The sequence below is a fragment of the Toxorhynchites rutilus genome, chromosome 2, assembly GCF_029784135.1.
Source record: "Toxorhynchites rutilus septentrionalis strain SRP chromosome 2, ASM2978413v1, whole genome shotgun sequence".
Lineage (NCBI taxonomy): Eukaryota > Metazoa > Arthropoda > Insecta > Diptera > Culicidae > Toxorhynchites > Toxorhynchites rutilus.
Window position 1 is genome coordinate 213,761,353 of NC_073745.1, and position 111,489 is coordinate 213,872,841.

General features: G+C 39.0%; 1 protein-coding gene across 2 annotated transcripts; it reads right to left on the reverse strand.

Moving 5' to 3' along the window:
• Positions 1-19,570: 19,570 nt before the first annotated feature.
• Positions 19,571-84,928, reverse strand: LOC129769684 (protocadherin-like wing polarity protein stan). Of its 2 annotated transcripts, XR_008741943.1 has the most exons (8): positions 83,862-84,928; positions 57,053-57,196; positions 54,863-56,855; positions 38,359-39,725; positions 26,039-26,280; positions 24,363-25,789; positions 20,352-20,513; positions 19,571-20,126 (listed from the first exon to the last, which is right to left on the reverse strand). XR_008741943.1 is itself a non-coding variant. In XM_055772095.1 (7 exons), exons 1-7 carry the CDS (start codon positions 84,142-84,144, stop codon positions 20,402-20,404), a joined length of 5,568 nt encoding a protein of 1,855 aa, XP_055628070.1. In that variant the 5' UTR covers positions 84,145-84,928; the 3' UTR covers positions 19,571-20,401. The 2 variants fall into 2 exon arrangements, 1 of the variants encoding a protein (XP_055628070.1); XM_055772095.1 differs by having other exon boundaries at positions 19,571-20,513.
• Between the last annotated feature and the right edge of the window lie 26,561 nt (positions 84,929-111,489).

Consider the following 111,489-nt stretch of genomic DNA (forward strand, 5'->3'; position numbering starts at 1 on the left):
TAGAGAAAATGACGTGAACGCAAGTTACGACGATTAACATTGAAGTTGATTAACCAGAGAAGCTCAGGACAGTCGATGTTAGCGGTAATTAAGTCCGAAGTAAATAGGGCCTTGGCAACGTAGCCTCCGTGAAACTAATGAGTCAAGCCCTATTAGTTTGCATCGATCCTCGTAGCTAGAAAGATTTATTGGGTCACTCCATGGTAAATTGCGTAGTGCGAATCGGATTAATTTCCGCTGGATCGACTCAATTCGATGAACACTATTTAGGTAGTACGGCGACCACACCACACAAGCATACTCTAGAATCGAGCGAACCGACGAGCAATAGAGAGTACATACAGTGCACGTCCTTGAATCGCTTTGTGACGCGGAAGATAAATCCAAGTGTTCCGGACGCTTTAGCGATGATATAGGATACGTGGTTGCGAAAAGTGAGTTTCGAATCCAGCATAACGCCGAGGTCCTTAATGGTACTGACACGATCCAATTGAACACCATGCAGCTTATATTCGAAGATTATCGACGAACGCTTGCGTGAGAACGATATTACCGAACACTTTGATGGATTCAAAAGCATCCTGTTGTTTGCACCCCATTCGGCGAAGATGTTGAGTTGCTGTTGTAAAATCTTAGCATCTCCGATGCAGTTCACTGGGAGGAACAATTTGAAGTCACCTGCATACGAGAGTTTGAGACACTTCAAACTGAGTAAATTCAGTAAAAACAGGTAAGGACCAAGGGGACTGCCCTGAGGAACACCAGATTTTACCCGAAAAGAAGTGGATATTGTGTCGCCTATTTTCAATGACATAACGCGGTCAGTGAGGCAGGAGTGGAGCCATTTCAAAAGTGGACCGTTGAAACCAAGACGATGAAGCTTGGCTACTGCGATGTCGTGGTTGATAATATCAAACGCTGCAGAGAAATCTGTATATACCGCATCAATTTGTTTTCTCGATTCCAAATAGCGGATGATGTACGATGTATATAGAACGAGATTAGTGGCAGTTAATCTTTTGGGCATGAGAAGCTGCTAGTGCACATCTTCAAGACAACAGACGGGATACTATCGGGTCCGGGATTTGAAGATTTTTTCAATTTTTTACAGGCATCGTGTACAATAGCTGCATTGATCACGGGATAATCTCTGACAGATGACAGGCTGGGTACGTTGTTCATAGCTGTAGATTCTTGATCGCTAGTAAGATTTTCGTCGACAAAGACTCCGCTAAATTGTTTCCGGAACAACTCGCAGATACCTTCTCTGGTGGCAGCCACATCATTATCGCGCATCATCGTGGTAGGTAAACCAATCTCTTTCCTCTGGCTGTCAACATAACTCCAGAAACCTCTTGGGTTGACACGCAAATTCATTTGTGTACGATTTTGATAAGCAACATACAAAGCATTGTTCAATCGTTTGTAATTTTTGTTCGAAACTGGATACCGGTTTCTCCAATAGTCACAGCGATATTTGGAAAAAATTTCAGGTTGGATTTTTTGATTGACTTTAGTCGTTTCAAATTACGATTTGTCCACGGTGGAAAGGGCGTCATCCTTTTGGGAACGAACTGCTCAATTGCGTAAATCAACACGTTTGACATGGATGATGTCGCTTTGTCTATGTCATTATCGTTCAAAATTTCATTCCAATCTATGCTTCGAAAGAAACGGTTCATTGACGAAAAGTCGGCCTTGCGATAGTTGTAATGAATTAACTCCGTAGTGTGATCGAAAATGAGCGGCGGACTAATGGATACAGAGATCAGTAGTGGTGGATGATGACGGCATAGTTTCACCAAAGCTTCAATCACTTCCGTCTTGAAAACGATCTCTGCACTACTAACTAACTACTACTACTCGTCTAAAAGCGGCTAGCTTCGGCTATAATAAAAAGGATTTGTTTTACATCAGGATAACGCCAGGTTTTACACTTGGATAGTAACTTGCCAGAAGCCAAAAAAAAAGAATTTTACCATTAGGATAGGCACTATCACTCTGAAATGAGCTCATGTAACAAACACTTCAATAAAAATGTACGCTACAGAGTTTCGAAATCATCAAAAGCGGTTATATACGGTTCATATACCTCATATGATATCGGAGGATTCGTAAAATGTATTATCCGCTTAGCATCTTACTAATTTATAATGCACAATTATGCGTGTTGTATAATTTTCCAATAATCACCTCACACAATTGCTAACTCCCATGTTGTTTGCTGATATCAATCCCTATCGGGAATCAACACCGGCCGACGCCAAGCATTAATGAAAAGTGCCATAAAAATTTTAATTAAATTTCCTTGTGCTCAAACCCAGTTTTCAAAACGACTCGCTGGGATGGTTGGTTGACGCGTTTGAGGATGAATCGTTGGCCCATGCAGAAGTCAAAAGGCTCATTACCACTACGATTGTTATTCAAATTTCGTTTTCGTCCGGGGAAGGACCCTTTTCCGTTCTCGCGAATATCAATGCCTAGAGAGCTGAATTCCGTTAGCGTTCGAGCTGGTGTCGATCCGGCAGGGGATGTCCCTTTCGGTCGGTTTGAAGGAGCGTTCCCAATTGGAATGGTATGCATAAATTAAATTTTTCATGTTTGTTTCCGAAATGACAAAACATTACATAATTTATTAGCTGTCTACTAGCGCGTTGGTGCCTGCATGCTGATCATGGTTTGCACTGGAACCGGTTTGCATCCCAATGAGCACATTACGAATATTCAACTGATTCTTTGTTCATCAGCATCAGCCTGAGGTGAAGCGTGATAATCGGGATTCATTTTCTACGGTTCATTACCACGTGTGTTGGAATAGAAATTTCCTTCGCGTCTTGGATTGGTTTTCTTCTTGTAAGACTTTGTTCGTTTGTCGACTTGCTGTGAAACGCCTACATGTAGGCAGCTGCAAAGTTTAGCGGAAAGTTCCCCACCTGAACATTTGTTTACCTCTATGGCTTATCAGTCAATCGCCATTCTATGATAGGCGTAAATAATTCCTATATGAGCGATGATGTTTACTTTTGGTAGCATTAACACGCAAACAAGAATGCAAACAATGCTTGTTGGCACATAGGAAAGTGGCAACATCATAAAAAGCCGGTGAACATATGCTCTCTGTTTGTTTTCCACTTTATTGTGTTCTACGTTAGATTTCCTTGTAATGTCCACCGGGGAATTCATCGATATGGCGGTAAACTGACTTCCTATTTTGTCCGACTATTAAAAAAAAATAGGTTTCAACGTGAAGGATATCAAGGATATGCCATGCAGCTTGATACAATCATACCCTTTAGAAGTTTGAATTCACATAATCATCTCAACAATGGTGCTAATTTTAATTACCCACATAACGTTACAAGATGACCAACCTGGAGTGGCCACCATTCCTCAACCAGAGTAAATCAACAAAAACAGAAAACCCGTTACAAGAAAATCCGTTAACCCGCTGGCCTCGGATCTGCACCGATTATGATTATGACAAAATTTATGACGTTTCCTCCTTTACCCTCGCATCCAATATATAAAACATACACACATGAATAATGGTTATCGCCTTTCGAGTGAACGTCACACTCAGGTTGAGAAAAACTAACATAATTTTTTCAACATTAAACCGCTCCTGCTCCTGCTTTGTTGTACTTGAATGATTCTGTCCGTTCCGTTTTTTATGACATCATTTCTATCGGATTTCTTTTTTTGGGAAGGGGTGGCACGGATGGTGGTATTTTATTTTAAAAACAGGAAAAGGGGTTAGCAATTTTCTGCTGCATTTGTTTAACTTCTCCGTGCTGTTGGTATGGACGAGGAGAAAGAGTATTGTGATTTTCACATTTGATGCTGATACTGTTCAGATTTGATGCCATCATCAATTCATTTTTATAAAGCTCTAAACTTGCTGTCGAGGATTCCATTTTTTCTTACACTTATGTTTGCGAACAACATTCTCCTATTTCATTTGTTTTTCCTAACTGTTTTTTTCGTTCCGTAATTTGTTATTCATACAAATTGATTTTATCGCCTTCCAAGTAGGTTGAAAGAGAAAAAAGTCAGTCGTAACAATATCAGACGAAAACGGTATATGTTATTAATATTTGTTTAGATCAAAACAAATAATTACAAAAATAATCGCCAAGTGTCAATAATGTCGGTTGAAATTAACGTGGATTCGTGACAAAACGATCCATTGTGACAGCAGATTCATGGAATATTAGCTGACCCGGCAAACTTCGTCTCGCCCAAAATTTGTTTTTTATTATCAATACCTTCAAACATTCACGTTTTCTTACTAAGCGCAAGTTCATGAGTCCAATCGCAGAACTGTTTATTGATTGATCTTCTAATCGACCCCTTTGAATTTATCTTTTACTATACAATTCCTAGTACTTCTACCAAAACTCATCATTATAATGTCAGATTATTTTCAGACACAATTCTCGTTCAAGATTGTTGAACCACATGCAAACAACATGTTTCTCCGTCACATGGAATAAATGTTTGACACAGAAAATATGATAGAACAAAGACAGACCTCTCCTCTCTTCTCCCCTTAGAGATTTTATTGCACCCTAAAACCTCCACATGCCAAATTTAGTTTCATTTGCTTGATTAATTCTCGAGTAATGCAGAAATTTGTGTTTCATTTGTATGGCAGCCCCCTTAGAGAGAAGGGGAGGGGTCTCAAACTAATATGAAAACCTTCCCCGGCCCCAAAAACCCCAACATACCAATTTTCATGTCGATCAGTTCAGTAGTTTCCGAGTCCATGAGAATTAGACAGACAGACAGACAGACAGAAATCCATTATTATATATACAGGTCGGACTCGATTATCCGGAGTATTGATTTTTTTGACGTAGGACTACGTCTAACCGGAAGATATAGGGGGTGAAATGAAAATCTAGGCACTGAACAAGTACGAAAAAAATGCAAGATTTGGAACGCTTATAACTCGAGCATTTCTCAATAGATCGCAAAGGTTTTTGCATCAATTGATAGGAAATATATCTACGTATCTATCATAACGAATAACATTTCATTTTTCTTGAGATAAATAATTGAATAATTGTGAAATATCAAGCATTGTCCAAATACACTATGTGCCCATTTTTGATTGGTCCATTTTGTGCTCCTCAAATCGTACCGACCAAAATGGGCAACCAGAGCAGCAGCGAAATAGAATGAAGCACGATTGGAAAGGAAAAAGAAAAAAATGAGGGAAACATTGGTCGCAGTCTCACAATTCTCGAGCCAGCCAGTCAGCTTAAAAATCCCCTCTCCGCTGCCGTAACGATCATTCTCATCCGAACCGTACACCACATCGTTTCGCATCACCTCACACCAACAAACCAACACAAGCAGCCATGTCTGGACATGACAAAGGAGGAAAAGTGAAGGGAAAGGCAAAATCCCGCTCGAACCGTGGTGGTCTGCAATTTCCCGTAGGTGTATCCGCCAATTGCACCGGAAAAGGTAGCTAGGTCGAGCGCGTTAGTACCTGTGTACCAGTCCACCTAGCCGGCGTTATATAGTTTCGGCCGCCGGAGTGATCGAGTTAGCTGGCAAAGCTGCTCGCGACGATAAGAAAACCTGCATTCGGAACATAACACATTCGGTTCGGCGGACATCAAGACAACAGACAGTTGCAGCGAATGGCGAGTGGCAAACGCAATCGCAAAACGGCATCAGGTAGCAGAAGAAAAAAGTTTGTTCTTTATACAAACTGCTTTGGCGGCAAATCCAGAACAAGGCGGCATCGAGGGCGTTCGAAATGGTTTTTTTCAAAACCACGAGTACTAAGTTTTCTAAATTGGAACCATTCCATAAAACAAGGCGCTTTTCAGGGCCATTAAACCTTCCAAAAAAGAGTTTAGGAAATAAAGTTCAATGCTTTCTAAAACATTATCCAAAATAATAATAAAACACAAATTGATGTTTTCATAATTTGTTTGCCAGGATTTGATGAGTATGTGAATTTGGCAGTTGTTCTGAGCTTATTGATAGTTGGGGACTTTCCTGATTATTCAATTTTCACCAATTCTTAAATTGTTTCCAGATTTAAAGTACAGTAATCTACAATTAGTTCGACATTTAGCTAATTGGACGGACATGTAATGCGACTTATTTAGTTGGACATTTTTGTAAACATAGAGATCCAAATTATGACCCCACATTGAAAGTCGACACTGTACCACTGTCATCGCAAATGTTCAATTACAGGTTAAAATTACCTCCAATCCGGCACTGAGTGGTGGTAATGCGACGAGCCATTGAATGTAATTTACTGTAAAATATGTCACAAGCTGGATGGGAAGAAATTTTCCAACTGTGAAAGCTGTGGCGAGTGACAAATGCAATCGCTAAACAGAAAGGTTTAGCCGAACAAGATGGGGATATCGAGTGATAACAAAACAATAAACTCTTTAGACTTTTTGTGATCCTAAAAAGGACCCTTTTTAGTCTGTATGTGAATCCAACGAGCGAACAAATCGTAATGAATGTATTTTTTTGCCATCGCTCCCTTTTAACGCTCATTCGTTCGTCTCGTTGGACCCGCCCCTTTGGCTGAGTCTGCCGATTTGTCTCTATCCTGTGAGTGTGTACCGCTAGAGTATAAAACACGCGGACCCCAAAAAATATCTTATTTTCTTTCAAACCGTAAACCCGTGTGGTTGTACGGCATCGGCATCGTGTACTCAACAAAGGAGGAAAAGAGAAGGGAAAGGCAAAATCCCGCTCGAACCGTGGTGATCTGCAATTTCCCGTAGGTGTATCCGCCAATTGCACCGGAAAAGGTTGCTAGATCGAGCGCGTTAGTACCTGTGTACCAGTCCACCTAGCCGGCGTTATATAGTTTCGGCCGCCGGAGTGATCGAGTTAGCGGCAAAGCTGCTCGCGACGATAAGAAAACCTGCATTCGGAACAGAACACATTCGGTTCGGCGGACATCAAGACAACAGGCAGTTGCAGCGAATGGCGAGTGGCAAACGCAATCGCAAAACGGCATCAGGTAGCAGAAGAAAAAAGTTTGTTCTTTATACAAACTGCTTTGGCGGCAAATCCAGAACAAGGCGGCATCGAGGGCGTTCGAAATGGTTTTTTTCAAAACCACGAGTACTAAGTTTTCTAAATTGGAACCATTCCATAAAACAAGGCGCTTTTCAGGGCCATTAGACCTTCCAAAAAAGAGTTTAGGAAATAAAGTTCAATGCTTTCTAAAACATTATCCAAAATAATAATAAAACACAAATTGATGTTTTCATAATTTGTTTGCCAGGATTTGATGAGTATGTGAATTTGGCAGTTGTTCTGAGCTTATTGATAGTTGGGGACTTTCCTGATTATTGCATTTTCACCAATTCTTAAATTGTTTCCAGATTTAAAGTACAGTAATCTACAATTAGTTCGACATTTAGCTAATTGGACGGACATGTAATGCGACTTATTTAGTTGGACATTTTTGTAAACATAGAGATCCAAATTATGACCCCACATTGAAAGTCGACACTGTACCACTGTCATCGCAAATGTTCAATTACAGGTTAAAATTACCTCCAATCCGGCACTGAGTGGTGGTAATGCGACGTGCCATTGAATGTAATTTACTGTAAAAGATGTCACAAGCTGGATGGGAAGAAATTTTCCAACTGTGAAAGCTGTGGCGAGTGACAAATGCAATCGCTAAACAGAAAGGTTTAGCCGAACAAGATGGGGATATCGAGTGATAACAAAACAATAAACTCTTTAGACTTTTTGTGATCCTGAAAAGGACCCTTTTTAGTCTGTATGTGAATCCAACGAGCGAACAAATCGTAATGAATGTATTTTTTTGCCATCGCTCCCTTTTAACGCTCATTCGTTCGTCCCGTTGGACCCGCCCCTTTGGCTGAGTCTGCCGATTTGCCTCTATCCTGTGAGTGTGTACCGCTAGAGTATAAAAGCTGTCCCCTTTGTATAGTCCTACGTCACTCCGGTTATGTCCCCGACATTACCCACCCGTCTTTTTTCACTCCGGATAATCGAGTCAAAAAATTTTTTTTTATTTGTTTTTTTTGCATGTATTTTTCGTTTTTTGAAAATAAAAGAGGAATTTGATTTTTGTTTCATCCCCTTAAAGTCAGAAAACATCTTTCTCACATGAAAAAAAAATAATTTATCCAGATCAGGAGGTGATAGACGATCATATTTGATGAAAAAAATCCTCCTACGCATATGTTCGAATTTGAACAATGACAGAGTTACAGAACTTTTTTTTTGTTTCGGACTCTGTTGCCTCAAACTGGCTCTACATTAAAAAGTACGCTACGGAAGACGATTCTTTCATTTGAAAGATGAGAAAATTTAGTACAGGATATAGTAGTGGAACAACTAAATTAGTGAATTTTAATAACATTTTGGAAGTGAAACACTTAAAAGTTTATAATTTTTAATGTGTTATTATTAATTTTATCCTTAAAAATTTATATTAAACTAGATTGTTTCTATCAATTAAAATGAAGTTCTTTAACTGCTCCACAATTTGATGTTTGACGCACAACTTCTATATTTCTTAATTTGGCTGCAATATCGATATAAACAATTCCTGGTGACAATTCAAGCAAAATCTTCAAAAATCAAGATTTTTACTCCATTGTACATGTAATAGCCACTAAAACTTCACCTTAACATTGAAAGGTTACATTTCTTCATGAGCCATATTAGCGATATTAGCCATATTAGAAATATGCAAAAAAATTTTTTTTCCAAACTGAATATAATCGAGCGAGCGACCTTTTCTAATTTATGTTGTTCATACTGTAGTGTATTCTCCAAATCAAGCCATTCTGCCATTTTTTTGCGGCGGCCAAATTGAATTTTTCAAGATCATGGAATACGCAGTTTTATAATGACAGTAGAATTAAATGTATGTTCCAAATTTCAAATCAATCATTCAACAGGAACAGGGTCAATTTTCTATTAATGTGGGACAACCCAACAAACATTCAAACATACATAGAAACAGGTCAAGCTGAATGAAACCATTCGAAAAGTAATTAGTTGTTTGGGGGATGGGACCATCTTGAAATTGGATTTTCAATTATCTGCTATGTTCTACTAATCGAGAACTTTCTTTTGATACATTTTTGGGCATTTTTCATAAAAAACTGTGTTCTTCTAGTCAAGCCTTTTCATTTGATACCCATATTGATAGGGTTGTAAAGAAAATATATGGTGGTGTTGGCCATTTTGGATTTGAATTTTTCATAAATAACTGTATTCTACTAGTAAAGCCCTTTCATTAGATACCCATATTGATGGGGTTCTGAGAAAATATGTAATCCGCCATTTTGTAGTGGCCGCCATCTTGGATTTGCATTTTTCATAAATAACTGTGTTATACTAGTCAAGCCCTTTCGTTTGATACCCACATTGATGGGATTGTGAGAAAATATGTAATCCGCCATTTTGCAGTGGCCGCCATCTTGGATTTGCTTTTTTAATAAATAACTGCATTCTACTAGTCAAGCCATTTCTTTTGATACCCATATTAGCTATTCAATATAGAATTATTATACACATTATTCAAAATTTCCAAAAATCAAAAATAAAATACTCCGGATATACGAGTCTAAAATTCCGGATAATCGAATCCCTGTATATAGATAAAAATAAAAAAAAAATTCATAAGGTAACTGGGAGCCGTTCTGGCGTAGGGGTAACATCCATGCCTTCCACGCTAAAGGTCACGAGTTCAATTCTCACTCCCGACATTCTTCCAAAAATGGAAGTAAAAGTGACGAACCAGCCAAATAATTTGAAAATCACTATAATACAGATAAAAAAAAAAAATTCTAAGGTAACACAGTAAAACTATTTTTTTTTGCAAAATTCAATTTTATTATTCAACATAATTGCCTTTGAGGGCGATACAGCGATCATAACGATCTTGCATCTTTTCGATACCATTTTTATAGTACTCTTTCGGTTTTTCCAAAATAGGCCTCATTTTCGGTAATCACTTCATCATCGTTCTTAAATTACTTGCCAGCGAGCATTCTGTTCAGGTCTGCGAAGAGAAAATAGTCACTGGAGGCCAGATCTGGAGAATACGGTGAATGCGGAAGCAATTCGAATCCCGTTTCATGCAATTTTGCCATCAATACACGAAATTTGGATTTTTCCATTTTTTTCACAATAACAAAAGTTGCTTCACTCTGAATGCTTTGAAAGATGGTGCTTTGTGATAGTCAAGTAGATTTTTGCAAGAGGCGCCATCTAGACGTCAACCTTATGAACTTTTCAGCCTTTTTTTTCCGGCGACTTTTGACAAAATCAACCACAACATCACATTAACTAAACATCAACGTAGGGTTCGACTGCCCCTTTCTTAGCTGACTACGGTTCACCTGTATTTCAATGACATCTATTGACGTTTGAGGTACTTCAAACTTCCACATGCAGACGACTGCAAGATGTTTCTCGAATATGCCTGTGGAGACTACACAGCGAATTTAGTCGATTCTCATCGGCTCATCGACGACCCAACTTCTCGCAACTCCCATATTCATAAACTAAATACGGTTCCAACGAACTTTCTAATTGGAAGCTTGAAGTTGGAATTTTGTTGATCGTCGATTAACCTTAGCATGTGCTTTGAGATTATAGTATGTCCTCCGAAATTGATTACTGATTACTGTTACACCGTTTTGCAGTTACTCACCACTAGTGCCTTCGTTTTGTTGAGGACTATTTGTTCTTCCTCTCCCAGTGTCCAACTCTCAATGAAAACGATCGCATCAGTCGCTAAAAATTTCATTTTTTCGAGCGTTTCGGCTAATATGACTAAAATGGCAAAATAAACGTTCTTCACTTCTCTCTAGCGTTAGCATATCGTCATACATTATGTTCTAAAGCGTAGAACCAAGGATGGAGTTTTGTGAAACTACTGCCGTGGTTTTTATAGATCTTCGACCCATAGATGTTTCGTGGACCAGAATTCAGGTAGTAGCTCCTTTGAAATTCACATAGGTAGCCAGGGATCATCATCGGTGTAGCGACTCAGCGATTGCTCCCCAGCTAGTGTTCTTGACATCGATTGTTTCCACATTACAATATCGATTTTCTTTCCGATTATGTTTGGTATAGTATTAGACGATCTTGGATCGATATTTTGACGATCGTTTGTTTTTCATTCCGTTTTCCGATTTTTTTGATTAATCCTTTTTACTACAAAAAATCACAAAAATCGATTTTCTCTTTCGATCATAGAAAAACTATTTGTAAATTTTTTTTTCAGTGTACATCGATTTTAAACTCACCAAAAACCTCACCATTTTTTATGAACACACTATCAACATTAAGAATTATTAAACTTGCAGATAAAGTCAGATTGGTTCTCCTACGACTGTTACGAAATGCTGACAAGATCAAATTAGCGATAGCTACTGAGGGCGTGATCTTCTGTAACTCAAACTGGCTCATACGATTATTGAACTGGAACGTTTAATCACTCAGGGAAGATAATCTCAATGTTAAAAAAATTAAGGAAATTGAGATTGAAGAACAATATAACTCAATGCGTATGATTTCAAAATAATGATTGAGTTTGTCTCACCACAAAATCCTTCGAGCAACTGAAGGCGATGTTCCTGGTGAAATATGACCGAAAATTCAAAGGAATTTGTGGATACATTTGACATAACTGCTTCGCTAGATCCTCTTTTTTAGTCGATCTACCTTAGCACATTTGCTCAAGATAAGGCATTGAAATATGAGTTCGATATGGTTGGAGTTGAAAACAGCTTAAACGCCAGAAGTGCACGGATCTAGTAATCTGAGGAAGTCCATTATGATATGATAAGGATTCCATACATAGTATTCATCTGATAGGCATCCCATACTATATACTTCGTCCCACCCACAATTGGGTTATTTCACTTGAAAATATATTTCCACTTTCGAGTAAAGATCAATTTCGTTAGCGCAAACATCGAATGGACCAACAACGCTTATCATGGTGTATTTGTAGAACGTATGGAAATTTTCCGAATTTTCCGATTTTCCTTTAGAGTTTTTTCAGATTTTTCTCGCCACTATATTGATATGCGGGAATAGATGGATGCAACAAAATAAAGGCGGCCCAATTCGGACCATTCATTCCTCGGGTTTCCGCTTACCAACACATTTGGACTTCCATTTTTATTTATATAGATAGATATATAGATAGAAGATAACGTTTGCATTAAAAAAATGTGCAAAAATTGCCGAGTTTTCATGGGTTTACCTTCACACGCACTGACGAAACTATTCATGCAGCATCAATCATAGTAATCAATGAGTCATCAGAAAAAAATTGACAGCTCTATCATTTGAACTCTAACCGTGATTTCGAGAACAGTGAATCTACTCCGTTCAGAAGTGTGCGTGTTCAAAGAACGGCAACCCGCCGCGTCGAAAACGGACATCGTGCGGCACTTTGTGGACATCGGATCCGTCCGTTCCGGCATCTACAACATCTTGGCACTATTGGACAACAATCAGAGCATCGAAAGAAAGCCCGGTTCCGGACGGCCGACGACCCTGAGCGACATGAAACTCCAAAGGAAGCTAAAGAGGAAGATCGAGGGAAAAGTGGCTTCATCGCTGCGTGCGCTTGGTCGGGAGGTCAGTGCAACTGGCCAAACAGAGAAAAAGTAACTGGCGAACATGGACATACTTGTCAGGAAGCGAATGTTCCGTCCACTGGTCTCGGAGCTGCAGGCAATCGCGACTTGGCGGTGGTGATGGACGACGAGACCTATCTCACCCTGGCAGGCAGGGCACTCCGTATGTTACTTCCCTCACGGAGAAAGTGAGCTCCGAAGTGGAGTTTATTTCACACTCCAAGTTCTCCAAGAAGGTGCTGCTGTGGCTGAAAATCAGCGAGAAGGGAATGTCAAAGCCGCTCTTCTTTAGCTTCTTTAGGTCTGGCCGTGAACGGGGAAATTTATAGTACGAAGTGCCTGCCGGAAGTTGCGTCGTTCATCAAGAAATACTATAAGGGCGAAGACGCGGGATTCTGGCCGGATCTGGCGTCGGCTCACTACGCGAAGCGATCGTAAGAGGAGATGGAGCGGCTGAATATAGATGTGATACCCAAGGCGGCGAATCCGCCCAAAGTCCCTCAGCTGCGTCTCGTCGAGAATTTCTGGGCAAACATGAAGCGTAAGATCTACTCCAACAATTTTGTCGCGAAAACTGAGAAGGAATTGGTAAATAAAACGAAGGAAAAACTCAAAACATGCCTACGTGCATGTTTTCGTCCGCCATGGCAAATGTTCCGGTTAACTGCCGGAAGGCCGTCCGCAAGGGCGTAGAATTGTTTTTGCAGGTAAGCTTATATGATTAGCTTCCATGGGAAATTTATCAAACTTATCTGTCTTAGTTTTTTATTACCATACAAAAACGTCAATTTTTTCATGCAAACGTTATATCAAAACAGTCTAGTAAGGTGAAACCATATGTCAATCGGCCATTGCTCACGTGATGAACAAATGTGTTTACAAATACAGATTGTATCCAAGCAACAATGATCGCTGTTGGATAAACTGCTGTCACGCTTCTAACTTTGTCAGGTAATCTTCCGAATTTCTATTCGAAGCTACATGAATTTGATTTTGATGTATGACTCAAAAATATTGCTTCCCGTATCGATGTATATCTCTCCATTTAACCACCTGTCAATTTCAGTGTCTTGATATGGTTCAATGTTCAGTGCAAGGCAATCAAATAAAGTAGGACGAAACGCCAAAGTTACTAATTGACCATTGCTTACGAAATGAACAAATGTATTAACAAATACAAATAACATTAAAGCTTCCCTGAAAACATTCGTTGGTAGAACCAGGTATATCCGCGTTGACGGCATTGAGCTTCGTTTACTAGTTTAGGGGAGCGTCGAAATTGTTTTCGAAGACAACTTTATATTATAATAAAAAGTTTCAGTAACAATGTTGGAAATGTATAGACAAATGGTTGAATATAAGTCAGAAATACGTGTTTCAAGTAATTGAATAACATGATGTAAAATTTTTCATTCAAATTTTAACATTGTAAAACTGGCTTCGTGCCATGTAATCTGATAAAGATTGCACTAGCGTGTTTGGGACTCAGATTATGGCACCTAATTGGAAGTCGCCACCAGACGTCGACACTATTCCACTGTCATCACGAATGATAGGTAGCTGATTGAATAGCGATGACCAAGGCGCGTAGAAGTATATCCTAAGGTGGGTCAACTTGCTAAAACCACTCTTCAGCCATCTTGGAAATCTACTGTGTTTTGTTTGTAAACAAAACACAATACGCTAGTGCCGAAGCTCGCTCCTGATCAGTCTGTCTCTTTCACGCTTCAAGGAAATAATTCCCCTTCTGCTTTCTTCCGTACTGTTTTCATATACCGCTCCCCTAACCAACTTAGTGACGAAACGGCCTCACCTAGTACCATAGACCCGTCTTGGCGATGACCAAAACAAAGGTTTTTCACATTTGTTATGCTCTACACTGAGAGAAATAATTAGTAAATATAACGAATTTTTTGGTAAATACTACCAATCTATAGTCATTTTCGACCGTACTAGTAAACACATATGTCAAGCAGAACAATGATTCGGAAGCCCAATATCGGCTACATTTTCTCGCCGAAAATGCACGTATCAGAATTATATCCTTATTATACCTCCGTATTGCCTTATAGGAACAATGAAAATGGTTAATACGCGCTTTTCTAACCAATTTTCAGATATGACAATATCCAAGCTTACTAATGTTATCGAGTAAAATATACTAATCTCTGGTAGGGATGCGGGTTTGTTGACAATATGTACAAAAAATTTGTACATTCTACTAATTTTGCATTACCAAATGTATTTAGTAGTTTTCGACCGAGGATTTTTCTAAGGGTAGATGATGGAACCCTAAACCTAGGGAGCAGTCAGATACAGCTCACGCTTCAGATTTCATGCGTTCGTATGTCAAATATTGTAAGGAGTGATGATACTCACACATATCCATACGCATTTCCACACATACACGCACTCCACACCCACAAACTCATAAAGACGAACGTTACGAATCATTCATTCTGAGAGTCGCGTATGATTTTATACTTCTGGTACGATTTGCGATTAAATCCTCTAATTTACTCCAAATTTTGAAAAATCGGCTAGAAAAAACGGCTTCACGTATCAATATGAAAGTTCACGGATGTATAGGGAATACACTAGGCTAAAAATTTGCCTGCAAACATTAGAACTAACTGCGATATGTGCAAAACTACAGTGGATTTTGTAAAACACTATAAAAATCCTGTTTTTGGCACTTTTTTGAAATCGATGCAAAAAATTTAAATAATTGTTTTCCGTCAAAGTAACAAATTATCCTTATGCAGCATTTACTGAAGTTTTTAAAACTGCCTTTCGATTTGCGATGCGATAGTTGTTTATTGAATTATTCATCATCAAAGACGAAGGAGTAATTTTTCATTCAAACTGAAATATCTATGTGTGGGACGGTCCTACAGGAAAGTTCTTGGAACCAAATAAAAGCTGATTGATAGGGTTAATTGGATTTGCTATTGAGTTGGTTGGCAAAAAATTGGGTTTGTCCAGAATATTCTTGAAAAAACAAAGAAAAATCGATTTTAAATTTCTTCCCATTATTGTTGCCCACTACACCAACACTTATTAAGATAAAAATATGTACGAAAAATATTCTAATACCTGAAAGTTGTAGCTTCAGAATGATGTGTCTCCCATATGCGTTGATTTTTCACGAAGATACAGCATGTCAAAAATCACTTAAAATATCCGACTTCGCGCTCTGTTCCTCTAATTTTTTTGTCGAGTGTATATAGTAATGCACATCGAAAAAATGATTTTTCCATAAATTCTATGTTTTGATTTCAACTTATCGTAAGCTCGTAGTTTTTCTATAACTTTTTTTTTTAAATTTCAAATCTAGGAATCTACTAGTTGCATATTTTTGTTCTGATGTATGTATGTTAGAGTGCCAATGAAAATGGCCATCTCGAATTTTCAAAGCGAACTTGATTAAAAATGTTGATTTCCACGAAAAACTACCCTATGCAAAATATCAACTCATTCGGACTTCATTTACTAGTGTCGCACAGCGATCAAAGTTTGAGTTTTTTGAAAATCGAAAAATCATGCATGAAACGTCGAGATTTACTCTCGAAAAAATTTTTTTTTGTCAAAAATTGATTTTCTGGCGCTTAGTAGTTTTTTGTCTGAAAAGTCGATTTTCCAAGAAATTTTTTCGAGATAACAGTAAATCCCGACGTTTCATGCAATTCTAAAACATTTAGCATCAAACTTTTTTTTTCCTCTATTTCCTTTACTCCTCCCTTGGGCGATTTTTCGATTTTCAGAAAACTTAAATTTCTGTTTCTTAAACAGTGCTCCCGTGGCCGAGTGGTTAGCGTCATAACTAACATGCCGGGTGTTCGGGTTCGATTCCCGTTCTGGTCGGGGGAATTTTTCGTCAAAGAAATTTCCTCCGACTTGCACTGTGATCACGCGTATTCTAGAGCTTGCCACTCAGAATGCATTCAAGGCGTGTTATTTGGCATAGAAATCTCAACTAAGTACTAATAAAAATGACGCAAGTAATACTACGTTGAGACGGCGAAGTTCCTCTAGGAACGTTAGTGCCATTGAAGAAGAAGAAGAAGAAATTTTGACATTTGCGACAATAGTAACTGACGTCCGAATGAGCAAATATTTTGCAGTTTTTTGTGGGAATCAACATTTTTAATCGAGTTCGCTTTGAAAATTCAAGGGTCACTTTTTCCCATGCTTCCATTGCCACTCTAATGTAGGTGTAATAAGCTTTTATGTCTTCTTATTTCGAAGACAATATATATCCATTACACATACAACACTTTAAAACAAAAATATGCACCTCATAGATTCCAGAATGAGAAACTTCTATCTTCAAAATTATACACATTCTATTCGCGTTGACGACATTGAGCTTCGTTTTACGAATCCAAGGAGCGTTAAAGGTAATGATTGACTTTCAGGCGGAATGAACACGCTTTTTTTAAACACTATGAATGAAAATTAACTTCTCTGTATCAAATTAATATTCTACGTAAATGAAAAACACTTTTTTGTAGGTGTCTAGAGACAATTTTATATTTCAATGAAGAGTTTCAGTAAAAATATCAAAAATATGTAGACCAATGGTTGAATTAGAGTCAGTAATATGTGTTCTAAGAAATTAAATAACAGGATGTAAAAAATTTCATTCAAATTTTAACATTTTAAAACTTGAAATTTTATCATTTTTAAACGTGCCTCCTAATCTGATAGAGGATACACTTTCGAGCTTGGCACCCAAATTATGGCCCGAACTTTAAAGTCGCTACCAGTGGTCGACACAGCACAACTTAAATCGCGGATCTTTAGATGATACGTAGTTATAGCCCAGGGTACGTATATGACAAGGTAATCTGGACTCGGAGTGTGTAGCTGCACGATTCACTTATACACCCCAACTATGATGTGTTTGCTTTGACGAAAAGCAGCGACCGTGAAGCAATTCATAACATGTTTTTTTTGGTGTTGCAAATATTACGTGTTTCGCAACTTTTTTTTTAAATACGTCAATAATACGTGAGATAGAGGAGTTAGTGAACCATTAACGTTAAAAGCTTTACGGAATTAGTACCATGGATGTGTTTTGCTTCTGTGCTGCTTTTCGAAACTGTTTTTTATACGGCGGTTCGACTGCGACGCAACGCATATATAATATATTTACATTTTTTTACTCTATGGTACCTCTATGGTATGGTTCCCGGATGCATGAGCGTCCGGTCATCGATGCCCGGGCTGGAATCCAACTCGAATTATGAAAACATATCCCACAAATTATCACTTCATCGATTCCCGAGGGATGTGCCCATTCGGTAGAAATAGTTCCGACTCTTCGGACAGGACCTAAACAGCAATACTAAAAAAATGAACATTTGTTCGCTCCACTTCAGTTTCATGCATATCGATGGCTTGGAAGTAACTGTAACCGTCGAAAACTGATACCAACAGGAAAATTAAACAAATCCAGATTATATAATTAGTACACAAACCAGTTTATTTTTAGCTGCACCTATTGTTAGAAAGACCAACGATTCTCATGCCTCGGGAAATCAAAACCGAACGACTCGTCGAAAGGTCTTGATTGACATCAAGCAAGAGTTGAATCCAGTAAAAACATCCGTAACATCCGCGGAATCGATCCAGATTTCTAATGGAACGAAACAAGACTATCCCGAGAGGGATATTCTGTCGAACGAAATCGGGAGCGGCACCATAATGAAAAACCTAGCGATTCGATCGGTTCTGATAGCTTAATTCAATGACTACGGTAGGAGGTATCGGAGAGCTACATAGAGCTTCAGGAAGCTAAAATACGAATTACCGAACCACTAGTGATTAGAAGAAAAATCTAAATAGATTATCTTTACGCTGCGATGAATAAATATGTACATCATGCTAAAATACAGTAGAAATAAACTTATTTAGACAAATTTATAATACCGGTCCATAATACTTTCAAAGCTAACAGCCTCACTGTTACTGAAGCACTAGTCAGTCCTGACTACCTCGTCATATACGTACTCTGGTCATAGTATCACAAAAATCAAATGTCTGGATGTTGCAAAGTGCCCCTCTAATTGTTTTGTCAAGTGTAGTCAGAATTTTTCAAATGTCTACCTATGAGCAAGTCATGTGCATACTTCACCAAACACGTGCAAATCCAACCGATTCGATGCTGGGAATCCCGACGCTCGAAAGCATCAAATTGCAAGCGTTTCGTCGTCATACATCACTTTCCGCGAGTAGAGTGCACCTCTCTAAGCACGACCAGAGCTGCAGAAAGGGTGAGCGAGCAAGCAAAACAAGGGGTGGGAATTTACTTCCCCCTTTTGTCCTTCAAATAGCTGTAACATTTATTTTGATACTTTTCGATGTAGAACAAACTTCCGTGGGCCGGGGAGGAAACGTAACACACGGGTCGTTCTAAACTTTTTGCTTTATGTCGTGTACCCGGCGAGATCGGCCAGATTAGCTGGTGAAATGTATTTATTATGGTTCGGGAGAGGCGATTTTAAACAACGTGCGGATTTACGCTTGTAATTTGAATTTTATTCCACCGCGCCTATTGAATGGAAAAAAAGGATTTGACAACTGGGCATCAGTGGTGTGTAACTGATTATACGTATATATAGGATAGGAGTGAGGAAAAAGGAGGACAGAAAGTTTAAACCGAATTTCACTGTTTACGGTTCAGCTGATGAGGCATAATCCTTCTTGTGTTATAAAATAATGCTATTCTAAAGTATTTTCACTGTAATAAATGACAATTAATGACATGATTCGGAGGTAAATAAATTAGACCAGGATAATCCTTTAGATGGCAATAAATATTTATTTTGACGGATGAAAAGAATGGATTTTCGTGTTTTGAAGCATCCACTTGCTTCGGAAGAAACAAATCAACATGCGTGTGTTTTTAAAATAAGTTTATTGTTATCTTTTTTTTCTCTATATTTACAACAACAAAATATCACGTTCCATGCATACGGCCACATATTTTTCGCTGCCCGTTCTCGAAACTCCTCACGTTGCGATGGAGTCTCGTCTGTACACATTCACGCACCTGGCCCCCAGTATTTATCGCTCAAATCGTAGTGCTTATACTTAAACAAACAAAAATAAATAGCTTTTTCCTAACTATGTTTTAAGATTCCTCCGTTTCCAGCTCGAAGCATTCGGAAGACTTGAGTTACGCGCAAGGTCGAGGCAGTGACGTGTTTTTTTCTACGTGACGGCAAGTTAAAGTTACGTGTTGTTCCCCCCATTCTTACTACTAACATGATCCCAAAAGCAATGCTTTGAAACGTACCTAAATAAATATTATTTTCGCATGTTTTATTTTTATTCTGTTACGGCATATTGATGACTTGCTTTGTACAGACTAAGGGAAGCTTTTTGAGTTAAACACACCAGAAGCTAGAGGTTTCGTACGTTTGAAACGATTGGATAGACGAATTAGAACAGATTGTGGATTGATTTTTGGCGTCATAACTGGATTAAATTGCATGAAATTCTCTTAGAAAATTGTAACTGACAAAATAAGACGAATAGGAAAAAGGAGAAAAAGAAATGTTTCTTCCCGGAAGCTGAAATGACAGCTTCATCGCAGGGATGGAAGGCCTTGGGTTGAAATTTGTATGTTGCATTTGTTGTAACAATGTTTTTCACTCCGCAACACGTATTCATCTAAACTACCATTACATACGCAACTGGTACCTGCTGGCAATGTTTCCCATTGGTTAAAAGCTCGCCCCAATGGGTTTGAGCTATAAAGCTCCATATATGGGCTCAGTGTACAGAACTGGCGTTGCACTGCCGTAGATGTCCGATCCGGAAATGCGATGCGCGGGGACCGTGGATTGAATTTGCATCTTGTACCTGTTGAAGAGTTTGAAACGTTCATTGCACTTTCCATCAATGAGGCATTACACCAATCAACACGAAACCATTTTAATTTCATATTTTGTGTGTAGCTGAAACTTTGTCAACTTGTTCGGTTCTTACGGTATTAGTTTTTCAAATACGATCGAAACTAATTTTTGAAGAGGGCTTATGTAAAAATCATCGCCATTTCAGAAAATAAACTATAATAAAAAAATAAGCAAAAATAAACTATTACTATGACTATATAGTTATAGAATTATAGATTAAAAAATTGTTATAAAAAATGTCACTATACACTCGACAAAAAAATTAGAGGAACAGAGTGCGAGGTCGGAAAGTGAGTGATTTTAAGTGATTTTTGACATGCTTCGTGAAAAATTAACGCATATCGATGGGATGCACATCATTTTGAAGCTACAGCTTTCAGGTATTAGAATATTTTATGTACATATTTCTATCTTGGTGTGTGTAGGTGTAGTTGGCAACGATATCGGGAAGAAATGAAGAGTCGATTTTTCTTTGATTTTTCAAGAATATTCTGGACTAACACAATTGTTTGCTAACTAAATTAACAGCAAATCGTATTAACCTTTTCAATCAGCTTTTATTTGGTTCCGAGAACGTTCCTGTAGGACCTTCCCACACAAAGATATTTCAGTTTGAATGAAAAATTACCCCTTCGTCTTTGATGATGAATAATTCAATAAAGGGTGTGTCACATCAAATTGCATCACGGAAAAAACGCTGTAGAAATTTAATTTTTAGGAATTATATCTTCAGCTTTCGCTTATAATCAGATAAGAGTGTATAGATCACGTTGGCCATGCTTCACTGTCAATTTTTCGTAAATTTGGAAAAATGTCGTCGAACAAAAAAGAGCGTCGTGAATTAATCCTGTGCACTCATTTCGAGAATCCGGAGTTGTCACATCGGGACATCGGTAAGATGCTGGGAATCGTCCAATCCACTGTCAGCAGAGTACTAAAACTATACTTCGAGAACCTAACCATCGACCGGAAGGTGAAGAACGGCAAAAATGGATGCTCCGTCAGTGAAAAAGATCACAAGCGCGTAGTTAAGCAGTTTAGACGTGATCCGAGAAGTTCGGTCCGGGATGTCGCCAATAAGCTGAATTTGTCAAGTTCATTCGTCCAGTGGACCAAGCAGCGGGAAGGCCTGCGTACATACAAGGTTCAGAAGGCTCCTAACCGCGACGAAAGGCAAAACATGGTGGGGAAGACGCGAGCCCGGAAGCTGTACACCGAAATGCTGACGAAGCCGCATTGCCTGGAAATGGACGACGAAACCTACGTCAAAGCGGACTTTCGTCAGCTGCCGGGCCTGTTGTTCTTCTCCGCAGAGGACAAATTCAGCGTTCCGGAGGAGATTCGCAAGCAGAAACTATCCAAGTTTGCCAAAAAGTACATGGTGTGGCAAGCGATCTGCTCTTGCGGAAAGCGGAGCGCCCCCTTCGTGATGACCGGCACGGTAAACGGGCAGGTTTACCTTAAGGAGTGCCTACAGAAGCGCTTACTACCACTATTGAAGCAGCACGAGGGCCCGACCATCTTCTGACCGGATCTCGCTTCGTGCCACTATTCAAAGGACGTGTTGGAGTGGTACGAAGCCAACGGGGTCACCTTCGTGCCAAAGGAAATGAACCCGCCCAACGCGCCGGAGCTTCGCCCAATAGAGAAATATTGGGCGATTATGAAGCAGGCCCTCCGGAAGAACCCAAAAGTTGTCAAATCGGAGGCGGACTTCAAGACAAAATGGATTTCTGTTAAAAAAAAACTACAACCTGACGTTGTACAGAACCTTATGGACGGGGTAAAGAGGAAGGTGCGAGCATACGGGCTTGGGCTCGAATTATGAATAAAAAGAAAATGCCAAAAGTTGTTTAATAGTTTTTATTTTACTGTCTAAAATTTTCAAAAGGATCGGTCTACTGGGCGAATTTCTACAGGGTTTTTTTTCGTGATGCAATTTGATGTGACACACCCTTTAAACAACCATCGCACCGTAAATCGAAAGGCAGTTTTGAAAACTCCAATAAATTCGGCACAAGAATAATTTGTCACTTTGACGAATAAAAATTCTTTTAATTTTTTTGCATCGATTTCAAAAAAGTACCATAAACAGGATTTTTATAGTGGTTTACAAAATCTACTGTAATTCTGCAAATATCGCTGTAAGTTTTAATGTTTGCAGGCTGAAAGTTTCCTAGTTTATTCCCTAAACATCCGTGAACGTTTCATATAGATATGTTCAGTCGTAAGTAAATAGAAGTAAGTTTTTTATAGTTTTCAAAATAATATACATGCCATCGATATGCGTTGATCTTCTACGAAGTTGCAGCATGTCAAAAATCATTTAAAATTTCCGACTTCGCATTCTTATATTTACATTTATATAAAATTCTAAGGCTGCAGTATCTATCAGTCCATTTGATAGATACTGCATTCATTGACGAATTTAAAATAATTGATGCAGGTTCTCAATAATTTAGTTTGCTGGTATAGTAAAACAAATGAGTAATTAAACGAATAAAAGAGGTATGTTTTGCGAGCGAATGCAAAGGTAAATCATGTATTATGCTTTCTTTTTTCCACTTGGTTCCCGTGAATGTTGTGTGCAATAATTCGTTCTATCAAACAAATTTGACATCCAGTCAATGTGTCGGAATAAGGGTGATGTAGATGGTGCACTCAAAAAAATCCTCGGTAAAAAACTATCTTTAGAATGTACATAATTTTTCACATATTACCAACCATATGTAGAATGAATGTCAGATGCAGTACAAGAATATACCAATAACTTGTACGGTAGAAATGACTATAGATTAGTAGCAGTGGTAGTTAGTAAAATGGGTGCAATTCTATAGAAAATCATTATTTGAGAAAATCAGTATTTCAACGCTATTGTCATTGTCCACAGTGTCAGTGTGTGTGTGTGTGTGACGTGAAATATATTTTGCAAACGAGCATTACTACACCGAAAAAAGCTACTACTCTCGATGACTTAGAATAAGGCTAATATTAAGAATAAGACAATGGAAAGAATTCACAACACCATAGCTATCCATTATGAAGCATAATGATAAATACACATCAAATCATCACTCAAAATATCACGAAATCGTAAGTATTTTCAACGTTTCTTTGTTTTTTCCCTATAAACTTTATATTCAATTTATCCAATGACGAAATTTTTTTTTTCGTTTGCCGATTCGCATATATTTCGTCTACCTTTCCACCCTGTTATTTGTCACACTGATATTTATTAAACATTTTTAGGCAGACAGTCGAACCTCCTGCCAGAAGCAAATCATGTTTTCTTGTCGTTTGGTGGTTATGAGAACGTATAAAAAATGGCTCTTTTCAATTTGGATTTTCAAAAAAGTTTAAATAACATATTTCTGAACAATGAAAAGAATGACATTCAAGAAGAAACAACTGTTCCGAACAATCACAGTCCTACGTCAAATTTCCGTTCGTGCCCCTAATCTCAGACCTTTCTACTTCTTTCAGTGTGAACTTTTTCCAGGACCGCAAAGTTATAATCTATAACTTAGCCTAAGACACCATTTTGATCAAATAACCCGTTTTGGCGTCACAGTTTATTTTCTGGAATAATACCATTTTTGCACAATGCCTTTTCAAAAATTTAGTTGTGATCGTATTTAAAAAACTAATACCGTAAAATGACATCGTACCTGGCGCCGAACAAGTTGGCAAAATTTCAGCTAAATCAAAAATATGAAATTAAAAAAATCTTCGAAATTCATGTAGATTGATGGAATGCCTCTAATGTCATACTTCTCTTGAGAGACCAACAACTTACCTCCTGGCCAGACAGCACGCCGCCATTGTAGAAGCAAATGCAGCAAATCCAATCAGAGCGGCCAGAACCACCAACCAGGTGCCCGAGGAAGCTATCAGCGCAGCGGCCGGCTGTTTGCGAGCGATCGAGCAGGAATCAATCTTATGAACTGAATACTTCATGTAAGTATCGAGCAAAGTGTCCTTCATTTCCTGGCTGTCCATAATTTTGAGCATCTCCAACGGGGAGAGGGCCGATCCGTGCCGGGTGAGCTGGAAGCAGGAGCTGGTCGAGCTGAAGTCCAAGCTGTGATCCGGTTTGGCGAGTACCTGCGCGTCGAACACGGAAAGCTCGAGGTTGTAGTCGGTCAGTTTGGACTGGAGATCGGCAGCGAAATCCTCCAGCACCGTGTTCACTTCGGATGGCGGTTTGGCGAAGACGAATCGCAGCAGGGACTTATCCCTTGTGACGAAAATTTTCAAATGATTCTCGGCGGCTCGTTCCATGGTGGGAGAGTTATTGGCCTTGATTGCGATTTGGAAGAATCCATCCACATAGTTCGACATGCTGCCAGTTGTTCGTATTTCTCCAGTGGCATTATTCAAATTGAATACGTTCATATAATCTTCTGTTTGGTTGTCTTGACGATAAAATTGGGGAACAAACGTTACGCTTTCCAAGCTGTAGAAAATGGGAGACGCATTGGAATCCTCATCCCGTGCTTTGCACGTCACGATTGGGGTATCGATAGGGACATTATGTCTAATTCCCACCGTTTGATTATACTTTTCAAACAGTGGTGGGTGATCATCGATATCCATCACATGAATAATGATTCTTTGTTCGGATTTGTCGTATTTGTTGTACGAAGCAGCACTCGGAGAAGGGTCAGGCTTATGTTGGAAACATTTTATAGTGAGACTAACGGACTGCAACGTTTCGCGGTCTAGAGGTTTTGTGGTTATGATAACAGCAGCACTGTTTTCGGTTCGCGTGATTCGAAATAGCCCCAACTCATTGCCGTCTGTAAATTCGTAATCTATGGCACCATTTTCACCAATGTCTTCATCGATGGCCGTGAGATTGCCTACGATTGCACCCGCAGGCTGCTCTTCGAGCACCCACATTTCAATCGGTTGAGAGTCAACGTCTCGTGCAAATCGGGGCTGATGATCGTCAATGTCGAGCACATTAATCCTCAAAACGATGGTCGCGGCTTGCGGAGGATTACCCATATCACTTACTTCGATTATAATATTATACATTGATTTCACCTCACGATCTAATGATTTCGTTGTAGTAATAAGACCGGTTTTCGAATCGATTCTGAACGATTTAGCATCTTCGATGTCCGATTGGATGCGATACTGCAGTGTTCCGCTCGGCGTTGTGGGACTGTCCGGGTCACTGGCGACCACTTGGAACACGGGTGCGCCGAGTGTTGCATTCTGCAATAAAAAATAAAATCCATCAATTAGATGTCAAAACAGTTTTTGTTACCCCTCTTCTCATTCAGCACAACCCAGCCACAAGCAATGCTCGTCACAAGTAATCAATCAAAATTTTCTCCTATTCATCGTTTCTGACGTGTTGTGCGCCTGTTGTGTGACTTTTTCGAGCGCCATATGAGTACGCACTTTATCATCGTTAATGCTCACTTCTCATCGTAACTACACCCCCATCCGGTTCGAACTTACCTCGGTCACGTTGGCTATCTGTCCCACTTTGGGTGCGATAAAGAAGGGAATTCCGTCGTTCGCGCTGATATCGCCAATGTACAGAGTAAACACGGTGTCATTGTAGAGCGAACGTTGCTTGGGTAACTGGCTACCGTTGTCCTGCGCCCGGACAATTATCTCGTACGGGTCCGAGCGGCCCTTGCCCGTCAGGAGAACTTTGGTTTTTATTTCGCCAGATTTCGGGTTGATTTGGAGAAGACCTGTCCAGAAACAATGATAGTTTATTATGTAAATCAAATCATATAGAGTACAAAAATTGTGTTTCTTCTCTTGCTACTGAGCAATTTCACGTTAACACGTTGACTGCCACGTCAGTCATCGGTGACTGACACCGAGTTTTCGTTCAGGCTGCGTCAGTCACCAGCTTATATCAGCTCATAAGCATTCCCTTTCGGACACAAATACCTTCCACTACGATACGAAACGATGGCTCTATTACGTTTAAACATTTCCATAAAGTCGCTATCAAACCGTGGCACTCAACATGTTAAGTTAGCCGAAAGCGGTCGTTTATTTTTATCATACCTCCAAAAAAACAGTTCTATGGCGTACCTTCTGGGAATTCGAAAAAAAATACAAATATGTAGATCCTCAAAGATAAGATGAAGATAGTATGAATCTCGGAAAAGCCTAAAAACAAATATTTTTAGACAAAATGGCGACTGTTAAAAAAAAGCGTTTTAACACGTTTTTGTATGACGATTTCGTTTTTTATACAGTAAAATTTAAAAAATAATATTTTTTATTGATCCGTGCGACAGAAAGATGTATAAAGATTGATTCACATCAAATTTGAAATTAATCGGTTCAGTAGAACTTGAGATATCGCGGCGTTGAATAAGTAGTTTCGAGCAAAACGAGTTTGTAGTTTGATACCTCATTAGCTACAGCATCACTAAAATGGCTATGACTCGGAACATAACGGGAATTAAAAAAAACCCATCCCTTGTTCTTTAACAAGGTGAGCCGTCGGTCCCTAGGGGCCGACGTTGAGCTTTTTGATGGGAAAGTGCTGACTGACTGGGACTGACGGTTACAAAATAAGAAAATAAAAATATACATGGTTTGTTTTACAAAATGTGACTACCTTCTAGTCAAATTTCTGACTATTTTGTATTTATACAATAAGCTTCTTTGGGAGCTGGGACCGACACTGAAATTGTGAAAATGCTCTTGATGCGGGCTGGAAGGAAAGCGTAGCAAGAACAGTTCGGGGCTCAACGTGTTAAAGAATAAATAAAGATATATGCACTGTTAATCTAAAATCTGAATTTAGATAATTCTTTTCCTTAACACAGGGATCTGTTTTTTCTAGAATACCTTTTCATTTTCCTAAAGTTTGACGGCTAGTTACACCATTTCAGACTCACGGACAAATGATTTTTTTGTAAATTCATGAAATTTCAATGCTTCGTAAAATTAAAATTATAAGAAAATTCATACCATAAATTTGACCGAAACTCGACCTAATATTCAGGAGGTAAGTAAGATTTGCAACAAAACTTATTTTGAGTAGGTTTGTACGAAGCATAATAAAAATTGAAAACAATTGATTATTCAATTGTAATTCTCAAACTTTATTTTTCGAGAATTAATCAAGCAAATGAAACGAAATTTGGCATGTGGAGGTTTTAGGGTGCATGGAATGATTTTATGATGGTTAGATACTCCTTCCCCCTCTCTAAAGGGGGGCTGCCATACAAATGAAACACAAATTTCTGCATTACTCGAGAATTAATCAATCAAATGGAGCCAAATTTGGCATATGGAAGTTCTAGGAAGCAATAAATGTTTTTATGATGGTTTGACATTCCTTGCCCCTCTCTAAAGAGAGGGGGAGGTTGCTGAACAACTCGAGACCTAATCAAACAATTGGAATCAAACTTAGCATGTTTGCGGTAACGAAATTGTAACGTAATAAAAAAATTCGAAAGTATTATTCGCAAGTGGATGGAAAATCTTGCACGAGAATTGTATCTGAAAATAATCTTATATCATAATGTCGAGTTTTGGCAGAAGTACTAAAATTTTATAGTAAAAAATAATTTTAAAAATTATTAGAAAATCAATCAATGAACAGTTCTGCGTTTGGACTTACGAACGTTGGCTTAGTAAGAAAACGTGGATGTGATAACGAAAAATAAATTTTGGGCGTGTCGAAGTTTGCCGGGTCAGCTAGTGTGCACATAGAAAAAAACCGTAATGTTTTTTGTTCATCTTCACATTGGCAACAATAGCCAAATGTGCAAACCAAAATACCTATGCGTTTGCTGTCCCGTCAAGCCATCCAGTAGCATTTTCTGAGTTCACTGAAACATGACTGTCAAATTTGTCTGACAAACTGATCTGATCTCCTGATTAATCAAACATTTGACCCGTTAGATGAATTTCAGTTTGTAGCCTTTCCGTTCATTTTCACGGTTGTCTGCTTGGTCCTTCAGAAATCGTTCATGGGCCTTCTTCACTTGACAACATTCGCTCTCTCGATTTTCAACCAAACCTCAATCATAGCTATGCTCCTTACATATTCAATTCCACTATGAGAACAAACTCTACTATGTTTAAATAGCTATCACAATACAGACTGCAATAACGCGCGCGTGCTCAAACTAATGTAGACTACTTCCTTTTTTTTAATAAACATGTAAAAAACCCTTCATTATCATTGATTCGAAGATGGCAGTTCTTTCTTGCAAATTAGTTGAAAAACAACTTCGTCGATTACAATTTCAACATTCATATTACATTTTTGACATGTGAAATGCACTGCCGTTTAAAATCAGCTATTGTAGTTGCTCTTTTAAAGTGCCTAGGCATCGAATTGAAATAAGTAACACCTTTAAAAATAGGGAGTTCTGTGACACTCTACTTAAAAAGTTAGGTGCTCGTACTTCGTCAGCATTCCTGGTATTATATCGATGAATATCACTTCCTCTTTCAATTCGATCACACAAATATCGAGGTAGCAATCTTTTTATGATTTTAAAAACGAACACCATGGTTAAATACACAATCCTTTGCTTCACAGATAGCCATTGAAGTGTGTTTAGCATGAGAGCTGAGGAAGTGAATCTGTTACAACGCAAAATCAAACGCATCACTTTATTTTGTAAACGTTGTAACCTCAACATTTGTGTTTCATTAGCAAGGAAAAGTATGGATGAACAGAAGTCTATGTGTGGCGATATAATCGATTTATATAATTGAATTTTACTCGAAATAGTCAAATCATTCCTTATTTTTTTGCATTTTTTTTGATGACATTATCTATGTGAGACTTAAATAGCAGATTGTCATCTATCGTAACACCAAGATACTTTATCTCTCTAACGCGATCAAGTGTCTCACCATTTATCTGCACAAAACATTCGGTGTTGTAATATCTCGAAGAAAATACCATATACTTGGTTTTTCCAACATTTAATTTTAACTGCTTGTAGTTCAACCAAATATTAGGAGAGTGCAAATCCCCATTTAAGTGCAATGCTGCTGATTCCAATTTGTTAGCTGCTATGAACAGAACTGTATCGTCAGCAAAAAAAAAAATATAACACAAAAACGTAAGACTTGTTTCCTTTGATCCTTTCTGGCTTTTTTCAACGATCTCGAATAATCATTGCGAGCAACTGTGTAATAACGCCAGTCTACCGCACTATTAGTGTCACGGAAATTTTTGTAACATCTATCCCTAGTACTTTTCATTCGCACCAGGTCAAGAGAATACCAAGATTTCTTGTTTTTAGTCTCAATCAATTTTTGTTCAACTAACTTTTTAACTCTTTAAAAACACTTCCCAATTTCAATTTATAATCAGGTGCAATATTATCACGTATTAAAGTTTAAAGCCTCTTTAATTCAACATCATCATGATCATCACGTAATTGTTGAACAATTTCTTAAGCATCATTAGCCATGTGGATAGCGTGGTCATGTAAATTAGCTTTGCATTCCAGCCGGCCTAGGTTCGATCCCCATTGACGTCATATGGACCTTTTCTATGGCACAATTCCAAATAAAATGAGAAAAGAAACCAGAAAGAGATGTCTGCACGCATACATACAAACCGTTTTCAAGCTTTTAAAATAGCTCATTGTTTGCCCATTTGACTCAACAGCACACTAAATGGCATCATTTCTGCCAAAGATGACATGTTTTCTGCCAACGCTAGTTTGGGTGTAGTAAGGTGTAGTAACAAGCTCACACAAAGCATTCTTCGAATAATTTCTCCAGCACTTTATCAAAAATTTATCATTGATTTCACACTCATTGTTATTGAAACTAATGAATATAGTTCCGTGATCTGTTATTTTTATATCTGTTTTTTGATCCGTTTTTTGAATGTACTGGGTTATTCGAGTAGCTTCACAAACAGTTTGTTTTGATCCTAAATAATCCATTTGGGACTTCAATTGGGAAGAGTTTTGTTCATCAAACAAACTAATAGTAATACCCAAAAACCAATTGTTATCGATCGCTTCGTTGAACCGAATTTTGAAACATATTGATTCCTGGGTATACATAGCAACCCCTCCAGTATGTTTGGAGTGCGAAAAGCAATCATATAACCCAAAATATAGTATTAGTCGAAATCATCAGCCTCTACTATAAGAGTTTCTGTTAGAAATATTAATAATGGACGTTCGTTACCTACAATTAGCTTCAATTCACTGATGTGTGTAGGCAACCCAGCAATATTAAAATACAGAATATTTGAGTTTATATTTCGAGCACTTGTCGTTGATTGCTATTCTTCGTACCGAATGATTGATTTCCTTTTTTCAATAATATTTTTATAAACTGGGTAGTCTGTACTGTATGCTGGATGACCGACGTCCAAATTCAGCTTACGTTCTTTATTCATTTTTTGACAATTAATGCATTCGGTCGATATCGATGAACATTCAGATGTAGAATGTTGCTTACTACATTTAGAACATTTTTGTTCATTTTGACAATTTTTTACTTATGTGACCGAACTCTCTACATTTGAAGCGCCTAAGAACGTTGAATGTCTCTATTACAGGGCACCGATACCATCCTATATAAACTTTTTTAGCGCTTGTTAAATTTTTAAACGAGTTACTGTCAACTTCAAGTACTATGTTATATTTATTATACTTGAAGCGTGGATCCTCATATATAGTAACCACATTAACGTCACCTATCTCGATGTTTTCATTTTGACTTTTCAACAAGTCTACAACAACATCAGAGGAATACCGATTAGACATTCCCAAAATTTTAACTTTTGGCTTTTATGGTTTCGGGACAATAGCTTTATATTTTTCACTTTCACTTGCTTTCAATGTCGGATTTTATAGAATTACATTTTTCTACCGTTGCACACTCTATAATAATCGAGCCTTCTTTCCCGTTTCTAAAGCTGCGGACATTATGCATTTTTGGATCGAGTTTGTTCTTTATTTCTTTTCGGGTACTATCATTACTTTGTATCGACTCTACAGGTTTAACAAGAATAACTGGACCAGCCTTACGTTTTTCTAATATCTTGGAATTTCTCGAAACAACGTTCGCGAAAGATAATGTGTCAGTAGTATGAAAAACCTCGTCATTTTTACTTTCAATGAGAATTGGTTTATCATTACTATTTGACATTACCGTTACTTTCCTTCTTGGATTAAAATCAGATTCCGATCACGTATCCCTTTCAACATTTCTTTTTCTGTTCATAGCAACTATATTCTGGTTTTTCAAATTCATTCTTTTTGTTCAAAATATTTTTGTTGCATTATTCCAGCAACACTGCTCTCAAATTCAAATGTTCGTGAAGAGCAGTATTAAGGCTCGTTTCATGCTTAGCTTTTTCCAATGCATAGTTTATCTGCAAACCACCTGTATCACGAATGTTGGTTATCGTCTCTGCTATGAAATTGAGCTTTTTAATCTCCTCTTTCAACAAAGCAATTTCAAGAAACAAATCATTCTGTGACTCCAGTTTGCTTGCAGACAAACACTCATTGCACTTAAATAGTACATTCACATTATCGTTGATCAACTTAGTGGCTGCTTTAGTCAAATTTGTGCAGCGCCTGTGTATACGAACTCCACAACTTCCGACACATGCAACCGGATCATCGCTGATCACGATCCCTTCGTTACACACACCACATTCATCCATTAGCCTAGACACAAAATGTGTAGCAAAATACAAACAACAATAGCTGATTTCTGATACCCAAAAAACAATGTTCAATAAACAGCAGCTTACGGTTATACCGCTCGCTGCTGTTTTTAAGGATAATGCTGAAAATAAATATCTGTTGAGGTAGACACTTCTGCTTATCTTTTGCAGTATCAATTACGCTTTCATCCGGTATCAACGTATCACAAATTTGAACAGAATTTCACACAACTATGTAATATTTCGAGGACACAAAACACAACGAACTGCAATCTTCGCCATTAAAAATTCCATTAGAACTCTTCTTCTTCTAGAACTTCTCTTCTTCTAGCACTAACGTTCCTAGAGGAACTTCGCCGTCTCAACGTAGTATTACTTGCGTCATTTTTATTAGTACTTAGTTGAGACTTCTATGCCAAATAACACGCCTTGAATGCATTCTGAGTGGCAAGCTCTAGAATACGCGTGATCACAGTGCAAGTCGGAGGAAATTTCTTTGACGAAAAATTCCTCCGACCAGAAAGGGAATCGAACCCGAACACCCGGCATGTTAGTTATGACGCTAACCATTCGGCCAAGGGAGCACAATTAGAACTCTACTCTACTCTACTCTACTCTAAAAAAATTGTAAGGGGTTGTATCTAGGACACGACCGCATATTTCCGATGAAGAACTACGCAATTATATTATGCAATCCACTTGTTTACCACTTCGAATATAATTTTAGAATGCATCGAAATTTTTGTAATAGATTATGTTCTTCGTTACAAATAAATTTGATGAACGTCCTTTTACGTTTGTTATAATGCCTAGGACTACCAAAATATGTAAACGAAAGCGGAACAATATGGGTTTGCAGAAAGAATGAACTCACTCTTAAAATAAAAATTATGAATGAAAATTATTTTACCCAAATCAAATTAGTACTCTATGTAAATGAAAGCCTGCAAGTGATGAAAAAATGTCGTACAAAAACTGTGTCTAAAAATAATTTTATATTATAATGGTAAGTCTTTTAATATCTAATATCTGAAAATTTATGGAAAATAGTTTAAATTAGGTTCAGGACAACGTACTTCAAGTAATTAAATATCGCAAAAAAAAATCATACAAATTTTGGCAATTTAAAACTGCCTTCGGGTCGACTAATCTGATAGAGAATAATTTGCCTCATACAAACTAATGTCGTATCCAGTTCTCGACAACGTACCGCTGTCATCGCGAATCGCTAACACGAACGAAGTTCGAGAAAAATAAAAAAGAGAAAGATAGTTGTATTCGAGCTGCTACAAGTGCAAATAATTATAAATTTAAAATTTAGTGTGAGCTGTCAAAACAAAAAAAAAAATTAAACCGTTATAACATTTAAATGGATGATGTTAATAACAATTATTTGAGTAGGGCAAATGATGAATCGGATGGTTCTTCAATGTATTTTTGAATTTGTGATTTGAAAAGAATTTTAAAAAACAACATAAAATATTTTATCATTTTTCTCAAATTCTTGTTTTATGGAGTTAATTGATTTGGCAATTGAAGCACCTACATATATATATATATATATATATATATATATATATATATATATATATATATATATATATATATATATATATATATATAAATGGATTTGTCTGTCTGATTCTTATGGACTCGGAAACTATTGAACTGATCTACATGAATTTGGTATTGGTTTGGAATTAGGGCACAATTTTTTTTGCAAAATTCAATTTATTATTCAACATAATTGCCCTCGAGGGCGATACAGCGATTATAATGATCTTGCATCTTTTCGATACCATTTTTATAGTACTCTTTCGGTTAGGCCTCAGTTTCGGGGATCACTTCATCACCGGTTTTAAATTTCTTGCCAGCGAGCATTCTCTTCAGGTATGCGAACAGAAAATAGTCGCTGGGAGCCAGATCAGGAGAATACGGTGGATGCGGATACAATTCGAAGCCCAATTCATGCAATTTTGCCATAATTTTCATTGATTTGTGATTTTTCCATTTTTTTTTCCCAATAACAAAAGTTGCTTCACTCTCAATGCTGTAACTCACGAACCAATCAACCGATTGCTGTCAAATCATCAATCGACATCTGTAGCAGTTCCCAATCTATGGTGGGATAGCCAGTGTTCCAAGCTTTATGTAGAAAAACCGAATGCATTTAAAGCTTTTCGGAAACGTGGAACCCCTGAGAATTTTCAAACGTATTTAGCCCTTGAAGATCAATTTAAAAACTTAATCAAAGGGAAAAAAATGCTTATTGGCGAAATTTTGTGGGAGGTTTGTCACGAGAAACGTCAATGAAAAAATTATGGAAAGTGGCTCGAAACATGAGAAATCGCTCTTCAACGAATGAAAGCGAAGAATATTCACATCGATGGATTTTTAATTTTGCACGGAAGGTTTGTCTTGATTCCGCTCCTGTGCAAAACATTGTTCGAGATATACCACAAGGTAGGTGCGATCTTGATTCCGAGTTTTCGATGGTAGAATTCTCTCTTGCTCTGCTTTCATGTAACAATTCTTCTCCGGGATCGGATAGAATTAAGTTCAACTTGCTGAAAAACCTCCCTGATGTGGCGAAACATCGCTTGTTGAATTTATTCAATCGGTTTCTGGAGAATAATATTGTTCCAGATGATTGGAGACAAGTACGAGTTATAGCTATTCAAAAACCCGGAAAACCCGCGTCCGATTTCAATTCGTACCGCCCAATAGCAATGCTGTCTCGTATACGGAAATTGTTGGAGAAAATGATCTTGTTTCGCCTTGGTCGATGGGTTGAAACGTATGGCCTACTCTCAGATACACAATATGGGTTCCGCAGGGGCAAGGGGACGAATGATTGTCTTGCTTGCTTTCTTCAGAAATTCAAATGGCTTACGCCGAAAAAATACAAATGGCTTCAGTATTCTTGGACATAAAGGGGGCCTTCGATTCTGTTTCAATAGAGGTTTTGTCGGACAAATTACACTCTCGGGGTCTGCCGCCTCTATTGAATAATATGTTATATAATATGCTTTGTGAGAAACATTTGAACTTTTCTCACGGAGATTCGGCATTAATCGGGTCTTTTAAATGGGCCTCCCCCAGGGCTCATGTTTAAGCCCCCTTTTGTACAACTTCTATGTAAGCGACATCGACAATTGCCTTACACAAAATTGCAGCCTAAGACAACTTGCAGATGATTGAGTGGTGTCTGTCGTAGGATCAAACGAATCCAACCTGCAAGGACCCTTACAAGATACTTTGAACAATTTTTCAACCTGGGCCATTGGGCTAGGGATCGAATTCTCCACGGAGAAAACAGAGATGGTGGTTTTTTCTAGGAAGCATAGACCAGCAAAACCAAAGCTTCAACTTTTGGGTAAACCGATCACTCGTGCTATGTCATTCAAGTATCTTGGGGTCTGGTTCGACTCCAAATGTACTTGGGGGGCCCATATTAGGTATCTGAGTAAAAAATGTCAACAAAGAATAAACTTTCTCCGTACAATTACCTGCACCTGGTGGGGAGCCCATCCCGAAGATCTTATTATGTTGTATCGAACAACTATTCTCTCAGTGATGGAGTATGGCAGTTTCTGTTTTCAATCAGCTGCCAAAACACACCTCATTAAACTCGAGCGAATTCAGTATCTTTGTCTCCGTATTGCGTTGGGATGTATGCCCTCAACGCATACCATGAGTCTCGAGGTTTTGGCAGGCGTACTCCCACTAAAAGATCGCTTCAATTTATTATCTCTTCGGTTCCTCATTCGGTGTAAGGTTATGAATCCATTGGGGATCGGAAATTTTGAGCAATTGATCGAGCTAAATTTTCATTCTGGATTCATGAGTTCATATCATGAATTCACCTCTATGCAGGTTGTTCCTTCTTCGTATATTCCCAACCGTGTTTGTTTTCCTGACTACATCAATTCCTCTGTACATTTCGATCAGTTCATGAAGGAGAAAATCCATGAAAATCCAGATTATCTTAGATTGGGGTTCGCTCCTACGATCTTCAATGCAAAGTATGGGCGTATCAATTGTGATAATATGTACTTTACTGATGGGTCTTCTATGAATGAGTCCACAGGATTTGGAGTGTTCAACGAATTTTTTAGCACCTCACACAGTCTTCAGAATCCTTGCTCGGTATATATTGCTGAATTGGCAGCGATATACTGGGCGCTGGACAGCGTCGCCTCACGACCTGTTGAACACTATTACATTGTAACGGATAGTCTTAGCTCTGTCGAAGCTATCCGTTCAGTGAGGCCGGAAAAGCACTCGCCGTACTTCCTTGAGAGAATACGAGAAATTTTGAGTGCTTTATCCAGACGCTGTTATGTCATTACCTTTGTCTGGGTCCCTTCTCATTGCTCAATTCCGGGTAATGAGAGGGCTGACTCATTAGCAAAGGTAGGTGCGATTGAAGGCGACATTTATCAGCGTCAAATCGCCTTCAATGAATTTTATTCTTTAGTCCGTAAAAATACCATCGCTAACTGGCAACGCAAGTGGAATGAAGATGAAAATGAAGTCCCTACATCCTTATACCCTCCTTTCCTTCCTTTGCGGGTAATTCGTCCCCTTGCTATAAATAGTAGAATAAGTTGAAATGTAAACACACTATAGATATACGAATAGATTTATGAAATGAGTGTTCATCAACATTGTTACAATTTCCTTATATCCCATCCTTCTCCTAAAAATATGTCATCCTCCTAAACTCGAGTACACCGCCAGTAATCGGTTTTCCACCTTACTAACCATAGATGTAAGAAAATTGTTTATATATATAGTTTTAAAACTATATTTAAGAATTCGGCTCCTATAAACTTAAGTAACTGAGCCTGTAAAAATAAACGAATTAATAGAAAAAAAATCTGTAGCAGTTTTAAGAGGGGCTGTCTCGAGTTTTTGAACCGTTAATAATGTAAAATATGTTGAATTTGTTAGTTTTTCTACATTAAGATAATTATAGTGTAGTTATATCCTCCAAAAATTCGCAGGTAGCAAGTAAATAAGGTTTTCTTTTACGCTACCAGGTAATACAAAAAAACAAAAAAAAATTTGACACGTATCCATTGAAAGATGGTGTTTTGTGATAGTCAAGTAGATTTTACAAGAGATGTCATCTAGACGTCAACCTTATAAACTTTTCAGCCGAACTGTTACTCCCTCTCTAAGGGGAAGGGGGCTGCCATACAAATGAAACACAAACTTCTGCATAACTCGAGAAGGAATCAAGCAAATGGAGCGAAATTTTGGGCGGGACGAAGTTTGGCGGGTCAGCTAGTCTACTATAAAATATGTGACAGTAATTTCAACTGATGATTCTTGTAGGAAATTTTATCAATCTTACTATAACATTGTTTTATTTTGTGTGATTCTTACATGGAAACGCAATAAAAAGTGCAGAAATATAAAAATATTGAAAACCTATAATAAGAGGTCTGTTCAAAAAGTATCGCGACTTTCGAATTTACGCGGGTTAGGTATATTCGATTCTAGATTGTTTTGTGGGTTGGTACTCATGTCTCTCACTACTCATGTCTCTCACTTATGCTGACAAGTACGGCTATTTTGAATTTTCAGTTAATTTTTAACAACTGCTTTTCTTACACGTGTTTTGGTTCATCTTTGATTTTTGCTTATTGCAAAAATGGATCAAAGAATCTGTATCAAATTTTGTGTGGAAAACAAAATTAAGTGCGCGAACACATTCCGAATGTTGATTGTGACATTTGTTCACCGGTTGAGCAGAAATCAAGTCGGGCCCGACTCATAATACTACTATGGGCTCAAAAAGGAAAAAAAAGTTAGCGTAAAGAGCATTCATTTCTTGGTCGATTCTCATAAAAAATACATTTTTTCGAGTGTAGTTTACCGTAACCGTAAAAATGTCATATAGTTTTTTGAATTCAAATTCCAAACTTACAGAAGTAAGAGAGGAATTGTATTTGCGTTGTATTGTTATATTTGAAAAATTGTAAAAAAATATGTCACTTTTCCATCGCCATAATTCTTCTCCATTTTTATGACACAATATGAATTCCAAGACAATTTTTTTTTTGTTCCGTAATCTAAGATAGCCTTAATCTATAATATTCGATCAATTTGGAAAGAGCCTACTCACCGTTAGCCTCGCCCTCATTTAGGAAGTCATAACGCACCTCTCCACCTGGCCCTTCGTCGGGATCTTGTGCTGTTATCACGATCACGAAGGTGTCTGCCAGTACATTCTCCGGAATAACTGCTGTGTAAGATTTTTGTCCGAAAATGGGAGCATTGTCGTTGACATCCAGCACATCTACAACGACTTCGGCGTAGCCTCGTCTTGCGTCTGTTGTTTTTCCTGGCGAATCTTTGGCTATAACTACAATCTTCAGAACGGATTGCTTCTCCCGATCCAGTACCTGGCCTTTAGCTATACTGATTTCACCGGTTTTGTTATCGATGGTGAACAAATTGGCGTGGGATCCTTCCAAGCTGTACCTCACCGAATTGTAACCCAATTGTTTGTCCTTATCCGTCAAGAGAGCGTCGTCGTCTTTCGCCTTCACGGTGATGATCTTGTGTGGATAACGATCCGACTCCATCACTGTCGTGCGATAAACTTCCTTCTCGAACACAGGAGCATTATCGTTGACGTTTTCGACCGTGACGTTTACGTAAGCTAGTGACTGTCGAATTTTATCCTTTGCCAGAGCTCGTACGACGAAGTCTATGTTCATCTTGTTGATCGTCTCGTAATCCAGTCTCTTGTTCAGAATGACATCCCCCGTCTGCTCATTCAGACTGAAATAACCATCCACATCGGGCATCAGTAGCTCAAAAGTAGTGATCGGAACATCCATTACAGGATCGGTGGCTTCAATCTTCATTACCGCACTTCCAATAGGCGCTTCTTCTTTGATTTTGACCTCCACCTTTGGTCGAACTGTACTCCAACCCTTATTTTTGAATACTGGATTGACATCTTTGAAGGATTGAATGAAAAGCGTAACCTCTGCACGATCTTCCTGCATATCGATGTTATATTCTGCATTCACATCCACCGCCCGAATTGTGAGAGTGATAACGGCCGCTTGATTGTAGTCCAACGCACTGTTAACGTAGATCACTCCGGTGTCTTCACCGATTCGGAAAGCAGTTTTGTAGCTTTGCACCGCACTCTGTTGCAAAGGTATTCCGGCTTTCGTTTTCGCGGACATGGGCTCAATGATCGAGTACAGAATCTTCGCATTCACATCCGTGTCTGTCGCCGACACTCGAAGCACCTCCGTGTTGGGAACACTCCTCTCGGATATGTACGCGGTGTAGCCTTGCTGGCTGAACTTTGGCGGTTTATCGTTGACGTCCTGAATTTTGACGTAAACGGTGGTTGTGGCCGTTTCGGGTATTGGAAAGCCGGCATCGATGGCATTCACTACGATGGTGTAACTGTCCGGATTGGTGTCCCGATCGAGGCGAGCATCCCGAGCGACAGTTATTTGTCCGCTGCTGTAAAAGGAAAAATGGAGAATAATGATAGTAGTGGAAGCTTGAGGTATGGTGAGGGATGTGATCATGTGAACGTGAATTCTTATCCACTTGACGAAACGAAATCGCGAATATCGAATGTTTTCTAAGGCGTGGCGGCGAAAATCGTCAAAGGGAACCTGTACTCGACAAAAAAAAATAATATAGCAAGGAGAATTTTCACTTGCAAGGTTCTGTAGACTCTACGATTCACCAGGGTGTCCCAGCCATTGCTCATGCTATCAGTTTGAATGGAAGATTTTCAATGGCATGTAAAAATACTGCACCAGCTGGGAGTACCTTTTTTGGCAGACTTATCTCACTTCTTAACTAGGCGAACCTAGCCAGAATTTTCACCTGCCCCCGGGCTTCTGAATGCCAAAGGGGGACTAGGCTCTGCGGAATGCACGTATCTGCATGCTCGTGCTGTTTTAGTCCTGACCGAGGAATTGTCGGACAATCGCGCAGGTGCTAAGGATGACCGACTTTTGGATGCCGGCCAATTCCTTCTCGATGTTCAACACCTTTAGCGCTTCCAGAAGTGTCTTCGGGATAATTCCAGTTCCAGAGAGAACGACTGGAACAATTCTTGGGACCTCCCTTAGCCCCCACAGTTCCTTGAGCTCCACGGCCAATGGTCGGTACTTGCAGATTTTGCGACCGTGGGTCTCCTCCAGATTCTGGTTCAGTGGAATAGCGACATCGATGATGGTGACTTTGCGGTCGCTCTTGTCGTAAACCATTATATCTGGGCGGTTGTGGTGGATCGAGAGGTCGGTCAGAACAGTGCGATCCCAGTACAGCTTGAAACGGTCATTTTCCAGGACAGGTGCAGGCAGGTACCGGTAGTTTGGTACGTTGTCTTCCAGTAGAGCACATTGGAGCGCCAGTTGTCGATGAACGATACGGGCCACGTTGTTGTGGCGCTCGGTGTAGGCTGCGTTGGCCAAAACGGGACAGCCTCCCATAATGTGCTCTATGTTTTCACCTGGTTGATGGCACATCCGGCAAATGTCATCAACGTCTTGATGCCAGACGTACCGCCTGCAGTTTCTCGTCGGCATTATCCTGTCCTGGATGGCTATCATGTCGGCTTCTACTACTGAAGAGAGTTCACCACGCGTTAGCCACAGATTAGATGCGGCCTTGTCGACGTGTGGCCGGTCCAGTTGATGGGGGTGGGCACCATGCACTGCCTTCTGCTTCCAAGCTGCAATGTTCTCCTCCACTGTCTGCAGATTGCAGTTGAGTTGGTACTCCGCTTGCGCCAAGTGCAGAGCGCTGTATCCTCTGTCGGCGGCGCAGACAGCCCGGTATAGCGCGTTTTGGTTGGCGCGTTCTGCGAAGTACTCGCGCAGTTGTCGTACCTGGGCAACACACAGTGCAGAAATGTCGACGATTCCAAGTCCCCCTTCTTTGCGTGGTAGTGAAACTCTCTCCAGTGCCGATTGAGGATGGTGCATTCCGGCCTCTTTGAATGCTTTCCTCATCCTCCTCTCAAGGTCCTCAAGGTTAGTTTTGCTCCATTTGACTACACCAAAACTGAAGGTCAGCAGGGGAACCGCGAATGTGTTGATCGCGCGTACCTTGTTCCCCGCGTTGAGGAAAGTCCTCAGGACACAGTTCACTCGCAGCTCCGTCTTGATGTCGGAGTGGCGAATCCCGGTGAGCTGTCGGAATCCAAGATATTTATAGGATTCGCCACGAACCATGTCTCTTATAAACTCGCCGTCATAGACCTCGTAGCCTCCGGATTCGGTAAGTTGTCCTTTCAGCAGGTGGACACAGCGACACTTGTCGAGGCCGAACTCCATACAGATGTCCCTGCTTATGTCTTCGACAACCCGGATAGCTACACCTAGACGCTGACGTGAATCAGCGTAGACCTTGAGATCGTCCATGTAAAAGGTATGGGTCACTTCTTCGTGGGCGCCGTCGCCATACCTTATTTTATAGCCATGACCGTTTCTATTGAGCGTCCTACTGAGGGGGTTCAGTGCCAGACAAAACCAAAGCGGGCTGAAAGAGTCGCCTTGGAATATCCCCCTCTTTATCTGCAGCGTTCTAGACTGCAACACATTTTCCCCATCACTGAGGTGCAGAGACGTACTCCACTGCCTCATCGCATGCTGCAGGAACCTAACGACGACGGGATCAATTTTGTAGAGCTCCAATACCCGGACGAGAAACGAGTGAGGTATGGAGTCATAAGCCTTCCTGTAATCGATGTAGGCCATACTTAGGTTCCGCTGGTTATATACCGCCTGGCCGACTATGGCTGCGTCGATGATGGCCTGGTCTTTGCAGCCATGCGTATTTTTCCTGCATCCTTTCTGCTCTTCTGCGATGATATGGTGTTGTTCGCAGTGGGCAGAAACTTTGGCGGTTATGATGCTGCTTAATATCTTGTACAGACTCGATAGGCACGTTATCGGCCTGTACTTTGATGGGTTCAATGTGTTGCTGTCTTTCGGGAGGAGGAATGTGACGCCACGGGTGGCGAATTCAGGAAGGTTGTGTGGGTCACGTAGCACCTTGTTGAAGCACTCAGCTATCTTTGGATGTGCGACGGTCAGCTTCTTGTGCCAAAAGTTCTGGACACCATCGGGGCCCGGTGCTGCCCAGTTCCTCAGGTACCGCGAGGCTTCGCGGACATCGTTCTCTCCGACGATGATAGCTGGCATCTCTCCAATTTCACCACAACTCTCCTCCTCCCGTCTTAACCACATTTGCCCGTCGCGATGTTCTACTGGGGTCTCCCAGATACCAGCCCAGAAGTTCGTCACATCGCTAATATCTGGCAAACCTTCGCGGTAGTCGGGCTTCTCGTCACTAATGTGGTCGTAGAACGCTTTCTCGTTATCTCTGAACATCCGATTTTGTTCCTGGCGCTTTGCAGAGTCAGAGTAACGTTTCAGCCGTTTTGTAAGGACGCTCAATTGCTGTACCAGTGTGTCGAGTTTTTCCGTCAGCTGGTGAGCTCCCAGCTGGCAAAGTTCAGTAGGCCGCACGATCACAGCAACTTGGCGACATAATTTCGCCGATCTGCTGCCTCTTTTGTACGCCATCAGTCTTCCAATTGCGGCGCGCTTGTTTAGGATCCGTTGCTCCAATCTCCTTCGCCATGGAGGCTCACGCCTTTCACGGAGATGTTGGAGCAGTCCGCCTCTTGGCCTAATACGGTATCCTAAACTTTTGGCGGTCGCCACAGCAGCACAGTAAACTTTCAGTTGCAGCTCCTCCATGTTCTCAGCATCAACCAAGTGCAGCGGAAGAACGTGCTCGTTCATGAGCTTTACTGCACTTGTCAGCCTGCAGGAATGCTGCAACTTCGGGATCCTGGGGCGCGACAATGGGTCTGTGTCGCGGAACTGTGAGATCGCCTCGTCGTAGTGGAAGACCAGATCGCGTAGTAGTTGTTGATCTGGCTGTGGGTCTTCCGGCTCAGGGGGTTGTTGTACTGTGGCCTCCACTGGCGCTGATTCGCGTGCCCCACTCGCGAATGAATTGCTCAGCCGTACTGAACTTCGTCTCGACACATCGCTTGCTCTGTTGTTCCTGGAGCTTATTTCTCTCTGCACCTGCTGCTTGATCTCGTCGATTTGCGTTTGGGAGAGCATGTTGTTGCGTACTATCGCTCTACGCCTCGCGTTCATCGCGTTCTGATCAAGCCTCCCGACGAACTCTGGATACGCTTCCTCGAACATTGTTAGTATTCGAGGGCGACCGCTCATGTCCGTCTCCAAAGCAGTGCAGATGTAATAGGCGTGGATCACGAATTCATTCATTTCGTGTGTCCACATGATCCGGCGCCTAGTGGTACCCACAAGTGTGGACGACTGTCGTCTGGCAGTCGCAACACGTCTCGTAGGCGCAGCGTTTCTTGGGTGATGTCGATGGCTGCTGTTTCCGTGTGGCGGTAGCTCTTCGGGTTGAACCCGGCTGGTGGCCCGCTCTTGCACATCGCCCTCCAGCCGCTGGCCGCTCGCTCTTACGCCCGTTCCAGGACCAGCTCCAGTTCGGGGACCCTCCTCGGGTGATCGCATTCTAATTAATCTTCGTGATCGTAGCTCCATGTTATTGGGTGTATCTCCTTTGCCCGGGAGACAGCGGGTTGGCAAGGCCTCCATGACCCGGGAGGCCTTCCCCGGGAGAGATATAGCGCTCTGACTCGCTCGCACCCCCTCACTTAGCCACTTTCGACACCCGTTCTCGGAGCCAAGACCAGGTGTGTGTTTCCAGTTCACGCCCGATCTAAAAATGTCGTCATATGATCTTCGTGGAGGCGTGAGATAGGAACATTTGAGACCAACAGGCAGGCTCCTACCCTATGTTGATTTGATTGTTTTTTTTTTTTTTTTTTTTTTTTTATAGAGGTGAGGAACGCTCTTCCAGCCTTATCTGGGAAGGGATAACCCAGACGTCGAGTGGGGATCGCACCCACAAAAACCAAGCCCTCTACTCGTAGCCTCATTCCCCCCGGGACCACATCTAGGCGACTACTTCAGGGGGCGGCTGTGCTCATGCACTTCACGAGTTTTCAACGCTAACTAGCGTTGATCCTTCCCTTTTTCTCTATACATCTCATTTACGTTTCCGTTGTACTCCGCCACGCACATCCGCAGCACAGGCTTCCTTTTACCCGTCGAGACGTGTACCGATTAGGAATTGCCCTCCAACTTGACGCGCAACCCGTCACAGTCACCCTCGCGGGATTTCTCACCTGTCGAGACGTGAACCGATCAGGAAGCGCCCTCCATCTTGACGCGCGCCCCGTCACAGCCACCCTCGCAGGATTTCTCTTCCCAACGGAGCGTCGATTAGGCAGTGCCCTCCAACATAACGCGCACTCCGTCACAGCAACTCTCGTGGGGGTACCCACCGATTTGATGATGCTCTCCTAGGCTCTCGCTCCGCCGAAACGACCCTCGCAATGTTCCTCTCTCAATCCACCAACAGGCATTGCCAGCATTTTCTTGACCCTGCTCTCCAGATTCCGCTTATCCGTCGAGACGTGTACCGATTAGGAATTGCCCTCCAGCTTGACGCGCAACCCGTCACAGTCACCCTCGCGGGGTTTCTCACCTGTCGAGACGTGAACCGATTAGGAAGCGCCCTCCAACTTGACGCGCGCCCCGTCACAGCCACCCTCGCAGGATTTCTCTGGGAGTACCTATAGCGCCTTTAGGGTAGCCTTCTTGTTCAACTGCCTATCATTCTACGTATCGAGTGATTGGAGATCAACATGTGTTAATAGAAGACATGTAGACATTATTAATGCAAGCCGAAGCTAGCCTCAACTTAGGGCTGACAACAGTTTTACCCGGATAGGGAAGAAGGGGGTAACACGGACATGTTAAGGAAAAGTTCAATTGTATCTTTGGAAATTCATGTTTTCCAAAACTTAAAAGCCGTTTCTCACAGTTCAATATACCGGTTTTCGAAATAATTGGTCGAATGTTATATAAAAATGTGTCTTTTCATGTTTTTTACTGAAATTAAAACAAGCCGAAAAGTAGAAATTTTTTATCGATGCGGTTATAATGAACATGTAGTGGGGGGAATATGGACAGGTCAATTATATACGAAGCGTAAAAGTTTATCGCTCGTGAGAGGAATAATTTCGCTCTCTTTCAGTGTTTGTGCGTCCAGTAACTGAAATAGAACAAAAGGAGAAAGCAATATAAAAAAGAGTTAAATATTCTTCCCTTCACTTTCCATTTCAACCCCACCAGTGCACTCATAATTTAAATTTACCACTTACGAATGACTTACTTTTCCATACATAGCTAATATCGCTTCTCTGTCAACTCAAAAACCGAAATATATCCATCAGCGAATTCAATTTTGCAATTGAACCACTCAAAATGCTTAATATTGAAGCCGCAAAAATTACATCCACACGCGGAATCAAGTTTGATTTTCAGTTTAGTATCCCTATTCCACTTTGATCAGTTTTCATTGTCATAGGATGGTTTAAATATTATAGAATAGCATGTAGGAGGGGTGCTCCCGTGGCCGAGTGGTTAGCGTCAAACCTAACATGCCGGGGGTTCGGGTTCGATTCCCGTTCTGGTCGGGGAAATTTTTCTTCAAAGAAATTTCCTCTGACTTGTACTGTGGTCACGCGTATTCTAGAGCTTGCCACTCAGAATGCATTCAAGGCGTGTTATTTGGCATAGAAATCTCAACTAAGTACTAATGAAAATGACGCAAGTAATACTACGTTGAGACGGCGGAGTTCCTCTAGGAACGTTAGTGCCATATAAGAAAAAGAATGTAGGAGGGGTTCCCATTAACAGCAATTAGAAATTCATAATGCAGCTTACAAATCAACCACCTGTCCGTCATACCACCACTGTCCGTCTTACCCGCGGTTCCCCTAATCCCAAAGATTTGGAGCCAGCATATTTTTATTGGAGTCTACATAACTTCCGAAACAGGGCTTCCAAGCGATGTCAGTGAACAAACTCAAGCACTGGGAATCTAACAGTGGTTCTCAGATTTTTTTTTCGTAAGTGGTTTATCGCAAAACATTAGACCCGTATTTTTTATTTCTTTTATTAGGATGATCATTTCCATTTTAGGGTGGTCCAAACAATCAACTTTTTCCCCTTTTTCCAAAATTGACTTTTTCCAAAAATTCATAAATTTGGAACTACTAAACTGATTTCCATGATCGATATATTGACATATATATCAAAAAAAAAGGTGAAAGGTGTTTTTTCGTTTTGATGACATTGATTTTGATTTTTCAAAGTTAACCGATGGTTTAAAAAAAACCTTTTGGAATACTAGACCGATTCAGATGATCGACATATATTTTTATTTGTTAGTTTATCATTTCGGATATTATTTGCGAATACGTCGAAATTTAATTAATAACTCTTTGGTAAAAAGTTACGGAGATCCTGAAATGGTTTAATGGCTTGCGTGGTTTCGTAGAATCTTTTCGAGAAGCAACGATTCTTTCTTGCCTTTGCGAGAACAATACACTAATTGGTGATATGTCGCAATTTGTTTCATTATATCAACGCACGCATTGCACTGAGTGTTTAACGAGGAGCATCTTCCGTGCATCGCCAATCAACAAGCATCAAACACGCGTCTAACAGATGCACACAGTTGCAGCAATAATAATGAAACATCGCGAGAATGACCGTTTATGAAAAATCGTTTCTTGACTCTTAGTCAAAACCGTCAACAAAGCTAGGAGCTTGTTGCATCAGAATAGAGCCGATGCGCACGAGAGCAAATACTAATGGCAACTGAAAGGTGTACTATTTACATGTACAGGAAATGAACAAGTTCCAAGCTTCGCGCAACGAAAACAAGCAACACACACAAAGCCAAACTGCTTTGCTATGGCTCGGATGGTTGTGTTGATTGCGATGCCAGATGTACTTCAAGTGAAATATTCACTAGCGTTCACAGCTCGAAGGGAAACATAAAACACAAAACGAGCAGAATAAGCGACCTTCGTTGTTTCGGGCACAGAAAGATTTTGAGAATATCCCTCAGAGGAGATGCAATACTCATACGCTAGCCACAGTTTACGTACTAGGCAAGGGTGGAGTTTAATTCGCAAATATTCTCTTTTCGCTACCCCCCTTGGTTTTTTTTCTATTCTAGCGGCTGCATAAGTTGCTCGTTATTGATAGCTCTGTTCGGGAAAGCACACAAACGGACAGAACAAATGTATGGGGAAATGAGAATGCTTCCAATTTTCATCATTTTAAACCATATACAGACTATGGGATTGTAATTTATAGCATATCAAACAAATATTATAAAATTTCCGATTCGATTGGTATCCGTTTGCAGCAGAAATAGTTATTAACGTTAACTTGATTTGGCACCCTTAATGTAAGACGTAGTCCTACATCAAAAATTGATATGGAGTTCCGAAATCGATTGACGCAAAATCTCATCAATCCATCATGAAATGACTGAGCAATAAGCGTTTGAAATTGGACAGTTTTCACGATGTGATCGATTTTCGATTCTCAATTTGTACCCCAATATGTTCCCGAAAGACGTAATTCTACGTCAAAAGTAAAATGTCAATTTGGCGCTTGCGTCACTTTGCAAGATTATGGCAAAAATGGTGGCTCTAGGAAACCCGTTTGATATATGAACTAAACTGAACATTGAACGGGTTGTCAGAGTTGTAGTGGTAGAAAGAATTGAGAACTGTCAATTGTTGATACTTTCAATTTAAATAGTAAACTCATACAAAAATCAGATTGATATTTTAACATTCATATCGTTAGATTAGATAGGACATTTTCTGATTTGTATGGATTTTTCTACTGGTGACTACTGGTTACAGAGAAGATGGCTTTTCTTGAACAATCGCAAAATATTTTAAATATATATATATATATATATATATATATATATATATATATATATATATATATATATATATATATATATATATATATATATATATATATATATACGTATTCGCAAATAATATCCGAAATGATAAACTAACAAATAAAAATATATGTCGATCATCTGAATCGGTCTAGTATTCCAAAAGTTTTTTTTTAACCATCGGTTAACTTTTTTTTTTTTTTTATAAATCGTTTATTTTTACAGGCTCAGTTACATTAGTTTAAAGGAGCCGAATTCTTAAATGTATTTTTTAAAAATATACATATACAATTTTCCTAACACTATGGTTAGTAACACCGATTACTCGCGGTTTACTCGAGTTTAGAAGGGTGACATATTCTTTCAGGAAGGGGATGGGATATAAGGGAATTGTTACAATGTTGATGGTCACACTCAATTCTTAAATCTATTCGTATATCTATTGTATATTTACATTTCAACTTATTTTATTGTTTATACCAAGGGGGGCAATCGCTCGCAATGGATGAAAAGGAGGGTATGAAGACATAGGGACAATCACACACGAAGATCGATAGTTTTAAGGAAAACATATATTTGGGTCATGTAATCAAGGTCTAACCGAGCCAACACATCTCTCACCGGCACATTGGGCTGTCTTCCTCGGGCCCGAAGGGAGTTTTCTAAATTCGATCTGGCGACAAGATACACCTCGCACGACCAAACAACATGCTCGATGTCGTGATAACCTTGACCACAGACGCAGAGATTGTTGCTGGCAAGATTGAAACGAAAGAGTAGCGCATCTAACGAACAGTGATTGGACATTAGTCGGGAGAAGGTGCGAATAAAGTCCCGACTCAAGTCCAGACTTTTGAACCACGGTTTGAGGCTAACCTTAGGGATAATCGAGTGAAACCACCGGCCCAATTCATCTTCATTCCACTTTCGTTGCCAGTTAGCGATGGTATTTTTGCGGACTAAAGAATAAAATTCATTGAAGGCGATTTGACGCTGATAAATGTCGCCTTCAATTGCACCTACCTTTGCTAATGAGTCAGCCCTCTCATTACCCGGAATGGAGCAATGTGAAGGGACCCAGATAAAGGTAATGACATAACAGCGTCTGGATAAAGCACTCAAAATTTCTCGTATTCTCTCAAGGAAGTACGGCGAATGCTTTTCCGGCCTCACTGAACGGATAGCTTCGACAGAGCTAAGACTATCCGTTACAATGTAATAGTGTTCAACAGGTCGTGAGACGACGCTGTCCAACGCCCATTGAATTGCTGCCAATTCAGCAATATACACTGAGCAAGGATTCTGAAGACTGTGTGAGGTGCTAAAAAATTCGTTGAACACTCCAAATCCTGTGGACTCATTTATAGTGGACCCATCAGTAAAGTACATATTATCACAATTGATACCCCCATACTTTTCATCGAAGATCGTTGGAGCGATCCTCGATCGTTGGTAATCTGTATATCCATGGATATCTTGCTTCATGGACAGATCAAATTGCACAGAGGAATTGATGTAGTCAGGGAAACAAACACGGTTGGGAATATACGAAGAAGGATCAACCTGCATGGAGATGAATTCATTATATGAACTCATGAATCCGGAGTGAAAATTTAACTCGATCAGCTGCTCAAAATTTCCGATCACCAATGGGTTCATGACCTTACACCGGATGAAGAACCGAAGAGATATCGGTTAACTTTGAAAAATCAAAATCAATGTCATCAAAACGAAAAAACACCTTTCACCTTTTTTTTTATAAATATGTCAATATATCGATCATGGAAATCAGTTTAGTAGTTCCAAATTTATGAATTTTTGGAAAAAGTCAATTTTGGAAAAAGGGGAAAAAGTTGATTGTTTGGACCACCCTAAAATGGAAATGATCATCCTAATAAAAGAAATAAAAAATACGGGTCTAATGTTTTGCGATAAACCACTTACGAAAAAAAAAATCTGAGAACCACTGTTAGATTCCCAGTGCTTGAGTTTGTTCACTGACATCGCTTGGAAGCCCTGTTTCGGAAGTTATGTAGACTCCAATAAAAATATGCTGGCTCCAAATCTTTGGGATTAGGGGAACCGCGGGTAAGACGGACAGTGGTGGTATGACGGACAGGTGGTTGATTTGTAAGCTGCATTATGAATTTCTAATTGCTGTTAATGGGAACCCCTTAACAGCAATCACCTATATATATATATATATATATATATATATATATATATATATATATATATATATATATATATATATATATATATATATATATATATATATATATATATATATATATATATATATATATGTTCTCGTATATATATATATATGTGTTTAATCTTCATTTTCAAAAAAAAAAACAAAACAGCATTGACCCGTAGTCCCAATACTACAAAAAGCCATTAATCATCTAGCTTCATATACTAGAATCTGCCTTGGTTCTTAAACAAAGAAGGTCATAAACATTAAGCACATTTGAATAGCCAAAAATTGTATCTCCTTAAGTCGAATGTGAAGAAATTGAATTCAGCTATGCCACAGTATCCAATTGCTTCGTAGTGATTTGTTGCCACCAAATTATGTACACCAAAAGAATCTTTTCGTATATCGTTCCTAGTCAGTTATGCCGATAGCCACCGGTCAACACTGTATATAACACTGTAAAAAGAACGAAAAAGTTGGAACTCAACCTTGGGTCCATTAAAAATCATATTTGATACCAATTTTTCTTGCTTCGCTGCATAAAGAGTATTAGCACAAAATTAGTGTCGATACCCGCTCCTAAATATATTTATTGTATAAAAAAATAGTCACAGTAAAACATAGTGAAACATCCGACAACAAATCATGTTCTAATTTATTATTCTTATTTTGTAACTGTCAGTCCTAGTGATTGATGTTTTTGTAACGAAAAGTTCAATGCCAGTCCCTAGGGCCTCACTGGAAGTAGCTAGCGAAGTTGAATGATTCAGTTAAAACCATTTCTTCATAATGAAGTTGCATTTGCGGCGGATACTAAGTTGCGCAATCAACAGTATGATACAGTGATAGACATTCGTTTAGCCGCACCCTATTTTTCCTCAATATTTTTTAAAAATAAGTCAATTCTTTGTACAGTTTTGCTCATAAAAGACGACTATTGTTTATTTTCATCGAATTAATTCTAAAAAAAGTATAAATTCACTTTTTGTTTTCTAAGTAATTCAAATATGTGTAATCAGGGTGGACATTCGTTTAGCCGAATCCTAAAATTTCAATAAAAGAAAATTTGGAGTCCAATCGGTAGCTAATATTTAGTATGTCCACCTCCATTTCGGATCACTTTGAAAACTCGAGTTGGCGACTCGATGCTTTTCAAGTGTTGCCATATTGATTATAGCCCAACATTCCTGAATTACTGCCTTGAGACTGCAAATGTTGTCAAATTGTCATCCGTTTGCATAGACCATCTCGTCCAAGATTCTCCATAGGTTCTCTATGGGATTGCAATTGAGTGCCAGCATGTCATTCAAGAAGCGGAATGTCCTTCTCGGAAAACCATGCCTTCGATTGATTTTTCCACATGATGTTTGGTGACTCATTCAAGATGCGCGCAATATGCCTCGTCGTTACTGGAATAACCGATTCTGCCTTAATGTATGAGCAGGACATCGTTTCCTGGTTGCTTCGTGTCTTATTCGACCTTTACGATGCAAAGTAACTTTGGTGTTCCCATTTGTTGGTTGTTATATCCCATATTTCTGGCACTATTTAAAGAAATTCCGTACCACTTTCTCAGATAGACCAATTTTTGTTACGATCGAGCGATGAGAAAACTTTTGTTCACTGAATATCTTTATTATTTTCCGCCCCTGTTCCGTCAATAGAATACCTTTCGCCATTCCTTTAAATTCTACGTAAATCACTTGGTCAGCTTAGACTTCTTACGTTGCATATCTAATATTTATCTTGTAAATTGAACATTCCCAAGATTTTTTTCAAAAACACAGATAAAGGCTTGGTGATTATGCGAAAACTCGATTTTTATGCCCTGCGGCTAAACGCATGTCTCGGGAAAAAACGACGTTTGAATGTTTATGTCCACCGATGCCGCCTAGTGTGTGTGGTTGTGACGTACGTCCTTTCAATAAAAGTGACTTTAATATACTATCACTACAGCAAATAAGTATCCCGATAAAAACAGGAAGTGGGTTATATCTATGGTATAACCGCAAGGGTGACGTAGGACTATCGTTGATTTAGAGATAATTTGTTTGAAGTTGAATCTAAATCCATTCTGAATGAATAAATAAATGAATATTTGGGAGACTTCGAAAACGAGAGCGTTACACGTTGGAGGCACAAGGTTTTATGCATCCAATATAGGATACGAAAAACCTTGTTCTGAAGAATAATCATCAGAAGCTTTCCTGCTAACTGCACTTGATTGACAAATCACAAAACCAAATGTATAACATGGATATTTTATGGATAGAAAACATTAAAATAAACTCTTTCACATGAATGTATTTTTAAATTCCCAGAGGAACTGGCAGGTTGGCAGGAAAGAATTCCGTGCGTGTATGTGTGTGTGTGTAGCGGTTGCTTCGATGGTCATCTTCTCTTCTCCTGAAGGATCGGATTCTTTGTGCTCCCTCACAGTTTCAAACAAACTGCTTGCGTTTGTTTGCGGGCAGATCTCGATCCTTCGCCGTCCAGCACCCTCAGCATCGATGTTGTCTTGTCGATGTCCTCACGAAAAATGAATGCGTCTCACCACCAGAATATCGCTTAAGTATGCTTTTTGTGCGTGATTGAATCGAGAGAAGGCGTGGTTTACTATGGCAATTTGGAAGGAAAACTAGAGGGGAATGAACTCTCTGAGCTCGGAACTTTCGGCGACTGAGCAATAATCGATTACGTGCGCATACAATATTGGATACGGAAATATCCTACTGATGTGGAAGAATAATCCTCAGAAGCTATCCTGTTAATTGCGATTGATTAAAAAATCACAAAACCAAATGTATTTGGTCACAGTGTTACATGGATAGAAAACATTAAAGTAAACTCTTTCACATGAATGTATTTTTAAATTCCAAGAGGAACTGGCAGATTATTTTCAGTAACGATTAGATATTTCCACATTTCCCTAGATACTGGAAGCCCACCAGTGGTTAATGCTAACTCGATAACCACCTGTTAATAGCACTTGATTGAAACATATTTGGTCACAGTGTTACATGGATAGAAAACATTAAAATAAGCTCTTTCACATGAATGTATTTTTAAATTCTTAGAGGAACTGGCAGATTTTTTCCGGATCTTTCTCGATGCTGAATGGCATCCAAACGGAAAGAATTCCACGCGTGTATATGTGTGTGTAGCGGCTGCTTCGAGATCTTCCCGGAGAACCGTTTGTGGCATCACTCTCTTCCTGATGGATTCCCTTCTGGCCTGAGGTGCACAAACAGGCTCTTGGTGACACCGTTCATCCGCGCTTTCATGATACGAAGAGCTTCACCACAACAGCGACAACATGCTCCAATCGCTGTTCAATTAGAACTGAGTGGATTTTTGAGTGGCGCTCGCTTATATACCGATTGGTGATTTCAATAGCCTGTTTTGAAAGCAATTTTAAGGCTATTGAAACAAGTTTTTGGATCAGAAAGTAACAAGTATAGAACGCGTAGACATTTTATCTTTCGAATGAAGTGTTTATCATACCATTTCGTTCAGTTGTTTAGGAGCTATTAACGCTCAAAATCTCGGTCTTCGGCGTAACGCTTTCGTTTTCGAAACTTTGATTTTACACCCCGGTATAGAAATGAAAGACGTAGTCCTACGTCAAAAGAGCAGTCCTAGTTGTTTTGTAAGTGTTTCAAGTTTTTTTCAAGTGCGGCTAAACGAATGTCTATCACTGTATTTGTGGTCGGTGGGGTCGTATTTGTAGCGACAGTTGTTAGTGGAGAGGATTAAGATTCCAGATTTACTACGGTAAGCGATGTAATCATGTAAAAGCGGACTCTGAATCACTCACTGATTCGGAATTACGAATAACAAATGTATTCCAATACGTGGTAGCGAACCGAGAAAATTAATCCATAATACGATGAGCCGCAGTGTGCTCCCGTGGCCGAGTGGTTAGCGTCATAACTAACATGCCGGGTGTTCGGGTTTGATTCCCGTTCTGGTCGGGGGAATTTTTCGTTAAAGAAATTTCCTCCGACTTGCACTGTGATCACGCGTATTCTAGAGCTTGCCACTCAGAATGCATTCAAGGCGTGTTATTTGGCATAGAAATCTCAACTAAGTACTAATAAAAAAATGACGCAAGTAATACTACGCTGAGACGGCGAAGTTCCTCTAGGAACGTTAGTGCCATTGAAGAAGAAGAAGAAGAACGATGAGCCGCCGATTTATTGTAAAACGAACGTAGTTTTTTTCTCATTTCAACACGCGGCGACGGAGATTATTACTGGGTAGATCGAGAAGGCAACCGAGACAATTTTTCTATAATAAATCGAACCGACGATGTATTCAATGACTTATTACGTGTCATACTTTATCATTTCAACATGCGTCGATGTCATGATATAACCGAGAGAACATCTCTACAATGAATTAATTTGACATTATACTCCATGAATGTTTGCGCGTAACTCTTTCTTTTATTCTAACACACGGCAACGGAAGTTATCACTGGTTAATCTGCAAGAAAATAGGCAAGATTTTTTTAGCAACGATAAATAATACTTACTAGTCATTAATCTCGAAATTATCGCTCGCGCCCACAATCTTGTACCGCAGTAAATCATCCATTCCATCCGGATCCGTTGCGCTAACGTTCGTCACGCTGTATCCGGCAGGGGCATTTTCCGGGATACTAACCCTATAACTTGGTGGACCGGGAATATCGTTCTTCCCCTTGTGGAACAGTCCCTTGAATATCGGCCTTTGATTACCAGAAATGCCCACCCTAACGAGAACTCTGGTGTCATTTTTCAGCGGTGGAACACCGTGATCCGTTGCAACCACGATCAACTCGTACTGACCACGTTCCGTATCCATAGAATTAACCGGTCGCGTTATTTTGATCTCTCCACTGTTAGGATCCACTGTGAACACATGGCCGGAGATGCTGTTTTCAGACTCAATAGTGTACGTAACCTTGCCACCTCCCTGTTGGGGCCCGTCTGCGTCTGTAGCGTGAACGAAAAATTGTGGTTCGAAATCCGTCGCTCCCTCGCGGATTGTGCGTGTGTATTCTAGCGACTCGAACGCTGGATAATTATCATTAACATCCATAACGTTTATCAGAAGATTTGCGTTTGTTTCGCGGCCACCCCCGTCGGTAGCAACCAGTGCCAGACTGTAGCTTTTCTGTTCTTCATAATCCAAATTGAGATTGACAAACACTCCACCCTTCTTAGGATCGGTGTAGAAGTAGTCCGCCCCGAAACCCTTCATGGCGTACGAGAGTTTCCCAAACATACCGGTATCGTGATCGATGGCGGTGATATTAGCTATTTTGAATCCTTTCGGTGAGTTTTCTTTCACGTTAAGTTTGTAGTTCGTATGGGGGAACACCGGCGAATTGTCGTTCGAATCCTGCAGATTTACGGTTACCTGGGTTTTGGATTTTTCTTCCCCATCAACGGACGCCACGATGTCAAACACAAATGTTCTCAAACTGGCATCGCTAACATCGTAATCGAGCTTCGATGGGTCGCGTACTTTCACAACAACAGGTGTTCTCCCTTCTCCATTGGTAGGTGCTACTGTGAATACTCCTTCCGCGTTTCGGATGTTCCTGAGTGACAGTGAGTATCTACTGTTGACGCCGAGATCCATGTCGGTAACAATGATTGTGAGATCCGGAAGCGGAGTGTCCTGCTCGAGGTTTTCCGGGATCGATACTTCGAAGCTGGGCTTGTTGAAGACCGGGATGTGATCGTCGACATCTCGGAGGACAATCGTTATCTGGGAGCTAGTGGAGTCACCCGGAAGTTCGTTGTTGATTAGTTCTGTGGCCCGAATGGAGAATGTGTACGCTCCACCGTTCCGCACTATTGTTGGATCTTCCCGATCGAGCAAGCGGTCGGATGTGATGAGCTCGGCTACTCCGCCGCGAGGGTTTCCGATGTATTTCAGCTTGAAGTGACCCATGTATTCATTTTCCAAAGAAAGCACGATGGGTCGAGGACTGCCAGTGTCACCATCGGTCGCATTAATCGTGAGGACGGTTGTCCCCTCGGGAGTATTTTCCGGGATGGATGCAGAGTATGGTGCGTTAATGAATACCGGTGGTTGATCTTGTACATCTAAGATAGTAATGGCCACTGTGGCGTACGATTTGAGAGGATTGGTAGAAGCTCCGTCTTTGGCTTGTATACTAAGAATATAAGATGGCCTTGTTTCAAAATCTAGCGTTTTCTTGAGAACGATTGTGGCACCGAATTTTCCTTCAGCAATTTTTTCAGTCTTCACCTCAAATACCTCACAAATATCATCATTCTCCTTGGTTGGATCGAGATAACAGGAAAGTTTCACATCCGCGTTCAAACCCTCGTCCAAATCGGTGACTATAATTTCCGGACTTATTTTGACAACGCTTCCCGGTTTTGTGGATTCGCTCATTGAAGCGCTGTATGGTCGTCCGATGAATGTCGGAGCATTGTCATTGTAATCACGGATGGGAATTTCACGCCTCAGCGAGACCGTGTTTGGATCAGTGCCTGCAATGCCTTCGTCTGGAGCGACAAAAAAAGATGAACATAGGAAAAACAGAAAAATTGCAAATTAATGATTGTGAAAGTGTTTCAGTTACACATCTTGTTCGCATGCTCGGACAACGATGTGATGTAAGCCGATTTGCAGCGGTGAGTAATTGCTAACATTAGGGTGTTTGGTTAAACGCTGGTATCCGTTCCGTGGAATGATCACTTACCCGTTAAACTGATGATTACTTCCACGCTGTCCTGCAGCTCTCGATCCAGGGACTGACGCAACCTAACAACGCCAGTTTCACGGTCCACGCTGAATACAGGTCCGGAAATACTGTAACGCAACTTGCTGCCCTCGGGGTCAACGCCTGCAACGGAACGAAAAGCAAAAGATGCGCATTTTAGTCGCTTTTGTGGCAATCTAACGGGTGAATTAAAAATCCGAACCCACCGGTAAACATTCTCACCAGAGCTCTCAACACGTCAGGGTCGTAAAGCACTTTTATGATTTCGTTTGTAAATTTGGTTCAGAAACGCGAAGCGTGTCTCAGAGAACGGGTCACGAAAGTAGTGGGATCAATGACACGCGAAAACTCGACCAAGTACCCACCTAGAATGCTAATACATCTTGTCACATTTCTCGTACTTATTTCGCCATCATTAGGCTCTGTCTGCTGGGCGAGAAGAGGCAATGTTGTACACCAGGCAATGCAAACCTGTTTCGGTTGGCTCTCGGTGGCACACATGCCATACAGGTGGTTGCGCAGTGAAATATATCTCGATTTATGGCCAACCACTGCCAGGCCAGTGGATAAATTCCAAAACACCTTTTGTGTGCCAAATAGTGGACACGAGGAAACATTTCGAACCAAGGGTTGTCGCTGAATTGAAGTCTGCCATGAGAAGTGGAACAACTTTCGCATACAATGGTCCCCCGGTGAAGCGGTTCTGTGGTGCATTATGTGATGATCACAAGATGAGATGTGAGATATTCCAAATTATTGTTAAATTTAACACCTTTTGTCGTGGGAATTAAACATTTTTTCATAATATTGTTTTAGAGCTTACATGACGAATAATTCTTCAAGAAAATCATTCGATTTGCAAAATAAAATAATTACTGAACATCATACTGTTTGTTTTGAGACAAACTGCTTCTGCTATATTAATTTTCATCGTTGGCATAAAGCTCTCTTCAATTAAAATTTGTACGCAAGGAATCAGTTCTATCGCGAGATAGTTTCGATAGAATAAAAATATTTGGGGCTCAGAAAAAAAGTTTTTTTTTATTGCAGTTCAACAAAAAATATATCTATAGAAAATATTTCGAGTCAGTTTTTCGTAAGCGCGAACGTTTTTTCGAATCCCTTGCAACAGTTTTTGGACACTCACCTGGTCAACTTAACCGGTTGTCATGGTACCACTGTATTTAGTAGCTGCTAGCGAAATTTAGCGAAATTTTCTCAGGATCATTGTGTACTATTAAGTATGGTTCGAGTTTTTAGTAGGTTTTGTAACGAAAACTTTGATTTTCTAATATGAGATACATATTCTATGCCAGATTTTCCAGAATTGTCGCCAGAAAACTCGACTGAAATATTTAAGGTGGTTAGGTTAGGTACCGACAGGTTTGAACAGCAGATCGAAAAAATATTTTAGGCATCCATGAACTGAATATTTGCTTGTAGTGTTTTATGTCGGATATATTTGATCAGTACACGTTGATCAAATTTTATCTATCGAAAAGAATCAAATATTTGTCTTCGGTCAAACTGTCAATTTACTATCAAATAGTTCCATAACCGACCTGAAGGAGTCAAACTGAATGCAAATTGTTTTCACGAAAGTGTTTTCCGTCAATTTTCTGAACAGTGGCTGATACAATGTGGAATATTCATCCAGAAGGTCTTGATAAATATGTACAGTACAAAACTGTACAAAGTGTTCTGCACAAAACAACTACAGTGATAAACATAAAAAAGCCCACCTGTATATTAAAAAAAAAAATCCCAATTTCTAGATTATTTCATCAATAACTACACCCAAACTAGCGTTGGCAGAAAACATTTCATCTTTGGCAGAAATGATGCCATTTCGTGTGCTGGAGAGTCAGATGCGCAAATAATGAGCTGTTTTAAAAGCTTAAAAATGGTTTGTATGTAGGCGAGCAGACATCTCTTTCTGTTTTCTTTTCTCATTTTATTTGGGCTTGTGCCAAAAAAAAGTCCATACGTCGTCAATGGGGATCGAACCAAGGCCGGCTGGAATGCAAAACTATTTCACACGACCACGCTACCCATATAGCTGCCAGCGATGTTATATTGAAGCGTGATAATATTACACCTCATCATAAAATGAAAGTGTTTTCTAAGAGGATAAAGAAGAACATGAACGAGAATATATCTTTCTCTGTCTGGGCCGTGTATTTGGCAAACTGTACGAAAAGCTTTCATATGCTTTCATTTAAATGTGTCTCCTGTTTCGCTCGCTCATATTAGCTCTAGCATATATATTATACAAATTATATACATGTATTGGAGAGTAGAACATTTTCTGTTGTTTTTCAGCTCATTTAATGTAATAAATCGGGATGCAATAACTTGTGCTAAAAATTAACTTTGGGTGTATTACCGTAATTTCATAGAATTGTACAGTAAAACCTGTTTTTGTGCGATTTTCTGTTCTTGTGCGGTGTATGAAAAGAAGCATATTTGACGAAGTTATCGTCCATTTAGTTTTTTTTCGATGGTTTATATGCATCTCAGTGCGAAAAAAGCACATTTGCGTCTCTATTATCCACTCCTGAAATCATTCCCTTCCTCTCATCAAATGCTCTAAGTTTTTCTAAGTTTTTGCATGACATGATTTCTAACAGCAACACGTTTCGACATGCAACTAAAAGCACAAAACAGTCACGCACAACCGAAAAGTCAAAGTGTCCCATCGCAAAGCAGGGAAGCAAAATGAAATTGAACGGTGACTGGCGTGAATTTGGGTTATTTTCTTGGAGGAACCTTTTTATGCGGTCCCTATCTACTAATTGATTTACAAATACATATCCATGCTGAAATACTAAAAATATGTTTCATTACATTCGTCTCAAATTCCGAACAGTGAAAATGCAATTTAAAAGAAAAATCATAACTTTTAAGCTACTAGACCAATTCAGATGAGCGATATATCAAATTAAAGCCAATTAACTATTCTTATTGCAAATTAAAGCCAATTAGCTATTCTTATTCTTATTGCTATTCTAAATGCTAGGATTTAGATTTTGTGCATCGAAACTTGATTCAATGCCCGAATTTGCTAACGTAAACATTTTATCGCTGGTTTTGCAGTCACTTTTTTGCAAATAAGTTTCGTTTCCGTTTTTCGTTTTTATTATTACAATTACCAACAGGCCTGAACATTAGTGCCCTAATGATAAATTTAATATATACTATGTACTTATTGTCTAAGAGCGGTATAAAAAGACTTCTTTAAATTAGAACGAGTTAGGTTGAAATCGAAGGATGTGAAGCAACGATTGAAGACACGACACATGCTTGATTCGGGCTCATTATACCCGTAATTGGTATGTGAGGAGGGTATACAAAGAAATGTGCGAGTGCGCAAATTTCGTGATGTTATATTGAAATTAATGGATTCGAGAAGATCTGAACAGTCTATATTAGAGAGAATTAGGTCAGATATGAAGGTCGCCTTAGCGACGTCCCTTCGTAAACTCAGTAAATCGAGCCCAATCAACCTACAACAAGCTTCATAGTTAGGTAGATTTGAAGGATCGTTCCAGGGTAAATTACGTAGAGCTAAACGAACAAATTTATGCTGAATTGCCTCGATGCGCTGGATACGTTTCTGGTAGTAAGGCGAACATACAACACAAGAATACTCAATGATTGAGCGAACCAGTGCACAGCAGAGAGCTTTGATACAGTGTATGTCCTTGAAGTGTTTTGTGATGCGGAATATGAAACCCAGGAGTCTGGATGCTTTAGTGGTGATACACGAGATGTGCTCTCTGAATGTTAGTTTTTAATCAAGGATGACGCCAAGATCCTTGATGATCTCAAAGCGATTTGAATGCTCGTTGCGTAGTTTATACGGAAAGACAACAGGTGAACGCTTCCGCGAGAATGATATGACTAAGCATTTCGATGGATTCAAAATGGATTCTGTTGATATTGCACCATTCAGAGAAAATATCGAGTTGATTTTGTAAGTATACAGCGTCGTTAGTGCAATTTACGGATGTAAATAGCTTGAAATCATCAGCATATGCAAGTTTCTGACACTTCACGCAAGAGTTAACACGTTGAGATAAAGTAAGAAAATGTAAGGACCAAGGTGACTACCTTCAGGTACGCCAGATGTCACTTCAAAAGGAGATGATGTAGTGTCACCGATTTTTACTACCATCATGCGATCTGTCAAGTATGAATGTAACCAGCTCAAAAAAGAGCCGTGAAATCCGAGACGTTTAAGTTTAGCCACTGCGATAGCATGATTGATTTTGTCGAACGCGGCCGAAAAATCCGTATACACAGCGTCAATTTGCAAACGTGATTGTAGAGAGCGGGCGATAAATGATGTGTATAATACTAAATTCGTTGAAGTGGACCGTTTGGAAACGAAACCGTGTTGTTGTTGGAAATATAACTTCAGCAGGCATGAGAGATGAAATCAAAAACTATAATTTCAAATAATTTTGAAACAGAACAAAGACTGGCGATACCTCTGTAGTTTTTGACATCTCAGAGGTCAAAAAATCTCAAATGCTCAGTATTATAAGTTATAGGCAGTATCGATACATGTAAATGATGTTAAAATGAAGACGAAACCTCAATGAATGTCAGGGTTTTCATTATTCACTAGCTGACCCGGCAAACTTTGTCCCGCCCAAAATTTGTTTTTTGTTATCAATACCTTCAAACATTCACGTTTTCATACTAAGCGCAAGTTCATGAGTCCAATCGCAGATTTCACTGATCGATCTTCTAATCGACTTCGTTGAATTTACCTTTTACTGAAAAATTCCTAGTATTTCTACCAAAACTTATCATTATAATATCAGATTATTTTCAGACACAATTCTCGTTCAAGATTTTTCAACCACTTGCAAATAACATGTTTCTCCGTTAAGTGGAATAAATGTTTGATACAGAAAATATGAAAATATGATAGAATAAAGACAGACCCCTCCCCTCTTCTCCCCTTAGAGAGGGGGGGGGGGCAGAGAAGAGTGTCTATTCACCATAGAAACATTTCGTGCTCTCTAAAATCTTCAATTAGTTTTCGAGTTATGCAGAAATTTGTTTTTCATTTGTATGACAGCCCACCCTAACTACCATAGAAACATTTATTGCACCCTAAAACCTTCACATGCCAAATTTGATTTCGTTTGCTTGATTAATTCTCGAGTAATGCAGAAATTTGTGTTTCATTTGTATGGCAGCCCACCCTTGGGGAGGAGGGAGGAGTATCTAACCACCATAGAATGATTTATTGCACCATAAAACCTACACATGCCAAATTTCGTTTCATTTGCTTGATTTATTCTCGAGTAATGCAGAAATTTATGTTTCATCTGTATGGCATCCCCAACTTGTTGGGGTGGAGTGTCTAACCACCATAGAAGCATTTATTGCACCTTAAAACTTCCAGATGCCTAATTTGGTTGCAATTGCTTGATTAATTCTTGAGTAATGCAGAAATTTGTGTTTCATTTGTATGGCAGCCCACCCTTGGGGAGGAGGGAGGAGTATCTAACCACCATAGAATGATTTATTGCACCCTAAAACCTACACATGCCAAATTTCGTTTCATTTGCTTGATTTATTCTCGAGTAATGTAGAAATTTATGTTTCATTTGTATGGCATCCCCCTCCTTAGAGAGGGGGGTGGAGTGTCTAACCACCATAGAAACATTTATTGCACCTTAAAACTTCCAGATGCCTAATTTGGTTGCATTTGCTTGATTAATTCTCGAGTAATGCAGAAATTTGTGTTTCATTTGTTTGGCAGCCCACCCTTGGGGAGGAGGGAGGAGTATCTAACCACCATAGAATGATTTATTGCACCCTAAAACCTACACATGCCAAATCTCGTTTCATTTGCTTGATTTATTCTCGAGTAATGCAGAAATTTGTGTTTCATTTGTATGGCAGCCCACCCTTGGGGAGGAGGGAGGAGTATCTAACCATCATAGAATGATTTATTGCACCCCTAAAACCTACACATGCCAAATTTCGTTTTATTTGCTTGATCAATTCTCGAGTAATGCTGAAATTTGTGTTTCATTTGTATGGCAGCCCACCCTTGGGGAGGAGGGAGGTGTATCTAACCAAAAAAGTCAAAAAAGTCCCGCGGTATTTTTTTTGAATTTTCATTTGTTCATAAAATTAGTTACAATCATCTGTTTTAAGTCAAATATGCGCCGTTTTGTTCGATGACTTGTTCCCAACGAGATGCCAACTTCATAATACCCCTGTTATATAAGCTCGCTTCCTTATTAGCAAAAAACTCGGATAGCCAATTTTCACAGGCCTCTTTTGTGGCTAACTTCTGACTACCTAGCTCGTTCGCCATGGACAAAAACAGGTGGTAGTCACTTGGTACAAGGTCCGGACTATACGGCGGATGCAGAAGAACCTCCCATCCGAGCTCCCGGAGCTTCTGGCGCGTCACCAAAGAAGTGTGTGGCCTGGCGTTGTCCTGATGGAAGACAATGCGGCCTCTGTTTATCAAAGATGGCCTCTTCTTCATGAGTGCTACCTTCAAGCGGTCCAGTTGTTGGCAGTACAGGTCCGAATTGAGCGTTTGGCCATAGGGAAGTAGCTCATAATAGATTATTCCTTGACAATCCCACCAAACACACAGCAGAACCTTCCTGGCCGTTAATGAGGACTTGGCCATCGTCCGAGCCGCTACAGCGGGCTTCGACCACTACCATTTGCGCTTCACGTTGTCGTGAGTGACTCACTTTTCATCGCCAGTCACCGTCCGCTTCAGAAACGGGTCGATTTTGTTGCGATTCAGCAGCGATTCACATGCGTCGATACGGTCAAAGATGTTTTTTTTTGCGTCAACGTGTGTGGCACTCATACATCGAGCTTCTTTGTGAATCCAGGCTTCTTCAAATGGTTAATAACGGTTTGATGACTTATCCCCAGCTCTTGGCCGATGCTACGGCTGCTACTATGCCGGTCTTTCTCGGCTAATTCAGCGATTTTGTCGCAATTTTCGACGACAGGCCTTCCGGAGCGTGGCGCATCTTCGACGACCTCTACACCAGAACGAAAACGTTGAAACCATCGTTGTGCGGTGGAAATGGAAACTGTATCGGGTCCATAAACTGCACAAATTTTATTGGCAGCTTGAGATGCATTTTTGCCTTTGTCATAGTAGTACTGTAAAATATGTCGGATTTTCTCTTTATTTTGCTCCATATTTGCGACACTATAACTCACGAACGACTTAACCAAACAAAACGCTGTCAAGGACTATATTATAGCGCGCAAAAATACCTTTCCAACAAGCTATAGTATGACTCGATACAATGAATACAACTAGAACTACGCGCTTACAACGACACCTCGCGGAAATACCGCAGGACTTTTTTGACAGCCTAATATTTCAATATTACAATTTTATCATGTTGATTTTTTTAAATGGATGAATCTCAAAAAAACCTTTATTAGGCAGACTGTTCAAGAGCGCTTCTAATGCATCCAAAGATTAATACGTTGAGCTGGTTTCATCGCACCGACATTGAGTTTTTTGTTTAGAGAGTGTCAACTGGAAGCGAAAGCAACAAAATTGGAAATGATTTTTATAAAAGTCCCCTATTGATCCACAGGGACCAACGTGAGTCAGACGAAAAGTTCATCTTTGGTCGCCTAGCTCGGTCAGGGCTTAACGTTTTAAATAAGCCGGAAGAACTAGTGTATACTCGACAGGAAGAGGCAGAGTTGTTTGATGAAGTATCGTAAATGAAGCGCTGGGCGGTCTTACGGAAGTTGGCCGGAACCCGAAACATGACCGATGAAAAGATGTATATCGGCGTGTTATTTTACCTTTTCGACCATCAACGTTTGTCCCTCTATTTTGGCCATTCGCCCAAAAATTTTGTATCGGGCGCAGCTGGGGAATGTTGGGAAGGTTGGTGGTCTTCGCGACAATGTTTATCTCCAGCCGATCCATCCTCCAGTGATCTTTTGGCATAATGGGCTGATCCCAGGTTCGGCATAAAGACCACATCACCTTCCCAATTCCGGCAAGCACTTCGTACTGTATATCTCCTCGTTCACCATATGACTCGAAAGAAGAGCGGCTTGGACATTCCCTTCACGTCTGAAGGACCTTCTTCGAGAACTTGATGTGAATGATACATTCGACGTCATCTCTTACCTGGGGAACGTAAAGTACCCGGTCCCCTGCCTTTCGTTGAATTCTAGTGTCTCGTCTTTCATTATGATTTTCATGAGTTTCATTTCATTATAACGTTTAGTTTTTTTTGTTTCCCGCGTTGACCTCTGACCATCTGGTCCCTTTACTATAATACAAAAATCGAAACAAAACGAAGTCGACCGAAATGCAAACAGGTTGTCTTCAAACAACCTCTAGATTGAAAAGGCCATCATGTACGGGCCTGATTACGATTATTCGGTTTATATTATTTCTTTTTAGGCATTTTTAATTCGCTCATTCGTCGAATGCTGGTCTTTCGTCGAATGGTGATTCTGATACAATATAAGTAGTTTGAAAAGAGATTTAGCCAGAAAAAAAGAAACAGTGAATCACATTACCAGTATTTCTAATGATTTAAAAGCTAGTAGCGTAGTTTGGGCGACCGAACCATAGAAAGAACCCACATTAATACCTAGCCGCAAAATGTCCGCCACCAGTTCAAATTTGTCGTAATTGATTAGAGAAATATCGACTAGGGCACCTACGAGATTGGTCACACTCTCGATTTGGACGAATCGAATTCCCCAAACCGGTACCAAACAAAGAAGCTGTATGTGATCGTGGCAAATGAATGACACGACACCGTCATAAGTCGCGATTATTAGTATCTCCCTCTTGTTCTGCTGCTGCGTTTACTTCACCACTCAAAGTCACAATTTCTTCTGTCTCCGTTTCGCGACGGAGTGGTGTTTGTGTTGAATAAACGCTAGTTGAAGTTGTTTTTCTTTTCTGAAGAAATCATAACTTTGATGGGTCAAATAAAATTTTACGGCCTAATCATGCGGGGAAACGGTTGCGTATTAGGCCTAAAAGACTTTATTTCTGTGTCTTACTAGCACTGTTGTTTTTTTTCTAATTCATGGAGGGAGAAGGCACTTACCCCGTTTACAAAATTATCTAAGCTTCATTTTAAAAAAGTTGTTTTCACTTTGTAGTGCATCTTATGACTCACCAATTCTTGGACGGATTGACGTATGAAGAGGGCTTTGATTCATGCTCCTATTATACCTTTATTTCTCCACTACATCATCATCCTTCCAAGTTTAATGCATTAGAAAAAAACTAGTTTGTATTGTCATGTAAAATTATAATATGACCTTAAACAACAATTTCCAGTACCCATCGATTGCATGAATTTTTCGATCGCGGTAGTAAGTGTTGGTTTGGATTTAAGAAAATACTACAATAATTATTTTCACATTTATCTTCCCATCTCTTCCCAAACCCATTAATTACATTATCATAGTCAAGTATTACATTTTTGATATTTGCCCAATCTCATCTTCATTAACCACAACACACTAATGTTTCAGACGAGTAAATCCACCAACAATTATTCAACAGTCACTAATTAATTCAACATGCGTCTGCACTACCTAAATGAAACGAGAAAACGTGCTTCGGGATCATAAAGGTTATTTCCCCATCAATTCAACGAGCAATGATTAAGGAGGGTGCAATTGTAGAAATAGTTAAAACCTTAGACGATGATACTCAAGCACCATAATGTGATCTAGTGTATGATAGATGTCTACCGACATTTAGAAAGATCGTTTGTGAGATAAATAATTACGTGTACTTTCCTTGCCCTGCCCTTTCCAGGGTGTGTATGCTCCAGTGAGCCAGTTTCTCGTGGCGTTGAGCTACACACCTTCTTTGCAGCTGATGTTAAATCGACGCCCGACCTCATGCTCACTGATGTTGTTGCTGCTCTGAATTGGTTGAATGGATTCAAATGGCCTACGCTTAGTAGTGTAAGGTATTGTAGCTAACCACCACGAGGAGTGTGCCCTTGACTTAGAGCAATGATTCAGAACCTATCGTCGGTACAGTTATGCAATTCGCGCTAATTGGTTCATGAATAATTGAGCTAAACGTCTGATTGTAGGCAACGGCTAGAGATTAATTCCGACTGCACTTGTAAACGTTGTCTCCTAGAAAATACATGAGTTATTGGGTCGATTTAGTTTACAATGTCACGTTTCTCCCACGAATGCATTATAAGCTCATAGTCGTCGAAATTTGTGACATAATGAAATGAAGTGACACCTTGCATGCACAAACACTCAAACACATGGAAAAATGACCATTGATCACGAGCAAGTATATTTGAGAACACAATATTATATTTCGCCTCGATCGTCGGTGATTCTTTGACATTTGATTTGAAGTGGAAGGTGTAATTCGAATTGAATGTTATTCCATGTTTATTACCTTCATGGTCAATCGTTAGAATGGTAGGTAGTAGCAGGTCGGCATTTATTGGGGATAATTGATTTCATGTGAGTGTTTCATGTGAACAAGTTTGTTGTATAAGGGAATATTTTTTGTTAAAAACAAAATGTTTACTCCTATTTTAGTAACCTATGTTTACTATTACATAACATTTGAAAGAAAAATTAATCATTGCTTGTTGAACGCAATTCCCGCCAGGCCCCATCGATGTTCTTCCGTCGTTATAACATCTCACTTTCGCTTTCTTCATACAGATTCCATGCGTTGAGCTGGCGTGCAATGCCATCATCGGATTTCGCTCTCCATCGAACATTATTGTTTGTTTTGAGGCGTCCGAATTCCATGTACGATTCGTTGTTGATGGAAAACAATGGGGGGAAATACCTAAGTTGCAGCAACCGTAAACCCACATACCGCAATGGAATTTGTTGGAAACAAATGTGAAATGAGTGTTACGAACAGGAATTAGGTAGGAATTGAACGATTCGTGAGAGACATGAGGTCGGCTTAAAAAGTATCGTGTCTTTTGCATTCCCTCGGTTTACGTATATTAGATTTTCCATTTTTGACGTAGGACGATGTCTTCCAGTAAGGGTACCAAAACATGTCACGGTTTTGTGAGATAGTTTTAACCTTAATAACTATTTTTGATGCAGATTGAATTTGATGATCTGCATCGGAATCCTATCAGTAAATACTTTAAATTCATGAAAATAGGTAGTACATGTCGGACTCGATTATCCGAAGTATTTTGGTTTTGATTTTTTTATCAGAAATTTTCAATAATTTACTTATATACTTTATAAATATAATTATTTGAACAAAATTTAACGTAGCTAGGTAGAGAAGGAAGCTGGAATAAGGGTTGTTCCATACAACTAATTTCGATTAATATAACCTGAGTGATTTAACAGTTCAAAAAAAAACCTGGAACTTTGACGGCTGTGCAACACTAGTAAATATAGTCCGATTGAGCTGAAATTTTGGCCATCTCGCTTCCGGACTTGAACTCAGTGGATAACATTTGGGGGGGTCCTAGTTTGAAGAGTTTACGCCTATGGAAAGCGGTATTCCACTGTAGTCGAGCACAACACTGTGATTTCGAAAAAGGAAACTGTTCTGCAAGATTAAGTGATTGTGCTATTTTTGTTTGATTAAAAGGTGTTAAAATACAAAATGGTCTTAAAATAACTGGACATCAAAAATAAATATATATAATGTATCAGACCATTATTTCAAAACTCTTATCAAATGCGTCTCCATGAAAGATATTGAGAGGGGACTTATAAAAGCTGAACAGAGTATATTCCCACGTCAACAGGGTCCATTCTAGTTGTGAATTCGTCACTGCCCATGCTGCCCATGTTTACATAGGAGACGTAATCACCAATACCATCAGTGTTGGGAAAACGCAATTTTGTTGTTTTTTTGTCTACAAGCGTAACCATGCTAATTTCCAATGAAATAATCTGTCCAGTTGAAGGATATTATCGGCAAAAAGAGGACCTAGATTTTGCGGATTGAAACATATTTTTCCATTTGAAAAACGCTTACGTCCCTTTATGCGGACAATCAATTATTTCAATGAACATTTGTTCGGAGGGGGCTGCCATGCAAATGAAACACGAATTTCTGCATTACTCGAGAATTGATCAAGCAAATGAAACCAAATCAGGACATAAAAATGAAACACAAATTTCTGCATAACTCGAGAACTAATTAAGCAAATGGAACCAAATTTGGCATGTGGATGTTTTAGGGTGCAATAAATGGGTTATGGTAGTTTGACACCAGTAGTGAGGAATTGAGGAGATTCCTGCCGTGAAGCACGTGACCGACTGTTGTTTATCGGTCCTCCTCCAACAGCTCCCGTAGGTGAGTGTGGACACGATTCGACCAACAGTGGTATGGCTGACACAATGTAGTTATGAAGAAATCAAATTATTTAAAATCTAAATCTAAAATCTGTCAGTGTCCATGTGCCATATGAAACGTCCCATACCACAAAAATAAAAAGAAGAAAAAACGAAGCAGTGGACCAAAATACAAAGAATAAATATGAAAAAACTAACATTTAGTTCAGTGAATATATGCTTAAAGTGTAGGAGAAGATAATGAAAAATATCTATCAGTGTGCGTTAAAAATTTAAAAATTTCTATCATATTCTCTGTATCAAATAATTATTCCTTGTAACGGAGAAACATGTTATTTGCAAGTGGTTGAAAAATCTTGGACGAGAATTGTGTCTGAAAATAATCTGATATTATAATGATGAGTTTTGGTAGGAGTACTAGGAATTTTATAGTAAAAGGTAAATTCAACGGGGTCGATTAGAAGATTGAACGATCAATGAACAGTTTTGCGATTGGACCCATGAACGTGTGCTTAGTAAGAAAACGTGAATGTTTGAAGGCATTGATAACAAAAATCAAATTTTGGGCGGGACGAAGTTTGCCGGGTCAACTAGTGCTTAATATCGAAGCAGCTAAAATTACATCCACACGTGGAATCATGCATGATTTTCGGTTTTTGTTCCCCTTTTCCACTTTTGATCAGTATTCATTGCCATAGGGTGGCTTAAATATTATAAAATAACATGTAGAAGGTGTTCTCATTCACAGAAATCTGAAATTCAAAATGTAACTATACAAATCAATCACCTGTCCATATTACCCCATCTGTCCGTATTACCCGCGGTTCGCTTTTCGTCTCGTATTCCGAAAAAAGATTGTCGATTTTTGATAAAAAAATCGTCGGGTTGTATACGAGACACGACCGCTTAGGACGTAGGACTATGCAATCTTTTTTTTTAAATATACGAATACGTCGAAAGTTCATAAATCACTCTTTAGTAAAATGTTCCGGGGACCTCGAAAAGGTTTAGGTTTAGGTTTAGTGGTTTGTAGAATCATTTCGAGAATCAACGATTCTTTCTCCCCTTTGCGAGAACAATACACTAATTGGTCATATGTCGCAATTTGTTTCTTTATATCAATGCACGTATTGCACTGACTATTTAACGAGAAGCATCTTCCGTGCATCGCCATTCAACAAGCATCAAACACGCGTCTAACAGATGCACTCAGTTGCATCGATAAACTTCAAGTGAAATATTCGCTAGCGTTCACAGCTCGAAAGGAAATATAAAACACAAAACGAGCAGAATAAGCGACCTTCGTTGTTTCGGGCACAGAAAGATTCTTAGAATTTTCCTCAGAGGAGATGCAATACTTATACGCTAGCGACAGCTTACCTACTTCGCAAATATTCCCTTTTCGCTATCCCCCTTCGTTGTTTCTATTCTTCTTCTTCCTCTTCTTTTCATTTGTTCACGGATACGATTCATTCGTCTCCGACTATTTCTATTCTAGCGGCTGCACAAGTTGTTCGTTATTGAAAGCTCTGTTCGGGAAAGCACACAAATGGACAGAACAAATGTATGGAGAAATGGGAATGCTTCCAATTTTCATCAATTTAAACCATAGGCAGACTATGGGATTGTAATGTATAGCATATCAAACAAATGTTAGAAAATATTCGAATCGATTGGTATGCACATCGTTGAAATCCGTTCGCAGCACAAATAGTTATTAACATTAACTTTATTTCATAAAAACGTGAGCTGTTTTCTGATTTGACACCCTTAATGTAAGACGTAGTTCTACGTCAAAAAATTTCATGCAATTTTAAGACATTTGGCATCAAGTTTTTTTTTCGAAAACCCCGAATTCCTTTACTCCCCTTTTGGGTGATTTTTCGATTTTCAAAAACCTCATACTTTGACCGCTTTGCGCCACTCTCCCTTAAGTCCGATTGAGCTGATATTTTGCATAGGGTGCTTTTTCAAGGTGGTGAACATTTTGTATAGGGTAACTTTTTGAAATTTTATTTTTTCCCATACATTCATTGGCACCCTAATATCTATGTTAAGCGAATTTTCAAATACAGGGTGGGCCATTTAAAGTGGAAGGATTTGTTTTTGCAATAGCAAAGTAAAGAAGTGGAATTTTAATTTTTTTTTTAAATTCATTTATTTTGGTCCAAGGAGATTTGTTCTAACTACTTTTTGATTATGCTATCTCGTAAATGACCGCCTCTGGCCTTGACCGCAAAATGTGCCCTTTTTTCGGCATTTTCCATCACTTTGCCCAATGTTTCGGCCGATATGGCAGCAATTTCTTTTCGGATATTGTCTTTCAGCGCAGCCAGGGTCCTTGGTTTACCAGTGTATACCTTGGATTTTAAATATCCCCATAAAAAAAAGTCAGAAGGCGTCAAATCAGGTGATCTCGGTGGCCAGTCATAATCGCCGTTTTTCGATATTAATCTTCCGGGGAACATTTCGCGCAATAATTTGGTCGTGGCAGCCGCTGTATGGCATGTAGCGCCGTCCTGTTGGAATCAACACGAATTATGCGTCGGAGAGTGGTTCGAGCGATGCCTAACTCTTGCGAACGATGGCGACCTGATGTCGATGGAGTCTCTGCAACACTGGCTCGAACGGCATCAATATTCTCGTCGAAACGTCTTGGTCGTTGTCTGGACAGATGACTGGCATTACCAACACTACCAGACGATATAAATTTGGCATATAATCGACGTATAGTGTTGTCTCCAAGCGATGTTTTAACTTTATTTTTATTTTCCCACGCACGTTTAGTTAACACAATTGAGAAGTTATTTTGAATGTACAGCTGAACAATTTCAGCGCGTTGTTTAGGTGTGTATTGTTCCATGGTTAAAATTGTACTGAAATGACGCTTCCAACGCGGTATGACATTTGTTAATCTGACATCTCTGTCAAAAGTTATGGGGTTGCCAGATGCTTCCACTTTAAATGGCCCACCCTGTAGTATAGTGTTTGCTGATGTCGCGCTTTTGGTTCCAAAATTTCTCAACCAGCAGTCACAGTGAATCGTTTCATTCACTTTCACGGATCGAATTTTGACGAGACGGTTGTGATGCTCAAACAGTGCCACAGCCTTTTGAGATTAGAAAGACACCGTCAGCATATCATTTTTCTTCGAAGGGAGAGTCTGTTATACTGCGGTTGTTTGTAAAAATGTTCACTCAGTGGTTGTGGTTTGTTGGACACCGGTAGTTAGTTGTTGGTCGTCGCGTGATGATTTTCTCTGTTCTCTCTCTCCCGTTCATACCGGTTCTCCAGATGAAAGTGTGGCTGTCGATGATTACTCAACATTTGGGAACTTTCGGTGTCATCTGCTGTGAAAAGTGAATTATTCCAAACCCAAACCAACACCAATGTCAGCTTGCGGGAACTAGGGCGGTTGAGCACAAAAGGAAATAACCAAGATCCCAAGTGACAAGCACGGTATTTACCTTCTCAGTTTGCGGTCTTTAGATTGAATGAGTTTATCTTTGCGTGTGTAGAGGTTCGGGTTCGTCGCTTTCACCTGTCGAATGATAGCGAACTCGAAACACAGACGAGCATAGTGTTTATGCAAAATCTTTTGTTTTCGCCGGTCGCCTTCCGTTAAGTGGATAGATAAACAATGCGATGCTGTGGAATGTGAATCTCTCTCTACTATCGCTACAATATGGCGGTAATTAAGCGTGATTAAATAGCGTCGAGCGTTACGTATTGGGATTGGGACCACATTGTATGTTTTTCCGGATAATTCAGATGAAAATTCCCGTACATTTTCGTTCTATATGATGCCATATTTCCTAGCTATTCAACATCATCCGGCGAAAAACTTTGCATGAAATTAAACACTCATACCTCCATGTGAAGACTCATTTCCAAATAAATGTTACTGTGTTTCAATATCACAACCATCGCAATAATGTACACCGAACATGGTTATAATTAATAGAAAACAAAAACAAAACACAACCACGTTAGTAAAGCTTACCGTCTCTTGTCCCACAAATTTGGAAGAAAAATAGTGGCGAAAACTATGATCACAACCGAGGCGGTAATAATGACGTAACAAGAGATTTCATGCTAAACGGAGCGCATTAGAGCTGCATGTTAGTGAAGCAGCGGCAAAAGTAATTGTGCCACATAAAATTTCCGCGCCCTCGAAGGTCGTTAAGATGTATATCTGCGATTAAGGCTGCGCAAATATATAAAGCAACCACGATCTCTCACGTCATCATATCACCACATCTAGCCTTGATTGAGACAGACGGGAAAATGAGCATCGTCGAAAATATATGATAGATGTTGCGTGCTTCAGTGGGAAGATTTCCTATGTTATGGTTTCACGGAGAGATTTGCCGATAGTGAAATTCATCCAGAAGGTTACACAAAAAATCTTTTTTTTTTCTCGTCATACCAGCTTGTTGTCAGAAATTGTCAGAAATTGTCAGAAAGTCCCAGAGTGTCGATTTTTTTCAAAAAAAAAAAAAAAATTCCGAGATGACAGTAGATCTCGACGTTTCATGCAATTTGAAGACATTTGGGATCAAATTTTTTTTTCGAAAACCCCGATTTCCTCTACTTCCCCGTTGGGTGATTTTTCGGTTTCCAAAAAACTCAAACTTTGACCGCTGTGCGACACTAGTAAATGAAGTCTGATTGAGCTGATATTTTGCATAGGGTAGTTTTTCGTGGGCATCAACATTTTTAATCAAGTTCGCTTTGAAAATTCGAGGGTCACTTTTTCCCATACATCCATTGGCACTCTACTGTACACCCATTACTCTATTTTTTTCTGGTTCATCGATTCAGATTCGTTCGTCAGATTTGAACAGTTTTCTCAACAACCCATGTTTCTAGTTTTATAAACACCACTGGACTGTAGTGCTCAAGATGAGCCCGATCTGTCCCAATATATTTCAGGACCCGTGATCAAGATTGGGAATTGTTGCCATCTTCCAAGTGAAGGATCTGGTTCAATTGTTTTTTTTGTTTGGTTTGCAATATTATTTGTAACATCACAATTGCCCGATGCTGTCCTTTATTCTCTTAATGCCCCTTTATGCCCGTTTGGGACGTTCTAAGGTTGCGGCATGACTACTATTATCAACTGCATCAGTTGTATCAGCAGTTCGACCCCATTGGAGGATTGAGAACATAAAAAGGGCGCCAGAAGCGGCCAACCAAATACCGCAATTACAAATTTATGAACTTTACCAGCTGGTTTTCTTCGCCTTCCAAACAAACCATCCAGCTGTTCATTAACCAATGAGGAGGAAAGTTAAAACTCCCTCTTTTTAATATCATCGATCCCCAATTTCCTGAGTGCTCTAAGATGTTCACGTCTAAGACATATTGCATCTCGAAATTCGTCGTTCCATGAAGGCACTCTCTTTCTACCAGGTAACACCCGATCGTGCGGGGAATGTTCAGCAGCATTCAGCGTAGGCTCTGTTGTCTGGTCGAGACAAATATGCGAGGAATCACGTACTGAGCGAACAATGTCGTTCCGATACTCATTCCAGTCAGCTCCGTCGAATTTCCACCCGCTACGGCTTCTGGTCGACTGTTTGTACCTATTGAAGGTGGTCATAATAGTAGATGGTCATTGCTGGATGTATCATCAGAAGTTGACCACTGGTTAACATGAGGAAGACCATAAAGATTTGTTACGAATTACTTTCTGGTGCGGATGCTCTCAGCCCCCGAGGATAATTTTGCTGGTTTCTGAAGGGAACACAACCAAAGCCCCTAGGTCTTAACTATGAACGTGCAGGGGTGGGCGCGAAAGGCCTCTTTTGGGTCCTCGGGTCTAACGATCGGCGTGTTTTTTTATGGGGAAGATTTTAGTTAGCGAAATAAATAGTCAAAAACTTCGATTTGCTTTCTTGATCTGCACACTTTTGTGGTCTAAACCCAAGAGAGCTCAACTCCTATCCGGTTTCCTTCTTGAACCTCCTTTTTTCCTTCTTCCAAAATTTGTCCCATCCAACCGTTCCACTTTCCTACCCCTACACCCGGCTTTAGAGAGAATTAAATTCATAAAATCCAAAAACTCTTGCTGTTATCGAGAAAATCGATGAAAAAGGCAAATGTTTTGTAATCCTAAGTCCAAAAAGCGAGGACAGGGGCTGCATTAAGAAGTTTTAAGGGTCAGATTTTGCCTGATCGGAATGCAAAGCAGAATTTGGAGGCACAAATGTCTGAAAAAACTTTAAGGAAATTTGTTAACAAAATGTATCCGTGGTAATGGACGACGAAACGTGCTGCCTGACAGTTTTCGATCAAAATTTTGGGCAGATCTTCTATATCTCGGCAGACCGGAAAGTGACGCGGAACGTGGTAAAATTAAAAAGAAGACAAAATTTCCCAACACTCTTGTCTGGTAAATAATCTGCAGTTGTGAACTGAAAAGCGAAACTTTTGTTACTTCTGAGATGACAAATTTACCAGGAGGTTGTCTATGGAATAAAATACTGCCTTTTTTGGAGCAACTTGAGGGGGATTTCCTATTGTAGCCGAACTTGACAAGCTGTAACTGGCACAGCGAAAATTGCGGTACAGTGGTTCCCAGAGAGATGAACCCGGCCAATATTCCGGAACTTAAGTCAATTGAGGAATACTGTTCAATTGAGAAACACATACTGAAGTGAAGGGGTGAAGGACGGTGAAGGACTGAATGATTCGAAAACGAATCTGAATTCGGAAGCCAAACAAGTGGGAACAGGGCTCATGCAAATGATGATGGACCATACTGCCGTTCTACGCATAGTTGTCCCATGTTTCTTTTTGACTATTTCCACTTTTCCTCATAAAACGATATTTTTATGCCTAGTCTTCCTAAAACCATAAAAAAAACTTATTGTTTGTTCCCATCTTTTTAGAAAACAACATCAAGCTCAATTGTCCCATGTTGATATTCTATGCATAATTGTCCCTCCATGTATTTTTTAAAGATCCATAAAAAATGAATCGGTTCAAGTACCAGAATTTTATGTCACGCTTTTAGCAGGGCTAATGCATTCATTTCTTGTTTGTAAGAACGAATTAATTCTCTAACAAATGAAAAAAAAGTTTAACAGAATACGTGTACATCTTGTTAGCGAATGACTAATAACAATGAGATTTATGATCTACAAAGGTGTTGCAGATCACCCCCTTCTTCATGAAACAACGTTTCTATGCATAATCTCTCGAAAAAAACACCAAAAAATTTATTGTTTGTTCCCAGTATTTCTAAAAAACAACATCAACTGCTCATAAAAACCCGGTGTATTGTCAAACTTCAATGATTAATGATTGCGTTTTTCTCAGTTACTGATTTTGGAACATGGGAAAACTATGCGTAGAACGGCAGCATGTACGAAAAAAGTTCGAGCAATTCCCTATGGCAAAAAGGAAAACTGAAACAATGATCTTATAATATTCAGAATACCTACTAATGGGTACCTGTTGCATTGAACTATTCGAAATGAAACGCATTTTTAAACCTCAACAACTGGAGGTTATCGAATACTCTTTGGACGGGATACCCAATGGCAATTCCGTCCCTTCTGCTACATCTTTTGGAAATCAACTATATTCTACGATGTTCTTCTAAGGAAGGTTTGCATTCGAAACAAGTGTTGAAGTTGAACTACCGTTGGAGAACCTCCGAGTTAAGAGTAGTAAATAGAGTTTTTTTTACGCGGATGATACGTAACTCGTTAAAAAAATCCGCGTAAAAAATACCGCGTTAATTGGATAATCCGCGTAAAAAAATCGGGTTAATTGGAAAATCCGCGTAAAAACAACTGGGTGTACATATTTTCCAAACGTTCCAATGAATCATACGATTCTCTGCAATTCTGGTCATCGTATTTTTCATCTGATAGAATGATGAGAATGAAAAGGCTGACGTTGAGCTTTTTGGTAGGAAAACGCTGACTGGCTGGGACTGGGACAGTTACAAAATATGAAAATAAAAATATATTCGCTTTGTTTTCGGATGATTTGCAAAATGTGAATAGTTTCTAGTCAAATTTTAACTATTTTCTATTTGGTCGATGTTAAGTCATAGCGGAGCAAGTTGCAGAATTAAAAAATTCAAGTTATTGATTGCATCAGGTTAAACATCATGTAAGCTACATTCTACATTTATCAGATTTGGAAAATCATACCTACAGCAGGAATAACTTATCGAAATTGTTTTGAAATAAAACTCTTCGATACAAATATTTGATAGGAATGACGTTGGTCGATAAATGAATGCTTTGACTGAGTGAGGAGCGCGAACGCTTCATGAAGCAATTTGAGTAGATTATCAAATTAATTGTAAGACGGGTTAGTTAGATAGTTCAATAGATTCAAACACACTTCTGAATTCACAAAAGCTCCCTCCAACCAAGAATAAATATAAGATAGATTTTTAGAACGCATCGAAATTTCATAATTAACTCCTTAGTCGAAAGTTTTAGTGGGTTTTAGATGGGTTTGCGTTGTTTTGTGGGCGCAGTTGAAGATGGGTGATTCAAAATTCATTATTTTTCTCGCGAGAAGAATACACGTAACGCACTCAGTATGCATCGCGAAATTTTCCTCGAACTACACACAAGTTTTAAGCCCCCTTTTGTACAACTTCTATGTAAGCGACATCGACAATTGCCTTACACAAAATTGCAGCCTAAGACAACTTGCAGATGATGGAGTGGTGTCTGTCGTAGGATCAAACGAATCCGACCTGCAAGGACCCTTACAAGATACTTTGAACAATTTTTCAACCTGGGCCATTGGGATAGGGATCGAATTCTCCACGGAGAAAACAGAGATGGTGGTTTTTTCTAGGAAGCATAGACCAGCAAAACCAAAGCTTCAACTTTTGGGTAAACCGATCACTCATGCTATGTCATTCAAGTATCTTGAGGTTTGGTTCGACTCCAAATGTACTTGGGGGGCTCATATTAGGTATCTGAGTAAAAATGTCAACAAAGAATAAACTTTCTCCGTACAATTACCGGCACCTGGTGGGGAGCCCATCCCGAAGATCTTATTATGTTGTATCGAACAACTATTCTCTTAGTGATGGAGTATGGCAGTTTCTGTTTTCAATCAGCTGCCAAAACACACCTCATTAAACTCGAGCGAATTCAGTATCTTTGTCTCCGTATTGCGTTGGGATGTATGCCCTCAACGCATACCATGAGTCTCGAGGTTTTGGCAGGCGTACTCCCACTAAAAGATCGCTTCAATTTATTATCTCTTCAGTTCCTCATTCGGTGTAAGGTTATGAATCCATTGGTGATCGGAAATCTTGAGCAATTGATCGAGCTAAATTTTCATTCTGGATTCATGAGTTCATATCATGAATTCACCTCTATGCAGGTTGTTCCTTCTTCGTATATTCCCAACCGTGTCTGTTTTCCTGACTACATCAATTCCTCTGTACATTTCGATCTGTTCATGAAGGAGAAAATCCATGAAAATCCAGATTATTTTAGATTGGGGTTCGTTCTTACGATCTTCAATGCAAAGTATGGGCGTATCAATTGTGATAATATGTACTTTACTGATGGGTCCTCTATGAATGAGTCCACAGGATTTGGAGTGTTCAACGTATTTTTTAGCACCTCACACAGTCTTCAGAATCCTTGCTCGGTATATATTGCTGAATTGGCAGCGATATACTGGGCGCTGGACAGCGTCGCCTCACGACCTGTTGAACACTATTACATTGTAACGGATAGTCTTAGCTCTGTCGAAGCTATCCGTTCACTGAGGCCGGAAAAGCACTCGCCGTACTTCCTTGAGAGAATACGAGAAATTTTGAGTGCTTTATCCAGACGCTGTTATGTCATTACCTTTGTCTGGGTCCCTTCACATTGCTCAATTCTGGGTAATGAGGGGGCTGACTCATTGGCAAAGGTAGGTGCAATTGAAGGCGATATTTATCAGCGTCAAATCGCCTTCAATGAATTTTATTCTTTAGTCCGCAAAAATACCATCGCTAACTGGCAACGCAAGTGGAATGAAGATGAATTGGGCCGGTGGTTTCACTCGATTATCCCTAAGGTTAGCCTCAAACCGTGGTTCAAAAGTCTGGACTTGAGTCGGGACTTTATTCGCACCTTCTCCCGACTCATGTCCAATCACTGTTCGTTAGATCCACTACTCTTCCGTTTCAATCTTGCCAGCAGCAATCTCTGCGTTTGTGGCCAAGATTATCACGACATCGAGCACATTGTTTGGTCGTGCGAGGTGTATATGGTCGCCAGATCGAATTTAGAAAACTCCCTTCGGGCCCGAGGAAGACAGCCCAATGTGCCGGTGATATATGTGTTGGCTCGGTTAGACCTTGATTACATGTCCCATATATATGTTTTCCTTAAAGCTATAGATCTTCGTGTGTGATTGTCCCTACATCCTTATACCCTCCTTTCCTTCCTTTGCGGGTAATTCGTCCCCTTGCTATAAATAGTAGAATAAGTTGAAATGTAAATACACTATAGATATACGAATAGATTCAAGAAATGAGTGTTCATCAACATTGTTACAATTTCCTTATATCCCATCCTTCTCCTAAAAATATGTCACCCTTCTAAACTCGAGTACACCGCGAGTAATCGGTATTCCACCACCAGTTTTAAAATTATATTTAAGAATTCGGCTCGTTTAAACTTAAGTAACTGAGCCTGTAAAAATAAACGAATTAATAAAAAAAAAATACACACATGTTCCAGGCGATCATGTATTTGTCCATCACTACCGTTATCCATTCGATGAAGCATAAAATCAACAATTCGTACAATCTCCACGGTATGACATCCAACGTCGTAAGCCCTATTAAATATTCTTTTTACGCTTTGATTTGAATATTCTTTTTACGCTTTGATTTGATTTTTAGGTTGGTCAGGGCGAGCACAATATTTAGAGAACTTCCAGTGACAGCCAACGCTATGCATCGGAAAATTCTGACTAAGATGTACCTTTGTTGTGCACCCGTGGCCGAGTGGTTAGCGTCTCACATTATCATGCCGGGTGTTCGGGTTCGATTACCGTTTTGGCCGGGGGATTTTTCGTCAAAGAAATTTCCTTCGACTTGCACTGTGGTCACGCGTATTCAAGAGCTTGCCCCTCGGAATACATTCAAGGCGTGTTAATTGGCTTAAAAAATCTCAACTAAGTATTAATAAATGACGCTAGTTAATGCATTCGTTGAGACGGCAAAAGTTCCACAGGGAACGTTAACGCCACTCTAAAGAAGAGAATGTTCTTTCAAGCAGGTACTCATATTTATAGATTTTTGTATAGATAGTTTGGTTTCGAAGCTGTTTTGAGCTATTGGAACAAGTTTTTGGGTCAATAAGTAACCAGTATTACTTATAATAAATAAATAAATAAACAAATAAAGAGATATTATTATTATATAGATATAAAGTGCTGAAGAGGTGTTCTCCCGATGTCATAGGGATTCCTAGGGGGACCCTCACTATCCTTGGGCTCTACGGTTCTTTACTCACGGCAAATATTGTCGCACCCAAATTGTCATTGTCCAAAATATTCAAGTTCAAGAAAATTCCGGCCAAGGAACATCAAGAAATATATCCGAACTTTTGAACAACTGTTCCAAATTTACAATAATAAATCAACCCGAATCACTCAAAAAAGTTCATCCCGACACCATTTCATCATTGTAATGGAAGTTAGAGTCTTTATCAGAGAGAGAAATTAGGCGAGGTGCGGGTAAGACGGCCAGTGGGAGTAAGATGGATAGGTGGTTGATTTGTATAGTCACATTATGAATTTCAAATTTATGTTAGTGAGAAACCCTTCTACATGTTATTCTATAATATTTAAACCACTCTATGGCAATGAATACTGATCAAAATTAAAAAAGGGAACCGAAAATCGAAAATCAAACATGGTTCCGCTTGTAGATGTTCTTTCTGCGGGTTTATTATTAATTATTTTGAGTGGTTCAATTTCAAAATTCAATTCGCTTATGGTTATATTTCGGTTTGTGAGTTAAAAATTTTTGTGAGCAGAAAATTTGAATTATTGAAAAACTTGTAATGGTAGGGGTAAAACGGACAGTTACCAGTGGGCGTGAGATGGACTGTGAAAAGTATGTTTATTCTATTCCTAAGGAATGTCCTGCGTCTATAAACGAAAATCAAATGGCTACAGGTGGACTGTCTAGAAGCTGTCTGAGCAAAATAGTCGAGGGTCTATCCTTTCATACTGCTGGAAAGCGCAATATCACTTCTAGGTGGATTAATTGGTTTTTTTTTCATGATTTAACGAGCACTCGTGATGAGTTCAGAGCTTGGTGGAAAAAAATTATTCCTCTCACGAGCGATAAACTTGTACGTTTCGTAGATAACAAAAATATGTCCATATTACCCACATCGAAAAAAATGTTCTACTCTTTGGTCTGTTTTAATTTCATTCAATTTCAAAATTAAAAAAAATCATTAAATTTCAAAACATTGAAAAAACACTTTTTTGTAAAACATTTGGCCAATTATTTCGAAAACCAGTATATTCAATTGTAAAAAACTGCATTCAAGTTTTGGGAGACATGAGTTTCCAAAGATGCAATTAAAGATCTTTTTAACATGTCGTAGGGTGGAAGATTGATTGGATCATTCCATGGGAGATGACGTAAGGCATAACGGACGAATTTTCTCTGAATTGATTCGATCCTATCAACCCACAATGCTTGATAGGGACACCAAACCAACACAGAACCGACCGAACAAGCGCGCAGAATTATGCTTTCAGGCAAGTGGGATCTCTAAATTTTGAAGATGAATCCGAGAAGCTTATTAGCCTTGGATATTATGTCCGAGTAATGCGGCTTGAATTTTAAAGTTGATTCAAGCGTAATTCCAAGATCACGTATTTTCTCTACGCGTAGCAAAGGATGAAAATCGATCAAGTATGTAAATGTTATCGGCTTGAGTTTTCGGTGAAATGTAATGACGCAGCATTTTTGTACACTCAGTGAAAGGAAATTTCTTAGGCAACACTCACCGAAACTGTTTAGCAGGTGCTGTAGTCGCAGGCAATCAGCCATTTCTCGAACTATCATAAAAAGTTTAACGTCATCCGCATAGAACGATCGACTACCAATTGGGAGGATCAGTCCAATCTCGTTCAAGAATATAGAAAATAGCAATGGCTGCCTTGAGGTACTCCGGAGCTGTTAGTGAAGTTTTCCGAGATATCCGTTCCAATTCTCACACACAGTTTTCGATTGGTAAGTTACGGCCTGAACCAACGAGTGAGCCTTGGAGATACACCAAGCTTCTCGAGTTTGGCAAGCGGTATGTTGTGATCAACCCTATAGAAAGCAGCCTAGAGATCGGTGTACACAGCATCCACAATGCGCCCCTGAGGCAAATCGAAACGAAAGGAACAAGATTCGTTGATCTCTTTGGATGGAAACCGTGTTCATCAGCAGAAATATAGTTTTTGCAGCAAGAAAATAATGTCGTTGATAATGATCTCGAATAATTTTGAACAGGCGTTAAGCGATGTGATCCCTCGATAATTTTCGACATTCTGCTTGTCACCTTTCTTGTGAACAGGAAACATAAATGAATATTTCCAACGTGTTGGAAACACCCTCTGCTGTACCGAGATATTGAACAGTTTAGACTGCGGTAATACAAGCTCAGAAGAGCAGTTCTTCAGTACGCAGAAGGAAATTCCGTCAGGACCAGCAGCGTTGGAAAATTTCAGTTTTTTGATGGCAGATTCGACACAGGCTGATGAAATCGTAATGATGTTAAGATCGAAAATGTCTCTGGGAATATCCCTTATCGCATCTCCAATCTGGATCGACGAAGTGGAGCGATCGTTGAAACACTTCTGAATTGCTAGGCCAGGAGTTTGCATTTTTCAAATGGGGTACAGGCAATTCTGTTGCCCAGGTGGATTTCCAATGGTATTCCATCCTCCTTCTTTTTTGTTTTGACGAACAACCAGAACTGCCTTAGATTACGCCGTAGATTGTCCTGAATACGTACACATACACCGTACACCTAGTACACCTTTTGTAAAGGAAACGATTGTACTTTCGGTATTCCTTGCTGGCTGCTGAGAGTAAATATTTGGCGACAGATAATTTTATCGTGGTTTTTTGCGTTTAGATCCGTTTAGTTTTTTTAACGTAGAAGGTCTAAAAATCATCAAAACATAACAACCATTCCAGTCGCACGAAACTGACACAGCAAAATATATAATATACCCATATGTCGAAAACAAAAACTTGAAGATAGCAAGCAATTAAAAATAAAAAGGCAAGTGGAAACGCAGGTTAAACCCCTAGCCCCTGCGAAAGGAATCGAACCGGAACGGACCGAACATGGCAGGTGTGTGAGGTAGATTCTGGATCGACTGCCCAAGAGACGATTGCGAGAAAACAAAAGTGAATTAACAATTTCAACATAGTGCTTACCTCTCAGCTGGTAGACAACACTGCCAACCGGAGTGTTTTCCGACAGACTAAATCGAGACATATCCCCAGTGCCAGGAATAAAGTGCGGCGTTCGGTTGATGATCTGGCATGCAACCGGTTGGACTAGAACCAGCAGAGTGGCTGCCGTCGCGAAAACCAGTTGTGGATTGAGCATCCTCCTCCGATGCGTTTCTTTCGATCTCTCCGACATATCACGTGTGTGTATTTTTTCGCCTCTGATTTCGCGAAGAACGTTGGACTGCGGTGACGTTTTCTGCTTCATCACCAGTTCGTGGTTTCTCACGAGTTGTTCATCAACGAAACTATGACCAATATATACATAAATCAAACACTTTCTCACACGGCAACTCTGCGAACTGTGAGAGGAAATCGCGAGCCCAGAGTGACCTCTCTAAGCCATTTTTTGCCTATTCAATGGTCATTTTCTTATATCCAGCTATCCACCAACTATAAAACGGCTGTCTTCCCTTTTGAGTTGAACACTAACACAAATGCCACTTGGACACAACAAGCCCGTTTACGTTGCACAATTTTTTTCTGCTCTCCGTATTTACAGCAGAAAGATTTGATTTTCATCCACCTTTATGGACCATAAGTTGCACAATACCAATTTAAATTTCAGACAAAACTACCACTGATATTTTAATGATGTACAATTTATATCCACAATATTTGTATCCTGCAAGCACATATACACTCACTAACGGATGATTTCATCTACTTCTCAGGTCATCGGGACGAGAAATTATTCATTCAGTTGCATCAGTTCAGATGCAAAACATAATCCGCTGTGAAATTAGGACAACACAAAATTTCCGAACGCATTCCAAGCGACGAAACGTAAAACAACACACGGTTCGATCCGAGAGCCCACAAAAAAAACCACACACTTCTCCTTCACATCCCCCTTCGAGACTCCGAGTCGGCGAAAGACCTTTCTTCTACTTTTTCTCTTGTATCACTGGCCTGGGAAAAAGATGTATGCTGTACCTATGCTCTGTCGCGGTAACGGTTCGGCAGCAACAGAACGTCTTATCGCGGTAAAGGTTGCTCACCGATTGAGTCCAGCGGTGGAAGGTGCTCTTGACTTAAGGTGAGCGTAAGACACAGAGAGCATGAACCACACGAACAGGTAAGACGTTTTTTTGTTTTGTTTGGGTTAGCATGGCGCGCGGGTTGTCTCCGCTCGGGTCCGTTGAGACGCAATCGAAACGGATTGTCTTCGATGAGTTTCTTCAAACAGTTACTCACTCTCGCGGAGCCAATAGTTGATCGGATGCTGATCTTGGAGTTTTGTTTTTGTTTATGTTTTCGATCACTTTGCGGGCACAATTCGGAAATCACATTCATAATTATTAATTATTGGTTTATTGAACTATTGAGAACATACGTTGATAAAGCTGCGATTAATAATTTCACTTGTAGCTTAGACATTGAAAAAAGAATGTCTATGAATTTGATTACTCAGACGAAAATTAAATGAGTCCTTGAATTATTTTAATGAAAAACTTGAGGAGACATTGTCGTCGAGATAGAAAGTTGACGCCCTAATGTGAACACAACACAAATCGATTGGGAATCGGCGATAAAAGGCATTCATTCGCTGAGTTTCTTCAAACAGTTACTGACTCTCAGAGGCTAGATATTGTATTGGATGCTGATGCTGAATTTTGTGCTTTGAATCACTCTGCGAGAACAATTGATTAATCTTTCGATTTGTTACATGCCGTGTAACCGTATTAGAACCACACATCGGCAAGTTATTTCAATAAAAAATTATCGATTTTTTAAACCACCTTATTTTTTCGAAAATTTGACAAGGTCTTATATCTGAAGTAAGCAGTAGGGTTTATTTGTGGGTATTTTAGTGGGTATATTATTTTTCATGCAAATTAATTCTTACGAGATTTCGTGAAGTTGCATTATATTTACATAACATCATAACATTTACATGCCATCACAAATATTTTAAGTTGTGATAGAGGGTGATATTTGATGAATGAAATCGATTTATGCCTATGGTCAAATCTCTACTTTGAACTGACGCTAATTAGAAAACTACGCTACATAGAACAACTCTGTCATCGGTTCTGTATAGAATAAAGTAGTAAAACATGTGAAATTAAAAGGCACTAAAAATATTAATTATCAAAACAAATGCACAAATGCATGATCAATTTCTTTTATCTCCTCATCCAAATTGGAGCCTTCAAACTGCTCTACAATTCAATATTTGACACTACACTGTGATTTATTGGATTTTGGGAATAAATTCAAAGCGTTTTTATATTTCTTACAACGATTTGTTTGCTGTTTGGCAAAGTATAAGTATTCATTCGATAGAACTCTTTCTGATCTACAAAAATATGTATGTAAAGCTGCCGAAGCAGCCCGGGACATTTGCGACGTGTATGGAGAAGGTCTACAGCACGGAAATGGTTTGTAAAGTTCAAAAATGGCGACTTTGACGTTGATGACACGATCCTTCTGAATTCGATGAAGAACGTACTCACATCACTTTTGAAGGAGAAAGGTCGTCAAACCAGTAGTGAATTGGCAGAAAAAAAAATATAGGAGGTTGTGTCCAAGACACGACCACATTGTTGACGTAGAACTACGCTGTTATTTTGTTCAAGTCCTTCGCTTTGCGCTCTTCTCAACAGAAACCCTTTCTATCAATATTCCGGTATCGATTAGCTTAGTTGTGTCCTTGGTGGAAATAGTTTTGTTACAGTCATGTGAAACCAAATCACGCACAAAATTCCTGAACAATTATTTTCTTGGTGAGCCAATGACAGCCTAGTTTAATGACTCCCCACACAATTGTGTTATCCAGAACCTCAATGGAATGGCGTCAGTTTAATGTAATGATTGCAATGCCAGAGACATCAGCGAGTAAGTAATATGGTCGCGTCCTCAGCTCAATCCGAAACGAAGACATATGATGACGCAAAATAAGGAAGAACAAGCGATGTACATTGCTTCGTATCTAGAACAATACTGAAAGTTTGCCGCAGCGAGATCCAATATTTATGCTCTAGGCAAATACTCTCCTTCGTTTTCCTCCTTCTGCTTCTCTTCTTTGTTCGCGGAGACTTTAAATCATTCCCCAACGTTGATCGCCGATAAGTTGCTCGTTACTGACGGCAGGGGTAGGGAAGCTCACAAATGACAAATGTATGGGAAATTGGAAATGCTTCCTGTTTTCATCAATTTAAACCGTTTACACACCAGGGGTTTACAAAATATAGTATAAAAAAAACAAATCTTAGGGAATTTTCGATTCGTTTGTGTGTAAATCGTCAAAATCTATTCGCGGCAAAAATAGTTTTTAACGTTAACTTTATTTCATAAAAACGTGACCTGTTTTCTGATTTGGCACCCTTAAGGAAAGACGTAGTTCTACGTCAAAATGAACTGTGGCGAATATATAATTGATTAAGTATGAGAATGAGTATGAGAATATAAATTTGTCAATTTGAGTATCAGGAAGAGTTCATTTGCAAATATCATGTCGTCCGGGAATTAGCGCGTCGAGAGTCTATCCTGCACGAGCACAGTGAAAATCCCAGACTATCCTCTCGTGAGTCGGTTGTACAGTTCAATTGCCCAAAACTTCACGGTATGTCAAGTTCTGTAACCGTTTGGACAAGGTCTAACCATTAACAGGAAACTAGGGAATCACAGCAAAAGCAAAACTCACTCGAAAGTGGTAGTTCTTTTCAAACGGAGTTAGAATTCATCATCGACAAACATGGAGAAAATGGCATGAGCTTCGCAATCAAAAATTCAAAAAGCAAATGAAGGGCTGGTTTGAGAAATGTCAAGACACAAGTTTTACTGGACCGTAATGTGAAGTGAAATCCGGAAGCAAAGAAAAGTATGGATGTTCTAGGAGTGGAATTCCGTGAGGAGCTACGCATGAATTCCACTTTTTTAGCAGAATATTTTTTTTGCTATTATTCTATTTAGCGTCGATTTCTTGTTGTAGCGGCGTCAATAGCTTTATTGTATTGGGCCACCACCTGTGGCCCTAAATTCTCGCTTATTGTGTGCTAGTGTTTCCTTTATCCTTCAAATCATGTCAATCCAAATCTGTAATTTAAAAAAAATCATTATTGTTTTGCAAGACATTTCAGCTTTAGCATATGGTATAGAAAGTTTGGTATAGTATAGCAATAAAAAAGAAAATTTCTGACAGAAGTAACACGTAATAATGTACGCTAGCAGGAATAAGCAATTTTTAGGTAGGAAATTCGATTGATAGTAATTCAAAGAAAATGATAAAATTTACTTATGAAGTTATATGTATCGTAGAAGAAACGCTTACTTTCTGCCATTCTGAACCAAGACGCATTGATGGTCTCAGTGCATTAAGCTCCCCACTGAATTTCTCCCACTTTTCCTTAACCGGGATTCTATTTGAACTGCCTCCACGAAAACCTCGAGCAATGTTTACATTCGCTTTTATTGGTTCAACGAGTCGTTCAAACTGCTGGTGATTTGTCTGTCCATTCATTTTCAGCCACTGAAATAAACGCTGGAAGTAAGTTCTACATTGTAAATTGTAACATGATTAATATAAATAATGCTGGATTGTACACCTACCTTGTATAGACTATTCTGCCAGCACCGTAAAACAAATACTGATCAAAACAAACGAACATATGTTGAAAATTGCATATATATAAGCGTTTTTGAAATGTTTCCCAAAGGGAAATATCAGGGACGCAAACCAAAACAAAATAATTCTCTGAAGATATGCAACAAGCGAACCAAACAACTCGAAAAGTTCGGACACTTGCATCGATAGCTATCACTCGCTCGGTGCTATCGAATTGCTCGATTTCTATAATAGTAAAACAGAGCTAACGAGCAAAATTCTTATCGCCTCGATTTCTATAATAGGGCCCTATATTTCATTTCCTGATATTCCTACAAAAACACATCATTGTATGGTCAGTGTTCAGTCAGACCGGATTAAGTAACAATTCATAGTTATTGAAAAGTTGATCGAATATATTATTCTATCTTGTTCACACAAAGTGGACCAAGTGATAGATAGTAAAACATTGTAATTCAGCCATTCCATGCCTAACCGATATATACCGATATATATGAGAACCACATTTTCGTAAAAAGTTGTAGTTTTGTTTCTTATCGCAACATATTAGACAACAATGAAAAAACGAAAAAATGACTTTTTTTTTAAGCGAGTAAGTCAGAAAAAAATTGTACTTGAAAAAAAAAAGGATTTGGATTTTGTAATTATTGATTGTATTTGTTTTTTACAGATTACATGGTCTCGGAACCAAGAACGCAATGTTTTTAAATATTTTTTCTTGAAAGCTGAGATTTTGTTTCTAAATCAGAGAGGCGTTATTTTTTTGTTCTTGAGTTATTATTTTTCAAAATTAACCGATTGTCCGAAAAATATTTTTTTTCCGAAAACACATTTTTTCAAAAATTTATAACTTTTGAACTTGAATAAATGTTTGTTTGTCTATAAAACTGTTGCTCTTGTTTTCCTGAAAACAGAACCTAATATGAGCAATCTTGATTTCTTCCTGATTTTTTAACATCATTGTGGAGCTTCCGGTATTCACTGCAAGGGTTCCTCAAAGCCGGTAGTATAATCCTACAGTGAACTCACCCGATACAGAGAGGAAATATAAAGTGTGGCTTACATATTCGACCGTTGTCTGCTGAAGGAGGAAATGACATGTGACATGTGTGCTACTTCTTTCTTTCTTTGTTTTTAAGAGGCTTTAAACTTTGCAGTTCATTCGCCTCTAATGTGCTACTACTGCTGCTATGATATAACACCAACATCACTGTTATACTGTCAGCTGCGAGGGGTAGGGAATTGTGTATTTAATCTCTCTTCTACGCACCTCACAATCATTTTTCCTGATTGTTGAAAATAATACAGGGTATTTTCGATATAACGTACATTTTACTTTCAAAATTGTACGCTGTATCGAATTGTACGTTATATCGAAGCATAATAAAGGACTCAGAAACGTAGCTTATATTACTTTATTATGTTGCTATTTGAGTAGGGTAATGAATATATTCAACTAGAAAACGAAGCCAATCTTTCTCATGATGTTTCCCATCGTATTGTTGATTAAAATTTGATTCATTTACAATCCGGAATCACAAAACAGTAGTATTTCGGGTTTGGTTAAAGGTACACACGACAACTTTTTTGCAGTCAGCACTGCTCAGGCAGTCGATTAATTTTTTATTTTTTAAAATTTTTCTAGAAGTATGCACTCAAGCATATAAAAGCAATAGATTGACATGACTTACACATACCAGGAACTGGGTATAGACCATAAAACCGTTTGGAACCATTTGCAGAAGATTGGATTCCAAAAAAAGCTAAATGTATGGGTGCCATACGAGTTGACGCAAAAAAATCTTTTAGACCGAATCAACGCCTGCGATGCACTGGTGAAACGGAACGAACTCGACCCATATCTGGAGATGATGGTGACTGGTGATGAAAAGTGGATCACGTACGACAACCTAAAGCGAAAAAAGTCGTGTCGAAGCGCGGTGAGTCGGAATGACGGCCAGGAAGGTTTTGCTGTGTGTTTGGTGGGATTGGAAGGGAACCATCCACTATGAGCTGCTCAACTATAGCCACACCCTCAACTAGGTAGTGAGCAGCTTGACCGTTTGAAGCAGGCGATTGACCAGAAGCGGCCAGAAATGATCAATAGGAATGGTGTTGTTTTCCACCAGGACAACGCTCGGCCTCTCACATTTTTGATGACCCGCCAGAAGCTACGGGAGCTCGGATGGGATGTCCTATTGCACCCACCGTATAGTCCGGACCTGGCTCCAAGTGATTATCATCTCTTCCGGTCCATGCAAAACGCTCTTGATGTTATTAAGTTGGCCTCAAAAGAGGCTTGCGAAAACTGGCTGTCTGAGTTTTTTTGAAAATAAGGAGGGTGGGTTTTAAAAGTTGCCTTCTAAATGGCAACAAGTTTGCGAACAAAACGGTGCATATTTGACTTAAATTGGATAATTTTAAGTATGTTAAATAAAGCGTCAAATTTCGATCAGAAATAAGACATTTCTTTTTCCCCAACCCTATATTATGGAGCGGATGTTTTGCAGAATGTTGTAAGTCGTAAGCCAAGCATGGACGGATTGTACAGAAATGATTACAACGTGTTTCAGCAGGATTCATACTGAGAATCTGGTTCAGAATTAGTGTCGGGCCATAATGCCCAAAGTTCGTGGTCCATCAGACCTAAGGCCTCAAGTCCCCTTACATTTTGTTGAAGGTAAACTAGTAAAAGATGTTTTCTTTGATCCAGTTCATAGCCGTGGTCCTCTGAGTTTGGAACGAAATGTTTGGTAGACGCTTGAAGTTGGTCAAAAAGGTTAAAGGCGGTGTTTCCGAAACATATGCTGTAAATGATCAACATAACAACAACTTTCATTCAGAACAATAACCTATAAAATCTGAACATGTAAAATGATCGAAGTGTGAATTTGGTGGAGAAAATATTGACATATGGCGTAGTATATACAAATGCCCTGTGATTAGTCTTCTGACAGTGACAGCTCATCGCTGTTCGAAACGAAAAGGTTGAATCTGGTTGCATGCGGAGTCATGAAACTTTTCGGGAATGTTTTAATAAAATGTGAAAATTAATTTGATATGTCGATTATCTGAATCAGTTCAGTAGTTCAAAAGATATGAATTTTTGAAAAATGTTATTTTGGAAAAAAGAGGAAAATCGATTTTTCGATCAACCCTGTATTGAAAATGGACATTCAAATGAAAAAAAAGCGATAAGCAACAAAGCAACCAATTTTCACGAAAATCTGAGAACAAAGATCGGTTTGGCTTCGAATGGCTATATATTAATATAGCGTATATCGTATCGTTATGAAAAATTAAACATAGAATAGAATTCGTGAATTCTTAAACTTTCAATTTATTCATTCTAATTTTGAAATTTGACGATAAGTTCTTATATTGATGAAGACACTTTAGTGTTTCAGTACATATTCGGACTATGTCGTTATTGATTGCGTAATAACGAAGAAATGGAGTATTTCTGTGTTTACATCCCCTACCGAATAATATCCTCATATCACGTTGAAGGTAAGCAGTTTCTTCCTCTCCTGAGATTGTATTTCTGACATTGAATGTTCACTGCCAAGAAAGCAGGAAATCGACTTAAGCTTGTTATCTTTACATGCATGCGTGTGGAAGAAGGATGTGGTTCTAAATTGAGGGGAAATTTTCGCCGAGAGTTTATCACATTCGGAAGCCCTGCGCGTCGCACGTTCATTCTCCTGGCGCACGTTTTCCAATTGAAAACAATGTTTGATTTGGTGTTTCGTAACATCCCTTGCGCAATACAGCAATACGAACGAGCCTTTATGTTTGATCACGTAACATTTGGTACTGCCAAGTGTGGCATGTTGACTAATGTGACTAATTCGTCAATATTTTTTGCAGACACTGTGGAGCAGCAGAATATTTATTTTTAAATGACTTCGGGAAGGTAGTTTTATATGACTAAATGGTGTCGAATTTTTAACATAAATTTAAACGTTGTGGTGAAATATGATGTGGCCCTATATTTACTAAATATGGTATAATAATCATGCTATGAGTAAATGTAACTCCTTTGTTTATTTTTATATTGTGATAAAATTGTCCTTGTATTATTGGGATATTTTTATGCGGGATACTTTCGGTAGTTTCGATTAGGATTGGGCGATCTTTAGAAAAAGATCGATCTTGATGGATCGATTTTCTAAACGGCGCAGGTATCGATTCACTGATTAAATCGGTATCAAAGAATCGATCTTTGCTGAATCGATCTTTGAAAAATCGAATGTCTTTTTTCCAATTTATTTACTTGTTCTATATTAGTATTGTCTTTTCTTTAAACATGAAATAAACATTTCTCATTTCTATTCAAACATCAAAGGCAGTTCAGTTTTATTCTAAGAATGAAAATCACAAAAAAATATTGAAAGCCCAGAAAAAATATATTTTCCTGAGCATTCATCTTGAACCGTCATGGAATTATTTAATCAAATAAATAAATTAAAAATTATTATCAGAAATTCGACAACTGATGTTCATCCAGAACTCTGGCTACAATAATCCTGTTGAATCCAGTGGTATCATACGCCTGGCATTTAATCGAAATCTTGCTGGTAGTTCCAGAAAAGAACGCTTCAGCTGGACATGATGTCACCATCCCATCACGTCCCAATTTTCACTGTCAGCAATCCAATGTTTATAAAATTTGGTGAGATGTTCACAATGTTCACTAAGAAACAACTTTACAAAAAAATTTCAACGGTCATCGGAAAGATAGCCAAGAAAATATCGATTTTCGCAATATTATTTGGAGTAGGAAGAATTGATCCGAAAAATCGTAAATCGGAGAGAAAAAGATATATCGATCCAAGATAGCTCAATCCTATTCACTATCACTAATTTGACATCCTCGAAAGCTATCCAAATGCTGATATTATGTTTATAAAATTTGTCAGGTGGTGAGATTAAAATCGATGTACATTGAAAAAAAACTCTAAGATCGAAAAGATCCAAAGAAAAAGATCGATCTTTACGATTTTTATGGGTACAAAGAATCGATCCAAAAAATCGGAAATCGAAATGGAATTGATCGATTTTCTGAAAATCCTTCAGCCTAAATGTTTCTGGGCGATAGCCGTTGGTGTAATTTTGTTTATTGATGTTCTCTAGTTGTACGGCAGTGATTTACAGCTCCTGAACTAATTGCTCCATAAGCATTGTAATCATTGTTCAGGAGTTGAAACAAGTTGACGAACATATCAGATATTTTCGTTCGTCATATTTCAGCAGCAGTTGTGTTCATTTCACACTGAAAATGGTTTTAGAAAAAATATTAAAGGTGGATATCGCTAGCCATATTGCAATTGCATATATTTGTTTTTATTTCAAAAATAATTTGAATTATTGGAAATAATCTATAGACTCTGAAGTAGATTCGAGGGAATGCATCGCTAGATTCCTATTACGATAAACGTGGGACGAGACCTGACAACAACTCTTACTCTATGTAAAATGTCATGAAATCTTCGAAATCACACCCGTAACATGTTCTCTTCGTATCATATATTCTCTGAATTGTTACATTTGATTGATGTGTTAATTTGTTATATATTTTATGTTATTATTTGTTACATATTTGAGTTTTTTTTTTGTTATTCTTTGTTCTCAAAACCAGTTCGGAAGGATTTATCGTGTGTACATTAAGTAGAATTGTATTTTTCAATATCATTGGCAACTATCACGAATTGTCTAATCAGCAGCTGGTCTGAGTTTGACAGCTATCTGTCCCGGAATCGACTCCTCTACTTTCTGATCTCGTCTCAGCAGTAAACGAACGAGATGCTTCATTCGACAAATTGCAAATATCTCAGGAAACTCTGTTCGAATCGTAATACGGCCTTCAGCAAAATTATTTCTTCTTGTTTCAGCTATAAAACCTGAAATTTTGACTAATATAGCATGACAGAAACAATACATTTTGCCGGTGAATATATTAGGCGTTTGTTCATACATTTAGCCCACATTTGAAATTAAATACAACAGCAACTCACTTTTCTACTCAATAAGCTGAAATTTTCAGAGCGAGATAAATATACTGTAAAGAGCGATGTGAATATATTTTAAATACATCTACTATCTTGGTAGTTATAATACCTCAGAATAAAAAAAAAAAACAATGAAATGTGTCAAAAGTATCACCGCACGACGGTATGCAACTATTAATCGTTATACGAATCTGTATAACAGGTCTAGTCTCAAGTGACGGTTAAAGGAACACCATACGAGATGGCGCTTTTTTTGCACATGCTGCGCATGAGGTCTAAGCGTAGGGGATTTCTAGCGATTCCGTGTATCGTATTATCACGTTATAGAGTAATTCCAAATGAAATCGACAAATGACAAAACATGAGTATTTTTGATTCGAATGAAAGTGTGTATTCCGTTTGGGTTAGAGGAAATATTAGTTTTCCACAGTAATTGGGAATTTTTTGACTCAAGCGTAACTTTCGAAAAGGGCGTATCGATTTGAGTAAGAGAAGACTTTGATAATTTTTATCTCAAAAACTATGAGTCGTACCGAAATAGTGTCTTAGAAAGAGTTATAGAGTATTGTTGGCTTAATTTGAAAAAAAAATACACTGAGAAGAAAAATTAGTACTCTTTTTTTTATTTACAAAATAAAATTTTAATTTGCGATATCAAAAAATTTGTATTTTTTTATATTTTTTTCAATTTTTTCATATAAAATAGAAGTCATGTAGAAAATTTAAAAAATGGGCCGAAGATGGTAAAACTATTTTTGACGAAATTTGTGGAACATCGAGTTTTTAGGAATTTTCGAAACTTCGAATTTTTGTATGTTAGCAATCATTCTTAGCCACAAATTATGAATTCTGATGTGATTTAAAACAAAAAATGTTACTATCAATCTCCTTCTAAATGCAACCATTCTCGAGATATTTAAAAAAATATTTCTAATTTATAATCTTTTTTATAGTAAATAATCCCCTTTAATATGTTTGTCGTGTTATACCGTCATGTTCATGAAATTTTATGAATTTTCTTATAATTTCCAACAATTTTTTTGATTGATTGAAGTTTGTATTAGGATAAAAAAGATTTTTAAGTTTCGCTACGTTTTGTATTAACCCACATGTCTTCGAATGTTTCGTAACGTAACTCCTAAACATATGTCTTTACCATAACGATGTATTCGGAAAAGTTTCTGGAAATTATAAGCGAATTCATAAAATCTCATGAACATGATGGTATAACACGACAAACATATTTAAAGATCTATTTACTATTAAAAAGACAATGAATTAGAAATATTTTTTTAAATATCTCGAGAATGGCTACTTTTAGAAGGAGATTGATAATAACCTTTTTTGTTTTAAATCACATCAGGATTCATAATTTGTGATTAAAAATGACTACTAACGTACAAAAACTCGAAGTTTCGAAAATTCATAAAAATTCGATGTTCCACGAAGTTCGTCAAAAATAGTTTTACTATCTTGGGCCCATTTTTTAAATTTTCTACATGACCTCTATTTTATATGAAAAAAATTGAAAAAAAATACAGAAAAATACAAATTTTTTGGTATCGCAAATTACAATTTTATTTTGTAAATAAAAAAAAGAGTAATAATTTTTATTCTCAGTGTATATTTTTTTCAAATGAGGCCAACAATACTCTATAACTCCTTTTTACACACTATTTCGGTACGACTCATAGTTTTTGAGATATAAATTATCAAAGATTTCTCTTACTCAAATCGATACGCCCTTTTCAAAAGTTACGCTTGAGTCAAAAAATGAACCATGATGATGTATTTGGAAAAGTTGTTGGAAATTATAAGCAAATTCAAAAAATTTTCATGAACATGACGGTATAACACGACAAACGTATTAAAAGAGATTATTTACTATAAAAAAGACAATAAATTGGAAATATTTTTTTAAATATTTCGAGAATGGCTACATTTAGAAGGAGATTGATAATAACCTTTTTTGTTTTAAATCACATCAGGATTCATAATTAGTGGCTAAAAATGATTGTTGACATACAAAAATTCGAAGTTTCGAAAATTCCTAAAAATTCGATGTTCCACAAAGTTTGTCAAAAATAGTTTTACCATCTTGGGCCCATTTTTTAAATTTTCTGCATGACTTCTATTTTGTAAGAAAAAATTTAAAAAAAAATTGAAAATATGTATTTTGGATATTGCAAATTGAATTTAAATAAATAAAAGAGTACGATTTTTTTTCTCAGTGTACTCACATTCAACCATCAATACTCTATAACTCTTTCTAAGACACTATTTCGGTACGACTCATAGTTTTTGAGATATAAATTATCAAAGATTTCTCTTACTAAAATCGATACACCCTTTTCAAAAGTTACGCTTGAGTCAAAACATTCCCAATTGCTGTGAAAAACTCATATATACTTTCATTGGAATCAAAAATATAAGTTTTTAAAATCTGCATTTTTAGGACGATTTCATTTGAATTGCTGTATAATTGAATACCAAATCAAATCAATTCTGAAAACGATACTCATTGTTTGTATCATGGTACCGAGAAATCGATTATTCATTGATGGATAGTAGTTCGAAGGATAAAAGACGGGTGGGTAATGTCGGGGACATAACCGGAGTGACGTAGGACTATACAAAGGGGACAGCTTTTTCTAAATATATATTTTAAATATATTGTTTTTTCTGAAGGCTTTGTCCTTATTAAATATTCAACGCCGGGCATCTTTTGGCGTATACACATATCGTACAATCAAAATGATGGCTGTGATAGGGAATGCATAGGTAGTCATCAGCTCATTCACTATCATATATTTCACTATTGAGCACATTACCGTACCTTAAACTGTGGTTTCGGAGACGAATGAATTGTAAGATTTGTAGTCTCTGCAAACAAAGTAAATAGAAATGAAAAAGAACTGAAGTTTTGAAGACGAACTCTACGATCTGTCGAGAAATAAACGAGCTATAAGCGTTCTGAAAAACCAACAGTAAATACAGTGACGGATGACCTTCTGATTAAAGTCCTTTAAAATAAGAACAGAGGTGCAGGAAATACATAGCTCATCATGTTGCTCCTTAGTTATTTTTCTATACAATGCAGATGTAACGTCAGTCAATTTTCAACATCAGTTATCAACCAAAGAAAGCAGTTCTTGCTATTGAGAAAATTCGTTAATGCAATCCTGCATACAATGTGTTGTAATTTGAAGCCACTTTCAATTCGGAAACCATATATGGGTTTGTGTAAACTGAATGATCAATTTAAAAGACCCTAACCACCAATAATCTCAAAAACAAGCATAAACAAAATAATTCAGTTCATATTATATGTCATATTATGTCACTTTAGAATGCATTGGTATTGTGAATAACTTTTAATAACTCTTCTTTGAAAGGGTCAATGGCCCTGAAAAGCGCCGTGTTTTACGGTGGCTGGTTTTGCCACCAAAGCAGTCTGTATAAACAAACTTTTTCCTTCTTCTACCTGCTGCCGTTTTGCGATTGCGTTTGTCACTCGCTGGAACTAGTTGTTGCCACCGAACCGAATGTGGTATGTTCTGTAGGCGGGTTTTCTTATTGTCGTGAGCAGCTTTGCAAGCCAACTCGAGCACTCCGGCGGCCGAAACTCTATAACCGCTGTTAGGTATACTGGTGCTCCGGCACCAATCCGATCGGCCTAGTTACCCTTGCGGAGCAGTCAGTGAATGCGACCAACAGGGAACTGCAAACCTGCACGATTCAAGTGGGACTTTGCCTTTCCCTTAACTTGTCCTCCTTTGACACTTCCACACGTCCACGTTGCTGCTTGTGTTGCTTTGTTGATGTTATGCGATGCGATGTGAAACGATGCCATACAACCACACTGATTTACGGTTTGAAAGAGAATGATATATTTTTCAGCGGGTCCGCGCGTTTTGTATTATAGCGGTACACGCTCACAGGATAGAGACAAATCAGCAGACTCAGCCAAAGGGGCGAGTCCAACGAGACGAACGAATGAGCGTTAAATGGCATCGATGGCAAAAAAATATATTCATTACGATTTGTTCGTTCACATGCAGTATTTCTAACAAACACGAAGGCACCGAAGACTAGTGGAATAGTGGAAAAGCCGCCAAAAAGTTCGGCACGGCGCAGAAGAATATCTCGGAAACCGACAAGAAGAAGGAGAAGTAATCATATGCTATCTACATCATAAGGTGCTGAATTAGGATCATTCCGACATCGGTTTCTCATCGAAGGCGATGAGCGTCATGAGCTTCGTCAATGCATCTTTGAGCGTATCGTAGCGGAAGCCTCGCGTCTGACCCACTACAATAAGCGGTTAACCATTACGGCGTGGGAAGATCGCAATCAGTCTGTTGCTGCCTGGTGAACTTGGTTTCCGAAGGTTTCCGAAGGTACCAAAGCGGTGAAAAAGTATACTTGCACCAAATAAAGATTCGTAAGCAAACCCAAAAAAGGGTCCTTTACAGGACCACAAAATCATCTTTAATCTAAAGAGTTTATTGTTTTGTTATCACTCGATATCCTCATCTTGTTCGGATAAACCTGTTCAGCGATTTCGTTTGCCACTCGCCACAGGATTCACAGTTGGAAAATTTCTTCCCATCCAGCTTGGGACATGTTGTACTGTAAATTATATTTAATGCGACATGCCGAAGCACCACTCAGTGTCGCATTGGAGGCGATTTTAACCTGTAATTGAACATTTGCGATGACAGTGGTACAGCTTTCACAGTTGCAGAATTTCTTCCCATTCAGCTTGGAACATGTTGGGTCATAATTTGGCCCCCATCTCTATGTTTACAAAAATGTCCAACTAAATATATCATATTACAGGTCCGTCCAATTGGCTAAATGTCGAACTAAATGTAAATTACTGTACTTTCAATCTGGAAGCAATTTAATTGGTGAAAATTGAATAATCGAGAAAGTCCCCAACCATCAATAAGCTCAGCACAACTGCCAAATTCTCATACTCATCATATTCTGGCAACAAATTATGAAAAAATCAATTTGTGTTTAATTATTATTTTGGATAATATTTCAGAATGCATTAAACTGTATTTCGTAAACTCTTTTTTGAAAGGTTTAATAGCCCTGATAAGCGCCGTGTTTTATGGAATGGTTCCAATTTAGAAAACTTTGTACTCGTGGTTTTGAAAAAAACCATTTCGAACGCCCTCGATGCCGCCTTGTTCTGGATTTGCCACCAAAGCAGTTTGTATAAAGAACAAACTTTTTTTCTTCTGCTGCCTGCTGCTGTTTTGCGATTGCGTTTGCCACTCGCCACTCGCTGCAACTGCCCGTTGTTGTCTTGATGTCCACCGAACCGAATGTGGTCTGTTCTGAATGCGGGTTTTCTTATCGTCACGAGCAGCTTTGCCAGCCAACTCGATCACTTCGGCGGCCGAAACTATATAACGGCGGCTAGGTGGACTGGTGCACTGGAACTAACGAGCTCGACCTAGCTACCCTTGCGGAGCAATTGGCGGATACACCTACGGGGAACTGGAGACCAACACTGTTCGAGCGGGATTTTGCCTTTCCCTTCACTTTTCCTCCTTTGTCATGTCCAGACATGGCTGCTTGTGTTGGTTTGTTGGTGTGATGTGATGCGAAACGATGTGGTGTACGGTTTGGTTGAGAATGATCGTTACGGCAGCGGAGCGGGGATTTTAAAGCTGAATGGTTGGCCCGAGAATTACGCATGTGTGAGATTGCGACCAATGTTTCGTTCATATTTTTTCTTTTTGTTTCTTTCTTTCTTTGTTTTTAAGAGGCTTTAAACTTTGCAGTTCATTCGCCTCTAGTACTCTTTTTCCTTTCCAATCGTGCTTCGTTGTATTTCGCTGCTGTTCTAGTTGCCCGTTTTGGTCGGTACGATTTGAGGAGCACAAAATGGACCAATCAAAAATGGGTACATAGTGCATTTGGACAATGCTTGATATTTCACAATTATTCAATTGTTTATCTCAAGAAAAATGAAATGTTATTCGTTATGATAGATGCGTAGATATATTTCCTATCAATTGATGCAAAAACCTTTGCGATCTATTGAGAAATGCTCGAGTTATAAGCGTTCCAAATCTTGCATTTTCTCCTACTTGTTCAGTGCCTAGATTTTCATTTCACCCCCTATATCTTCCGGTTAGACGTTAAAACTGAAAAAAATAATCATGATTTTATGAACTTATGATTTTAATTAAAATAGATAACTGAACCTGAATGATCATGAGTGGTTTTATATGTGACTTACAGAACTGTTTTTTTTCTGAGTTTGTTTTAATGAATTTCTAAATCTGGAATCAAAATATCGCGTCTATCGTCAATACTTATGAAAACGAGGAAATGTGTGGATTATTAGCGACATTTTCTTTTCAAAACAATTATTCTATTTCTAATAGGCAGATGATTGATAAGTTTAAGGCAAATCGGTGAATGATTTTTTACTTAGTCGGAGTCTAACGGAAAAGATAAAATATTTACTGAATCAATTTACTTGACAAAATTTTGCTTCTAGACAGAAAAAGCACTACCATTCAAATTATTATGACCTATCAACCACAGATTTGCTGCTTGCGGGAATCACAGACGACAGTTTGGATTTAGTTTACCGAAAGCGGTTTCATAGCATTCTACCCATTATTTATCATTCCACATGCTTGGCTTCTTTCCAAGTTCCGGGATTGGAAACGTTTTATATGTGACTCATTTCTTAACATCCAATGTTAGAAGGTTAAGTTTGAATAATTCGTTATTCATCCACAGTGGATTCACAAGATTCCCACAGCAAAGCTTAATAAAACGATTCACACTTAAAATTCAGAAGAAATTAGATAGATTCTAGCTCTGCTTTTTTGGAACAAAACATCATCCATTTCAGAAACAAGGGGCTTAAGAGGGAAGTAATTATTCAAGATAAAACTCGTGCAGAACATACAAATTTCAGCAGGACCTAAAGGAATACAATGACGTGAGAAGCTGTAAAACATGGTGGCGTCGCTGTGAATAATACGTTACACGAAAAATATATTCTAGCAAAACCCCGAAAGCATTTACTGGTTGTCTTGTGGTTTGACGTTGCCCTGATCGGGGCTGATAGAAAATCGTCGCAAAACTGCTCGATAATATGAATAATTAAGATGCATGGGGGCACGTTTCCTGTTTTGATCACTGCATCAAACCTAACCCCAATTCTCTCAACGCGAATTTTGACATTTCTGTTGTGTTTGTTTAGACCATCTTCGTTGCTATTTTTTACGATTTTCCCCCACGAAGAATGTAGAGTAAAATAAGTCATTAAATCAATGCACGGGGACTAATTTTACCATCGGTTTGACGTTTCTGTGTTGTTTTTTTTCGGTTCCCATTAGTTAACATTTGAATAGGGGCATGTGGACTTCTCAGTGCACTGATTTATGCACTGATCTGTGTTAGAATTCTGGAGTATCTTTGGATTAAGTCGTACCTTCCATGTTATAATTTAGCAGATGAAACATATTTCTGAATTTGTGAAACTTTCAAATGATTTTCACTTAGGTGTATCGTAGTAGCTGAAATTAAACACAACGTTTAGGCAAAAGGAACGAACAAGACATACGAGGTAAAATACTAACAATTTAATACACATTTATTATCAAAAAACACTGTTCAAGTATTATTTTTGTGTTGAAATTATCAAACATTGGTATTGAAAAGCTATTTCTCTCCATTTTTGGTATCATTCTTTGGTATTTTACTTCTCGTCTAAACCAAATTTTGGTATCAACCTTAAAATGAGGTATCTTTAAGTAGTTCCTCCATGCATACTTCCAAGATAAACACAATGGTGCATAAGAATTTTATGCAAAGTAAGCATTATTTCTTTTTATTACGAACTATGCGCCAAATAGGAGAGTTTAGATTATGCGTAATATCAATGCTATTTGAAATTAAATTTTTTTTCGAGTGACAATGAATGTAAACGGATGCTAGGTTACTTGGGTTTTACTTTCATATCAATTAAAGTCAATGGAGTACATTGACTTTCTGATCTTCTAAACTTTAGAATGATTTGGATCTATAACATCTGATATTTATATAAACTCAAAGCCAGCATGGAACGCGGGCTCTATGAACTATTTTGGGTAAGTTTTCTTACTATGAACATTGTACTAGTCGTGGATGCCGTGGTAGAATTGGTATTGGTATTCGAATTTCATTTGTACTGCCATACAAATGAAATAAAAATTTCTGCATTACTCGAAAATTAATCAAGCAAACGAAACCAAATTAGGTATATGGCGGTTTTAGGACGCAATAAATGTTTTCACGATGGTTAGACACTCCACCCTCCTTTCTATAGGGGGAGCTGCCATACAAATGGAAGACAAATTTCTGCCTAACTCGAAAACTAATCAAGCAAACGAAACCAAATTTGACATGTGGAGGTTTTAGGATGCAATAAATGTTTCTATGGTGGTTCGACACTCCTTCCCCCTCTCTTAGGGTGGGCTGTCATACAAATGAAAAACAAATTTCTGCATAACTCGAAAACTAATCAAGCAAATGGAGCCAAATTTGGCATATGAAGATTTTAGGGGGCACGAAACGTTTCTATGGTGAATAGACATTCCTCCCCCCTCTCTAAGGGGAGAAGAGGGGAGGGGTCTGTCTTTATTCTATCATGTTTTCTGTATCAAACATTTATTCCATGTAACGGAGAAACATGTTATTTGCAAGTGGTTGAAAAATCTTGAACGAGGATTGTGTCTGAAAATATTCTGATATTCTAATGATGAGTTTTGGTAGAAGTACTAGGAATTTTATAGTAAAAGGTAAATTCAACGGGGTCGATTAGAAGATCAATCAATGAACAGTTCTGCGATTGGATTCATGAACTTGCGCTTAGTAAGAAAACGTGAATGTTTGAAGGTATTGATAACAAAAAACAAATTTTAGGCGGGACGAAGTTTGCCGGGTCAGCTAGTTCTCAATAATTTCGACGAAGACGAAATGGGAAGAACCAAATTACAGTCTAGCCTGTCGCAGAAGTCCATGAGGTAGACTGTAAAATAGTATTTTTTCACCAGATACACTGCGCTCTAACCGTATTTAATTCAGAAGTGTAGGCAGGAGAAAGTTGACACTGAGTTGAGTGTGTAAGAAAAAGAAAGGTCAATCCCTTAGAGCGATTGAACTATAAATTCAAAAAACAAAATTGGTCGAGCGATAGGAAGGTGGATTGAGGCATAATATTGATACATTATAATTTTTTTTTACATAAAATGGGTAAAACTAAAGTACACATATAAAAAAAACTGTATAAAACTGGATGATATTAAAAAAAAATTGGAAGAAAGAATTCCCTACTTTCCCATACATTTTGTCTGCGCTCCCGCAGCAAACAGCTATTCATTACCAGCAACCACGGGTACGGGTATGGACAAGGTAAAGGAGGGAGACAAAACAATATAGGTGGTTGTGTCCAAGACACGACCGCATTGTTGACATAGAATTACGCTGTAGTTTAACTCAAGCCGCTTGTTTATAACTGCGGATATTATTTTATAATACTACGAAAATTTTGAAATAACCATTCTACCAGTTTGGTCGCTCTGAAATGTTTTTTTTATTGTAAAATCATTTGACGATAATTGTTTGATGATTCAATCTTGTGCTCGCAGAACAATACTTGCTCGAGGTAAGCGCAGCTGTCATCCTTAGTGGAGAAAGTTTCGCTACTGGCAAGCGAAACCAAATCACATACAAATTTTCAGAACGACGTTTACATTCTTGGTGACTAAATAAACGAAATAAACTCTATCTGTTAATCTCAACAACCTCGAAAAGAGTAGCACTGCTTCATTATAATCAAGATAAGCGCAAATGCAATCCTAGTTGAAAGCAGTTTTGCGACTCGCACGCAAGCCAAAATAAATCAATAATATAATATAATTCAATGAATAACTTGGTATTCTCCAAATCATTTTTTGGTGCACAACCTTAACACCTGCTTCGCCATAGCATCAGTTCAATGCATTGAAGTCAGAAAACAAACAATGGAAACTGCTGGGAAGAAGGCGGAATATTTGTCTCAGCAGAGATTCATTACCAATACCCTAGCGTAAATATTTTCCTCCCGCTATCTCCACTCCTTATTTATATTTATCATTACGACTGCATAATTTGCAACACCAAACAATCGTCAATCATAGCATTAAAAAAATTAGGCGATTGTTGCATCGTCACAGGGCCAACGCACATGGGAGCAAATACAAATGGGGTTTCAGCGTAGCAAAGATGTACTATTTTTATGTATGGGTTATGAAACACGCACGTACGTACACAAATATCCATATATCGATGGCTTGAAGCAACTAAATATACATACACTTATCTCCGTTTTGCGCTCTTCGCAACAGAAGCATTTTATGTAAATTTTGCCAGTCTAAATTGGCTTAGCTGTCATCCTCTGTGGAGAGAGTTTTCCTACCGTCATGCGAAACGAAATCTCTGACAAAATTCCGGAACATTTATTTTCTTGATGAGCTGATGATAGCCTAGCTTGATGGTTCACCACACAATTGTGTAGCTCAGAACCTTATTGCAATGGCGTCAGTTTGATGCAATGATTGTTATGCCAGTGACATCGAACGATACTGAAAGTTTGCCTTCCTTCCTTGCTCGAGACTCCAAACATCTTCAGGTCATTCGTCTCTAATCTTCAAAGAGGCCCTTGGAAAACTTTACTTTATCCATAATATTACTCCTCCACCGCATTGCCTTGACAAAGGCATTCGATCCCTCGCCGTCCAGCTCGCCCAGCAACGATGTTGTTCAGTCGATTTCCTCCCGAAGAATGAAAGTTTGCCTCAGCGAGATCCACTGTTTATACTCTAGGCAAATATTCCCCTTTGTTCTTCTTCTTTTCCTTTGTTCACGGAGACGTTACATCTTATGATTTCCGCTTCGTTGCTCGTCGATAAGTTGCTCGTTATTAAATGGACAAAACAAATGTATGAGGAAATGGAAATGCTTCCAATTTTCATCAATTTGAACCATATACCGACTATGGGATTGTAATGTATAGCATATCAAACAAATCTTAGGGAATTTTCGATTCGTTTGGTATGTAAATCACCAAAATCCGTTCGCGGCAAAAATAGTTATTAACGTTAACTTTATTTCATAAAAACGTGACCTGTTTTCTGATTTGGCAACCTTAATGAAAGACGTAGTTCTACGTCAAAAAAACTGGAAGTTTTCAGAGTTCAACTGGGTGACTGGATCGAGAAAAAAAACTGGAAGAATCCAGTTTAAAGTGCAACATTGGTAACGCTGGCCCTGATGGAACACTTTGATTTGCCTAATTGTGAGCGGTACATGTTGCGATTTATCGACTGGTTGTTTGATAGCAGCTCGCGATACAGAATTACTTTCCAATCCCACCAAACACAGCGTTTGACTGTCTTTGGGCTTTCTGAGTAGATCTACATTGTGTGTATAAATAGTCAATTTTTCATCACCTACAAGATTTGCCCCAAAAACGGTTTGTTTCCGTTGTAGAGATTTCTATGCCGAATAACACGCCTCGAATGCATTCTGAGTGGCAATCTCTAGAATACGCGTGACCACAGTGCAAGTTGGAAGAAATTTCTTCGACGAAAAAAAATTCCCCGGACCAGAACGGGAATCGAACCCGAACCCCTGGCATGTTAGTCGTGACGCTAACCACTCGGCCACGAGAGCACCGGTAGTAAACTGCTAATTGACGTATCATGTACCGATGGTTATTCTTGTTCAGCGACTCCATTTGATCATCATATGTGGCGGCACAAACTTTTCGGACAACACAACACAGTACGCGGAGTTCACATCGATGATTCTTTTTTTGAAGTTTTGAGCACTATTGAATCAATGACGATGACAATGTTGCAGATTTATGCCATGTGCTACTATATGCTATAGTTTAATGTGTTATAAGTACTCAAAAGACAGATCCTGTTCATCCATCATGGTCTAATACGTTGCTTGAAGACTGTTCACAAAGCTGTATTGAGAAGATTGTCAAGGTAACATAATGATTCCAGAAATTTCGCTATATCATAGATTCTAGAATAAATTTTGAATATGATACTTTAACATAATAACTGACGCCAAGCGGCCTTTTTCTTTCGAAATTTCCAACGGGGTTTTTGTTGAAGATTCAATCAGTGGCATTCTCGTGGCAGTTGGAAATACACCAATTCTACCTAAAACGGATTCTCATTATCAACACCGCTTGCTTGAAATTGAAAACATCAACAAACTCTAGACTTGAATTAAATCAATCATTTTCAAACTTTGCGTTTCAACGCTTTTTTTTTATTGATCTATTTATTTGTTTTTTCATATTCGTCAAGGGAATGTAGAATATATTCTTATAGAAGTTACAATGTTTCCTCAAGTTGTAAATAATTTCTATGGTACACTTTTCTCTAAATGACTTTTTGGTCCATTGCTATGTCAATTATATCGCAATAGGCAAAAATCGAAGATGAACCAAAACACGTGTAAGAAAAGCAGTTGTAAAAAATTAATTGAATATTCAAAATAGCCGTACTTATCAGCATGAGTGAGAGACATGAGCACCAACAATGCCACACACACAATCTAGAATCGAATATACCTAACCCGCGTAAATTCGAAAGTCGCGATACTTTTTGAACAGGCCTCGTATCCTAGACTAGCTTCCATTTTTTACATTATCGTAAAAAAAACCCAAATTTTGCCTCCTGTATTCCACCTAAATTAATAGGTTTTGACGTAGGACCACTTCTTTCAGTAAGGGTATCAAATCAGTAAACGTGTCACGTTTTTATGAAATAGTTTTAAAAGTAATAACTAGTTTTAATGCGAACCAATCGAATTGGAAAATATTTAAGAATTGTTTGATGTGTTATACAATCGTAATGTAACCCTAATCCGTGAATGATTTTAATTAATCAAAATTGGAAATATTTTCGAAAACTCAATCTAGCTGCAACTAGCGAGCAGACATCAGTCTCACCTAATGCAGATATCACAAATAACGGTTTGGCTCGTTACAAACTTCAAAATCGAATTTCGATCCACGCGCTGAATCGGTCTCAAATGCATCGGCTTACTGTCGCCTTTAGGGTAAATATAGTAAATGTGTGTAAATATAGTACATTGTGTTCCCTTCGATTGGCAACCAACCCAATACAGATAGTTCTGCTTGTTTAAAACCCTCCTCAGTTGGGTATGACGAAGTCCTGATGTTCACGCGACTAAATTATTATAGTAATTGAAACTGGGATTTCAATTTTTTGATTTTTTTTTAATTCCTAGACTAGAATATTGCCTTAAGGTATTCCACATAAATTTTAGTAAAACGAAATATTATACAAAAAAAAATTATAGGAGATTGTGTCCAAGACACGATTGCATTGTTGACGTAGAACTACGCTGTTATTTTATTCAAGTTGCTTGCTTATAACTTCGGGTATTATTTTAGAATGCTACGAAATTTTCATTTTGCACTATTCCCAAAACAAACGTTTCTATTAAATTTACTGCTTCGAAAAAAAGTTGCATTACTTTCTTATGCTCGAAATAAGCGCAGCTGTTATCCTTAGTGGAGAAAGTTTTGCTACTGTCATGCGGAACCAAATCACACACAAAATTCCCGAAAAATTATTTCTTGGTGAGCAGATGATAGCCTAGTTTGATGGAATGGCGTCGGTTTGATGTAATGATTACAATGCCCGAGACAGCTCAATCGGAAACGAAGACATGTGATGACGCAAAACAAGGAAGAACAAGCGGCATTCATTGCTTCGTATCTAGAACAATACTGAAAGTTGGCCTCAGCAAGATCCAATATTTATGCTCTAGGCAAAAATTCCCCTTCGTTCGTAATCTTCTTCTTTTGTTTTTTCACGGAGACATTGAATCATTCTCCTTCGTTGCTCGCCAATAAGTTGCTCGTTATTGACGACACGGGTAGGGAAGTTCACAAATGAGCAGAACAAATGTTTGGGAAAATGGAAATGCTTCTAGTTTTCGTCGTTTACACACCGGGGGTTGTAATATATATCTTCTTGAATGGCGTTAACGTTACCTGTGGAACTTTTGCCGTCTCAACGTATGCATTAACTAGCGTCATTTAATAATACTTAGTTTAGATTTCTTATGCCAAATAACACGCCTTGAAGGTATTCCGAGGGGCAAGATCTAGAATACGCGTGACCACAGTGCAAGTCGAAGGAAATTTCTTTGAAGAAAAATCCCCCGGCCAGAACGGGATTCGAACCCGAACACCCGGCGTGATCATGTGAGACGCTAACCACTCGGCCACGGGTGCACTTTGTAATATATATCATAACGAACAAATCTTAGGAAATTTCCGATTCGTTTGGTATGTAAATCGCCAAAATCCGTTCGCGGCAAAATTAATTATTAACGTCAACTTTATTTCATATCTGAAAAATACGGTGGTTGCGGAAGCAATTCGAAGCCCAAATTATGCAATGTTGCCGTTGTTTTCATTGATTTGTGATTTCTCCATTTTTTTTCACAATAACAAAAGTTGCTTCACTCTCAATGCTGTAACTCACGAACCAATCGACCGATTGCTGTCAAATTTTGACACGTATCCATTGAAAGATGGTGCTTTGCGACAGTCAAGTAGATTTTTGCAAGAGGCGCCATCTAGACGTTTATGAACTTTATGAACTTTATGAACTTTTCAACCGAACTGTTAGTATTGGGAACCTTTCCAAATCCAATGACTCGTTGAAAAGCTATAACAGTGGAGGAGTTTATTCAGATGCCCATTTTTTTTTTATAAATAAAGGGTGTGTCACATCAAATTGCATCACGGAAAAAACGCTGTAGAAATTTAATTTTTAGGAATTATATCTTCAGCTTTCGCTTATAATCAGATAAGATTGTATAGATCACGTTGGCCATGCTTCACTGTCAATTTTTCGTAAATTTGGAAAAATGTCGTCGAACGAAAAAGAGCGTTGTGAATTAATCCTGTGCACTCATTTCGAGAATCCGGAGTTGTCACATCGGGACATCGGTAAGATGCTGGGAATCGTCCAATCCACGGTCAGCAGAGTACTAAAACGATACTTCGAGAACCTAACCATCGACCGGAAGGTGAAGAACGGCAAAAATGGATGCTCCGTCAGTGAAAAAGATCACAAGCGCGTAGTTAAGCAGTTTAGACGTGATCCGAGAAGTTTGGTCCGGGATGTCGCCAATAAGCTGAATTTGTCAAGTTCATTCGTCCAGCGGACCAAGTAGCGGGAGGGCCTGCGTACATACAAGGTTCAGAAGGCTCCTTACCGCGACGAAAGGCAAAACATGGTGGGGAAGACGCGAGCCCGGAAGCTGTACACCGAAATGCTGACGAAGCCGCATTGCCTGGTAATGGACGACGAAACCTACGTCAAAGCGGACTTTCGTCAGCTGCCGGGCCTGTTGTTCTTCTCCGCAGAGGACAAATTCAGCGTTCCGGAGGAGATTCGCAAGCAGAAACTATCCAAATTTGCCAAAAAGTACATGGTGTGGCAAGCGATCTGCTCTTGCGGAAAGCGGAGCGCCCCCTTCGTGATGACCGGCACGGTAAACGGGCAGGTTTACCTTAAGGAGTGTCTACAGAAGCGCTTACTACCACTATTGAAGCAGCACGAGGACCCGACCATCTTCTGGCCGGATCTCGCTTCGTGCCACTATTTAAAGGACGTGTTGGAGTAGTACGAAGCCACCGGGGTCACCTTCGTGCCAAAGGAAATTAACCCGCCCAATGCGCCGGAGCTTCGCCCAATAGAGAAATATTGGGCGATTATGAAGCAGTCCCTCCGGAAGAACCCAAAAGTTGTCAAATCGGAGGCGGACTTCAAGAGAAAATGGATTTCTGTTAAAAAAAAATTACAACCTGACGTTGTACAGAACCTTATGGACGGGGAAGAGGAAGGTGCGAGCATACGGGCTTGGGCTCTAAGTATGAATAAAAAGAAAATGCCAAAAGTTGTTTAATAGTTTTTATTTTACTGTCTAAAATTTTCAAAAGAATCGGTCTACTGGGCGAATTTCTACAGCGTTTTGTCCGTGATGCAATTTGATGTGACACACCCTTTACTGGTGGAATTCCGTCAGGGCCCGGCTCTTTCGAGACGTCAAGCTTATTTAATGAGTCAAAAATTTCACTGGCAAATTCTGGAAGGAATGCAAGGAATCACGATCTCGGTTCTCATCAGATGTTTTAACATTAACTTCTTCAAAGAATGTTGTAAAGAGGTTGCAAATATTTTCTTGGTCATTCTCCACGGATTCGTGATGGAAAACTATTGCTTTTAAATTTTGTTTTTTATTTGATTGAAGAAACTCTTTGGGTTAGATTTTATGTCGGACTCTGTTTTTGAGTTGTATTGGCGCATTCAATACTAGAGTTGAGCCGGATGCAAATTCTCAAATATTTTTTTGGATTAGCGTCAGATCTATAATTCTTATTAACTTCATGTGCCTTCTGTTTTTTTTTATTTTTTAGATTTTTTATGTTTTGATTAAATCAACGATTTTATGTATTGAGGTTGGAAAGAGAAGGTGAACGATAAATGCTACGAAAAATGGTCTCGTTTGCGAAATGTGAAACGCTTCACTGGAACCCCGGTTCTGCGGTCTGGTGTTTCGGAGGATGAATTGCCCCCTTCAAGTCTCGAATTAGAGCTCAGAGATGTCAAAGTATGTACAGAGTCCAGTTTGTGCGATCATCGCCCCGCTCAATCAAGAGGAGTACGAGTGTGTCGAACAAGTGCGCTAGTTAGGAGCAGACATAACGAGCTTGCTATAGGGCTGAAATAAGTACCCTGCTGAATAATCGTCAATTAGCTCGTTAAAATTGTTTCAGATTGGGGAGTCAATAAGCCTGTACTATTCGTTTCTGCACACGATAATAAAGGAAATGAGTTCA

Coding starts and splice junctions, on each gene's coding strand:
- LOC129769684 (XM_055772095.1), bottom strand. CDS start 84,144: ATGAAGCAGAAAACGTCACCGCAGTCCAACGTTCTTCGCGAAATCAGA. Junction 57,197..83,861: donor TGTTGTCTACCAGCTGAGAG/GTAAGCACTATG, acceptor GTTCCGTTGCAG/GCGTTGACCCCGAGGGCAGC. Junction 56,856..57,052: donor AGTAATCATCAGTTTAACGG/GTAAGTGATCAT, acceptor TTGTCGCTCCAG/ACGAAGGCATTGCAGGCACT.